The sequence below is a fragment of the Balaenoptera physalus genome (genome assembly GCF_965194825.1).
Source record: "Balaenoptera physalus genome assembly, chromosome: 19".
NCBI classification, from domain to species: domain Eukaryota; kingdom Metazoa; phylum Chordata; class Mammalia; order Artiodactyla; family Balaenopteridae; genus Balaenoptera; species Balaenoptera physalus.
Window position 1 is genome coordinate 4,020,927 of NC_138900.1, and position 141,317 is coordinate 4,162,243.

A 141,317-nucleotide genomic window follows, 5' to 3' on the forward strand; every position below is an offset into this window, starting at 1 on the left:
AAGAAAGATTATCGATAGAAATGCAGGTCATTGTAACAAGGAACTATTGGGTTGGCCAAAACGAATGAACTTTTTGGCCAACCCAATAGAAATTATAAAGATGAACCAATTAAAAATAGACAATTCAATTGCCCAGATATAAACCAACCTAGAAGCAATGAATAGCAGACTAAATGACACAGAATGAATAAGTAATATGGAAGATAGCATAATGGAAGTCACCCAATCAGAACAGCAGACAGAAAGACAAATGAAAAAAAAACAATGAAAGCAACATATGAGGTCTATGGGATAATATAAAACGTGCCAACCTACATATAATAGGGGTTTCAGAAGCAGTAGTGAGAGAGAAAGGGATCGAAAATGTATTTGAAGAAATTATGGCTGAAAAGTTCCCAAACCTAAAGAAGGAAACAGATATCCAAGCACAGGAAGCACAGAGGGTCCCAAAGAAGATGAACCCAAATGGACCCACACCAAGACATATCATAATTAAGATGCCAAAAGTTAGAGATAAAGAGAGGATTCTAAAGACAGCAAAAGAAAAACAAAGAGTCAGTTACAAGGGAACCCCCAGAAGGCTATCAGCTGAATTCTCTGCAGAAACTGTGCAGGCCAGAAGGGAGTGGCATGATATATTCAAAGTCCTGAAAGGGAAGAACCTGCAACCTAGAATACTGTACCCAGCAGCATAATCGTTTAGAATACACAGAGAGACAAAAAAAAAAAAAAAAAAAAAAAACTTCTCAGACAAGAAAAACTAAAAGAATTCAGCAATACTAAACCTACCCTGAAAGAAATATTGGAGGATCTTCTCTAAATAGAAAAGAAGCAAGAATATACAGGAAAGGGAAAATCACAAAAAGAAAGGCAAATATATAAAAAGATTGAAAATCACTTAAATAAGCCAGTATATATATTTTTAAAAATCCAAAACTTCTGGGAAAGCAATTATAACTACAATGAACAGCAAAAGGATAAACATGAAGATGGAATATAGGACATCAAAAATCACGAAATGTCAGGGAGGGGAGTATAAAAATGTACGTCTTTTAGAATGTGTTTGAACTTGAATGACTATCAGTTTAAAACAAGTAGATATAGTTATGGGTCAGCACACTTGAACTCCATGGTAACCACAAATCAGAAAAATACAGTTGGGAATTTCCTGGTGGCCCAGTGGTTAGGACTCGGGGCTTTCACTGATGAGGCCCGGGTCCAATCCCTGTTTGGGGAACTAAGATCCCACAAGCCTCGTGGTACGGCCCCCCCAAACCAAAAAATTAAAAGTATACAACAGATCTACAAAGATCAAAAGGAAAGAAACTCAAGCATACTACCAAAGAAAACCATCAAACCACAAAAGAAAAAACACAAAGAAGAAAGGATCAAAGAAGAACTACAAGAACACCTGTAAAACAAGGATTACAATGGCAATAAGTACAGACCTGTATACCTATCAATAATTACTTTAAATGTCAATGGACTACGTGCTCTGATCAAGAAACAAAAGGTATCCAGATTGGAAGGGAAGAGGTAAAATTGTCATTATATGCAGACGGTGCTCTATATAGAACACCCTAAAGACTTCACACAAAAACTATTAGAGGGCTTCCCTGGTGGCGCAGTGGTTGAGAATCTGCCTGCCAATGCAGGGGACATGGGTTCGAGCCCTGGTCTGGGAAGATCCCACATGCCGCGGAGCAACTAGGCCCGTGAGCCACAATTACTGAGCCTGCGCGTCTGAAGCCTGTGCTCCACAACAAGAGAGGCCGTGATAATGAGAGGCCCGCACACCGCGATGAAAAGTGGCCCCCGCTTGCTTCAACTAGAGAAAGCCCTCGCACAGAAACGAAGACCCAACACAGCCATAAATAAATAAATAAATAAATAAAATTTAAAAAAAAAACTATTAGAACTGATAAATGAATTTAGCAAGGTAGCAGGATACAAAATTAACTTATAGAAATCTGTTGTATTTCTTTACACTAATAATGAGATACCAGAAAGAGCAAATAAAAAAACAATCGCATTTAAAATCATGTCAAAAAAATTAAAATACCTAAAAATAAACTTAACCAAGGAGGTGGAAGACATAATGCTGAAAACTATAAAACGCTGATAAAGGAAAATGAAGATGATTCAAAGCAATGGAAAGATATTCCATGCTCTTGGATTGGAAGGATTAATATTGTTAAAATGGCCATACTTCCCAAAGCAATCTACAGATTTAATGTGATCCCTATCAAAATACTAATGGGGGCTTCCCTGGTGGCGCAGTGGTTGAGAGTCTGCCTGCCAATGCAGGGGACACGGGTTCGAGCCCTGGTCTGGGAAGATCCCACATGCCGCAGAGCAACTGGGCCCGTGAGCCACAATTACTGAGCCTGCGCGTCTGGAGCCTGTGCTCCGCAACAAGAGAGCCCGCCATAGTGAGAGGCCCGCGCACCACGATGAAGAGTGGCCCCCGCTTGCCACAACTAGAGAAAGCCCTCGCACAGAAACGAAGACCCAACACAGCCATAAATAAATAAATTAATTAATTAAAAAAAAAAAAATACTAATGGCATTTTTCACAGAACTAGAACAAATAATCCTAAAATTTATATGGAACCATAAAATGTCCAGAATTGCCAAAGCAATCCTGAGGAAAAAGAACAGTGCTGGAAGCATAACCCTTCCAGGCTTCGGACTATACTACAAAGCTACAGTAATCAAAATAGGATGGTACTGGCACAAAAACAAACACATAGATCAATGGAACAAAATAGAGAGCCCGGAAAGAAACCCACATACCTACAGTCAATTAATCTTTAACAAGGAGGCAAGAATATACAATGGAGAAAAGACAGTCTCTTCAACAAGTTGTGTTGGGAAAGCTGGACAGCTGCATGGAAAAGCAATGAAGTTAGAACACTTCCTCATACCATACACAAAAATAAACTCAAAATGGCTTAAAGACACAAATATAAGACAGGATACCATAAAACTCTTAGAAGAGAACATAGGCAAAACATTTTCGGACATAAATTACAGCAATATTTTCTTAGATCAGTCTCCCAAGGCAAAAGAAATAAAAGCAAAAAATAAACAAATGGGACCTAATGGAACTTAAAAGCTTTTGCACATCAAAGGAAATCACCAACAAAACAAAAAGACAACCTGCAGATTGGGAGAAAATATTTGCAAACAATGAGACCAACAAGGGGTTAATATTCAAAATAAACAAATAGCTCAAGCAGCTCAATAAAAACAAAAAAACAAAAAACAATAAACAACCTGATCAAAAAATGGGCAGAAGACCTATACAGACGTTTTTCCACAGAAGATATACAGATGGCCAACAGGCATGTGGAAAGATGCTCAACATGGCTAATTATTAGAGAAATGCAAATAAAAACCACAACGAGATATTATTACCTCACACCAGTCAGAATGGCTATCATCAAAAAGTCTACAAATAATACATGCTGGAGAGGGTGTGGAGAAAAGGGAACCCCAGTACACTCTTGGTGGAAATGCATAAATTGGTGCAGCCACTATGGAAAACAATATGGAGGTTCCTTAAGAAACTAAAAATAGAGGTACCATATGATCCATCAATCCCATACTGGGTAAATACCTGGGAAAAAGGAAAACTCTCATTCAAAAAGATATGTACCCCAATGTTCACAGCAGCACTATTTATAATAGCCAAGATTTGGAAACAACCCAATTGCCCATCAACAGATGACTGGCTTAAGAAGATGTATACACACACACACACACACACACACACACACACACACACACATATATAGTAGAATATTACTCAGTCATAAAAAAGAAATATTGCCATGTGTAGCAACATGGATGGACACAGAGAATATTATACTTAGTAAAGTAAATCAGACGGAGAAAGGCATATACTATATGATATCACTTATATGTAGAATCTTAAAAATGATACAAATGAATCTATATATAAAACAGGAACAGAATCACAGGCATAGAAAACAAACTCATGGTTACCAAAGTGGAGAGCAAGGGAGGGAGGCAATAATTAGGAATATGGGATTAATGGATAAAAACTACTATACATAAAATAGATTAGCAACAAGGATTACTGTTTAGCACAGGGAATTATACTCAATACGTTGTAATAAACTATAATGGAATATAATCTGAAAAAAATAACTGAATCACTTTGCTGTACACCTGAAACTAACACAATATTGTAAATCAACTATACTTCAATTTTTTTTAAAAAGCTGAGTCGGAATTAAAAAAAAAGAAATCTCCTGGGCTCTGTGTCCTCATCATAGAGAGACATATCTAACAGGGTTGTAAACAGCAGGACCAACTATCCTAGTTTTCCTGGGACTGGGGTGAGGGGGTGGGGCAGCTCTCAGGATGTGGGAATGAGGAGTTTCCCCGGATGTGAAAATTTCAGGGCTAAAACTGAGAAAGTCCCAGGCAAATCAGAATTGGTCACCCTAGTTGTAAGCATATGCATTGTAAAGATGTAGGTGTGATAATTACATTGATTCTATTTATTTATTTATTTTTGGCTGCGTTGGGTCTTTGTTGCTGTGCGTGGGCTTTCTCTAGTTGCGGCGAGCGGGGGCTACTCTTCGTCGCGGTGCGCGGGCTTCTCATTGCGGTGGCTTCTCTTGTTGCGGACCAGGGCTTGAACCCGTCTCCCGTGCATTGGCAGACGGATTCTTAACCACTGCGCCACCAGGGAAGTCCCACACAGATTCGGAGAACAACTATTTTCTCATGCCCGTTCCCCTATCATACCCAACTCATAGGTCTAGTTTTTACCTGTGCCCTTGGGGACATCTAAGGCAAATCTCATGATTTTTATAGTCATCTCAGATAATAGAGACTTTCAGTCCCAATTTTTTTTTTTTCTTTTTAAGTCACATGCAAGGAAAAAAATTTTGTCAGTTCGGTAATTGCAATGCTTTTGGCAAGTTGCGTGCAGCTGCAGCGGTCATAGTCAGTTTTTTATTTACGTCCCTACCTGGCGCTTCTCTTCCTCCTCCTCCCTCTCTCAAGGCTGCAGTTTTCTCACGTGTTGTCCGTAGATGCTTCCCCTCCAATACGTCCTGTGAGGAAACCCTCAATCTTTGTGGGGTGTCCATGGTTACATTTCCAGCTTCTCCCCGCAGGGTTCATCTCCCACCTCCAGGTGGCGCTCCTGGAAAGGATATAAGACCCCTGATTCATATTCTGTCTCCCCCTCTCCCTCTCTTCCCCTCTCACCCTCCCTCTTCTCCAGGCTGTCCCAGACATCTTCAGAGCTGTCAGCACAATCTTGAGCCCTTGAGATGTTCCAAACGTGAGCGAGATCCCATTCTTCTCTGGGTCGTGCCCCTCCCCCCATACTAAGTGCTCTGAGTGGCTCAGTTGAAGCTTTTCCCCCTTGAAGCTTGGAAGTGCGAAACCAACATCCTCACCACATTCCTATGTTGAAGACAGAATGGGACCCACAGCGCACCAAGTGCTCTTGTAAACAAACATATGAAGACAAAACAAAACAGCTCTTTAGCACCAGGTGGAAAACGGAACTGGGGTGGGGAAATTGGGTTTCCGGCTTAAGTCACGCGTGGATGGTCCCACTTTCGAGTCTGGCCTCATTGGCACCTATAGTCTGTGGGTCTGGGCAGAAACTGAGTTTACAATGATCCTGCTTTAATGTTCTGTTATGTATGTGTGCAAACACCTTGCAAATGTCGCACAAGGGCAAGTTTTGAAGACAAATGGACGGTAGGAGTCCATTTTCACCAAAAAGCAAACACAAACAAGTAAACAAAAACCCCGCAAGAATTCATGAACAGATGCACACAAAAATGAAAGGTGACATTCACCAAAACGTTAACAAGGGATGGGGTCTTCCCTGGTGGCGCAGTGGTTAAGAATCCGCCTGCCAACGCAGAAGACACGGGTTCGAGCCCTGGTCTGGGAGGATCCCACATGCCGTGGAGTAACCAAGCCCGTGCGCCACAACTACCGAGCCTGCGCTCTAGAGCCCGCGAGCCACAACTACTGAGCCCGCGTGCCACAACTACTGAAGCCCGCGCGCCTAGAGCCCGTGCTCCGCAATGAGAAGCCACCGCAATGAGAAGCCTGTGCACCGCAACGAAGAGTAGCCCCCGCTCAGCGCAACTAGAGAAAGCCCGCGCACAGCAACGAAGGCCCAACACAGCCAAAAATAAATAAATTTATTTAAAAAAAAAAAAAAAGGGGATGGGAACTTGAGTAATTTCTTCTTTTAAGTACGTGGATGTGCTATTTCTTACATGAAAATAGTAACTGTATAATAAAATGTACTGCAGTAAGTGTTGATGGGTGATGTGTGTAAACGGCCTGCATACCATTCATTCCTCAGAAGGTCACTTTATTTTGGTTGTTTTGCAGCTGTCGGTTCATTGCCTCCGGGCAAGGCATAGAAAACAGCTGAGCCTTTTCCGTATCCATCGCTTGAACCACAGTTAAAGAAGATTCCTTCTGGAAAGGGAACAGAAAGTTGGAGGCTAGCGCTGTGGAATCTGGGAGAGAGCCGTGGGCGTCTGCAGAACCATTTCCTCCGCACCAGGAGTGTCATAAGCAAGAACAAATCTGACTCCATATTAAATCTGTTTCTTTTACTTTAACCTTTACTTTCCGTGGCTTTTGTTACAAGTTATTCACTAAAAGGATGTTGCCTAGGCTAAAAGCATACATAATGGCCTATGGCAGGGAAGCCTGCTGCCTCTGCCTGAATGTTAAACTAAAATACCTTTGTTCAGCTCCCAGGGAAACATCCTGACCCAGCCCACCTGTCGATGCCTGCAGGGAAGAAGAAATTAACACATCCCCTCCCCAGTCTGGCCAAACCAGGAGACATCTGCAAAATGGACCGGCCTTTTCATTTTACCTCCTCACCTCCCCGTCTCTGTTCTGTAAAAGAAGCTAGCAGCCAGACGCCGGTAAGAGAGTTCTCTAGGACTCTAGTCCACCGTTTTCTTGAACTCCTGTCTAACCAAATAAAGTTGTTATTCCTTGCTCCGACACCTCCCGATTTATTGGCCTGTCGTGCGTGAGGCAGAACGAGCTTGGACGCGGTAACACGAGGAAATGCCAGAGGGCTTGCTTGCCTCCAGCTGAGAATGATGATTAAAAAGCTTCAGCTGGGGCTTCCCTGGCGGCGCAGTGGTTGAGAATCTGCCTGCTAATGCAGGGGACACGGGTTCGAGTCCTGGTTCTGGGAGGATCCCACATGCCGCGGAGCAACTAGGCCCGTGAGCCACAACTACTGAGCCTGCGCGTCTGGAGCCTGTGCTCCGCAACGAGAGGCCGCGATAGTGAGAGGCCCGCGCTCCGCGATGAGGAGTGGCCCCCGCTCGCCGCAACTAGAGAAAGCCCTCGCACAGAAACGAAGACCCAACACAGCCATAAATAAATAATTTTTTTTAAAAAAAAAGAGTCCTTAGGAGTCTGTCTTTAAAAAAAAAAAAGCTTTAGCTGAACCCCCGTGGCACACATGCTCTGAAACAAGAGGGATGACATTTTTTTAAAGGATGCACTTGCCAACTACAAGTTGGCACTTGCCCTCTACCTCGACAAGGATTAAATCATGAGCTGCTGCCCCTGCGGACCTTCAACACGCCCTGAAAGGAGTTCAGGGTGGAGATCAGGAATGAGGCGCTCTGTGCTCCGGGAAAAACGGGCAGAACAGGCCTTCAGAGAGTTAGGTATTTTCAGGAGAAGATTCTAGGAGCCCAATTCTTGCATCTCCTCGTATCTAGAAAAGCACTAACATCTTTCACGGTGATGTCTGCTCCGCCTGACTAGCCGTAACCTTCTGCAAAAATGTGTGTGCTTGATTGCATGTACCCACCCCCCCTTCACCAAAATCCATATACACTGACCTTCCCCCTGCCTCTTCGGAGCAGTTTCTCAGAGGTCTCTGAAATGCTGTCTCCCGGGCTACAGTCCTCATTTTGCTCCAAATAAAACTTGACTCACAGTTCTCACGCTGTGCATTGCTTTTTCAGTCGACACAGTCTAAAGTGACTACTCAACTGCGGGACCTGACCGGTATCCTCAACATCCTCAAGGTCATTCAGAACAAGGAGAGTCCGAGAAATTGTTGCAATCAAGAGGAGACACATTGTATAAATGCAATATATCCTGGAAAGGAACAAAGGACATTAAGTAAAAACTAAGGAAATCTGAAAAAATTATGGGCTTTACTTAACAATAATGTATCTATACTGGTTCATTATTTGTGACAAACCTATCATACTAAGAGTAAGATATTAATAGGGGAAACTGGTAATAGGTAATAAAGTAAATAGGAATCTCTGCACTATCTTTGCAATTTTCTGTCAATCTAAAATTATTCTAAAATTTTAAAAAAATTTTAGGGAATTCCCTGGCAGTCCAGTGTTTAGGACTCAGCGCTTCCACTGCCGGGGTCCTGGGTTCCATCCCTGGTCAGGGAACTAAGATCCCACAAGCTGCGCGGTGCGGCCAAAAATAAGTAAATAAATAAAAGGGTTTTTTTTAATTTTAAAGGATGAGACAAAGAAGCATATGAGGAGTACATTGCAACCCTTTCTAACATGATGACGTCTTCACGAGATCTCTGCTCACATCTCATCAAGCACAATCACACCCAGCCCATTCCTCAATTAACCATTAGCAGAGGGTATGGGATTACCATGATGAGCTAAGAGCAGTGCATAAAGTTTCACATGCAACAGAATCACCTGGAGCAATTGTTATACCACAGATTGCTGAAGCTCACCCTCAGAGTTTCTGATTCAGTAGGTCCGTTTAGGACCCAATTATTTGTATTTCTGACCAGTTCCCAGGCAATGCTGTTGTTGCTGCCCTGGAGACCACACTTTGAGAACCACTGGCTTGCTAAGCCTTAGACTAATCAAGATTCACATCTGGGACCAGAAAAGGCCAAATATCACCAAGACTTAAGAATGGTTACTCGATACCTGAACAAGATTGGGATTCTCTTAGCAAAGCAGCTTGTGAGAAGTGGCTGTCTCCTATACGTTACAATGGCTTTTATCATTTCCCCCCCTTCTGTTAATATCATTACACTGGCTTTTTGGAAAAATTCCTCAATCAGATCTTCTGTCTCAGTAATTTGTTCTTCAGCTGTATCCCGTTCTACTGTTTATCTTGTTACAGGCTAATATTAAATTCTTTATTTACCGTCATACGTTTTCATACCTAGTATTTCCACAAAACCCTTGCTTTATGGATTATTCTTTTTTTCACATTGCTAACATGTTTCCTTATCTCTTTGCCGTATATTTCTTTTTTAAAAAACATTTTTTAAGACTATTTATTTATTTATTTATTTAGGCTACGACTGGTCTCAGTTGTGGCATGTGGGATCTTTGAGTTGCAGCATGCAAACTCTTAGCTGTGGCATCTAGTTCCCCGACCAGGGATCGAACCTGGGCCCCCTGCACTGGGAGTGCGGAGTCTTACCCACTGGACCACCAGGGAAGTCCCTCTTTGTAGTATATTTCTTATACTTATATAAATTCTTGGTCCACCTAACACCCCTCCCCCCAAAAATCACGCCTTCACCCCACCACCAATCAACTCTTTAGGGACAGAGCTTCACAGTCAAACCCTTGGGGAGAATGTGACAGTTTTATCACACAGCTGTACATTGTTTGACACTCCTTCCTTCAAGAGATGGGGTCTATGACCCTGTCCCCTCAAATATCAGTGGGTCTGTGACTGCTCTGGTCTATAGTTTGGCGGATCTGACCCCAGGCAACTTCCATATCTAGGTCATAAAACGCGATTCAACTTCTGCCTTGTTTACAGAGCCGCCATGCAAAGAGTCCAACTACCTTGATGTCGCCATGCCATGAGGAAGCCTAAGACACACAGAGCGGTCATGTGTATGCACTCCACTCACCTGTCCCCTAGCCGAGCCCAACCTCGGAGTCACCCCAGCCCGGCACCAGATATGTAAGTAAAGAAGCTTCCAGGTGATTCTAGTTCATCCCAGTACCCCACCCCTCATGCCACCCTCAGCTGGTCAAGTCCTCCCAGCTGGAGCTGCAGATACGGTGGAGCAGACACAGCCATCCTCTCTATGCTCTGCCCAAATGCCTGACCCGTAGCATCTGTGAGCACGATACAGTGAAGGTTGTTTTATGTCACTAAGTTTGGGATGGTTTGGTATAAATCGATAGATACCCAGAGCAGAGAAGCAGCATTGGGAAGAGGCAAGGGTCCCAATTTGAAGGGATGAAGTGGTGAAAGCCTTTTTTCCTGTGGCCCCTGCTGTAGGTCATTGCTGCCATTTTTTGTCGCTAGGAGGAAGCCAGTGATTGTCTTTAGCCCAAGGGGGGATGCAGAAGGGGCAGCAAGACTCACCAGCTGCTCTTGCCCTCAGCCTAGTGTCCGATACAATAACACTTAGAACTGTAATTAATATCTCCTTACAGAAACTCAACCTCATCCTACATGAAATACACTCGGACCTCCGTATCCACGGGTTCTGCATCTGCGGATTCAGCCAACCGCGAATGCAGAATGCGCCAGTGGGAAGGGCCGACTGAACTACACCATTTTATATAGACGACTTGAGCATCCGTGGGATTTTGGTATCTGTGGGGATCCTGGAACCAATCCCCCACAGATACCGAGGGGTGATGTACTCTCATTTCCAGCCTCAAGCCTCTTGCCCAACCCCGTAAGACTCCCCAAAGCAGAGAAGGGTTTGGACACATGGGGTCCCTTTGTCCTGTTCCAAAGACCCTTGTTCAGTTCGGCAGTTTGAGAAAGGGAACAAAGCTGGGGAAGTCACACCCTCTCCCCAGCTTCTGTCCTCTGCCCCACAGTTTGGTTTGTCTTTTGCTGACCCTACAGGAAATGAGATGTGGTTTATTTCTACATCGTACTCTTAAAAGCCATCCCCTACTGAGCTTCTCTTGGCGTGAGTCCTCCACTGACACAATAAAAATTCACTATCAGATTCTAACTCATAAAATAGAATTACCGTACGATTCAGCAATTCCACTTTTGGGTATATACCCAAGAGAATTGGAAGCAGGGACTCGGATATGTATATTTGCATCAGATATCTGTATGCCTGTGTTCGTAGCAGCGTTGTTCACAAAAACCAAATGGTAGCTTAAACAACAGAAATTTATTTCCCATAATTCTGGAGGCTAGAAATCCAAGATCAAGGTGCTGGTTTCTGGTGAGAGCTCGCTTTCTGGCTTGCAGATGACTGCTTTCCCGGTGTGTTCTCACGTGTTCTTTTCTCTGTGGGGGGGCAGGTGGAGGGAGAAAGAGAGAGAGAGAAAGAGACAAAGGGAGGGAGGGAGGGAGAGAGAGAAAAGAGAGAGAGAGAGAGAGGGAAAGAGATCACTCTCTGGTTTCTCTTCTCATAAGGACACCTGTCCTATGGGATTAGGTTCCATCCTTAGGACCTCATTAAATCTTATTTATCTCCTTAAAGGCCCTATCTCCAAATATAGTCACATTGGAGGTTAGGGCTTCAACATATGAATTTTAGGGAGATTCCATTCAGTCCATAGCACCATACAATGAACTATTATTCAGTCTTAAAAAGGAAGGAAATTCTGATGCATGCTACAACATGTATGAAACTTGAGAACATTATGCTAAGTGAAAGAGGCCAGTCACAGAGAGACAAGTACTGTATAATGATTCCACTTATATGAAGTACCCAGAGTAGTCACATTTATACAGAAAATAGTTGCCAGGGGCTGGAGGGAGAGGGGAATGGGAGTTATTGTTGAGTAGATACAGAGTTTCAGTTTGGGAAGATGAGAAAAGTTCTGGAGACTGAGGACAACGTGAATGGATTTAAAGCCACTGAAATGTACCCTTAAAATGATTAACATGGTAAAAAAAATTCTAACTCATATGGATTAACCAGAAAATTCCTAGGCACTGCAGCAGACAGAATAAGATGGAGAAGTTATGGGCACCCTGGTGATATGAATATTGAAAACTGCAAAGCAGGGACTCCGCAGGGGGCTCAGGTTCAATCTCTGGTCAGGGAACTAAGATCCCACAAGTCACGTGGTGTGGCCAAAAACAAAACAAAAAAACTGCAAAGCAAATATGCAGGAGAGCAAAACTTCTAACCAAGTGAGGTGGTCGGTCAAGGCACCTTGAGTGACTACCCTGGGATGAACCCCAGCTTTGGGGCTTTCACTGCACTTTATGAGAGTTGAATCTGTAGGGATTAGACCCTGGTTGGGGAAACAGGAGACTGAATACTGGTGCACCAGAATCCTGTTAAGCAAGTCCTGCTCATCTCTGGAACTATTTCATTTATCCAGTTATTTAAGAAATATTTATTGAGCATGTATGCTGTGCCGGGCATCTTGGGGGAAGTAATCAGAATCCCCACCTTTGTGGAGCTTATATTCTACTTGGAAAGATGGGCACAAACAAGCAAATACTATTTATAGATTGTGATGAGCGTTGTGCTACATATAAACAGGGTGGTGCTATGTAACATAATTGTGTGGAGGGTAGGTCTTACCTTTAGGAAAGAGTCAAGGAGCGCTTTGAAGGAAATGTGTTTCAGCTGAGAATTAAAGGCTGTGAATTATCCAGCCGTGAGAAATGTAAAGGGGATGACATTTCAGGCAGAAGATACAGGCAGTGAAAAGGCCCTGAGGCAGGAGCAAGCTTGGCATGTTCTAGTTCTAAAAAGGGACACTCAGCCAGTGTGGCTGGAGCAGAGAAGGCTGGTCAGAACTTAGCACGAGGGCTTCCCTGGTGGCGCAGTGGTTAAGAATCCGCCTGCCAATGCAGGGAACGTGGGTTCCAGCCCTGGTCTGGGAAGATCCCACATGCCGCGGAGCAACTAAACCTGTGCACAACTACTGAGCCCGCGTGCTGCAACTACTGAGGCCTGTACGCCTAGAGCCCGTGCTCCGCAACAAGAGAAGCCACCACAATGAGAAGCCCACGCACCACAACGAAGAGTAGCCTCCGCTCGCCACAACTAGAGAAAAGCCTGCGCACAGCAATGAAGACCCAACACAGCCAAAAATAAAATAAATTAAAAAAAAATAATGGGGGCTTCCTTGGTGGCGCAGTGGTTAAGAATCTGCCTGCCAATGCAGGAGACACGGGTTCGAGCCCTGGTCTGGGAAGACCCCACATGCTGCGGAGCTACTGGGCCCGCGTGCCACAACTACTGAAGCCCGTGAGCCTAGAGCCCGTGCTCCGCAACAAGAGAAGCCACCACAATAAGCATGCGCACCACAACGAAGAGTAGCCCACACTCTCCACAACTAGAGAAGGCCCACGTGCACCAACGAAGACCCAACGCAGCCTAAAATTAATAAATTATTTTTTTTAAATGATAATAACTTAGCATGAAAAGAGAGGCCAGGTCTCACAGAACTTTGCAAGCCACAATAAGAAATCTGAAGTTCTGTCTAAGTGGAAAAAAGAAGCGCAGTGTGGAAAACGCAGTCATTAACACTGATAAGGGAGCTGCAAATTCCTAAGCCCGTCTTATCTTGTGGCTTTTCACATCTCGCATTTCAGCGTTTTTCCTTGCACGTGAAAAACGAGTAGGCAGGGAATATTTTTTACAGCTGCTGTTGTCAGATTCTGCAGTGTTTCCCCCCTTCTTCACAAAGATTGTGCAACATCCGTTAAAGCAAGGAAGAGGGGCAGGGCTGAGGAGGGGGCGGACCTCAGCCTCCACAGGTATCCCCCAGCCTGAGCCACCAAAATTCCTCACCCAGCTTATCACAATCGCCCCCTAAATGATTACCCTGCTTCTGGCTCATGCACCACCTCAACCATGTGGTCTCAACACAGCAGAGACAGAGGGATCCTTTAAAATTAGGATTGCCAGATTTAGCAAATTAAAATGCAGAATGCCCAGTTAAACTTACATTTCAGATCAACAACAACAAAATTTTGGTATAAGTACGTCCCTTGTAGTTTTAGGGAGATATTTATACTAAAAAAAATTCATTGTTTACCTGAAATTCAAAATTAACCGGGGGGGGGGGGGTCTTCCCTGGTGGCCGCACTGGTTAAGAATCCACCTGCCAATGAAGCAGACATGGGTTCAAGCCCTGGTCTGGGAAGATCCCACATGTCGCGAAGCAACTAAGCCCGTGCACCACAACTACTGAGCCAGCGCTCTAGAGCCCGCGAGCCACACCTACTGAGCCTGCGCTCTAGAGCCCGCGAGCCACACCTACTGAGCCTGCGCTCGAGAGCCCGCGAGCCACACCTACTGAGCCTGCGCTCTAGAGCCCGCGAGCCACACCTACTGAGCCTGCGCTCTAGAGCCCGCGAGCCACACCTACTGAGCCTGCGCTCGAGAGCCCGCGAGCCACACCTACTGAGCCTGCGCTCGAGAGCCCGCGAGCCACACCTACTGAGCCTGCGCTCGAGAGCCCGCGAGCCACACCTACTGAGCCTGCGCTCTAGAGCCCGCGAGCCACACCTACTGAGCCCGCGAGCCACAGCTACTGAGCCTGCGCTCTAGAGCCCGTGCTCCGCAACGAGAAGCCACCGCAATGAGAAGCCCGCGCACCGCAACAAAGAGTAGCCCCCGCTCGCCACAACTAAAAAAGAAAGCCCGAGCGCAGCAACAAAGACCCAACGCAACCAAAATTTAATTAATTAATTAATTAATAAAAAATTAACTGGGAAGCCTATATTTAATCAGGCAACCCTATTTTTTTTAAATTAATTAATTAATTTTGGCCAGGCCGAGTGGCTTGCGGGGTCTTAGTTCCCCTTTCAGGGACTGAACCCGGGCCCTCGGCAGTGAAAGCATGGAGTCCTAACCACTGGACCGCCAGGGAATTCCTGGGGCAACCTTATTTTAAAACCTAAGTCAGATCATGCCCCAAACTCTGAAACAGCTCCCTATTTTACTCAGAGAAAAAGAACAACCCGAAGTCCTTAGAATGAATAAAAGTATCTTTAAAAGCCTCATTCCCCACTTCTTTTTTTCTTATAGCCTCATCTCCTACTTCTCCAAGCACAGTGGCTTCCTAGGTCACTCAAACACACAAGATGCATTTCTGCCTTTGGTCTTTGAGCTGGCTGTTTCCTCTTTCTAAAATGTTCTGCCTCCAGATAAAGGTATAACTAACTTTCTCACTTCCTTCAAGTCTTTGCTCAGTTATTGTAACCTAGCAGGACGCTATGGGGCCTTCCCGGGACAGGGCTTCCCCCATATCCTCTGCTTTAGCTCCTCTCTGAAGTACCAAGATAACAGTATCTGATGCACATTGCCTGAGATTTTTTGTTTTTTCTAATTTATTTTATTTACGTATTATTTTTGGCTGCGTTGGGTCTTCGTTGCTGCACACGGGCTTTCTCTAGTTGCAGCGAGCAGGGGCTACTCTTCATTGCGGTGCACGGGCTTCTCATTGAGGTGGCTTCTCTTGTTGCAGAGTGTGGGCTCTAGGCGCATGGGCTTCAGTAGTTGTGGCACGTGGGCTCAGTAATTGTGGCACGTGAGCTCAGTAGTTGTGGCTTGCGGGCTCTAGAGCGCAGGCTCAGTAGTTGTAGCGCATGGGCTTAGTTGCTCTGCGGCATGTGGGATCTTCCCGGATCAGGGCTCGAACCCGTGTGCCCTGCACTGGCAGGCGAATTCTTAACCACTGCGCCACCAGGGAAGTCCTGAGTGAAGAATCCTGTGATGAGACTCTTATTCTGGATAATCCAGAAGGGCCCAAAGCAATCACAAGAGTCCTTATAAGAAAGAAGCAGGACTGTCAGAGTCGGAGAAGGAGATGTGAGAACAAAAGAAGATTTTAGATTTCCACGAGCCAAGGAATGGCAGCAGCCTCTAGAAAGAGTGCAAAAGGCAAGGAATGGGGGCTTCCCTGGTGGCGCAGTGGTTGGGAGTCTGCCTGCCAATGCAGGGGACACGGGTTCGAGCCCTGGTCTGGGAGGATCCCACATGCCGCGGAGCAACTAAGCCCGTGAGCCACAACTACTGAGCCTGCGCATCTGGAGCCTGTGCTCCGCAATGGGAGAGGCCGCGACAGTGAGAGGCCCGCGCACCGCAATGAAGAGTGGCCCCCACTCGCCGCAACTGGAGAAAGCCCTCGCACAGAAACGAAGACCCAACACAGCCAAAAATTAAAAAAAAAAAAAAAGGCAAGGAATGAATTCTCCCCTCGAGCCTCCAGCAAGGAACGCAGCCCTGTAACACTGTGCTTTGAGACCCACTTTGGGCTTCTGCCCTCCAGAAACTGTAAGATAATAAATCCATGTTGCTTTAAGTCATTAAGTTTGTGGGTATTTGTTACAGCAGCAGTCGGAAGCTTATACACTATCCTATTGAAATTTGCAACACCCTTCAGCCATTCTGATCCTCCCTTCCTTGCATCTTTTCTAATCCGTTTCTTACCTTGCATCTGCTAATCTTTCTAGTCTTCCACTTTCCAGCTTCTACAATAGAGAAATACAAAGGAGGTAAGAGTTGTGGCCGGGGTCGAGTGAACCAACCTACAGGTTCTGCTAAAGGTGATGGTGCGGGTCCTTGGTACCACTATCCTTCCTCCAGGCGCTGAGAAAGAGAGTATGTTCCCTGAGGAACTACAGTCAATCAGGCAATAAAGAGGAAGGAGATTCACTTGCTCTTATGGCACCATCCCGGGGCTCCTCCAGGGAGACAGAGAGAGTCTGGTGAGGGATGCTGGAATGCGGGAAGGAAATTGGCACCTGGGGGGATAAAGTGGATATCAGAGCGTCTACCTTCTTCCAAGGTGATTGATGAGATATATGGTCTCTCCAGCTACAGAGCCCTAGAGAAGACCACAGTCCCCCAGTCAACTTTGGCCCCTTCACATGCCCTGTACTGAAATGAGACATCTCATGCTTTTTTCTTTCCCCTGATTCTCTCTTCTCCTCTAATAAGACTCTAAGCTATCAAAAGGTAAGTGTGGCAAATTAAAGAGTATTTTCAGAGGCATCCTCTTTACTTGTACCCATGGGCTTTGGTGCCTTACCACATTCTGTCCCTTGGTAGGGTAATTCTATCAGCTAGGCTGAGCTCAGTTGCAAGGAACCGATGACCTAACTCTGGCTTAAGCAATAAAGATAATTAATCGTCTTGCCCAACAGGAAGGTTTTATCCAAACACTCGAGGCATGCCAATAAGGACCAAGCCCTTTCTATTTTACCACTCTGACATCTTTAATGTTTGGCTTGTTGCCTCCAGATCGTATTATGGCTGGGGCAGCTCCAAGCATCTTGTCCTGGCACAAACACATTCGAGCGTAAAAGAGCATCCCTCCTTGCCTTCTGTGTTCTTATCAGGGAGAAATATCCACCCCAGAATCCCAGCTGGCTTCTTTTTATTTCCTCATCTGTTAGATGGAATAATAGTAGGAGCATCTCCTAGGGTTGTGAGGCTGAAGTGTGTTCACGCAGAACACTTAGGACAGTGCCTGGCACAGACGAGGCGCTTAACAGACGTTAGCTGTTATTATTATCAGTAATAATAGTAATAGTAAAAGAGGAGGAAGAAGGAGGAGGGAGAGGGAAGGAGAGGGGAAGGAAGAAAAGGAGAAGAAGGAAGAGAAGATGAGAAGCAGAAGAGAAGAGAAAGACATGGACCATGTCCAGAAGCTTTGGGGAGCAGGACTGAGAAATTCCTCGATCTGACTCTCAGGGTGGCACTCGTCAGTCTCCTCCTATTTTGCCCCAAATAGGTCCAATCCTGCCTACATTCCTCCTCTTACCACTGAGGGATTTGCTCCTATCTACCCTAACACCTCTGTTGCTAGGCAACCTTCTACTACATCTCCGGCACTCAACTTCCACGGAGCATTGGGCCTCTGTCCAATCGTGGCTGAAGTCAGAGTCTGGTGCCTGTCGGAGGACAAGGTGAGGAAAGAGAGATTATATGAGAGATCATAACATTAAAATAGCTACTGCTTAAGCGCTTATTATATAACATTAAAATAGCTACTGCTTAAACACTTATTATATACTTATTATATAAACACATTATATAGCACTATGCATTATCATTAATAGTTAACATTTACAGAACACTTACTATTTAGAGGTCTTCTACTGAAAACTTTACATGGATTAACTCATGAATCCTCCCAACAACCCTATAAAGTAGGTAACATTATTATCCTTATTTAAGAGATGAGAAAACTGAGGCACAGTGAGGTGAAGCAACTTGCCCAAGAACATACAGCCAGGAAGCGTGACTCCTTCACGAGGCTGGGACCAGTTCCTCTTCTTTCCTCACCACAAGCCTGACCAAGTCTCTCTGCAAGAGAGAGGGTAACTCCTCTCTCTCGATCCCTCTCTGTGAAGAAACACAAAGCCATGCATAAATTGACATGCAAAAAAGAAGCAGAAAGACATCACACAAATCATTTAGCTGCAAACCCATAGACAGGCACCAATACACAGAGATACACCAAAGCACAGATGGACACAATTGCATAGACACAAATAGAAACCCATAGAGAAACAGCTACACAAAAACATATTGAGAGTCTTCAACACACCAGTACACCACAGACACACACAGACACACATACACACACACAGAAAAATACAGAAACAGAGATGCGCATGCACAGAGAAATTTACACACACAACACCTTGCACATGTGCACACACAAACAGCATGTACACACAACAGAAACAAAAGCACAACCCCAAGACAACTGCAGAGGTGACAGAGACAGAGCCAGGCATGACCCAAGAAAGGCTGGGACTAGAATGGACCCTTCAGAGCCATTGTCCCAGGAGCCCATCTCCCTAAACAAGACCAGAGGTCAAAACCTCACCCAGATGCAGCCTGCAGATTGTTTTCATACAGCCACAAGCTAAGACTGGTTTGTACAAGTTTAAATGGGGTTTCGCTGGGTGGTGCTGGTGCAGGGACTCCCGTGAGTTTTCATACAGGCTGTTTCTTGGTCAGGGATGTGGGGTCCAGAGGTCTGATGGGAGCCAGAGGAGTGACTCCCAAGCTCACTCCCACAGCTGCTGGCAGGAGGCCTTGGTCCCCCGCCCTGTGGGTTCGCCGTGGGACTGCTCATGACATGTTTTCCCCCAGAGTCCGAGAGAGAGAAAATAAAAGAGCAACCGAGATGAGACCCACAGTGTCTTGTATAACCGAATCTTGGAAGTGACGTACATCACTTCTGCCATATGCTATGGGTCCCACAGATCAATCCTAGTGCAGTGTAGGAGGGCACTACACCGGGTGTTCTGTTACTCAGGGTTCTTCAGGGAAATAGAACCAGTAAGATGTGTAACATACACAGAAAAAGGTTTATTATAAGGAATCAGCTCACGTGATTATGGAGGCTGGCAAGTCCAAGATCTCTAGGCTGTGCCAGTTGACTAGGGACCCGGGAGAGTTGATATTGCAGTTCCAGGGTGAAGGCAGTCTGCTGGGGAATTATCTCTTGCCCAGGGGGGACTGGGCTTTTTCTTCTATTTTTTTGTCCTTCAACTGATTAGATGAGGCCCATCCATCATATAGGAAGCAATCTGCTTAACACAAAGTGCATCTTTTTTTTTTTTTTTTTTCTGCCACGCCACTCGGCATGCAGAAACTTAGTCTCCCAAATAGGGATCAAACCCGCACCCCCTGCAGTGGAAGCACAGAGTCTTAACCAATGGACCACCAGGGAAGTCCCCAAAGTGCATCCATTTAAACATTAATTTCTTTTAGCAACACCCTCACAGAAACACCCAGAAGAACGTTTGACCAAATATCTGGGCACAGGGACTTGGAGCAAGGTAGAGGCGATGGCTGCACAACTTTGGGAATGTACTGAATGCCACGAATTGTTCACTTAAAAATGGTTGATGTTTGGGACTTCCCTGGTGGTCCAGTGGTAAAGAATCCGCCTTCCAATGCAGGGGATGCGGGTTCGGATCCCTGGGAGGGGAACTAAGATCCCACATGCAGTGGGGCAACTAAGCCTGCATACCACAACTACTGAGCCCACATGCCTCAACTAGAGTTCCCGCCTGCCACAAACTACAGAGCCCACGCTCTCTGGAGCCTGCCGGCCACAACTAGAGAGAGAAAACCTGCACGCCACAACTAGAGAGAAGCCCACGTGCCACAAGGAAAGATCCCACGTGCCACAACTAAGACCCAATGCAGCCAAAAATAAAAATAAATAAAGTAAAAAAAATTTTTTTTTAATGTATGGCTTTTAAAAAAATGGTTGCTAGTTAATTGTATGTTATGTGAATTTTACCTCAGTTAAATACAGTTGTCCCTCAATATCTGAGAGAAATTAGTTCCAGGACCCGCTGCGGATACCAAAATTCAAGGATGCTCAAGTCCCTTATTTAAATGGCATAGTATTTGCACATAACCTACGCGTATCCTCTCCTATACTTTAAATAATCCCTAGATTACTTATATTACCTGACACAATGTGAATGCTATGTAAATAGTTGTAAATACAATGTAAATGTTATGTAAATAGTTGCCTGCCTTGGCAAATTCAAGTTTTGCTTTTTGGAACTCTGGAATTTTTTCCCCAAGTATTTTAGATCCCCACTTGGCTGTAAATAAATACCTTAGTAAACATTCTGAAGGCTAAATAAAATGTGCCTGTAGGTCTTATCCAGCCTTCTGGCCATGAGTTTGAATCCTTTTCTTTGGGCTTAAAAAAAAAAAAAAAGACAATTACACAGAAAAGTACATACAATAGGATTCCATTTACATGAAGTTCAAACCTAGGCAAAATGAAACAACCTTTTTTTTTAAAAGACAGAATTTCAGTTTGTAAAACTATGAAGCAGAGATAAGGAATGATTTAGTCAAAATTCAGGGTGTGGTTGTTTATCTGTGAGAGTTGTGCCTTAAGGTGGGGATATTAGTAAGGAAATACCAGCAGTTTCCAAGATACTAGTTCTTTTCCTTAGCCTGGGTTCTGAGGTTAGTGGGTGTTTTTAATTTTAATTCTTTCAATGGGATGTTGAGTCTGCATTTAAGAGAATCAAACTCAGACTATTCATACAGTTGTAGCCATAAGTCAGCACATACATGGTGCACTTCACATTTAAAAATAAATGTCTGCTGAATAAAAAAACCCACACATTTGGATGTAGGGTGAAATGTTAGCAATAGGTGAATCTGAATAGAGTATGTGGGTCTTCTATACGCTACTTGGGTTCTTGCAACTTCTCTGTAAGTTTGAAATTATGTTCAAAAAAGTAAATGTAAACAACAAGGACAAAAAAGTGGTAGATTTCAAGAAGCTTCTATTTTCCTTCACTTCAAAAAATATGAGGTGACCAGATGCAAGTTAATGCTTTGATAAATTATCCCATAGTATAATGTGATTCCAGTTATTTGTCTCAGAGGGGTCTCTATTTCCTTCTCCCACTTTTGGAAAATCCACAAATACCCTAAGTGGGAAAGAGGGTGCAGAGTGAAGACCCCACTGGACAAAGAGTCATTCCCCCAAGACCAGAGGACCCCGTCCCCAGGGCAGACATCTCGGGGCTTCCCTGAGTCCACTGGGCACAAAGTCAAGTAGAAAAAAAAAAATTGTTCGTGATCCCTTTTCCTAGCATTTATCTCAGTTTATAATTACACATTCATTAGTGTGATTATGTGATTAATATGTTTCCATCACCAGACCGTCAGCCCAGCAGGGGTCCCTATATACTCTACTGTACGCCCAGCCCAAAGTGCCACTCAATAAATAATAGTGACAGCAAGACTGATGGAGTTATGACCCTGTGCCAGACAGTCTTCCAGGGGCTTTGCAGGCATTATTGCAGCGTTCACTCCTCACAAGGACTCTACGAGGTAAGCAATGCAATAAGCATGAGGAAACAGAGAGGGTAAGCAAGTTGTTCAAGCTATGAAAGGGGGGAGCCAGGGTTTCATACCAGACAGTCCGGGTCCAGAGCCCACATTCTCAACCACAGCTGGACACTTCTTCTGCCCCTTGAATCGGAAGCGAATGCACATCCCCAGCTCTCCGCTCAGTATCCTTAGCATGACGCTGAGTTCAGCGCATAAAGAAATAAAGAGAATGTCCTGCCAGAGTGCCCCACTGAATCGGAGGTGGGGTGCAGCCTCAGCGAATCAAGAAAGGGTTACCTCACACCTCCTGGATGACAAATGATCTCCTCGTGGAGGAGGCTGCTTCCAACCCTGGGACAAGTCATAATTACATGATAAATGTTATAAGACTTATGTAGTATAATATGTTGTATAAATATCATGTTTTATATATATAAGTATTATATTTACATAACAGGCTATATTGTATAAATATCATGTTACATATATATTATATTTATATAATAAGTTATATAAATATCATGTTACACATATATGTATGATATTATTTATATAATATGTTATATTGTATAAATATTATATTACATAGGTGTAATCCTATGAATGCTCTATTTATATATGACAGAATATTAATATATTTTATATAAAGATTATAATATATGTTATAACTATATATGATTATATAACATATAGTTGTATTTATAATTAAATAGAGAAACATTTATGTGAATATATTAATATATTATAATATCCATAATATCAATATAATAATCTGTTTATTATGATGTAATCATGTATTCTATATAATATTGGTATAATATTATAGAGAATTTTATATTAAAATATAGTATATTCTGTTAGAATTTTATATTATAATATAAATCTTCTATCTTATTAAATATATTAATTTTACAATATTACATATATTAATTGAATTTATAGTGAATATTTAAAATTATATATATTTTATGTAATATATAATATATATAATTACACATATAATTTATAATTAAATATAGAAGCATTTAAGAGAATCACACACAATATTTGCATTCATAAGATGCCACATATTCCATATTTTAAATATTTTTAAATGTTTAAGAGACTTTGGCCTTTGAGATCAGCTTCAGCAATTCCTATCTAATTGAAGAATTCATTCGAGTTGTGATTTTTGAGGTGAAATACGTACACTGGTCTTCATGAGAGGAGGCTGGGCCCTTGGGCTGAAGGATTTCAACCCTTGACACCAGGTCTTCATGGCCTGGTCACTGTTAGTTGTGGCTGACTAGCTTCTACCAATATGCTGTTCATAATGATATGTATATTCTCTAAGATGATGTACACTTCCTCTACAGCAAGTCCTGAGTCCTCCTCAGAACTTCCTTTTGCTTCCGTATCCTCCTCAGAACTTCCTTTCGCTTCCGTATCCCTACCAACAGTCTCGTCCAAGGCAATCATGGCCTGTTTCTAGCATGCACCTCCAAACACCTCCAGCTTCTACCCATTCCCTAATTCCAAAGCCACTTCTGCATTTTTAGGTATTTGTTACAGCAGAACCCCACTTCCAGGGACTAACAGGTGTATCAGCTTGCTAGGGCTGCCCTAACAAAGTACCACAGACTGGGGGACTTAAACAACAGAAATGCACTGTCTCACGGTTCTGGAGGCTGGAAGTCCAAGATCACGGTGTCTGCAGGGCTGGTTCCTTCTGGGGGCTGCAAGGGAGAATCTGTTCTAGGCACCTCTCCTTGGCTTGTAGATGGTCATCTTCTCCCTGTGTCTCTCCACCTCTTCTTCCCTCTGCGTGTATCAGTGTCCTAAGCTCTCCATATAAGGACACCAGTCCTATTGGATTAGGGCCCACCCTAATGACCTCATTTTCACTTGGTCACATCTGCAAAGACCCTATCTGCAAATGAGGTCAATTCTGAGGTCCTGGTGGTGAGGATCCCCAACATATACTTTCAGGAGGGACCCCTTCAACCCATAACAGTGTTTGTGTTCCAAACTGTTGAGTTTTCTGTCACTCTCTATGGGTTCACCGACATGTGACTTTGGGGCTGACAAGTAGCATGTAGTGGGTTTCTGGAGAGCACAAGTGACCCCTTTTCTCTACCCTGGAGTGCACTAATCACATCAGAACGGACTCCAAATCAAAGTTGTTAAATTTCCAAACCTTTAATCCCAAATCAGACCACAGTGAGGTCAGACCCAGAGATTCTCTCCTCCCCCCTTCCCCTGTTTCCCTGGAGGAAGTCTCCCCCACAAGCGAATACATCCAAATCTGTGGAACAAATAGCTCCAGCTCCCTCCCAAGACCCCCTGACCTCACCCCCCCACTCCCTAGTTACCCCATCAGGTCCCCACCAGCCTTCCCTGGGGACCCTCGTTTGCAAAAATCCTCTCCCCGTCCCACTCCTAAGCAACCCAAATTCAGCCCCCGAGAAAAACATATTTACAGAGAAAAAAGATGAGGGCATGAGGGGCAGTTCTGTGCAAACAGCATGGGCCCCCAGGGCAGGGAGAACACAGTTTCTCTAGGACATGGGGCAAAAGATTCTGAGGGGCACGATGGAGAAAGGAGAAGGGTTTGGGAGTTGCTTAGAGAAAGCACAACGGTGGCCCTAGGTGGCCCTGTGCCCCCACTTGGGACAGAGGGAGCCCCAGGGCCAGGGAGGCAGGGTGAGCAGGAGAAAGAAGCCACTCCCCAGGATCAGGACCAGGCCGGCCCCCAAGCCACAGCCCAGAGACCAGGAGTATTCATAGGTCAGGGCCGGGGACGGGGGAGGCTCAGGGCTAACTCTCTGCAGCAAGGCTTGCACGGAGTGGCGGAACACCTCCAGGCTGACCAGAAGCAGCAGGCCTGTGGGGAGAGGAGAACAGATGTGGCCCTCAGGCCCCTGGGGTCCCCAACGGAGGTCTGAGCCTCTCCCCCAATATACCCCATCACATGCTTACTCAGACAAGAAACCTGCGGGACCCCCTAGTGATAGGAACAGAGTAAAGGGACAAAGTAGGTGATTACATAGTTAATCCCACTAGGGGGCTGTAAGTAAAGAAAAAAAAGCATGGGAGACCCCTGTAAGTTAATGGTCACTCAAGAAAGCAGGTTCGCTTAACCACAAAACCATGCAACAGAAGCCTGAGACATGCCCCCAGACAATGAAACAATGGTTGAATAAGACCCACATCCTGCCCAGAGAGCTCAGGAAGTTAATGATTCCTAACGCTCCTCGGCGCACATTAAAAACAAAAACATAAGCAAAAGTTGACATTATGCTGAAAGCTGAGACGATTCATCATATTTTAGTATATGTTACCACCTTTTTGCTCATTTCCATTGTGCCATGACAGTCCCAGTTTGACCATGTAGGGACAAGAAAACTCTCCCGCCTGACTTGGAGGAGGAGCTGATGATGGAAGCTTGATGTCTACTCAAGAATGAGGAAGAAGGTGGTCTTCTCCCCCTCCCCATTTTTCCTGTGATTATAAAACTGTAGCCCACTAAGTTCTCGGTGTGGCACCCTCTAGCTCACCCGCTTGTAAGGCGCACAAGCATCTTATTCTAATAAATCACTTCTTATCTATCACTTGGCCTCTCACTGAATCCTTTCTGTGCTGAGACATAAAGAACCGGAGCTCCTCGTAGCCCCGTGAGATGCATTTCTGCAGTTTCACTCTCACCCCGTCAACAACTGCTTATTAAGCACCTACTCTATAGCAGGCACAATTTTAGAAGCTGGAGAGAAAGAAAGAACAAGACACAAATTCATAGAGACAGAGAGTAGAAAAGTTGGGTGCGGGGGTGGGGAGGAGGAATGGGGAGTTGGTGTTTAATGGGGACGGAGTTTTAATTGGGGAAGATGCAAAAGTTCTGGAGATGGATGGTGGTGATAGCTGCACAACCACGTGAATGGACTTAATGCCACAGAAGTGGACACTTACAAATGGTTCAGATGGTAAGTTTTATGTGAACGTGTCTTTCACCACTTAAAAAAAGCACAAAGCAAACCAAGGAATCAAGAATCACAAAAATCAAATTAAGAGTCCATTAAGACTTCAGTAAAGAGTGATGATGGAATCTAAGTTGAAACCGTAGAAGCAGACAGCAGAACGGTGGCTGCCAGGGACTGAGTGGAGGGGAAAATGGGGAGATGCTGGTCAAAGGGCACAAACTTCCAGTCTGAAGAGGAATAAATTCTGGCGATCTAATGTACAGCATGGTGACTATAGTTAATAATACTCTATACATAAAATTTGCTAAGAGAGTAGGTCTTAAATGTTCTCACTACAAAAAAAAATTTACTATATGAGGTGATGAACGTGTTAATTTGTTTGATTGTGGTGATCACCTCATGATGTATATCAAAATATATCAAAACATCAAGTTGTAGGGGACTTCCCTAGCGGTCTAGTGATTCAGACTCAGCACGTTCACTGCCATGGCCCAGGTTCAATCCCTGGTCAGGGAACTGAGATCCTGCAAGTTGTATACCTTATATACAATTGTGTGTATATGTATATATGTGTGTGTATATATATATATATATATATATATACACACACAATTTATACTTGGCCATCATATCCCAATAAAGTTGAAAAGAAAAAAGAGTGATGGTGGATTACAAAATGAAAAGAAAATCAGTCAAGTAATGCAATTTGATTAAAGAAAAAAAAAGGAACAAGACAGACAAAAGAACCCTAACCTGACAGAACCTATGTTCTACTTGGAGGAGACAAATGGTAAACAAATAAACCAAGGCTTGCAAAACTCAAAAGTCTCCAGGAGACAATGAGAAAGTACAAACAAGTGAGCAGGCAGGTGCAGTGGGGGCAATGGCAAAGCGTAGCCCAAACCCGGCTTCAGCCAACTGCAGCCCATCAGAAACGGCGACTCAGTAGACCAGATCTTCTGATTTTTCAAGAACAGCTAGCATTTTTTTAAAATGATTATGATTTTTACGGGAATTCACCCAACCTTTAAATATTGGCTCAGAGAAATCTTTAGACACTGCCCGCCAAACAAAGCACATTTATGGGCCGTCGCTGGCCTGCGGGCGACCAGGTTGTAACTGCCAAAGTAAACACATGAGAAGACAGGATAATTTCAGACAGTGATGCACTGCTAGGAAGGAGATAAAAACAGAGTGATGGGAAGGGCCGTGACATCCAGGGGTGGGGCTGGGACTTTACATGGTGTCATCAGAAAAGCCACTGGAGCTGAGACCCAAATGGACGAAAAGAAGCCAGCCACGCACAAAACAGCGATGGCTATTCTGGGCAGAAGGAACGGCTGGTGCAAAGGCTTTGTGGTAGGGTGGAGTAGAGTGTGTTAGAGGGAAAGAAAGAAAAGTCAGTGCAGCGGAGCAAAGAGGATGGGGGAGGGGAGGGTGGAGGGCAGTGGACGCACAGAGGTGGGCGGAGTAAGATCACGTAGGACCCTCCGATGCTCACGCGTGGTTCATGCATCCTGGCTGCCTCCCCTCTCAGACCCCGGAGTCTGACTTCAACCTTGATCTCTGACCTTCCTTCCTCCCTACACTCCCAGTTCCCCCACGGTTTTGTTTTTGTTTTTTTTTTTAACTTTTTTTAAAAAATTAATTTATTTTATTTTATTTATTTTTTATTTTTGGCTGCGTTGGGTCTTCGTTGTTGCGCGCGGGCTTTCTCTAGTTGCGGCGAGCGGGGGCTACTCTGCGTTGCGGTGCGCGGGCTTCTCATTGCGGTGGCTTCTCTTGTCGCGGAGCACGGGCTCTAGGCGTGAGGGCTTCAGTAGTTGTGGCACCCGGGCTTCAGTAGTTGTGGCTTGCAGGCTCAGTAGTTGTGGCGCACAGGCTTCGTTGCTCTGAGGCATGTGGGATCTTCCCGGACCAGGGATCGAACCTGTGTCCCCTGCATTGGCAGGCGGATTCTTAACCACTGTGCCACTGGGGAAGCCCTCCCCCATGGTTTTAAGTCAGGGGCCTGGAGAATACAGCCTGGAGTCTGCGTAACGTGGCTCAGTGGTCCCTTTGTGATCCCTTCTTGACCTCATGCAGGTCAGCATCAGGGCACTGGAGGTGGAAAAGCATCTGGACGAGGGAGAGACACCATGGAGTCCCCTTCATTCCACTGCTAATTCATGCGTTCTCTCATTCAGTCAACAGATCTTAATTGAACTCTCATTATAAAATATATATAAAATACAAGAACAAAACTAGGGACTTCCCTGGCGGTCCAGTGGTTAAGACTCCGTGCTCCCAATGCAGGGGGCATGGGTTCGATCCCTGATCGGGGAACTAAGATCCTGCATGTCACACAGCACAGCCCAGAAAAAAAAAAAAAAAAAACTAATGAAGGGGCTGTCCTCCTGGAAATTCACCCCAAAAGGGGAGATGGACAAAAATCAGGTAAATGTATCGATGTGGGTTGAACTGCATACCCCCAAAAGTTCACACATTGGGGTCCTGATCCCCAGTGCCTTGGAACTGACTATATTTGGAGCTAGGGCCTTTAAAGAGGTAATTCACTTAAAATGAGGTCATGAGGGTGGGCCCTGACCCAGTATGTCTGGTGCCCTTATAAGAAGAGATGAGGACACAGGCAAGCATGGGGAAGGACCGTGTGACGACACTGGGAGAAGACAGCCCTCTACACGCCAAGGAGACTGGCCTCAGGAGGAACCGAACCTGCTGATGACATGTTGATCTCGGACTTCCAGCCCCCAGAACTGTGAGAAAATACATTTCTGGTGTGTAAGGCACGCAGTCTGTGGTACTTTGTTATGGCAGCCCTAGCAAACAAAGGCATACATAAATGCATAATTCCAGGAGGTGATCAATTCTACGAAGAAAAATAAGGCAAGGTAGGGACACAGCAGGGAAGAGGTCTACTTTAGACAAGGTGGCCAACAATGGTCTTTCTGAGGAGGTGACGTATGATCAGCGACTGAAATGATCTGCAGAAATGAGACATGGGAAGCGCTGGCGGAAGAGCATTCCAGGCTGAGGCGACAGCAGTGCAAAACGCTCTGGGGAGGGAATGAACTTGGAGGGTCCGAGAACAGCGAAGAGGTTAACATGGACAGAACAGAGAGAACAAACGGTAAGAGGTGAAGTCTCACGTAGCCAGGAGCCAGGCCACGTAAGACCTCGGAGCCACGTTATTCTAGTGGCAGAAATTCATCCGTGGCTTTCGATCTAGGTAGGAACCACAATATGATTTATGGTTTTAAAATGTCACTAACTCCAACACAAGAGGCAGGTAGGATTTGACCGCGGGCTGTAGTTTGTGGAGCTCTGGCCTTGACACACTAGCTTTGCAACAAGAATCTAACCAAATGCTCCCACATCTCACCTCTTCCACTAGACCTTATGAATGGGTATTATTATTATTATCCCCACTTTACAGATGGGAAAATCGAAGCCTAGAAAAGGGGCACGTGGGTTTGAGCCCAGCCAGGTCTACTCCAAGACTCTTCTCTTAGGCACATCACTTTACCTTCTCCCTGATCGAACCTGACTTCCCTCGAATGACCTAGAAGGGCCCACGTGACCTGGCCCCTGCCTGTTTCTTCAGCCTCCTCTCAGGCTGCCCTTCCCATCCTACAGCAGTATGGAGTAGGACTTTTTTCAGGACTTTATTTTTGTTTTATTTTATTTTTATTTTTTGGCTGTACCACGTGGCATGCGGGATCTTAGTGCCCCAGACCAGGGATCGAACCCGAGCCTCCTGCAGCGGAAGCATGGCGTCCTAACCACCAGAGCACCAGGGAAGTCCCATTCAGGACTTTAAATGCACCCAATTTGTTCAAGCCTGGAGACCTTCGTGCTGCTTGGAATAACTGTCTGCTTACCCCTCCCTGAGCCCGCTGTACACATCCTCATTCTCTACATCCTTACTTGAATTACACTTCTTCTGAGAAGGCTTCCCTGACCACCACCAGTCAAGTCTCTGTTGGGTCTCCCTGTTATACATTTTCATTAGACTCTTTACTTTTCATTTATAGCATTTACCACAAGTGGTAATTGTTAACATATATTAATTTATATGAGTATTATTGATTTGCCTAATTTCTATCTCCTCCCTGGGTTGGAATTTGGGACTCCAACCCAAATCTTTTGATTCCCTGTTGATTTCCTGGTTTGTCTTTTAAATTATTTATTTATTTATTTATTTTTGGCTGTGTTGGGTCTTCGTTTCTGTGCGAGGGCTTTCTCTAGTTGCGGCGAGTGGGGGCCACTCTTCATCGCGGTGCGCGGGCCTCTCACTATCGCGGCCTCTCTTGTTGCGGAGCACAGGCTCCAGACGCGCAGGTTCAGTAGTTGTGGCTCACGGGCCCAGTTGCTCTGCGGCATGTGGGATCTTCCCGGACCAGGGCTCGAACCCATGTCCCCTGCATTGGCAGGCAGATTCTCAACCACTGCACCACCAGGGAAGCCCTGGTTTGTCTTTTAAACCAGTATCCTCGTCATGCTCCATGCTCCAGCCTCACTGGCTTTCTTTCAGGACTCGAAATTCACCGAACTCTTTCTACTTTGGTTACCCATACTTTGATGTTTTAAGCGTCATCTCCTCAGAGAGGCCTTCTCTAACTCTGCTTTAAATGAAGTGCCCTCATTATGCATTCTCACAGAACTCTACTTTTCCTTCATAGCACTTAACTGCAGTTTGTAACTGTGGGATGATTTGTATCATTTCTCTGTCCCTAACCAGATGATAATCTCGTTAAGGGCAGACACCTTTCTAATGAATAAATGAAAGACAGGGAATGACTGAATTTCCCCCTTTATTTAGGAAGCTCTCTAAGGCACAAAACAATAATAAGAATGTGATTACTAATCATTTCTATTCGAGTGTGCTCTTGAACACTCATATCTCCCTGTCTCCTTTATTTTTGTTTTTGTTTTGGCCGCGCGGAGCTTGTAGGATCTCAGTTCCCCAGCCAGGGATTGAACCCATGCCCTCTGCATTGAACCCATGTCCTCTGCAGTGAAAGCGCAGAGTCCTAACCACTGCACCACCAGGGAATTCCCTCCCTTGACTCATCTTGCACCAAGCCTCTACTTCATTTGTTAACTAAGGTTACCATGTACCTTTGCGCAAACTTTGCCCCGCTCTATGCTCTGATCTTCATTCTGTTCACTCATCTTCTTTTAAACTTGCCAAGTCTTTTACAGACTACATATGTGCTATCCCATCACCACTATTACCACATCAAGGGCATCACCATCATCACCATCATCACCTCCACCACAACAAACATCACCAACATTGCCACCACTACTGTCAACTCCATATTCTGACTGGATAATTTCTGTTTCTCCTTCGATTATCAGCTTAAATATCACTTTCTCAGGAAGTTTCTCTGACAAGCCCCCCTACCCCAGTGTGTACCCCTTATATGCTTTATCATAACTCTCATCACAATTATAGTTGGATTATTATATGTGTAATTGTCAGTTACTGTCTATCTCTGTCAGAATCTAGGCTCTATGAGGGCAGACACACTGTCTGCCTTATTAATCTTATATCTCCAGCCCTTAGCTCAGTGCCTGGAACATAGTAGGTGCTCAGTAGACACACGAAAGATAAATAAATGAAGCTTATATAGTTAATGACTTATCTATCCACCTTAGAAAACATTTGATCCAATGAGGGCTACATTTCACAAGATGCAGAATATTTTTGGACCCCCAACTCCAAAAATGCAACAGTTCTTGCAGACTCCAGGTCCAAATCTAAGAGAGTGTTTGGAGAACCTTCAATTCCCAGCCAACAACAGCGCTTGGACCATCCTCATATTTGAGCCTACTATAGCCCTTGCGCTTCCCAGCATGCAATGGTGCTTAGAGACCTTCCTCAACCTGACAGCATACAACAGTGCATGGGGACCTCCCTCAACGTCCCAGCTTGCAACAGTGCTTGGGGACCCTAGATTCCAATCTAAATAAGTCTTTGGAGACTCTCCAATTCCCAGTCAACAACAGAACTTAGAACTCTCCCATCTTTGAGACTTCTATAGCCTTTGAGCTTCTGCCAATTCCCAGCACACAACAGGGCTTAGAGACCCAACCTCCCAGCCTACAACGGGGCTTGGAGACCTCCCTCGACCTCCCAGCATGCAACAGTGCTTGGAAACCCAACTTCCCATCATGCAACAGTGCTTGGAGACCTGACCTCCCAACATGCAATGGTGTTTGGAGACCCGACCTCCCAGCATGCAATGTCCTCAGTCTGCAGGCTCTGAACCCTCACCTGAGAGGCCAAAGCAGATGGCTCCAACACGGAGCAGGAACTCTGCACCTTTGCTGAGCACCATGATGATACAGAGGCACCCCAGGGCCATGACTGCCAGGCCTAGCACTGCTATCACCGCAGCTGCCAGATTTACCTCTGTGAGGAGGGGAAGGGGAAGTAGAGAATACAGGATGTAGGGAGTAGAGAGAACTCCCACAGAGGGACCCAGGAGATCCAGGACTAGAGAAGAATTTTCAAGTAAAAGATCATCCAGTCCAATGTTTTACTTATACTGTTGAAGGAAGAACTAAGACTCAGAAAGGGTCAGTTAATTGCTTAAGGTCACAGAGCAAAGAAAGGACAGAGCCAGGATTAAAAGGAGATGGGAACTACCAAGTATTACTTATGATCTGGTCACCATTTGTTTACCGGTGAGGAAACTGAGGCAGTGGGGTGTGTGGGAGACAACAGAGAAGGTGGTACGTTACAGTGGAATGATCCAAGTCAGAACTCTCCCCAGCTACTTTCTAGCTGGAAGATTCTGGTAAAGTCACTGAACCTCTCTGAAGCCCAGTTTCCTCCTCTGGAAAATGAAGATCAAAATCTCTACTTGACTGCTGTGAGGATTAGAAATCACATATGTAATGCAGCCAGTGCACCACCTGGCACACAGCACTTGTTCCATACGTGTGCCCTGTGATTATTTTGCTATCCTAGGGGAGCACAGCGATTTGCCCAAGCTCACTTAGCACCAAGATAAAAAAGACAGGAGTGGAGAGGGTAAGTAGGTCCTCCATAAAGAGTCCTCCACTGTTTATGGAGGACCTACTATGTGCCAGGCACCATACTGCATGTCTTAGCTGCATCATTTCATTAAATCCTTACAAAGACCAGATAAGGTTCATGACATACCACAATTCTTTCACTAGTGGGGATATTGACATACTGACCGCAATTCCTTTACTGGTGGGGATATTGACATACTGGGGTGATGGAGAGACTGTGGTTAGAGTAGAAAGGGTAAAGTCTTAAAAGTTTTATTGTCCAGTATGGTAGACACTAGCCATGGAGGGTCTTTTCATTTTAAATGGATTTAAATTGAACAAAATTTAAAACTCAGTGTCTTAGTTGCACCGACCACATGTGGCCAGTGGCTACCCTATCGGTCAGTGCAGATACAGAACATTTCCACTCTCATGGAATATTTTATTGAAGAGCACTGCTTTAGAGTTGGAATTATTTGGGCTCGAATCCTGCCTCTGCCTCTGCCACTTCCTGGGAAAATAAATTAAACCATTTATGGACTTGTGTTTTCTCATCTGGAAGATTAAGATAAAGCCCCTGCCCTGCAGGGTCATGGCAAGCACTGGAACTCTTATAAATGAAACACCCAGCGCTGTGTTTAGCATGTGGGAGATGCACACTTGTGAGATGCTAACGTACTATCCACAGAGAGGGGCTGGGACTTGCCCAGAGTGACACGGCATGCGGCAAAAGCAGAGCTGAGGCAGGAATGTTGGACACAGGGCTCTGGAGAACCACCTGTCTCCAAAGATGAGACCTCCCCAGGATTTAGGAGCTTGTGCCCATTCTGTGGCAAAGCAGAGAAGAAGACAATGCTCTCAAGAACCCCTCTGGGATTAACGGATACAAACTACTATGCATAAAATAGATAAGCAACAAGGACTTACTGTATAGCACAGGGAATTATAATCAATACCTTTTAATAAACCATAATGGAATATAATCTGAAAAAAATAACTGAATCACTTTGCTGTATACCTGAAACGAACACAATATTAGAAATCAACTATACTTCAATTTACAAAAAAGAAAAAGAAAGAAAAGAAATCCTTCAGCATGATCAGCATATCCCCTCCACCGGGCGAAACGTTCTTACCTTTCTTTGTGGTTCTCTGGAAGATGTGAGCATCCTCTCCCGTGGTGAAGAATTTAAAATAAGTGCAGTTTGCTTCTGTGGCAGCAGGAGAGAGAAAAAGAGAGGTAATGACATGGAGGTCCCTAGTGTAAGCTCAGGGCTGGACATTTAACATAGCTCACAATAACCTAGAAATATGAAATTAGCATCCCTGATAGACTGAGAGAAATCATGCTCAGAGAAGTAAAACCATCCGCTATCACAGGAGCTGGGATTCCAATCCAGAACTTTGAGGTCCAGATCTGCGGCCTTGAGTGGGCTATTGACCTCTCTGAGCTTCTAATTCTTCCTGTATAAAGTGAGTTAATAGTCTCTTTCCTGGCTCTGTCATATGAGTTTGTTTAGGGTCCAGTGAGATTAGAAATGGATAATCACTTTATTCAACAAAGCACCCCAAGATCCAGGCAGAAGGCTAACAGACTCAGAAGAGATTCTTATCTCAGAAAGGATTCGCGTCTAGACTACACAAAGAACTTTTGCAGATCAGCAAGAAAAGAGAGATAACCCAATTGAAAAATGGGCAAAGGATATGAATAGTCAATTCATAGAAGAGGAAGCGTGGATTACTCACAAGTACATGAAGAGATTCTCCACCTCACCAGGGATCACAGAAATGCAACTTAAATCAGCAGGGAGATGGCACTTTAGATCAGTTAGATTGGCAAATATTAAAAGGATAATATCAAGCATTGGAAGGATAAGAGGAAACAGCTGGGGGTGTAAATGGGTACTAGTCTTTTTGGAAAGCACTCTGACATACTTTATGAAGTGAAGTATGTTTATCCCTATAACCCAACAGTTTCACTTCTGGGTATACATTCAGAAAAAAACCACGTGCAGGAACATATATGGGTTGCATGATGTTCATTGCAACACTGTTTATAATAATAGGGAGTTGGGGGCACTTCCCTGGTGGTCTAGTGGTTAGGACTCTGCGCTTCCACTGCAGTGGGCTTGGGCTCGATCCCCGGTCCGGGAACTAAGATCCCGAATGCCACGCGGCGCAGCCAAAAATAAATAAATAAATAAACAGGGAGTTGGAATCAACCTAGGTGCCCATCTCTATTGGAATAGACAAGTAAATGTGATGGATGCTTCCTGGGCAAGTCTCTGCAGCACACAGTAGCCACGAACTAGACTAACAGAAAGCAGCACAGAGAGATTTGAGAAACAGTGTTGAGCAAAAAAATCAAAAATAGGAAAAAATCTATAGCACGATATCATTTATGGAAATTAAAATACATACATATATAAAAAACTACTATATTTTCTAAGTTAAAATACATATTCATGGATGCATATCAAATGCATTAAAGAGATGAGTTAGGAAAGAATGAAAAAAAAGAATAAGAATGTAAAATAAAGCACAAGAAGGATCTTGCAAAGGCTGGTAATGATTTTGTGGCATAAACTGAAAAGTATGATTCATCCAAATTTGTGTACTTGAAGTTCAAGAAATGCCACACTAAAAAAAGGCGCTTTCTAAATTGCATTTTAAAGCCAGAACTTCCCACAGAATTCACCTACTCCAACTTTCTCATTCCACAGATGGGGAAACTGAGGAGAGAACAGAGGGAAAGGGAGGAGAGAGGTCGAGAATAAGAGGGGTATAAGAAATAGGAGACAGGTCAGGTGGTCTGGGGAAGTGGAAAGGAACTTTCCGAATTGAAGGGGGATGCTGAGGGACAAGAGATAAACTCCAGAGTCAGGTGAGGTGGTGCGGGACACTCCACCTGGTACTCTCAAGGAAAGAAAAGGGCATGAGATGTCCTGGCAGGAGCAGTGGGAAATGTGAGTCCTTATCCTGCAGCAGCAAAGAGTAAAGGATGCTTCGTGCAGCAGAGCAAACGCTGAGGATGCAACCTGTCACAAGTCGGTGGGGGGAAAGCGGTCTTCCTCTACAAGGGAAATGGGAAGTCTCAACTAGAGAATAAGAAGGTGTGGTACATCTTTCTGAGAGAGTATGGGGTGTCTGGCATCCCATTTTGGCTACTAATGATTTAGGGCATCTTGTCTCTGACCCCAGAGGATATGGCATATCCCATTTGGAAGAGAGTAGGATATGGGTCACCCCCCTTTGGGATGTCCTTTGATGGGCCATGGGATGTGTGGGATATTTCTGAAATCTTGAAATTTGTGAGATGTCCTCTGAAGGGTCAGGATTGTGGGATGATGGTGATGGTCCTTTAAGGAGACTAAAGCTCTTTCTGACCATTAGGGAGACATCAAGGGATGTGAGGGACCCCATATTATGCAGTTAGGTGGGGCAGGACAGCCCCCCCAGTGCAGTGAGGACCTTTGGGACATATTTATGGACTAGTGAGATGCAATATAGTGTCGTTGTTAAGAACAGAGATGACCAGGAACCCTCCTACACTGCTGGTGGGAATGTAAATTGGTACAGCCACTACGGAGAACAGTATGGAGGTTCCTTAAAAAACTAAAAATAGAGCTCCCACATGACCCAGTAATCCCACTCCTGGGCATATATCCAGAGAAAACCATAATTCAAAAAGATACATGCACCCCAATGTTCGTTGCAGCACTGTTTACAATCGTCAGGACATGGAAGCAACCTAAATGTCTGTCAATAGAGGAATGGATAAAGAAGATATGGTACATATATACAATGGAATATTACTCAGCCATAAAACAGAACAAAATAATGCCATCTGCAGCAACATGGATGGACCTAGAGACTGTCATACTGAGTGAAATAAGTCAAACACAGAAAGACAAATATCATATGATAACTTATATGTGGAATCTAAAAAAAGGGTACAAATGAACTTATTTACAAAACAGAAGTAGAGTCACAGATGTAGAAAACAAACTTATGGTAACCAGGGGATAAGGGGGGTAGGGATAAACTGGGATATACACACTACTATATATAAGATAAATAACTAATAAGAACCTACTGTATAGCACAGGGACCTCTACTCAATACTCTGTAATGGCCTATATGGGAAAAGAATCTAAAAAAAGAGTGGATATATGTATATGTATAACTGATTCACTTTGCTGTACAGCAGAAACTAACACAACATTGTAAATCAACTATACTCCAATACATTTTTAAAAATTTTTTTAAATTAAAAAAAAAAAAAAGAAAGAACAGAGATGACCAGGGTTCAAACCCCATATGACTAGCCTGGGTGCATAGACTGAGACATTTATATTTCTCGCTCCTCATTTTGGGGATGATAATAGGGTTGCTATGAGGATTGATGAGTTCATGCAAGTGAAATACTTAGAACAGAGCTGGGCACTACATTAGCACCTAACATTTTTTATTACCAGAGCATCCTATTTCTCAAAAATTTGGGAACTTCCTGCTTGAGGCTCTGAGGGGTGAGAATTAGCCCGTCTGCACGCTGAGTGGGTGGTACCTCAGATAACAAGGGTGCTTGGCATCCCACTTTGCTATCAAGGGCTTGCAACATCCTAATTTGGACCCTAGGGATGTAAGAGATCACATCTGGAAAAGTGAAGGAGGAAGGAAATCCCATCTGGAGCCCAGAGGGATAGGAGATCTTCTTTGAGGGGTACTGAGATTATAGGACATCCTTTGGAGAGGAAAGAGTGTTGTAGATGCCATACGGGTGATCAAGCATGCGACATCCTAAATGGGCTCTGAGGGGTGTCAGATAGTTTCCTTGGGTCAGTAGAGGCGAAGTGAGATCCCATTCCCATTCCCTAGGGGTACAGGATGTCCCTCTGGTATAAGTTTAGGGCATGGCATGGCCTGTCTGGGAGAGTGAGAGGTATGGGATAGCTCTCTGGCATGGGTAGGGGTGAAACAGCCACTCTGTAGGGAAGTGAGGGGTGTCGAGGTGCCTGGAAGAGAAAATGAGAAGGGCTGGAGTGTCCAGTCGGGGAATTTGAGGTGGAATGGGTAGGAAACGAAGAAGATTTTCCAGGAAGCACAAGGTCTGCCCTGGGATGTTGGGAGGTGTTTGCTGAGAGCTGTTTGGTGGAACCCGTAGGAGGGAACAGCATAGACTGTACTTTGGGGTGGGCATCAAGGTGGTCTTTCTCCCCAGGGCCCACAGGATGGGGGTGCAGGCTGTCTCCAGGGTGGGAAGAGCAAGCTGACACCAGGAACCCAGAGTCTTCCTCTAAGGGTGCAGGCTGCCTCAGGGGCGCGAGCGTTTCTGGGAGACACAGGCTGTCTGAGGGCACCAGCTGTGTCTGGAGTCATCGGCTGGGTTCGGGGGCACAGCCTGTGTGCAGAGGCACAAGGCTTCTCTAGGAACACGGGCTTGCTGGGGGTACAGGCTGCTCTGGGGACACAGAAATGTCTGGGATCACAAGCTGTGCTGGGAGCATAGGAGCTCTGGAGGTCATAGGACAAGGGCACCGGCTGCTCTGGAGGCACAGGCTGGTCTAGGACAGACAAGTTTGGGGGAACAGGCTGCTCTGGGGGCAGAGGCTGGTCTAGAGCTACAGACTGGCCTGGGGGTGCAGGCTAGTTTGGGGGTACAGACTCCCTCTCTGCACAGTTTGTGCCTGGGGCAGAGGCTGTCCCCAGAGCACAGGTTGATGTGGGTAGGGGCGCATTCTGAGGGTGCAACCTCTCTCTCCTCGGGGCTCAGGCACGGGTTCCTCAGACACGGGATACAAGCCGTGCGCGGGGGCGGCGGCCGCTCACCTCCGGGCAGCTCCGCTGGGCCGCAGGTGTCCCTGCCCGCGGGCACGTCCGCCTGCCACAGTCGCTTGGTGCACATCTTCCAGAGCCCCAGGTGGGCGGCATCACAGACGGCACTGCCGTTGTCCCTGTAGGTGTTGAGTTCCACCCAGAACTCGGTGCCCACGGCCAGCACTGCCAGCGTGGCACCCACGGAGGTCAGCAGCAGCGCCAGCTTGATCTTCCCCTCGTGCTCAGGGGTCATGGTGGCCTTGCGCGCCCCGTGAGCTCGCCGCCGGCCCACGGCCCCCAGCCGGCGGTCCTCCTCGTGCATGAAGAAGTTGGGCCACATCATCATCCTCGTCGCGGGCGATAGGGCCCAGGTGCAAAGGAGGCAGAGCTGAGGCGGGCTCCTGAGGGCTGGGAGTGGGGAGGGAAGCGCCTGGGGTCTTGAAGCGGGTGAGGGGCTCAGTTTCCACTGGTCTGTGAAATGGGAAGATCTGAATCCTCCCTGGAACCTCAAATGAGGAAGTCGAGGTCACTTCTGGGACCTAGATCCTCTGCTGGGAACCCTCTGAGGTTCAGAGAAGAGCCTGGGGTACCCACAGAAGCTCAGCAAAGAAGATGAGACTAGAGATAAAGCTAGGTGCCCCCAGCCTCACGGCTAGAGCCTGGGTACCCAGGAGGGGGGCCTGAGAGCTCCAGAAGCAGGAGAACTGAGTGTCAGCTGAAGCTCTGAGGGGCTGCTCTGGGGTCCCCACTGGAGGGAATCACCAAGGGGAAGCTGTGTTTCCTTGCGGGGGCGGGGGGTGGGAATCCGAGCTTCCCACTAGGGCTCAGAGTTTGGGGTACACAGGAAGGGGAGCTGAGGTCCTCTCTGTGTTTGAGAGGAGATGCTTCCTGGCTTCTTTGGGCTCAGAGTCTGGGGAAGGAGAAGTTGGGTCCCCTCTGGGGTTCAGAAGAGGAAAAACTGGGGTGCAGGGAGTTCAGAAGGGGAGGTCAGAATTACTTCAGAGTCTCAGAGAGGCAGTAGGATTCCCCCAACTTTCACAGGGGGGACCAGCAGAGTCCTGGCTGGGGTTCAGAGACAGGAGGCTGGGGACCTGCTGGAATTCAGGAAGAGGGGCGTGGGGGGGGTCTCCCTGGCCATTCAGAGAACAGACCAGAGAAGGTCTGCCCTAGGGGCTGAGAGAAAGGGGCTGAGGGGCACCCCCAAGGCTCAGGAGGGGGACCTGGGGTCCCTGCTGGGGCTCAGATGAAGGGGCTGTGGTCCGCACTGCGGCTCAGGAAATGGGGACCAGGTCCCCGCACGCGGTTCAAAGGACAACTGGGACCCGGAAGGGACTCGTTGTCCCTTTGGGATCACTCGGCTGCCCCTCCCCCGGGCTCCCAGGGCCGGCCCGGTCGGGACGGCTCCAGGCTCAGCTCCAGGCCAGGCGCCTCCCTCAGGCCTCCCACCCCCGTCTCCTGGGTAGGGACCCCTCTCGCTCTCCTGCCTCTGCGCGGCGCCAACCCCAGCTCCGCGATGCCTCCGAACCGTCGGTTCTGCACGCCACTGCTCGCTCCGCCCGCCGGCTCGGCAGCTCCGCTCACTCCCAGCCTCGCCCCCATCCGCCCACCCCCTTCACCATCGCCGGCTATTTCGGGCTTGACCCGTAAATAACACCCGCACCTGTTGCCGGCGCCTGTTGCCATAGGGATCCCGGGTATTTTAAGGAGACGAGGGGCGGGGAGAAGGACGGCTGCCCGGGGAGGAGGGGCTGGGGGCCAGGTCCCGACCCGCTGGAGACCGAAAGGACTTTTACTTCCTTAAGGGGCAAGGGCGGGAGCTGAGGGTCCCATCTCCCAGCTGGCGGGAGAGGGGGCAGGGCGGGGAACCAGGAGTTTTGGTCCGGAGCAGGCCTGGCTGGGAACCCGAACTGCTCGGTCCAGGGGAAGAGGGGCAGGGAGGCAGGACTCCTGGGTCTGAGGGAGGGGGAGCTGGGGGCCCTCAACCCCTGGGTATGAGGGAGGAGAAAGCTGGGGCCGGGGGTCTTGGGTCCCTGAAAGAGAAGAAACTGGGGACTTTAACTCGTGAGACTGGAGGGAGGAGGGGCTGGAGGCCTGGACCCCTGGGTCTGAGGGGGGAGGAGCTGGGGGACCGGACCCCTGGGTCTGAAGGAGGAGGGGCTGGGGGCCCGGACCCCTGGGTCTGAGGGGGGAGGGGCCGGGGGCCTGGACCCCTGGGTCTGAGGAGGAGAAGACTGGGGCCCAAATCCCTTGCATCTTGAAGGATGGAAAGACAGAGTCCCGGGCTGGGGTCCTCCGCTCCCCGGGAGGTAGAAAGGGCCGGCCTCAGGGAGAAGCTGGTGTCAGGGGCGTGGGAACCAGAGCCACAGTCCTCTGCATTGAGTTTATTAGACGGGGCACCCCCGGGGGACCTTCCATGCAGTTTCAGCTCCCCCAGGGACAGGAACGGGGACAGCCGTGTGGAATGGCAGCAGGGCCTGATCTTTACCCTTCACTCCCTCCCTCAGTCCCTCTGCGATGGCCCAGGGGGGGACCCACCTTTCACCAACTCCTTTGCCCATGGTTGACTGCTCCAGCCGGCCCGGTGCATCCTAACCCTCTCTGTCCGCCGGGCGTCCTGTGCTGCTTCCGTTGGAGCATGCATTGCCCTGGGATGTGATTGTGATCGTGTACATCTGTGTCTGGCTCTCCCATCAGCCTCTGGCAGGGCTCGGGTGTAAGAGAACCCCATCTCATTGTCCTCAGCACCACCCAGCCCAAAAGGCGTACACAGGAGGCCTTAGGAAGTGTGCGTAGGTGATCTGCATGAATGAATGAATGGGCAAATGGATGGATGGATGAAGGGAGATGGTGACACACAGACATCCCCTCCCAAGCTAGGGAAGGACCCCCCCTTCAGAGCACACCTCCCTCTGCATGCTGATTGGCCACACTGCCTGTCTTCGGATCTGAGTTTCCAGCTCTGAGATTGCAAGGCCTGGTGCCTGGAAGGCCTCAGGGACTATTTCTTAAATGAATGAGTGAAACCTGTTCTTTCCTTCACCTCACCGGGTATTCCCAGGCCTTGGCAGGACTCAGAGGGGAATCTGAGAAAGTGCCTGGTGCTGGCAGCAACGTGAGATGGGAATTGGGCTGGGTGACATCCACCAGCGTCTCCATTCTGAGAAATCAGACACCTTCCTGCAGTACCTCTGCCCTGCCTCCTGAATCCATCTTCCTCTCCCGGCCCTGGGCCTCCCCATCTTCCTCAGTCTTGCCTGCTGTAATGGCTCTCTCCTCTCGGGGGTTATTTTTCTTTCTTCCATCTCCCCGTCTGCCAGCCTCCCTTTCTCTCCTTTCACAGAAAGGGTATGAACTTTCTTTGGTGGGAAAGTTCTTCTCACTTTCACACCAAAAGGATGGCTTGGCCTCCCTTTCCCTCCACCTCCCCTCCCACAATCTCTTCCTTCCACTCACTCAAGCAAAACTCCAGTCCCTACCGCTGCACGGCGATGACCTCGTGTCAGGGTCATGTTATCTAACCCGTGGCCACTTTTCTGGTTCCCACGGATCCTTTTCTGGTTCTCAGCACTGGTCTCTGCCTACTTCATGGTCACTCCTTGCCCCCTTAACTACATCTTCCTCCCCGTCCCCCACCATGCAGATGCCCCCGAGTCTCTGGCCGGGTTCTTTCTCTGTCGTCCACACTCATCTCCTAGGTCACCTCATCCAGTCCTGAGGCTTTAAATATGCTGTCTCCTATATGTGGACATTTCCAAAACTTATATTTCCAACCACGACCTCTCCCTCAAGCTCCAGTCTCACATATCCAACTGGCTATCTGATACCCCAGCTTGGGTTTCTCACAGGCCTCTAACTGGTCATGGCCCAAGGAGGATGCTTGACTCCTCCCACCTGATCCCTTCCCCCGGTGACCCTTTTCCAGGCAACACACAGAAGCACCACCCAACTTCACACAGTTAAGAGAGTTTTTCTCTTCTCTCTCTTTGGTTTTTCTTTCCCTCCTCTGTTACATCCAGTTCGCCACCACCACGGGCTTTGCCTCCAAAATCCCATTTCCTGTTCTTCCATTTTTCTCCACCCTCACCAGTTCCACATTGGTCCAGGCCACCATCAGCCTCAACTAGCCAGGGACGACAGCCTCTTAACTCCTTACTTCCACCTTCACTCCTAAATCTATCCTCAGCACAGCGACGCGGTTCTGTTATTTTGTTTTGTTTTTATAAATAAAAATAGGAGCATGTCATTCCTATGCCCATCCCACTGAGTCTAGAATAAAATTCCAATTTCTTCCCAGGGCTACAAGCCCCCATGTGACGGGCCCCCAGCGCACGCTTCTGACCTCACCCCAATTTTCTCATCCTTGTTCACCTGTTCGCCATGGGGCCTCCTCAATAATCGGCGACTCCTCAGGGCTTCTGTGCTGTCTCTGCTTGGCCAGAATGCTTGTCGAGTGCCTTTACTTCTCACAACCCACTGCTGTTACGGCTGCAGTGGGTTTTTCCTGAGGCTCCTCCACTAAAGTCGCCACATCCTGCTTTGCTCTCCCCCCACCCCATCCCCACCTGTGCTGTGTGGCTGGCGGGATCTCAGTTACCCCCACCAGGGATTGAACCTGGCCATGGCAGTGAAAGCCCGGAATCCTAACCACCTTCCCGCTACCAGGGAACTCTCTTTCCTGCTTCATTTCAAAAACACTTCTCTGCAACTGAAATTCTTATTGTTTATTGTTTGTCTCTCCTGTGAGTTCCAGGAGAGCAAAACCTTGGCTATCTGTTCCATACCACATTCCTTGCACCTAGACTGGTCTAGAACAGGTTGGGACTCAATAACTTTCTTGAATACTGAAAACAAACAAACAAAAGAAATAGATGGATCCTATACCCTGTGCGTGCTTCTGAGTCTCCACGTTTCTTTCTGGGCACATCTCTGCATTTCTCTCTGCAGCTTTACCCCTCCATTTCTGTGTATATATATATATTTTTTTGCATCTCTGAGACTTCTCTGTTTTGACTTGTGTATCTTGGTGGCAATCTCTCTCCTGTCCGTTTTCCTCTCCTTTCTGGATCAACTTCCTGTGTCTTTGACCTTTTCCTTTGTCCCTGTGACTCACCTAGTTTTGGTCTCCGTTGCTCTCATCCTTCCTCCCCCGCCTTCCCTCCTTCCCACAGCTCTCCCTTCTGCCCATCCTCCACCTCTTTCTTGCTTTATGTTTGGCCTTTGGACTCTAGAATCCACTACCCCCTAGCCAGCTCTGGCCCCGTCTCCCACCAAATTTGTCTCTCCCGGTCCTTCTCTCCATTTATCATCCCTACACTAAGTTCCCCTCTGTCCCGCTAGTTGTATTCCTTTTCCTCTGTTTCCCAGCATCTCTTTCCAACATGGCCCCCATGGAATCCCTCCCGGGTCCCCTGCCCTCCAGTCTTCTAGGCCATCACAAGGCCTGGCAGATGGGGGGCCTTGGGAAATATTTGCTGAGCAAATGAAGGGAAACCCACTAAGCACTGTCCCTTCTGTGTCCTCAGTGACCTTCAAATCCATTCCCCCCATCCCTCCACCCCCAGAGCCCTTTCCCAGCTCAAGTACCATCCTCTCTCATCTACCCCCCAGCACTGGCCTCCTGTCGAGCCCTTTCCCACATCCCAGGCGTCTCCTTCTGACACCCACATCTGACCCTGCTCTTCACCTGCTGCAAACTCTCCCGTGTCTCCTGCTACCCTCAGAATAAAGTCCAAACTCCTCAGCCTGGAACCCTAGCATCCTTAGACTCTGGCTTCTAGCTGCTTCTCTGGTCTTATCTCCCACCCCTACCCTGACCTTCTGCATCCCCAAAGGATGAGCCCTGTCCCCAATACATCATGCTCTTATATCCCCCCCAAGCCGACTCGAGTTGTTTTTTTTCCCATGAAAGCTTTCCTCACCCCCTTCATCACTCATCCTTTTGAAACCCAGCCTGGGTCTAATGTTCTCCAGGAAGTTTCCCCAAGTACTACCCACTCTTGGCAGTTGGTCACTCTGTCTCTTCTTCTCTGGTCAAGCTGCCCATCCTGGTCCCTGTTACAGCACCGACTGCCCTGCCTGGAGTTCTGTTTTTGACTCCTCCTTGAGAGCACCAGTGGGGATCCTGATACCAATACACTACCTGGTACATTAGCAGATGCTCAAAAACGTCAAGGAGTGAATGGCTGAATTAATGGATGAGTGAAACATGAATCTCTAAGTCCTAGTGTTTCTCCTGCACACCAGACACCATGCCTGTGCTTCAGTATTTGTGTGATTATCTGCTCCCTCCCACGAGTGAGAGTTTGGAGGGCCAGTGCCTGTGTTTGATGCTGTATTTCAGCATGTCTCTGCCTCTCACTCTCATCTCTGAGTTCCTTCCTCCCTTTCTGTACCATTCATGTTATGATCCTGTTTAAAGCCATTCCATGTCTCCCCACTGCCCTCAAATTAAATCTAAACTCTTGACCTGACCTACAAGTCCCTGGGCAGTCTGGCCCTGCCTTCATCTCCAGCCTCATCTTGTTCCATCTGCATGTGGCTCACTACGTACATGTTAGCCTTCTCTGTAAGCTCTTCCTGCCCCAGGGCCTTTGCATATGCTGTTCTCTGGCTAAGACACTTCCCTCCAGCTTCACCTGGCTGGCTTCTTGTCATCCTTTTGTGTTAGCTAAAATATCCCTTCCTTTTAAACTGGGTTAAGCCTCCCTGCAGGAGCATTTTGTAGCATTTCGGATTTCTCCTTTGCCCTAATTGTAACTTACTGTGGTGTACGCATTTCTTGGATTAACGTCTGTCTCATGCACAAGATGTAAACTCTATGAGGATGTTGGGGACCCTATCTGACTTCCCTCCTTCTGTAGGCTCAGCATTCGGCACAATGCCTGGCACTTAAGTACACAAATAAATTGCTGGTAATGAATGATCAAGTCTGTCTCTGGGACTGTTTACGTTCCCTCCCCAGCGCCATCCTGGTACATAGCAGGTGCTTTTAAAACCCTTGTGGAAGGATGAATGAAGAAGTGAACGAATGACCACGTCTGTCCCTTGTCACTTTGCCTTTCTGCATCCCTTCTTTTATCTTTCTGTCTCTTTACATAGAGCATATATATAGTCTGCAGGTATAACTATATAGTCGTGTGTTATGGGTCCCTCTCCAGGAGTTGGGCTGGGCTGGGAGTCCCTCCCCCGTGCCCCGCCCCCACATGCACACAGCAAAACATTAAAAAGAAAACATCTCAAAACTGCAGAAAACACCACAGCCCTCCCCCCTCCCCCCCCACAAAAAATAAATAAATAAAACACGACGCTCCCTCCCAACGGCCCCCTCCCTTCCCTTCCCCCTCCCTCAGGGTCCCTGATTCGGAGGGTGGCGGGCGCTCCCCCACGCCCGAGAGGTGGGGAGGGGGCGCGGGGGAGCACCAAGCAGTCTCCAGCGCGCTCACGGGGAAGGAGGGGGGCGCCCCCGACCCCCGGCAGCCTCGTTGCACGCGCGCCCGCGCACGCGCCCCGGACACGCCCCCCTCGGCGCCCCCCGTCGCGCCCCTACACGGGCGTGGTTTTCCTGTTGAGCGTGTTGCCGTTGGAGGCGGCGGCCTCCTTGGCCAGGGTCCCGGGGGCTGGCGCGGCGGGCGCGGGCGCGGCGGGCGCAGGCGCGGCGGGCGGCCCGGTGACCGTGACCGTGACGCCGCCGCCCGCCTCCTTGGGGAAGGCGTTGTGCAGCGTGAGGAAGCCGGACGCCCCCCCGCGGTCCCGCTCGGCGCCCGCCCCGCCGCCGCCGCCGCCGCCGCCGCCGCCCCCCGCGCCCCCCGCCGCGCCGCCGTACGCCCCGCCGCCGGCACCGGCGCTAGCCAGCCCCGCGGCCACGCTGCCCTTGGACGGGTCGCGGCTGAGCGTGTACATGGAGATGTCCGTGGAGGCGAAGCCCGGGCCCCCGGCGCCGCCGGGAGACGCGTCCCGCGACGGCGACGGCTCGCTGGAGCGGGAGCTAGAGCGGGAGCGGCGGCGGTAGCGGAAGCGGTAACTGGGCAGACGGAGGATGGCCGAGGGGCCGCTCCCGCCACTGCCGCCCGCGCCCCCGCCGGCCTTGAGCAGGTCCGAGCGAGACTGGCAGTGCGCCTCGCGGCTGCGCTCGATGTAGATGTTGACGGCCAGCACGCCGATCACCTCGGCCAGGATGAACGACAGCCCGCCGAAGTAGAAGGACCAGCCGTACGAGTAATGGTTCTTCTTCTCCTCGTCCCGCTTCGGGCCCGGCTCGCCCGCGTTGGCCGAGATGTACACGATCACGCCGATGATGTTGCTCAGGCCTGGGCGGGGACGGTCAGACGGGAGCCTCGAGGCCACCCCTGGCCCCGCCCCCGCCCACGGCCCGTCCCCGCCGGCCCAGGCCCTGTCCCGCTCTGGTCTGAGCTCCACCCCCGATGGTCTAGGCCCCGCCCCAGATGGTCCAGACCGCCCCGCCCACTGGCCAGCCCAGGCCCCGCGCCATGTTGGCCTAAGCTCCACCCTCAGATGGTCCAAGCCCCTTCCCAGATGGTCTAAATTTCTTCCCAGGTGGCTCAGGCCCCGCCCCGAAGGGCCCCAAATCCTGCTTCGGATGGTCCACCATCCCCAGCTAATTCAGGTCCTACTCTGTTGGTCGAAAGCCCACCCTGGTTGGTCTAAACTCCACCCCAGTTGGTCCAGGGCCCACCCCAGAAGGTTTAGGATCACCCTTAATGGTCCAGATCCCTCCGGGATGGCCCAAGCCCTGCCCCAGATGGTCTAAACTCCTCCCCAGATGGTCCAGGCCCTTCCCTCGCTGGCCTAAACTCTGCCCTTGATAAGATGACCCTGGCTGGGGTTTCCTGGCCCTACCCTGATTGGTCTAACTCCACTCTTAACTTTATAAATCTTGGTGTTCCCTAGGCTTCACACTCTGCTCGTTTAGTTAATGAGGTAATCCCACTCTCTCTAGGCTCTGGCTCTGGCTGATCTGAACTCTTTCATGATTATCATTTATTCTAGGCCTTCCCCATACTACTCTTACTAAAGCAGGTCTCCCGGCTACTCTAAGCCCCGCCTCCAGCTTGCTAAACCCCGCCCCCTGAGGATCGCGGTCAGGCTCCTCCCCCGTCCCAGGTGTAGTTAGCCCGGTCTTTCAAATCCTCCAAGCCCCACCCCCTGCAGATCTTGATCCATCCCCAAAGCATCCCCTGCTGTTTATGCTAAATCCTGCCCCTTCTCCTCTGGATTCCATCCCTTCAGAAAGGCTCTGACTCCTCGAATTTCCCAATACTACTCACTTCGAGTAGAAAGGGCGTCTCGCCCCTTAATGCCCTGCCTCACTACCGGGTTGGTCTGGATGCTTTCGCAGGACCAGACCCTTTTTGGGTACACCGGAGCCCACGAGGCCCCGCCCCCTAGAGCAGGCTCCTCCCCATCTGAATCCAAATCACTTTCTCCCTCTCACGTCTGTCATTTCTGTCTTCAAGACGGCAATTCAGCCTCAAGGCCCCACCCCCTCCCCCAAGCTCCTCCCCTTCCGTCTCCTGGACCGCGAGCTTTGGAATCTAAACTCCTGGCATCCCGGATTACGCGGTAGACAGACACCTGTCTGTGCTGGGTTCACTCGCCCAGAAGACTACCGTAAGGCGACACCTACCTCGCCCAGCGGGTGGCGATGGAGCTTGGGAAGAGCCTAGGAAGGCTCCGGGCCCCAGGGAGCGCCCGGGCAGGGTAGCTGTGCAGGCGCGCGCGCGCGCGCACACACACGTGCGCGCTCGCAGGTGGGCCGCCCCCTCCCTCTGCCTCTCACCTGCTGCCACGAACAGGATCCCTGCTCCCAGAATGATGTTCCTCTTGGACTTGTAGACCCGGGAGGCCGCCACGCACACACCCCCGAGCAGCAGCAGGATGGCGCTGAGGATGGGGAAGATACTGGAGGCCCGGACGACTCCTGAAGAAAGGAGAGTATGGGGAGAGAGGTGGGGTGGGAACCAGGGCGTCAGACACGGCCGCCTGTCCCCCCGGCGCCCCGCGCCTCCTGCTACCTCCGTCTCCGCTTCTCTCTCGCTGGTTCTACAATTCTCCTTCTCTGCCTGGTTGTTTTCTGTTATTGTCTCACTTTCTCTCCTCTTTAAAATTTCTCTCTTTCTCGATCTGATTGCCTCTCTCTTTTTCTGTGTCTTTTTCTTCCTCTATTTTTCTCTCTCCTGGCATATTTTTCTTCCCTTTTATTTCTCTAATCACTCTCCCACTCTCTTTTTTTCCCCCTCGGAACTTTTCTATTTCTCTGTGGACCCTCTCCCTCCCTTTTTCCTTCTCGCACGCTCTTTCCCTTCCTCTCTTCTGCGCATTTTTTCCTTCCTCCAGATCTTTCTATCAAATCTCAAAATACCTCTCTCCCTCCCACCCACCCCCCTTTCTGCCTGGCTTCATCTGTAGCTCTGGGTTTCTCTTATCTTACTTTCTCCCTTCTCTCTCTCTCCCCCCCTCTCTCTACAGTCCTTTCCATCGTCTCCCAAACCCTAGGCAACCAGATCGTGCGATTTCTGAGCCCGGTTGAGGCCGCAGCCAATCATAACTCTGGATTTGCCGCGTTCCTGGGGTAGCTACCAATCCCACCACAGGCTTCCCGAGCCAGCTTCCTAGAATGGCCCGTCCGCGCCGCAGATTGCCTCAGGGCCCCAGGGCGCAGTGGCCAATCCCAACCCAGAGAGTCACTGCGCTGAGTTGCCTCGAGTACCCAGGCCATCACGACGGCCAATCAGCTCCCGGGATCCGTTCTTAGCCCGCCCCAAGGTGAGAGGAGGGGGCGGGAGAGAGACCACTGAGCCAATCGGTGACCAGAGGATCTCAGTATCTGGGCTTGGATTGGCTGACAAGTTCATCTCTGCGTGTGGTTCTAAGTGCCGCAGCACAGCCCCCTCTCCCCTCGCACTTGCCCAAGCCCGGCAGCCCCCCGACTCTGTCCCCGACCCTCACGTACGCAGCAGATACTCCGCGCTGTCATGGTCGTAGTCCGTGTCCTCCGGGAAATGGTTGATCTTCACGCAGACGCCTCTTTTCAACCCTGGAGGGGAATGGGGGTGATAGTCGTGGGCACTTAAGAGTGGGGGAACCCCGGGTGAGAAAAGACCCTCCCCTTCCTCAAACCCCTTCTGATTGGGAGACAGGAAGTGCTGGCTCCTGAGCCTGTCTGTGTACCTGGGACTAACTTTAAACCTCCCGGGCCTCAGTTTCCCTACCAGTTAAAAAAAGAAAAAAGGAAAAGGGAGGGAGGGAGGAAGGAAGGAAGGAAGGAAATCATCCAACACTCACTAAAAGGCCACAAGAACTTTTGCCCTGTAACCTGTACGGGGACAGTCTCTCTGGCCTCTGTTTCCACCTCTGTAAGAAAGAAGGCGTTGGTTTCAGCCATGTCGTCACCCTTCAACTCAAAATCGGTTGAAAATGCGTGGGAAAACGAAGAGGCGGCAGAGGGCGAGGAGGACTACACTTCCCATGAGGCCCTATGAAGTCTTCGAGTCCAATTGTGAGGAGAGAGAAGCCCCAGTGGGTCACTGGGGTTGTAGTCTCTTCAATCCTCCATATGGGAGAGGGATTCCCCGGCTCTCTGCGCACTGCACCTGGGGTCCTCTGTGAGGAGATGCAGAGGTCGGAGCTAGCAGAGGCACGCTAGGGGTGCAGTATGCCTCCAAGGGTCCTGCAGTCTCAGCCCCTTCCTTCCCCCCAGAACCCACATCCTTACACAGCTGCAGGCCAATGTATAAATAAATATAAATTTAAATACATTTTGTTTCCTCAATCCTCCAGGCTCCTTCCAACCTCCAGGCCACTGCCCAATGCTGCAGAACATTCTCACATTCTTCACTGGCGAAAAACTTACCCTTGCAAGCGAGCAGCGCACGGGACACCGGCTTGAGGACGCTTTCGCTCACACACACACACACACACACACCTCCCACCCATTCTGGGGTGTAGCAGCTCCCTGCACTACCACCTTTTTAGCATGCATTGGTTTGATTTATGATCTTCTTCCTCAGCACGCTAGGAGTTCCTGCAGGGGGAGGGCATGGGGTCTGATTCCTCCGTGTGTCCCTAGCATTGCCTGGCACAAAGGAGGCCTCAAGAAATGAGTGTTGAAAGAATTAAATTATGAATGAATATAAGGATGACAGAAGGGGAGATTCGAGGCAAAAGATGACACGGAAAGAAATGGGGGTAAAGGAAAAGATTGGAAAGAAGGACTATAAGGCAGTGAATAATTCCACTAAGAGCTACCATTTGTTAAGTGCTTCCTAGGTGGATTAACTCATCCGGAGCTCACAGGAGATCCACGAAATAGATGAAATAGATAATGTTATTGGTGTCGTGCAGTGACCAAACATTGAGAATTGGAGTCACACTGCTTGATAATGAAGTCTGAATCCATCATGTCCTTATTCTGTGACCTTGTTGGCCTTACTTGGGCCAATTTGCTTCAATCCCTTTTCCTATAACAAGGGGCTACTAGGACCTACCTCACTGGGTTGTTGTGAGGGTTGAATCCAGGTATAGAGATTTGGCACTTTGCCTGGAACACAATTAACTGTTCAGCTGATACCACGCCATATACCCATTGTCCAGATGAGGAAGCAGAGGCATAACAAGGGTTCGTCAATTCACAGCTGATGGGTGGTAGAAGCAGAATTCAAACACACAGCAGTTTGCCCCTACTGGAATGTAAGCTTATAGGCTATTCACCACTCTTCAACATCTAGAGCAATGCCTAACACATAGTAAGTGCTTAATAAATATTTTTATGTATGAATGATTGAATGGGCAACAAGCACATGAAAGATGCTCCATATCAATAATCATTAGGGAAATGCAAATCAAAACAACAGTGAAATACCCTCTCATGGATAGGAGACACCATCCCATTAGGATGGCTACTATAAACAAGCAAACAAACAAAACAGAAAATAAGTGTTGGTGAGGATGTGGAGAAATTGGAACCCATGTGCACTGTTGGTGGGAATATAAAATGGTGCAGTCGCTATGGAAAATAGTATGGAGGTTCCTCAAAAAATTAAAATTACTATATGATCCAGCAAGTCCACTTCTGGGTATATACTCAAAAGAATTGAAAGCAAGGTCTCTAAGAAATATTCGTACATCCATTTTCGTGGCAGCATTATTCACAACAGCCAAAAGCAACCTAAGTGTCCATCAACGCGTGAACGGATAAATGAAGTGTGGCATATACGTAGAATGGAATGTTATTCAGCCTTTAAAAGTAAGGGAATTCTGACACAAGCTACAACCTGGATGAACCTTGAAGACATTATGCAAAGTGAAATAAGTCAGTCACAAAAATACAAATACTGTATGATTCCACTCATGTGAGATATCTAGAGTCATCAAATTCACAGAGACACAAAGTAGAATGATGAGTGCCAGGGGCTGGGAGCAGGGAAGAATGGGTACAGAGTTTCAGTTTTGAAAGATGAAAAGTTTTGGAGCTTGGGTACCCGATGTGAATCTACTTAACATTACTGAACTGTGCTTTTAAAAATGGTTAAGATGGGGCTTCCCTGGTGGCGCAGTGGTTGAGAGTCTGCCTGCCGGTGCAGGGGGCACGGGTTCGGGCCCTGGTCTGGGAGGATCCCGCGTGCCGCGGAGCAGCTGGGCCCGTGGGCCGCGGCTGCTGAGCCTGCGCGTCTGGAGCCTGTGCTCCCAACGGGGGAGGCCGCGATGGTGAGAGGCCCGCGCACCGCGATGAAGGGTGGCCCCCGCTTGCCGCAACTAGAGAAAGCCCTCGCACAGAAACGAAGACCCAACACAGCCAAAAATAAATTAAAAAAAAAAAAAAAAGTTAAAAAAAAAAAAAGGTTAAGATGGTACATTTCACATTCTGTGCATTTTACTTAAAAAAAAAAAAGCCATTGAATGAATGAAAGAAGATATACCTTTTGAGTGCAGGTGTATACCCACCAGCACATCCAGTATGGTGTGGTAGGGGGGGGTCAAGTTCTCTCCTTTCTTGAGTGGGATTATAGTACTTCTCTCAAAACGTGAATGATAGTTCAGTGAGACTGAGCATGGAGAGTACACGGCATGCACTCTCCACAGACTAGCCATGCTGGCAGTAATGATAATCAGTACTTACTGAGGGCTAACCACACCAGGCACGGCTCCAAGCATTTGACAGGTAGGTATTAACACAGTACGCATGACCAGCCCTTAGAAATACTAGGCAGTGATAGTATCCCTGCTTTACAGGTGAGGAAACCGAGGCATAGAGTTGAAGAAATTGCTCAGTTCTATAGATGGTGAATCATGGGGAGGAGACTCTGGGCCTCAAAGGGGAGCTTTTTTTTTTTCTTTTTCGTTTTCTTTTTTTTCTGGCCAAGCCATGCGGCTTGCAGGGGTCTTAGTTCCCCGACCAGGGATCAACCCCACCCCTGCAGTGGAAGCGCAGAGTCCTAACCACTGGACCGCCAGGGAAGTCCCAGAGGTGAGCATATTTATGGCAGTAGAGTGTAGTGGTTATGGTGGCCACAGCACGGGCTTTGGAGTCACATTCTCGGGATTCGCAAGCCAGGGCTGCCGCTTCCCAGCTGTGTGGCTTTGGGGATTTGAACACCCCCGAGCCTCGGCTTCCTCGTCTGGAAGATGAGGCTGGTGATAGCGACCGCATGCGGTATGTGAGCATTCAGTGACACACGAATGACAGAGTCAAGCGCAGAATGCACGGGGGTTATGCCGCATGCCTCTGCGTGTTATCCGACCGGCTGGGCCGGGAGCTCCTTAGGTGCAGGGATGGTGGTGATGCGTCTCTGAGTCTCCCCAGGGCCCGCCTAGCACAGACCCGGGCAGGCAGCGGTGGGGGGAGTGGGGAAGCGGGGTGGGGGGCGGTGTGTAGGGGTGGGTGCTGCGGTGAGGACTAGGGCTCTGCCCCTCGTATGTTGGGTGGCCACGTGGCTGACTCACTTCCCCTTTCTGGCCTTCAGCTTCCTGCTCTGACAGACTCGGGTGATAATAATACCTTCCCCCTGGAGCAACTGGGAGGATTCAGTGAGATAATAAGGCGTGCAGAGTGCTGAGCACAGGGGCTTTATATAGTCCGCTCGAATAAATTGGGCTGTGGGTCCAGATTCTGGAGGCTGAAGTTCCTGAGAAGGGAGCTAGACCCATACGGATCCCCCAGCCCTGGGGCTGGTTCTGGGGCACTTGAAATGTGGCAATTGAGACAGAGTGTGAGTGTAAAATAGGCACCAGATTTCAGATTTGGTATGAAGAAAAATGCATACTATTTCATTAATAATCGTTATATTGCTAACATGTTAAAATAATATTTTGGCTACGGTTGGTTAAATAAAATGTATTACTAACTTTTATATTAATGTATTATATTGTATAAATTGTATTTATTAAATTAGATTCATTGAACCTTCCCCTTTGTACTTGTTTTAATGCCACTGCTAGAAACATTTAAGTTATATAGACAGCTTGTGTGATGTTTCTACTGGGCAGTGCTGGCTGGGAGGCTGGGACTTCTGGGTTATCAAGGAGGGGAAACTCAGGGGTTGGTCATCTGAATTCATAATAATAATAAGAAGAATAACAGAATATAAACTACATAGTCTAGCCTTTACCCTGTGCCTGCTGGCCTTTTGAATGCTTTACATGTAATAACTCATTGAATTTGCTCCACAGCCCTGTGGGTTAGGGGCTATTATAATCCCCATTTCACCGATGATGGAAATAAAGCACAGAGAAGTAGAATATATGGCTCAATGTCACCTTTCTGTGCATGGCAGACAGGAGGTAACCCAATCAGTTTTGTTCTAGAGTCTATGTCCCAATCACTACTTTCTACTGCACTTCTCAGAAAGACTTGGAGGGAGATGAGGATGGGACCTAAGAATTCCTGGGGACAGAGCGTCTTCAGGGGACAATGGCCCGGGGGGGGGGGGGGACCAGTTTCTACACCCCTGGATCCCCGATAGGATGGAGGCTAGTGGTTATATTGCTTTGACTCCTGGGAAACAAAAGAGACCTGGATTCAGATCCAGACTCTACTGCCTATTAGCTGTGTGACCTTGGGAAAGGTGCTTCCCTTCTCTGAGCCTTAAGCTTTCATTTCTAGGAGATGGGGGTAATAGTGGTACATGGTACACAGGGTTACTGTGAGCATCCAGTGGCACATGAATGATGCCTATAATAACAATAAAGTCCACCTTCATTTACCTCCTGCTTGACACAATTCCTTTGGCTCCCAGGACCCACTTACCTCATTTTCCCCAAACCTCTGTGGTCACTCCTTTCTCAGCTCCCTTTGCTGGCTCTCCTCATCTCTCTGATCGTCTTTGAATACTGGACTAGCTCAGGCTTCAGCCCTTCAACTAATTTTTTGGTTTGTTTCTGTCTCTGCTCATCCATCCACATGCCATGACCCGCCCACCAGTCCAGACTCTCCCCTGAACTCTGACCTCATATATCATATCGCTAACATCCTAGATCAGGGGGTCAACAAACTATGACCCATGGGCTGAACCCAGCCTGCCAAATCCAGCGAAGAATGGGTTTTACTTTTTTTTTTTTTTAATGATTGAAAAACTGTCAGAGAAGACTATCTCGTGGTACGTGAAAATGATGTAAAATTCAAATGTCAGTGCCTGTAAAGGAAGTTTAATTGGAACCCAGCCACGCTCATCCACTCACGCATCATATCTGGCTGTTTTAAGGAGTAGCAGCAATAGAGATCACACGCCCCACAAAGCCTAAGAAATTGACTGTATGGCACTTTGTGGGTCCTTTCCTATACTGACTCCTGTCCTACACAGTATCTCGAATAGGCACCCTCAATTTATTTTTGTAATTTTTTTTTTGGTAAAGGCACCTCAATTTAACATGTCCAAAACTGAGCTCGTGATAGCCCTCCTTATAATAAATTGGGTGAGAGAAAATAAAACAAATACGATAAAATACCAGCTGTTCCAGCAGATGAATCTCCCCCACCCCTACCCCACCACGTGCTCTGGTGCTCAGGCCACAGCCTTGGAGCAGTGACTCTCAATTAGGGGCGATTTTATTCCTAGTCTGGAGACAGTTGACAATTTTGGTGTCCACACCGGTGGATGCTGCTGGTGTTTAAAAGGTAGAGCCCAGGGATGCTGATACACATCCTACAACACGCAGGACGCACCCCCCACCCCCAGTCCCACTGACGCAACACGGAATTATCCATCCCCAAATGTCAGCAGCGCTGAGGTTGGGAAACCCTGCTTTCGAGACACCCCGACACTTCTCTCTCATATCCTACAACTGCCCCATCAGCAATTCCTGCCCGCTGTAGCGGCAGAATATACTCGCAGTTCAAACCCAAACTCTACGGCTCCCACCCCAGATAAGCCACCTCCCATTCTCCCTCTTCCTCTCCTCCTAAATACTCAACACAGCAGCAAGAGCGATGCCCTTAGCCTTTAAGCCAGCTCCTGTCACTCCACTCACAAACCTCCGATGTGGAAAGCAAATTACATTCCAGGACCTGGAAGTTCGTGTTATCGCCTTGACTACACCTCCTACCACGTTCCTGCTCACCAGCTCTGCCTGGGCCACGCGGGCCTCCCCTGATGGTCAAACACAAGGCACATTCCCACTGCAGAGCCTGAGCAATGTTTCTACAGCCTGAAGCATTTCCCTCCAGAAGCCACATGGCTCCATCTCTGCGTTCACTTAGCCCACCCCTCAGACGTCACCTGCTCAGTCTCCTTTATCTCCAATTTCTCCAGTTTCACACCCTTGCCCCTAACACTTCCCATCCTCTCCCTTGCTCATTTTCCTCCTTAGCACTCAGCTCTAACACCCTAGATGTTGTACTTACTTATCTCCCTTATTATCTGTCTCTCCTTCTAGAATATAAGACATATAAAAACAGGGATCTTTCATGTACACACTGCTATATTTAAAATGGGTAACCAACAAGGACCTACTGTACAGCACAGGGAACTCTGCTCAGTGTTGTGTGGCAGCCTGGATGGGGGGGAGTTTGGGGGAGAATGGATACCTGTATATGTATGGCTGAGTCCCTTTGCCGTGCACCTGAAACTATCACAACATTGTTAATTGGCTATACTCCAATATAAAATAAAAAGTTAAAAAAAAAAACAGGTTTCTTTGTTGTTGGTTTTTTTCTCCTTCCACTGCTATAGCTCCAGAATCAAGAACAGTGCCTGGCACATAGTATAAACTCAATAAATAGTGGTTGTTGAGGAGGGGATGAATACATGGAATGATTACTATTTGTTGTACACTGTCCAGCAGTGTATAATGAGAAACTGGGTGTCAAATTATAACATAATGAGAAAATTGGATGGGTGTGAGGCAATAGGGACCAGAGGTGACTGGAGAAAGGGAGACCCTCATGCCTGATCTGAGGAAGCAGCTGCTACTCGGATCCAGCCAACCGTGGCCACTGCAGGATACCGGCCCCATGTTGTCAGATCTTCCACTAGTTCAAAAGAAGCTGGAAATCGGATTTTCAATGTGCAATCTCCCTATTTTTAAATGTTGGCAACCGATTCAGATTTTGGTTTCAGTTTTAAACACTCCGCACATCAGACAAAGCATATCTGCAAATCCCATCCATCAGACCTGAGGTCTCTTGGCTCTTCCCCAGTCACAGCTGGGTGACCTTGGGCAAGTGGCTTAACGTCTCTGAGCCTCAGTTTCCTCATCCACAACAGGAGGGTGGTGCCCTGCCCCCCCCCGTAGGATTAAATGAGATAATAACATTCCTTGCTCATCAAGAGTGCCTAAAAAAAAAAAAAAAAAAAAAAAGAGTGCCTAGCAAGGGACTTCCCTGGTGGCGCAGCGGTTAAGGGTCCACCTGCCAATGCAGGGGATGCGGGTTTGAGCCCTGGTCCGGGAGGATTCCCACATGCCGCGAAGCAACTAAGCCCCTTCCCCACAGCTATTGAGCCTGCGCTCTAGAGCCCGTGAGCCACAATTACTGAGCCCTCGTGCCACAACTACTGAAGCCCGCACTCCGCAACAAGAGAAGCCACCACAATGAGAAGCCCATGCACCGCAACCAAGAGTAGCCCTCGCTCGCCGCAACTAGAGAAAGCCCGCGCGCAGCAATGAAGACCCAACGCAGCCAAAAATTAAAAAAAAAAAAAAAAAAAAAGAGTGCCCAGCAAAACGGCGGAGGAAAAGATGGGGAAAAGAGAGGGATAAAAAGAGAAGTGAAGGGATTTTGATCTTTTTGGCCCTGGAGGGGGAAATTGGGGATTGGCTGGTCCCACTCCTTCACGTTGCAGACCAGGGCCCTGAGGCTTGGGGAGGTGACAAGATAGCGATCACACAGGGGGCTAGATGCACAGGAGGACTAGAGCCCAGGTGTCCTGCTTCCCAGCCCATCACTTCCATGCTACGTGGAAAGAAATGGCAAAGCTGAGAGCAGAACAGAGGAGCTGCTGAGAGGAAGAGGCCTGGCGTGGGGAGATGGGAGGCCGAGGGAGCTAGCTGGGAGGGAGCCTGCAAGAAGGAGAGTAGGACCGAGCAAAGAACAAAGATGGAGATTAGAAGAGGCGGTGGCCTCAGCGTCAAGAAACAGGGTCTGGAAGGAGGAGGTCAAAGGGAGGATGAAGGGAGGGAAGATGAGGCAGAGCCATCTAAAGACCGCGGAGGACCAGGACTAGTGGGGGAGGCTGGGAGGCCTGATGGGAGAGGCAAGCAGGACAAGACCTACCGGAGGACAAGCCACAGAGGGAAGAGGACAGGGCCATGAGTTATGGGCAGCTAGGGCACGATGTTCTAGGAGACAAACAGCCAAAGTGAGGCCACAGGGACGGAGGAGATGGCGAAGACGCTGTGACTGGGGCCATAAGCGGTAGGGGCGCTCAGAGCGCAGAGGTAGGACGTGGGGGAGAGGAGCTGCAAAGGGCAAGGAGGCGCGGGGTCGAGATCAAGGTGAGAGGGAAGCGGGGAGGAAAAGCAGAGGGTGCCAGTGCTGGAATCGAGGCAGAGGGAGCCCCTCGCGCAGGGAGGCCAGGCACCCACAGGGCTGAGAGGGAGGGAGGGAGGGGGCTTTCCCCACGGATGAGGGAAAGAGAAGATTAGGGGGGTCGCGAGCGGAGGGGGCGCAGGACGTGCCGAGTGACGGAGAGGCGTGAATGGGGAGGGTCGAGGCGAGGGGGGCGGGATTCAGAAGAGGGTCAGGACGCAGAGAAGAGTGGAAAGGACGGGAGGGGAGTGGCGGGGGGTGGGGGGTGTGTGGGCAGGAGTGGCAAGAAGCAGCAGGAGGAGGCGGGAGACCCGCCGTGGGGACCGCAGGAAACCGGGAGATTTCCCAGGGAGGAAGCCCAGCCGGCCGCGGAGGGGACGAGCGGCGGGGCCGCAAATGGAGGCGCGCAAGGCCGAGGCCCCCTCCACCCTACCTTCCAGGCAGCAGATCCTCCAGAGGCCCGAGTGCGTGAGTCCGCCGGGGTCCTTCTTCTCCGAGGAGCCGCTGCCCCCGCGGTGGTGGGGCCCGTCGTCGCCAGCCGTGAGGTTGGTGGTGTTGCAGATGAAGGCGCGCGTGTAGAGCCAGTAGTCCGTGCTGATGGCGATGGTCATGAGGCCGAAGGCTGCGAAGGCGCCCACCGTGGTCAGCAACACCTGCACCCCCTTCTCGCACCAGAGGCCCCTCTCTTCGTTCCAGCGCTTCAGCGACTCCAGTTTGACCACGGGCAGCCGGGGGGCCGGGGGCCACCACCGGGGCAGCGGGGGCGGGGCCGTGCCGGCGGCTGGGGGGGTCACAGCGCAGGCAGAAGTGGGGGGCCCGGGGCCAGGGGCTGGGGAGGGGGCGGCGAAGAAGAGGCTGCGGCCGGGGACGGGGTCAGAAGGCAGCCATGGTCGCCAGCTGGTGGAGGGCAGGGAGCGAGATAAAGGATTAGACAGGAAGGCTCACCTCCCTGGATACCCCTTTACCTGCATCCCAGCCCCCCAAAGAAACCCTACTCTTTCCTCGGTTGAAGAAACTCCTTCCACTCTGCTTGCCACTGCCACTTCTCTGAAAAACAATCTCCCTGTGTCCAAGAAATTCTTCCCACTAATCCCACTCTGAGACATACCCCAGGCATCCCTGAGAGTGTCGTAGGACACGCCTCCAGGCCCCTCCAGCTCTGCCCCCCTGGTCTCACCGTCCTCCCCACAGGGAAAGCGTCCCTCACTCCAGCCCCCAGTGCCTCTTCCTCCCCAGGAACCCCTGTCCTGTTCCTCATTTCTTATAGCATGTTCTCATAAAGCTCTACCCACTCCCTACCTTCCCCTGCAAGGCCCACCTCTTCACCTACTATGGCCTCTACTTAGGAAAAATAAATCTCTCAATCTCTCCTCAGCTGCAAAAAACAAAACCAAAAACGACAAACACAACAAAACCCAGATCTTCCAAACTCATCGCCACGGTTTGCACAGCTCAGAAAACCACACGGGTGTCATCACTACCACCCCACCTCCACAGTCTCCTCTGCATGGGAACCCCTACCCCACTCAGAACCCTATGTCTCTGGACCAGGGTTCTCAACCTTGGGGGCACCTTGAAACCACCAGAGGATACTGATACTTGAGAAATTCCGATTTCATTGGTCTGGGGTGTGGCCCTGAGCATCTAGGTTTTTAAAACTTCCCCCGGGGGATTCTTTTAAAGAATCCAACACCGTTGGACCCCCTGGTTTAGAAGAATGCCCCCATCTCCATCACATTCCCTCTAACCGCCCCACTTGTCTTCCTTGGACCACTCGCCCATCCCCTGCTACGTCTTTGACTCAAGGAAAATAGCCCACTCTTTCGCTTGCTTACAGGAGTCTTCCAAATCTGGTCCTCAGTAGCTCTACAACTCAGACAAACTCATCAGAGCCATCACTTTCTCCTCCATTAAGAAAAATCTCTTCCGTGAGTTGCACGGCATTTTCTACTCACAGGAATCCCTTTCTCCAGACCCCAAATTCCTCTCCATTCAGAAATCTCCCAAGCTCTGATGACCTGTATATTCACTGCTGTGGAAGGAAATCCCCCCAACTCTACCCAGCATCCCCACACCCCATTCCTCTGCCCTTCCACCATCTCCCACGACCTCCAAATCGCCTCTCTGTAGCCCTTGTTATGGGGATGAAGCCCCCAACTCCAGATCTCCCCAGCTCACTTCGACCTCCCGCTGTCTCTTGAACTTATAAGAGCCTCCCCCCCCACCCTGACTTCTCTTACATCACAAAGAACCCCCTTCTCTCTTGCCACCCTCCTGCACCTACTCTAGCTCCCAGCTTCTCTTACTTCACAAAGAATCCCCTTCTCTCTTGCCACCCTCCTGCACCTACTCTAGCTCCCAGCTTCTCTTACATCACAAAGAATCCCCTTCTCTCTTGCCACCCTCCTGCACCTACTCTAGCTCCCAGCTTCTCTTACATCACAAAGAACCCCCTTCTCTCTTGCCCCCCTCCTGCACCTACTCTAGCTCCCAGCTTCTCTTACATCACAAAGAACCCCCTTCTCTCTTGCCACCCTCCTGCACCTACTCTAGCTCCCAGCTTCTCTTACATCACAAAGAACCCCCTTCTCTCTTGCCACCCTCCTGCACCTACTCTAGCTCCCAGCTTCTCTTACATCACAAAGAACCCCCTTCTCTCTTGCCACCCTCCTGCACCTACTCTAGCTCCCAGCTTCTCTTACATCACAAAGAACCCCCTTCTCTCTTGCCACCCTCCTGCACCTACTCTAGCTCCCAGCTTCTCTTACATCACAAAGAACCCCCTTCTCTCTTGCCACCCTCCTGCACCTACTCTAGCTCCCAGCTTCTCTTACATCACAAAGAACCCCCTTCTCTCTTGCCACCCTCCTGCACCTACTCTAGCTCCCAGCTTCTCTTACTTCACAAAGAACCCCCTTCTCTCTTGCCACCCTCCTGCACCTACTCTAGCTCCCAGCTTCTCTTACATCACAAAGAACCCCCTTCTCTCTTGCCCCCCTCCTGCACCTACTCTAGCTCCCAGCTTCTCTTACTTCACAAAGAACCCCCTTCTCTCTTGCCACCCTCCTGCACCTACTCTAGCTCCCAGCTTCTCTTACTTCACAAAGAACCCCCTTCTCTCTTGCCACCCTCCTGCACCTACTCTAGCTCCCAGCTTCTCTTACATCACAAAGAACCCCCTTCTCTCTTGCCACCCTCCTGCACCTACTCTAGCTCCCAGCTTCTCTTACTTCACAAAGAACCCCCTTCTCTCTTGCCACCCTCCTGCACCTACTCTAGCTCCCAGCTTCTCTTACTTCACAAAGAACCCCCTTCTCTCTTGCCCCCCTCCTGCACCTACTCTAGCTCCCAGCATGGCTTCGGCTCAGGAGAATCCCCTTCATGTCTCCCTGAGACTTCCCCTCCTGGGAACAGCCCCAGAACTCCCCCTTCTATTTCACCTGTGCAGGAACATACACCATACACTCAGTTTTCTTCCGAGTTTCAAAAGATCCCCTCCGTAGACAGTGCCCCTTCGAAAAATTTGATCCACAAGACCACAACTCTCTTTCAATTGGGAATAATTTCCCACTCTGCACCCACCAAGGGTCCACTCATTTTCCTCTCCCACGGCACCCCATCACCACGCCCCCTGCCCTGCCTTTTCCACCTTACCCCAACCCTCCTTCCAGGCATGCATCCCTTACCAGCTTCCACCGCTCACTCTATCTATCCTAGACTCCTTCCCCCAAACCCCCTATTCTAGTTAAGAGCCTGGAAGCCTTAGAGGAGGAAACAAACAAACAAACCAACCAACCTGATTCTGGGTCCCAGTACCAGGGTGACCTTGGCCTCTTCCGCCCCCATCAGCTGGCCCTCACTGGGTCTGCTCCAAGGAGGGGTGTTGGAAAGGTTGTCTATGGGGGGGGTGTCTCCATGGCAACTGGGCCTAGTGCCCCGCACGTGTGTTCTCTCCTCACCTCCACTCCTGCCTGCCCACGCACGGCCCCTGCCCTGGCCCCATTCAACAGTGCCCTGGACGCTGACATCCCCAGCCTCCCTGTCCTCACTTCTGGCCCCTTCCTGTCTTTCCTCTCCAGAAAGACGCTGAGTTTCCTCTCCTCTCCATCTCTCGGCCTCTTCTCCCCGCGTCTGTGCCCCCTCACCACCAGCACCACCACCTCCACTGTCCTAGCAGATTTCTGCCTCCAAGGGGGGTGGGAGGGTGAGCCTGTGACCGCAGCATGTACCCCTTCCCCTGCTGGGCCCCCTAGGACCCGGGATAAGGAGGGGATGGAGAGAGGAGGCGAATGATGGAAATTCTCCATCATATAAAGATTCGAAGATCTTTTCATTTTGTCGATTTGGGGGGCACTCTGCTTGGTTTTAGGGGTTCTTCCTTTAGTCCATCTGTCAGCGGCAGCAAAGGAGGGAGCAGGGGACCCCCCCAATTCGAAAGCTCCGGGATGTGAGGGGGGTCATCATCCCCTCTCCCTCTCAAGGGGACCAGCTCCTTCCTCCAGAATTAGGGGGGTCACGGAGCCTTCATTTTACATCCACCCACCTCCGATTAATAAAAAGATCTCTCTCACCTCTGTTAACGATAGGTCAACTCTCCGATGCACGGGGGAGGGGACGTTGAGCCCCCCTGTCGGCAACCCCCCCAGAAAAACCCTTGTGGCTCCCAATTCTCACTGCTCCCCTCCCCCAGCAGCGAGGGACCCAGGCGTCCGACCTGGTTGGGGGGTGGAGATGAGGAGGCGTCCGGGGAATGGGGGTGTTGAGGTGGGAGGGGAGGCTGAGGGGCAGCTCTGAGCTCGGGCCCCGAGGGAGAGGGGGTCGGGATGGGGGAAAAAAAAAGGTGAGGAGACAATTTGGTTCCCGTGTCGCTGGGTAAAGTGCGGAGCTGGAGGACGAGAGAGGGAAGGAGGAGGGAGGGAGGGGGAGGGGAGCCGCTGAGGATGGGGGAGCCACGGAGAGGAGATGGATGGGGGGGAGGGAAGTGATGGGGGGGCAGGGTCTGGGTGACAGAAAGAAGCTGGGGAAAAAGAGAGAGACCCAGAGAGGGAGGGAGAGAGACAGAGCCAGGAGAAGCGGAAAGAGAGAGACCCAGAGTCGGGGAAACAGAAATGGGGGAGGGAGAAATTTGGGGGAGGCAGCGGCTGGTAGCAGAAGGAAGTTGGAGAGGGAGACACACACACACACACAGAGAAATATCCAGAGAGAGAAGGGGACAGAGGCAGAGATGCAAACAGAGAAACGCAGAGACTGGGGAAGAAATGGGGGATGGGGAAAGACTGGGGCGAGGGAGAGGATGGGGGGTCAGGATCTGGGTAACAGAAGGAAAGAAGGGACAGTGAGAGAGTCATCCAGAGAGGGGGAGGAGAGACAGATGGGGAGAGAAAGACAGAGAGAGACTGCGAGGATGGGAGAGAGAGAGAGGGAGAGAAGGAAAGAAATAAAGTGGGGAGAGAAATTGGGGATGGGGCAAAGGTCTTAACAGAGAGAAGAATGCTAGAGAGAGAGAGAGAGAGAGAGAAGAGAGAGAAAATTTTAAAAATTTAGGGGAGAGGGGTCTGAGTGGCAGAAGGTGCCTGGAGACAGAAAGGCAGGTGCAGAAGGAAAGAGAGGGACCCAAAGAGAGACACAGATGGGGAGAGACTCAGACTGGGAGAGAGGGAGACCCAGGGAACGAGACAGAGGTAGAAACTGGGGAGGCATCAAAAGGAAGCCGGAGAAAAATAGGAGAGGGGCCAGTCTCAGATGAATGAAGGAGGCTGGAGATAAAGGATACCCCTGCCTCCTCCCCCACCCGCATCCCCAGCCCCTGCTCCCTACCCCCATCCCCATTTCAAAGCCACCCCCCCCACCCCCACTAGCCTCCATCTCTCCACAGCATCGCTTGCTGCCGCCACCGCCTCTTCCTGTCGTCATAGCAACAGGATCCAGGCGCCCAGCCAAGGCTGGCAGCAGCGGCCGGAAATGAGGGGAGGGCCTTTTAAAAAGGACCCCAGGAGCTCTCTCCCCTTTCCCAAAATCCAAGGGAAAGCTCCACCTCCCCGAGTCTTCCCACCATTCCCCCCCCCCACCAAGTGGCAAGGGCAAAGAGCCACTGAAAATAAAATTATATTAAATTTACAAGGATAGAAAGCCTTTTGAGTTTCACCAATAATTTTTTTTTCTTCTTACCCGCTACTCACCACTAGCTCAAAGAGTTAGATTCCCCCAAGATGGGGATGGGAGTGAGGAGAAAAGTAGGATGTGCAAAGCTTGAGTGGAAATAAGTTTTAAAGAAGTCTGTCTGGGGTTGGGTCGGAGGGCTATGCAACAGTTTTGAGAAGACTGGATTTGCAAGTTCTAGAACTAGCCAGTGGGTAGAAGGTGAGACAACTCCAGGGAGAAAATCTCAGATGAGAGTCAGAAAGTTTGGTCTTGGGTTCAAATCTCAGAGATGCCTTGTAGCCACTGTGTGACCTTGGGCAAAACATTTCCTCTCTTCTAGACTCAGTTATAATGGGTGCAAAAACTGCCTGCAATTAAACAGGAACATTGGTGAGAAAAGGTCTTTGCATGCTGCTCTAGACAAGCAGTTATTTCAAGACTGTGTCTTCACAGGAATGTGATCAAAAATTAAGCTAGCCATAACCACAGACTTGGGCTAGGGAGTTTGCATACTGTCTCACAGAATTCTTGCAGAATCCTTGTAATGTGGGCACTGATATTCCCATATTATAGGTGAACAAACTGAGGCTTGGAGATGCGCAGCGATTTGCCCATGATCACCCGGGAAATACAAAGTCAGCACTGGAGATGAAGCAGCCTCTTTGTGGGGCGTTGCCAGGAACAGTCAGCAACACGTGAACTTCAGAGCCACTTCACCATTCCTGTGTCAGCTCCTCCCTTTTGGGGGCTGACAGAAGACAGAAAAAACCTGAGTTCCCCACACATTCGATCACCTCCCCTGAAGGAGCATCTCAGATTTCCCCTGGAACTTCTTCAGGGGAAAGGAGTTTAGAGAAGCATTGTGACACCCTTGGTTTAGAAGCAGAGAAATACCAGCCTCGAGGGAAGGGGCCTGGAATTCATTCGTTTGAAAAACTTTTGTTCAGCCGCCCCGTTCTTTTGCCAGGGAGAAGGATACAGCTGGGGACAATAATGGTAATTGATATAAACTGAGTGCTGAATGTTACAGACTCTAAGTGATTTGCCTGCACGGACTAGGTCTTCCAGGTTCTCTTATTAGCCCCCATTTTAAAGATGCGAGGCTGAGAGAGGTAAGCACATCCTGCAGATAGGAAGCGGTAACAATGGAAATCAGAGTCAAGTCTTCAGATTCCAGAACCTGTGCTATTTTCACTGCTTCTCTGTTCTTTGGTGGGGGGAGGGGGGTGTTTATATCCTAAATGGGGGAACGATAAATAAACAAACACAAAAACAAATACTTTGAAAGGGTGAAAACAGCATGAAGCTGATAAAATAAGCTGAGGTTTCTAAATCTCGGAACTATTGACATTTGGGCTGGATAATTCGCAGGGCGGGGCGTGGGGAGGGTGCTGTCCTGTGCATTGTGGGATGTCCAGTGGCATCCAGGGACCCTGCTCACTAGATGCCAGTAGCAAGGGATTGTAATAAAAAGAATTCAGTCTGTTCCACCTCAAATCCTGCTCCATACTGGAAGTCTTTTAACATTTTCAGCTGTTTCTTCTCTTACTTGCCTTTGCATCCCTAAATAATAATTATCTTCTAGATGTGTCAGCAATATACATTGTAGATCCTTCTCTCTGATAGATAAGGACTTAACTCATGGAGACCTCATTTTTCCTCCCTATAAGTATTTTTAATTCTTCTATTGGTTAATTTTGTGGCATTAACTAATAGACTTATGATTTCTTCTTTCAGAGGGCATATCTTTTCTCTCCCTTTTTAAGCAGCTTTGTTGAGATAGAACCCACATACCATGCAATTCACTCACTTAAAGTGTATAATTCAATGGCTTTTAACTATAATCATAAAATAGCGCAAGCATCCACCTTAGATCCATTTTAGAACATTCTCATTAGCCCAAGGAGATACCACACACCCCTCAGCCAGTCACCCCCAATCTCCCCACACCCCCAATCTCCCCACCTAGTGCTAGGTCATCACTAATCTACTTTCTGTCTGTATAGGTTTACCAATTCTAGACATTTCATATAAATGGGATCATACAATATATGTTCATTTGTGATGGGCTTCTTTTGCTTAGCATAATGTTTTCAAGGTTCATTCATGTTGTAGCATGAATCAATACTTCATTTCCTATTATTGCAGGATAATATTCCATTGTATGGATATACCACATTTAACTATTGGATATTTGGGTTACTTCCAGATTTGGCTACTATAAGTAATGCTGCCGTGAACATTTGTGTGCACATTTTTGTGGGAAGGTATGTTTTCACATCTGTTGTATGTATACCTAGGAGTGGAATGTCTGGATCACATATTTATCCTTTTGAGAAATGAGGTAGCATCTCTGGAGTTCATTCTGCAAGACAGAAATATTAGACCCACTGAACAACTCTTCAGCTCATTGGCGGACTCTTCAGAAGGGGTGTCCCAGAAGATGCAGGTTATGGACGCTATCAGCTCTCATTTCTAAATTTGCTCATGAATTCATCTCACATTAGCCGAGGTCTCCCATGGGGTTAACCTGGAGACCTAGAGGCTGTAGGCTCAGAGACAAGTCTGCTAAGCCCCTAACCTTGAGAAGGTCCTCCACCCTCACTTCCCCTGACCCCATGTGGTAGGCAGAACTCCAAAATGACCCCCAATATTCCCACCCCCTTGTGCAATCCCCTCCCCTTGAATGTGGGCAAGACTTGAGAATAGGATGGGTGGGGTGCCACCTCCATGATTAGGTTACATTATATGCAAGGTGAAGGAATTTTGCTTGTGTAATTAAGGTCCCTAATAAGCTGACTTGAAGTTAATCAAAAGGAAGATTATCCTGGGTGGGCCTAACCTAATCAGGTGATCTCTTTTAAAAGGCTCAAGAATCACCTCACACCAGTCAGAATGGAAAGTCTACAAATAATAAATGCTGGAGAGGATGTGGAGAAAAGGGAACCCTCCTACACTGTTAGTGGGAATGTAAACTGGTACAACCATTATGGAGAACAATATGGAGGTTCCTTAAAAAACTAAAAATAGAGCTCCCACATGATCCAGCAATCCCACTCCTGGGCATATATCTGGAGAAAACGCTAAGTCAAAAAGATACATCCACCCCAATGTTCATAGCAGCACTATTTACAACAGTCAAGGCATGGAAGCAACCTAAGTGTCCATTGACAGATGAGTGGATAAAGAAGATGTGGTATATATATTCAATGGAATATTACTCAGCCATAAAAAAGAATAAAATAACGCCATTTACAGCAACATGGATGGACCTAGAGATTATCGTACCAAGTGAAGTAATTCAGACAGAGAAAGACAAATATCATATGATATCACTTATATGTGGAACCTAAAAAAATGATACAAATGAATTTATTCATAAAACAGAAACAGACTCATGGACATAGACAACAAACTTATGGTTAACAAAGGGGAAAGATGCGGGGGAGGGATAAATTAGGAGTTTGGGATTAACAGATACACACTACTATATATGAAATAGATAAACAACAAGGTCCTACTATAGCACAGGGAACTAAATTCAATGTCTTGTAATAACCTATAATAGAAAAGAATCTGAAAAAGAAAAAATATATGTATTGTATATAGATATGTAATACATATATGTGTGTGTATATATATATATATATATATATATATATATATATATATATATCTGAATCACTTTGCTGTACACCAGAAACTAACACAACATTGTAAATCAACTATACTTCAATTTTTAAAAATTAATTAATTAATTTATTTTTGGCTGTGTTGGGTCTCTGTTGCTGCACGTGGGCTTTCTCTAGTTGCGGCAAGCGGAGGCTACTCTTTGTTGGGGTGCACGGGCTTCTCATTGCAGTGGCTTCTCTTGTTGCGGAGCACGGGCTCTAGGCATGCAGGCTTCAGTAGTTGTGGCACGTGGGCTCAGTAGTTGTGGCGCACGGGCTTAGTGGCGCCGCAGCATGTGGGATCTTCCCGGACCAGGGCTCGAACCCATGTCCCCTGCATTGGCAGGCGGATTCTTCACCACTGCGCCACCAGGGAAGTCCTATACTTCAATTTTTAAAAAGAGGGTCAAGAAGTCAGAGAGACTCAAAGCAAGAGATTCTCCTGCTATCCTGAAGGAGCAAATTGCTCCATTGTAGACAGACCCACGTGGTCAAGACCTAAGGGTGGTGGGGCTTCCCTGGTGGCGCAGTGGTTAAGACAAACACTCTACCTGCTCTTGAACAGTCAGCTTACATGCTTCTTCCTCCAGGAAGTCTTCCCTGACCCCCCAAGGCTGCATCAAGGATTACAGCTGTGCTGCCACCATGCCCTATAGGGCTCCCATTAGCGCACAGTCACCCTGTATTGCAATCAGCACATCGGTCGGACTCCCCCAGGAGAGCAGGAGCTGTTCAGGACAGGCATGTGTCTGGTTCACTTTGGTGTCCCCCAGAGCCCAGCCCTGGTAGACAGGAAGCTTCGGTTTACAGGTGCTGAATGAATGGATGGATGGATGGATGAAGGAACGAATGAATGACTCAGGGAATGAGTGGATACATATTGCAGGGTCCTTACCCCCTAGCAGTCCCTGCCCAACCACTCTCCCCGCCTCACATCCTGAATGTGCTTTTTCCCAGGTGCTTGAGTGTTTCTCATCAACAACAGCTGGGGCCTTTGTGTTTTCTCAAGAGGAACAGAGTGCTGGTGGCATGTTTTCCCGCTGTACCAGGAAGGGAAGATCAGCGTTTCTAAAACGTCCTCATTCAGGGTGAAGTGGAAATATTCCAGCTCTGGGGAGTCAGGTGGCCTGAGTTCCAATCTTTGCTTTGCCTTGCCTCCCTAAAGGACCCAGAACCAAATCGTTGTTCTCTCTGACCCTTCATCCTCTTGTCTAAAAAGGGACGGAGGGGTGCAGTTAGTGATCTCCCTCTGGATGGGATGCTCTAGGACCGTGATTCAAAAACCACACTTCCAAGGAATTCTGGCAGGGCTCTTTTGGTGCCTGTGAAGCCCCTGAAATTATGTACAAAATTTTGTGAATATGGGTATTGTTTTCTGGGGGTTCATAGCTTTTATCTGATTCACAAAGGGATCCCTAATCCCCTACAAGTGAGTTACTTCTTATAAATGGATTTAGCAAAATCTCATTTGTGCTAATAAAAATAAAGGCCAAAAAGAAAAAAAGAAAAAGAAAAAAAAAAAGCAAGGGAGAATATATAAATGCATAGGTAATATCTAAAGCAGGTTTTTCTCAACCCCGGCATGAGTCACATCTTGGACCAGATCATTCTTTGTGGTGGGGGCTGCCCTGCGCATTGTAGGGTGTTAGGCAGCACCGCTGGTCCCACTAGATGCCAACAGCACCCCCTCCCCAGTTGCGACATCCAAAAATGTCCCCAGACATTGCCCGATGTCTCCTTGGGGCAAAATCACCCTGAGCAGGGAACCACTCATCTAGAAGAAGAAACTGATAACAATTTTTCCCTTTGAGGAACAAACCTGGGGTTGAGAAAAATGAAAAGCAAGTTATTTTTTTCTTTCTACACTTCTCTGATGTTTAAATTTGAAAATCATGACTGCGTTACATTTATAATAAAAATGAGTTTATTGTTAAAATAAATTACCTCCATTCAAGGGACCACTACACAGCCATTGAAAAAATCAGGCAAATCTCTACATCTGATACATTACCTGCATGGCATGCAGCAGCCATGATTCAAACTTTTGCCCTCAAGACCCCTCTTTACACTTAAAAATTGTAGCAGACCCCAAAGAGCTTTTGTTTATGTGTGTTGTGTCTGTCAATATTTAACATATTCAAAATTGAAGCTGAGACGATTTTAAAATATGTATTACTTAAGTAAAATAATAAATTCATTGCATGTTTGCATAAACAAACTTCTTTTAGTGAAAAATAACTATTTCCCCAAAAAATATAGTGGTATCGGTTTATTTTTTTAACTTTTTAATATGTTATATTGGAGTATAGTTGATTAACATTGTTGTGTTAGTTTCAGGTGCATGCTTTATGTTTTTGAAAATCTATTCAGGGAATTCCCTGGCGGTCCAGTGGTTAGGACTCCGTGCTTTCACTGCCGAGGGCCCGGGTTCGATCCCTGTTAGGGAACTAAGACCCCGCAAGCCTTGCAGCGCCGGGGTGGGGGGGTGGGGAGAAAGAAGAAAATCTATTCAATGTTTGGCCTAATAGAAGAAAGTTAGGTTCTCATATCTGCTTCTGCATTCAATCTATGGTGTTATCACCCATTGTGAAGCCTCCAAAAGCCTCTGGACTCTATGTACTCATGAGAGACTAAGAGTGAAAAAGGCAAATAATATGTAAGTATTATTATAAAAATGGTTTTGACCTTGTGGTGGCCACACTTTGAGAACCACTGATGCACAGTACTATTCTGTAAATGAAATGAGTACAAAACACTGTGTAAACATGATGATAGATAAAAAGATGAGATTGCGTGGCTTCAGTATACACGGAGGCATACACTTAGGGTTAAGTATCGGTAGGCTCAGGAGATTCCCAGGATTCAAATCTTAGCTTGACCACTTCCTAGCTGTATGACCAGGAGAAAGTTAATTAACCTCTCTGGGCCTCAGGATCTCATTTGTAAAATGAGGATGATAATATAATAAAAGCACTGACCTCCTTGGGTTATTCAATGTAAAGTGCTCAAGACTTGAATGCAAAGTGTCTGGCACATAGAAAACAGTACATTATGCAATTAATTTATGCAAACTATTATTATTAAGTAGCTTTAAAAAACATAAGGCAGGGGTTTCCCTGGTGGCGCAGTGGTTAAGAATCCGCCTGCCAATGCAGGGGACAGGGGTTCGAGGCCTGGTCCCAGAAGATCCCACACGCCGCGGAGCAACTAAGCCTGTGCGCCACAACTACTGAGCCTGTGCTCTACAGCCCGCGAGCCACAACTACTGAGCCCATACGCCACAACTACTGAAGCCCTGGAGCCCGTGCTCAGCAACAAGAGAAGCCACTGCGATGAGAAGCCCATGCACCGCAACAAAGAGTAGCCTCCCCCTCACCCTAACTAGAGAAAGCCCGCCTGCAGCAATGAAGACCCAACGCAGCCAAAAATAAATTAATTAATTAAAAAAAACAAAAGGTAGAGTTATATAACTGATGCTAAATGATCTCCATAACACATGTGAAATTGGAGCGTACAGAACTATGTGCATACTATGATAAATGCTGTGTCAAATAAACATGTATGTGCTACAGATTCACCTGTGTGTGGATTTAAACACATACATATATGCTTAGATATGCATATAGCATTCTTGAAATTATACATTAAAAGATAATAATACCTTAGGGCGAAGGGTATTTCTGGATGTCAGGAGGTCAGAAGTAGGACAGACTTTTCACAGCATTCCTTCAAAAAAAAAAAGATAAATCTTTAACTATGGAATCCCATTGTATTTTCAAAATGTAAAAAACAAAACCACCACCAAAAACACTAACTTAATTTTTTTTTTTTTAAAGAACATAGACTTTAGGATTTTAAGTTGTTAAGTTCCAGGCAAAATCAGCAAATACTTCAGCACTTGCACCGCAACTGCTCATCCTGCACGCAAGACAGACAGCACCAAACGATCAGAATGGCAGACAGCACCAGTCGATGGGGATATCCTTTCCCACTGAGCAGATGTTCAAATCCTTCTCAACACTGTGCTCTAAGAAGCCACTAGGAATCAGTTACTCTTGACAAAGAAGCTGAAACACATCTGCCATCCCAGTTCTCGGGCATGACCTCCAGAAATTCCTGAAATCATTGAAAATGACTCAGAGTATTTCCCTCAGGGAGTCTGATCCTGCTGACTCTTAGTTCTCTCCTGCTAACCTATCCCCACCACTCTTCCTGTTCCAGAGGGATTTGGAGTCCTGCTAGCCCATCCCCCTCCTTCTTTACAGAAAAAGAAACTGAAGCTCCAGAGATTAAAAGACTTGCTCAAGGTCACAGAATGAGTTTGCATCAAATTCGAAGTCAGATGTAGCAGCTGAGAGAGGAGACTCTGGGATTAGAAAGGAATGGGTGTGAATTCTTTGCATCTTTCAAGCTGGGTGACCTTACCTCCCAAAGTCTCAGTTTCCTCATCTACAAAATGGGGCTCTTTGGAATGCCTAGCTCAGAGGATGTCTGGGAGAACCCAATGAGCTGGTAAATGAAAAGGGCTCAGCACAGTGTCTGACACCTAACAACAGCTTGATCAATGTGTCTGTGGCCATTACTGTAGTGGTTGCAGAAGTTGTTCTGATTGCCCCCAAGAGACTAAATCTAGAAGAGGTGAAGAACCCAAGGGCTAGCACTGTGTTTCCTTTTTAATATAGTTCAAGAATAAGCTTATCTGGGACTTCCCTGCTGGTCCAGCGGTAAAGGATCTGCCTTCCAATGAAGGGGAGGCGGGTTCGATCCTTGGTCAGGGAACTAAAATCTCACATGTCACCGGGCAACTAAGCCCGCGCGCCACAACTGCTGAGCTCGAGCACCTCAACTAGAAAGCCCGCCTGCCGCAAACTACAGAGCCCATGCGCTGTGGAGCCCGCACGCCACCACTAGAGAGAGAAAACCCACCACCACAACTAGAGAGAAGCCCTCTCGCCGCAAGGAAATATACCGCATGCCTCAATGAAGATCCCGCCTGCTGCGACTAAGACCCGATGCAATAAAAAATCAATAAATAAAATAAAATTAAAAGTAATAAATTAAAAAAAATAAGCTTATCAAACATTCAGGCCGTTTTCAATCCCTCAGTGTAGTAGGTGAGATCACAGATCTGAGAGACCACTTTGAGCCTCCATCCCTCACCTGTAAAACGTGTGTGTGCACGCACTGGCTCAGTGTGTGTGATAATTCCTACCTGCAGGGCTGCTGGGAACATCTCCTGAGATCATGGATGGGAGGAAAGTGTGTGGCTCATAGTAGGTGCAATAAATAGTAGCCGTTCTCTCTTCACAGAGTGACCAGGCATTAGGAGAAGCCACTGCTCCCTGGTACAAAAGGGAGGAAGCTCAAGTTTTGGAACCAGCTGAACCTAGTCCCAACTCACAGCTCGGCCAAGTTCCACCTGTGTGACCCTGGGTGAGTCATTTCACCTCTATGGACCTAGCTGCAAAATGAGTCCAATAAACTCAATATGCAGGCTTGGGGAGAAAATTAAATGAAGCAGGTACTTCCCTGGCGGTCCGGTGGTTAGGACTCCGCCTTTCCACTTCAGGGGGCACAGGTTCGATCCCTAGTTGGGGAACTAAGATCCTGCATGCCTGCGCAGCGTAGCCAAGAAAAAAAAAATTTTTTTTTTAAATAAATAAATGAAGCAAGGAAGGTGAGTAATAGTAACTGTTCTCTAAGTGGTCACTGTGATACCAAGAGTTAATTTTTATTGATCCAGACCTGTGTCATTTGCTGTCCTACACGCTTTACATGGACTGAATTATAAAGTGAGGCTGTTAATTACAATGATTAAGCAATTTAACAAACAACCATCTAACCTTATTTTGTACAACTCTAGCCACCGCCTCTCCCCCACCCCGCCAGGGTGGAGACCTGGACCCGTCCTCTGTATCCAATGCCCTCCCCCTGGGCAGGCAGAGACGTGTTTGAAATAAAGTTTATTGAAGTTTCTGTCGGTATTTACATATGATACACGGTAAATAACAGAGCCAGGCCCCCCACCCCACCCCCACTCCCACCCCCAAAGTCCCCCTCCCCCCAGCCTCGTTAAAAATCGCTGCGTAAAGACAGGTTAACTGCTGCGGTCCCCCCTCCCCCCTCCCCCCTAAGATGCAAACTAAAAGCCCCCGTCCCTCCCCTACACCCCTCCCCCCACCCAGGGGGCCTTTCTAATTCCGTGTACAACACTGTGCTACCTCGCCCCTCCTCCCCTAATAAGGGGGTGGGTGAGTTTCTGGTGACCCCCCATCTGTCCAAGGGGGCGGACGGACCCTTGAAAGAGGCCAGAGTTGGGGGTCTGAGATGGGAAGGGGGACTTCAATGAGGGGGAGGGCCAGAAAATGGAAGACTTCGAGGTTTGGGGGGTGTCGACCCCCGCTACTGCCTCTCCCTCCCCCGACGGGGCCTCGAGGGGGAAGAGGCGGGCACAGGCGTGGAAACGGCGTGGAGGAATTCCCTCCACCCTAGGGTCTCCATTCTTGTCGCGTGGTATGTGGGGCTGGATGCACCGACGGGCTTTGGATGAGCGGGTGAAGAGGAGGCCGGGAGACAGAGGAAGGAAAAGAAGCCAAGGTCAGCTGAGAGAGCAAGAAAAGCCGTTAGAGAGAGCCCTCGAAAAGGCAGGTAACCTTCAGAAGGCCGAGAAGCGTCCAGCAGGTGAGAAAGAATGGGGTCTCCCGTGGGTGGGGGAGTGGGGGAGGGGACACCATACCTGCGGCCTCCAGCCCCACCCCGGCCGCACTACACCCGAGGACCACTAAAGTCCGGAGGTGAGACTGGGCCGGGAAAGAGAGAAGTCGAGGCAGAGAGCAGAAGAGGATGCTTGGCATTTCTGGCGGCAGCTGCAACCTACTCTCCTGCCCAGAGCCCCTGCAGCGAGGCGGAAGGCTGGGGGATGGTTCGCGGAGGTGGGCGCGCTCGGCCGCTCGGCCTGAGGAGCGGAGGAACCTGGGAGGCGGTACTAGGCCTGGAGGGGAGTGGCCTAAGGAAAGGGGGCGGGTCATCTAGAAGGAGGTGTCATCTGGAAGTGGAAGGGGCCAATGAAGTGGAGCGGTCAGGAAAGAGGGCGGGGTTATGGAGACGGGGCGGGGCCACTGGGAAGAGGGCGGGGCTAACGCGTGCGCAGCGTCCTCCGGGTTGGGACGAGGAGTCCCGAGGACTTGAGGGGGAGCTGCGTTGTGGGGAGACCCGTGAGGAGTAGGAGGAGGAGGAGGAGGAAGAGGAGGAAGAGGGGCTCCCCGGGGGCGGGGCCTCAGCAGGGAGAGGTGGAGATGTGCAGGTGGTCCGGGTACTTGATGGCTGGAGGGTAGTTCTGCGTCATCTGGATGGATACGTCGCTAGAGATGTCGGAGGGGCTGCGGCCGCGGCGCCACGCCTCGGGCTGCAGAAACTGGCCCGAGTAGTCGGAGCAGTCGCTGAGACGCGGGCGGTAGAAGGCCGGGTGCGGACGGTACATCTCCTCCTCCGCGTAGCGCTTGGTGAACAGGTACACGGACATCACGCCAGCTCCCTATGGCAAGGCAGGGTCAGAGTCGCAGAGGCTGGCCCCGGGCTCCCTCTGACCCCAAAACTCGAGACCCCCAGTCCCTCCTCTCCCAGGACCCAAGATTCCAGGCTTCCAGCTTCCTCCTTTCCCAGAACCCAGGAATTAGGGCCCCAGTCTCCTCCTCCCCAGGATCCCAGGAGTTGGAGCTCCCAGACCCTCCGCCTCCAGGACCCAGGGGTGAGGACCTCAGCCACCACCTCCTTTTAATTCAGAGTCTACACCCACAGCCTCGTCTTCCTCCTGCCCAGGAATCATGCCGTCCCCCCCCCACCCCACCCCCCCATTCAAAACTCTAGAGTCTGGGCCCCACAGACATCACCTCTTTGAGTAGGAAGGATGAAGCTGCGAAGGCAAAAGACCACCCGTAGCGATAGTGGAAATACTGCTCGGAGCTGCTGGGCCTGTTCATGACCTCGTCGTTGATGCTGGAAATGTAAAGAACCAAGCCCACCACCAAGGAGAGGCCTGGGGGAGCAGAGGGGTGCCCTTGGTCCATTAGCAGTGGACCCCTTTCCCCAGCCCCAGGCCCCCTGCATCTCACTGCCATCCTCTCCCCTCTCCCCCCTGCTCTACCCTGGACTAAATTTCATCCTTTGAAGTTCCTTGTGTGCTGGGCCTCGGCTGGGTGCAGGGAGCCCAGAGATAAATCAAAAGCCTCCTCCCCCCTCCCACCCCCATCCCTCATCTGCCATCCAGGAGCTCACAGTGCAATTGGGGCAGGCAAACATGAACACTGATCAACAGTCACATCCATGGTGACATGTACTGTAAAGAAAACAGGAGCACAGAGCTCTGTGGGTCCAGAAGAGGCACCAAACCCACCTGGGGCAAGGGTGGAGGGAGTCAAGGAAAGCTTCCTGGAAGCATGACTTTGTCCAAGTCCTAAAGGATGAGGCCCAGGGAAGAATTAGGGTTTACCATTATACCACTCCAGCCAGGGCAGAGGGAACAGCATGGGCAAAGAGTTGGAGGGGGAACAATGAACTGATCCATCCATGTAGCTAAAACATGGACCACAGCCACAAGAAATGAGGCCAGAGAAGGGGGCAGGGGCATTGCCATGATGAGGCTGGAATGCCAGGCTGAGGAGCTTGGCATCAATGCCGAGGGCGCTAGGGAGCCATGGATGGTCTTAAGCAGAGGAAGGACAAGGCCAGATCGAAGTGTTAGAAGATCCTTTTGGGGCTGATTGGTTCTGGGAAGAGACTGGAAGGGAGAAACTGGATATTGTGATATTCCAGGGGGAGGAGGAAGCTGTATAGATCATGATAGCAACAACAACAACATCAATAACAATAATAATAATAGCAACTGCTTATAAAGGTCTTGCTCTGAGCTAGGCACCATTCTCAGTGTTATATATGCACTAACTCATTCAAACCTCACAACACTTTCAAATTGGTACCATTTTATCTCCATTTACAGCTGAGGAAACAGAGGCACATGGAGAAGGTGGAGAGGAGAGGTCTGATTTGAAAAATTTTAAGAGGCAACTATCACTTCTTCAAGATGAACTTTCTTTTAAACAGTAGCCATGCAGAGCGATAGCATAGCCATACATAGGGTGGCTTAAAGAGGCTATAAAATCCCTCCCCCCAGATAAATCCAAGTAATCCTCATCAGCATCTTCCCCTAGAATCCTACAAATAAACACCTGTGTGCCCATCGCACCCAGAATGAATCTAAATTCCTTCCACTGCCTACAAAAGAGGTTAGCAAACAATGACTGCCCAGGGCTAAATCCAGCCCACCTCCTGTGTTTGTATGGCCTACTAGCTAAGAATGGCTTTTATATAATTAAATGGTTGAAAAAATCAAAAGAAGACTATTTTGTGGCACGTAAAAAGTATATGAATTTCATTTGGCAGTTCCTCAAAGTGTTAAAGATAGAATTACCATATGACCCAGCGATTCCACTCCTAGGTATTTACCCAAGGGAACTGGAAACATATGCTCACACAAAAACTTGTGCATGAATGTTTGCAGCAGCATTATTCATAATAGCCAAAAAGTGGAAACAACCCAAATGTCTATCAACTGAATGGATAAACAAAATGTGGTATAGCCATATAAAGGAATACTATTCAGCCAAAGAAAGGAATGAAGTACACATTTATACTACCACATGGATGAACCTAGAAAATGTGCTAAGCGAAAGAAGCTAGATGCATAAGACCACATATTGTATGGTTCCATTTATATGAAATGTCCAAAACAGGCAAATCCATAGAGATAGAAAGTGGATTAGTGAGTGGTTGCCGGGGAGTGGGGTGGAGGGGGGATTACGATTAGCTGCTAAAGTGAGTGAGGTTTCTTTTTGGGGTGATGAAAATGTGGTAAAATTAGGTAATGGAGATGGTTGCACAACCTTGTGAATATACTAAAACTGCTGAATATATGAACTTTATGTTATGTGAACTATAATATCTCAATTTAAAAAGCATATGAATTTGTAATTCCAGGGTCCATAAATAAACTTTTGTTGGGACACAGACACGCCCATTTGTTTACATTTAGCCTATGGCTGTACCGGCAAAACTGAGTGGTTGCGGCAGAGACTGTATGGCCAGTAAAGCTGAAAATATTTGTTATCTGGCATTTTACAGAAACATGTTCCTGACCCCTGGCCTGCAATGCCTACAAAGTCACCTGCCAAACTCATCTCCAGCCATTTCCCTTGCACCTGCTACTTAGATGGCACTCTTGCTTGAACACAAGCTCATTTCTGCCTCAGGGCCTTTGCTCTCCCTGTTCCCTTGAACTGGAATGCTCTTCCCCCAGATTTCCACATGTCTCTCTCTGTCACTTCATTTATTATTATTTAATTGCAAAATATTAAAATGACCTAGATGCCCTTACATAGAGGATTAATGGAATAAACTACAAAACATCACATAACAGAGTACTGTGCCACTATGAAAGGACAATGAGGACGATCTCTAGGAACAGATACGGAGTTCAGTGATAGTTCCAGACCATATCACTAATTTTTTAAGAAGAGTATACAGAATGCTAGCTTTTCAGCCCAAAAAAGGTACATAAAATACATATATGCATCTGCTTATTTTTACAAAAAGAGACATAGGAGGGGAAACAAACATGAAGTTGATTACTTTAGGTAGGTGAGAACAGGAAGGAAGAGATGGGAAGGAAGTGGCACTCCTCTGAGTATATATTTTTGCATAATTTTGACCTTTGGAACTATGCTAATATTTTATATACTCAAAAGATAAAATCAACAAGGATCTGGGGCTTCCCTGGTGGTGCAGTGGTTGAGAATCTGCCTGCCAATGCAGGGGACACGGGTTCGAGCCCTGGTCCAGGAAGATCCCACATGCCGCAGAGCAACTAAGCCCGTGCGCCACAAATACTGAGCCCGCGCGCCTACAGCCCGTGCTCCGCAACAGGAGAAGCCACCACAATGAGAAGCCTGTGCATCGCAACAAAGAGTAGCCCCCACTTGCTGCAACTAGAGAAAGCCTACGCGCAGCAACGAAGACCCAGTGCAGCCAAGAATAAAATAAATAAATTGATTAAAAAAAAAAAAAAACAAGGACGGGGAAAACAACTAAAATTGAATACAAACAAAAATAAATTAAGCTAATTTATATCAGATGAATAACACAACCACAGGAGGGGGGAAAGTAGTAATCCAAGTAACTTTTGGGCAAAGTACTTTGAATATATATCTCAGTTTAAAGACAAAAAGGTCTGTGAAGAAATCTTGAACCGTATTTAGTAGATTTTTATTGGGAGTGGTGTAGGGGTAGCAGTACTTAAGTTATTCTGTGTGAATAGTAGGGCTGAGCAAATGTGCCAATATACTGATGTTTTGGGGAGGTGGAGATCTCATTCTGAAAGAAGGAAGATACAAATCAGAATGGGGTAAGTCAAGAAAGACCCTTGTGGTGTCAGTACAAACTCCTGTTTTACAAATATATGTAATTTCCCAGCTCGTATCCTGAAATATCCTAGGAGCAGTGACACCCCAGCAGCAATGAGCACATCTAGCACCCAGATTTTGGTCTCTACAATCACCCCCACTACATCAGGAGCTAGGAAGAAACAGCTCATTTGAAGCCTGAGGCAGGAGCAGTAAAAGTGTACTGGTACCACAAAATAAGGAAGTACTCAAAAAAAAAATGTTGGAGACATGTCAAAACAGGACACAGGAACTCATTTGAAGGAGGTTCCTGAGAGCCCAACTGGGGACAATCTGAACATCAAAATGAATACGAAAAGTAATGGCATTAAATACACTGAATTTTTAAAAAAATGTGCATCCATACTGATATATTCTTTAAGGAAATAAATAATAAAAGAAAAGAGAAAATTTGGGAATTCCTTGGCAGTCCAGTGGTTAAGACTCCACACTTTCACTGCTGAGGGGCCGGGTTCAATCCCTGATCCGGAAGCTAGAATCCCACAAGCCACGTGGCCAAAAAAAAAAAAAAATTCTTTTCAGTGACATCCATGTAGATAGAACAGCAGAGTTAAGAAAACACCATTTTGCAACCCTTGTAGTAATATTAGGATTTAGGCAAGCATCGTCGACAGCGGACATTAAATCACTGTATGACAGAATCTCCTCATGGAATATCTATTAATTACGAAGAGATGTTTGAAAACTTCCTTTATCATAAAGGAACCTGACAGATACCATCTGAACCAAGAAACCAAAGCTAACATCACCAATAATGGGGCAAACGGACACCCCGACCTCCTGATGTGATCGTGAGACTACTTCGTTTATGTAGTGTCCCTGCTGGTAACTTGTGGATCCACTCCTGTGGAAACTGTGGGGTGTTCTACAGAACACTGGCTACATTCTTCAAAAACACATCAACATGAAAGATTTTCTTTTAAAGGTACAGGAACTATATAAAAGATGAAAGGAGGCGAAAGAGACACAGCAAGGAAATACAGAACTGGATCCTGAATCAGGGGGAAAAACTGACTATAAAAGGCAGTGTGGAGACAATTGGTGAGATCTGAATATGAACTGCGTATCAGCTGTAATACTGTATAAGTGTTAAACTTCCTGAATTTGATGATTGTACTGTGGTTAGGAAAGAAAATGCACTTGTGCTTAGGACATAATTGCTGACGTATTTAAGAGTGAAGTGTTTGCAATTTATGTTCAGGTGGTTATATATAATATAATATAATATAAATTATATAATATATACATATATAGATATATACACATAAGGTACACGGAAATACAAATGTGGAAAATGTTATAAATTGGTCCCAGTGAAGAATATATGAGAGTTCCTTGTATAATTCTTGCAACTTTTCTGTATGTTTAAAATTTTTCCAAAGCAACACATTTTGAATAAAATGGACATCCCCAAACAGGACTTTTCCCCCAAGGTACAAAAATGTTACCCTGCAAATGACTTATTCATTGTAAAGAGAAAAATGTACCTTTTCAATGGAGAGCTCTAATGACCACCCCCTTTACCAAGGGTTCAAACTTTGTTCCACTCCTGGTAGGAACAACTTGACATTATTTGCTACCTGAAGTGATGGGCTATAAAGAACATGGCACCACCTCTAAATCTTGCCAAACATATTTAACCAGAATCTAATCAAGTCTCTACCCTGGACATAACTTCCAGGCTACAGAAAATACAAAGAAAGAGGAACAAATCAAATGATGCCACAAGGAAACAGTCAAATAAATGTGGGATGTGGGGTGTTCTACAAGACACCCTGTCCTGCAGATTTCAAAATGACAATGGTATGAGCCAAGCTGTAATACTTAAGCAAGTGACTGATCTTAACATCTCAAAAAGAGACACAACCAGACAGCATTAGGTCTCCTGATGCAATACAGTAGGACATAATGGCACCACCTATCTATGAAGTATTTTATCACCTCCGCCCCCCCAAAAAAATCAAACCTGGATCTGATCTACAGTTTTACAGGAAAACACAGGATGGATGAGCATATTAAATCACAAAAACACAATTAGAAAGATCTAGAGTGTGGGAATTCTATGAGACAAATGACTACATTTCTTCAACAAATAAATGGCAAGGAAAAAAATAGGAGAAGGACTGTTATAGATTAAAAGAGGCTTCAGAGATCTATCAACTAAATGCACAAGTGGAATTTGGATCCTGGTCTGCAAGAAACTAATGGCAAAAAAAAAAGGCATTTATGAGGCAAGTGGGGAAGTTGAACACTAACTAGATATTAATTTATATTAAGCAGCTGTTCTTAATTGTTTGGGCATGACAGTGGCACTGTGGCTAGTTAAATAACAAAGTACTAATTTCTCAGAGATATACTGAAATATTTGTGGATAAAACGATTTAATGTTTGAGACCGACTTTAAAATCATGTAGTGAAGTACAGAAGGGAGGTATGGCAGTATGACTAAAAAAAGATTCACCATATGTTGATAATTGTTGAAACTGAGTGAAGGGTACATGGCAAATTATACTATCCTTTGTATATTTTTATAATGAAATATATTTTAAAAGTCAGTGTTGTAAAAAAATGTAGTATGGGAACTATTCTAGACTAAAAGAGAATTAACTAAATGCTATGCATAAACAGACTGAATCCCGGTTCTGGGGGGAAAGCTATAAAAGGCATTCTTAGAACAACTGGGACAGTTTGAAAATGTAATGAATTATATTATGGAATTATTGTAAAATTCCTAGACTTGATAATGGTATTGTAGTTATGTAGAAAATGTCATTACTCTTAAGAGATGCATATTAAAATGTTTAGAGGTGAACAATCATGATGCCTGCAACTTACTTTCAAACGGTAAAGCCAGAAACAAACAAACAAAAACCAAACTGTGTGTAAAGAGAGAGACAGAATATGGCAAAACTTTAGCAAAATGCAAGTACCTATGTGGATCTAGGTGGAAGAAGTACCAGTGTTCACCGTACTATTCTATAGATTTCAAAGTTTTCATTAAAAATTTGGAGTGATTGAGGTAAGATTAAATAATGATGTTCCCATCAATCTCCTTCCCCTTAACTATTTTATTTATCTTTGTTGCACTTATCACTACCTAACATTATATTTTCTATCTATTGGTAGTCTTTTAGTCATGAATCTCCTCCACTTCCTCGAGGATGTTTGAAACTAGTCTACCTTGTTTCCTACTGCATTCCTAGCATCTGGTGCAAGATCCAGCACATAATAAATACTAGTTGAATGGATGAATATACTTGCCATGCAACTGGAACTTCTAGCTCGTTAGCCGCTTTTCCCTTTTAAATCCACTCTAAATCCCCATTCCTCTGTCTCCTTTAAGAATTAGCCTTTGCTGAACTTCCATAGCACTTTCAACTTCTGGTATTGCATAATTTTCATGTTCAAGAAGAGGGGGCCCATGAAGTGTTACATGGTGAAGGCATCTGCTATAGGTCTTGAAAGATGAACAGGTTTATAGGAAAAGAATACCTAGGGAATTCCCTAGTGGTCCAATGGTTAGGACCAGGTGCTTTCACTGCCAGGGGCCCGGGCTCAATCCCTAGTCGGGGAATTAAGAGCCCACAAGCCATGCGGCATGGCCAAAAATAAATAAAATAAAATAAAATAAAGGCAATGTGTGACTCTAAATGAGATCCTTAAAAAAAAAAAAAAAAGGAAAGAAACAATACCTAAAGATCCTTTAAAAACAAAGAAAGAAAGAAACAATACCTAAATAAGTCCAGAAACCACACTGGCTAGAGTACCCTAGTCAAATGCAGGGGAATCCTCTTGATTCCCAGTCCCCCATCCAAGAAGGATGGTCCATCATCAAGTAATGTCTATTTTACTTCCTGAATCTCTCAAAATCTAAACCCATTTTTGCATCCCCAAGTCCAGCTAAGGCTTATTCCCTAAGCCTGTCCCACTGCCTACAAATCTGTATCCCCCTGTTTTAGATACTGGTTCTTTCTAAAACCCATACCTGCTAACCACTCCTGCCTCACCTCAAGTCCCATGTTTCACATTTCAGTTGTAAATAACAAACATTCTCCATACAGAGAGTCAGGAGCAGGGTTGATGAGAAGGAAACAAATATTTCCAAAGAGAAAGAGCTTTTTGTTGTTGTTTTTCACCCTTGTTGTTGTTTTTAGTAATTGAAAGTTATCTAAAAACAATGTCAAAAGGTAAGTTATTCTTGTCATTCTTTCTCCTTCCTGGTCATTTTATAGTGGCTCTGGTCCTCTAAAAAAAAACGTTCTTTTCCCTTTTTTCTCCTTCTCTCTTTTTCTCTCTCCCTTCCCCCTTCCCTGCTCTGTAATCCAACTCTCTCCCTCCTCCCTCCACTACATCTGCTTCAGAATACTTAGAGCACAGTAGGCAAGAATCACCTACATTCCAAGCTGAATGGGAACAACCTGGCTTTAGAACAAAGAGTTTCAGGACCACGGAGAGCTACACAGCTGGCTACCTCTGTCTTAGCTGCTTTCTAGGGTCTTAACACATGCTGTGAATTCCATCTCTGTACAAGGCACTTTTCTCCCTTCACTTGAAAAACTTCCTCTCGCCCTTTCTGCATCATCAATTTAGATGTCACCTGCTCTTGAAGTTGTGGTCGTTCCCACCCTTCCCACCACCTTATTGTGTCAGCTTAATGCATCTGCACTTTTCCCAGAATGCCCTGAGCTGTCTTTACCATGCATCCCTTCTACAAATATTTCATTGTGGACTTTGTGCCAGCAACTCATCTAGGCTCTGAAGATACAAGCAAGAGCATGTTCCTGCCTTTTGGAGTTTACATTCCAGTAGAAGGAGACAGAAAATGAATAAGATGACAATAGCAATAAGTGCTATAAACAAATATAAAATAGGGAATGTAATGGATAGTATAGTGGGGGCAAAGCAACGTGGGGTACCACTGTCAGAGAAAGAAACTCTGAAGAGGGAAAGTTGGAGTCTTTGAGAATTAGGGGGAAGAGACTTCCAAACATGGAGGGCTCATGAGTGTAAAAGTGAGGTTGAGATGATCATTTTTGAGGAATAGACTGAGGCCAGTGCAGCTGAAGTTACAAGCAATGGAGAGAGTGTTAGTGAGTTAGGTAATGAGGCCAGAGGTCTGAACAGTAGCCAAATCATGGAAGACTTTGTAAGCCAGCACGAGGAGTTGGGATGTATTCTAAGCGCAATGGAAATCCATTAAAGGGATTTAAGTGTTGTGTGACAAGCACTGATGCACATGTAGCTGGGAGCTGTTTTGTAGCTGACTGCCTGTAGACTGCCATGCATTCCAATATACATTAGGTGCAGACAAATACTGTTTGGTTCCACTTATACGAGGTCCCTAGAATAGTCAAATTCATAGAGTCAGAAAGTACACTGGTTGATGCCAGGGGCCAGGCAGGGGTTGGGGAGGGGGAATGGAGAGTTATTGTTTAATGGGGACAGAGTTTCAGTTTAGGAAGGTGAAAAATTTGGGAGATGGATGGTGGTGACAGCTGCACAACAATGTGAATGTACTTAGTGCCACTGAACTGTACAATTAAATATGGTTAAAATAGTATGTTTTATATTATGTGACTTTCACCACAATAAAAAAAAAAAAAGATTCAGTATGTCACCAGCGCCCAGCACAGGGCGTGGCATGTAAGATGTCTCTGTAAATGTTTGATGAGTGAATGAATGAATGAGCAGATGCATAGAGCATGATTGAAGGTCAGGGGTTAATATGAGCCATGCATGGGAAGCATGCCTCTTATGACCTGGAAAAAGAAAATCAATGTCACTCCAGCCTCCTCCCCTTCTCTCACCAACCATATCCAGTCAGTCATCTGGTTCTATTGATTCTTCTGTCAATATCCTTCTCTCTCAAAGCCATCCGGTCACCTTTATCCTTCCACAGCCCCTCCCAGCTCAAACCTTATCTGCTATTGCCTGGACCACTGCATAAACGTCCTCCTCTGTTTGCCCATTTCCAGTCTCTTTCCTTCTAGTGCAAGTCCCTGAGGGATCTCTAAATTCCAGGTGTGACCCTATCCCTTTCCTGCCCCAGCCCTCTCACCACTTTCTCCAAAATTGAATGCCAACTTCACCATTTACCCAACCTCGGGCAACTCTTGTCTCTTTCTAAGTCTCAGTTTCCTCACTGGGAACATGAGGTGGTTGGACTAGATCATTCCATTCCAAGATCTAAGATGTTGTTGGTACTATTTCCATTCTTTCCCCCCCCCCTTTTTTTTTGGCCCCATCACGCAGCATGCAGGATCTTGCTTCCCAGACCAGGGATCGAACCCGTGCCCCCTGCAGTGGAAGTGCAGAGTCTTAACCACTGACCACCAGGGAAGTCCCCCTTTCCTCTCTTTTAATCTCCTTTGTCTTTATGATTTTTAACTGTGGTGGGGCAGCAGAGTGCCAGGGTGAAAGTCTGGGTTGGAATCCTGCTTCCACTATGGAGCAACTTAACTTCTGAGTGCTTCTGTTTCCTCAAGTGGAAAATGGGAATAATAATAGCATCTGCCTTATGAGGGGAAGAAAAAGAAATAACTTAATTTGCACAAAGCACTTAGAACTTCCCCAAACCATGGCACTCAATAAAGTGTTTATTATAACGGTTGTTGTTGCTACTACTGCTATTTATGAATGTATGTGTGTACGTATTTATTTAAAATTACCACGTGTTGAATACTTACAGCTATAGACCAGGCACTGGGTTGGCCCTTCACATCCGTGATCTAGACCAGGGGTCAGAAAACTACTATTTGTCTTGCTGCCTGTCTTTGTATGGTTTGCGAGCTAAGTGTGGTTTTTACACTTTTTTAATGGTGGGGGAAAAAAACAAAAGAAGAATAATATTTCATAACCCATAAAAATTACACTGAATTCAAATTTCAGGGTCCATAAATAGGATGATTGGAACACAGCCAGGCCCACTGCTTCCCCTCTGGTTGCTTTGGCACTCCAACCCTATGACTCACAAAGCCTGAAATATTTACTATTTGGCCCTAAGCAAGAAGTTTGCTGACCCCTGAACAAGACTGGTCCTCTCAACAGCTCCAGAAAGGAAGGCTGTAACTCACACACTGAGTAAGTGGTAGGATTTTAACCCAGGTCTTTCTAGGTTCACAGGAGCACATGCCTTCAGCCACTACACCCTACAACCTTTAAAGCACACAGCTGGATACCTTGGGTGGGGTGCATAGGTCATAGTCTATGAAATGAAGTTCATGAAGTGAAGGTTCAATCCCCCCCATTACTCTATTATTACATCAGAGGCCTGACTTCCAGACCTGACGGCACCATTGATCCTCAGCCTGACCTTGGGAAGTCAGGTCCTGATGCACTGGTCCTGATGCAAATCAGGTCCGTGAGCATGGCTTTTGGGAAGAGAATATCCTCGGTTCTAATGCCAGCGCTGCCATTTACCAGCTATGTCACCTCTTTTGTTTCAACTTCTGTGAACCACGAACAACGGGATTTTCCTTCTAATGTTTCAGGTGGGTTGAATAAACGTTTCCATGCTCCTTACCCTTGCCCCACTTTCTGTCTCTCTAGGCCACTATTTTTCCATCTGACACTCTGGGATGGAGATATTCTACGTGTCTTATTTTAGCTCTGTGTCTGGCTCTACATGCTGTGATTCAAATTTGCACAGAGGTTGCACCCTGGTTTCCCTGGGAAAAGGTCTCGTCAGGTTAGGTTGGAAACACGGGGGAGGTTTAGCCTGGAGAAAGCTGGGTGAGGAACGGGGAGGAGACTGGGGGAGAGGATATTTGAAGATCTATCTTCAATTATTTGCAGAGCCAACTCAAAAGAGGCAGCCGAATGTGGGCCCAAAGGGACAGAATGGAAACGAGACATACAGCGGGGTTTGTTCATAAAATATCAACTGAATTAAAAGGGCCCGAATGGAGTTTAATTAAATCATGTTGAATTAATTCGAATTGAACTGAAGAAATGAGTCAGAATAGATTGGGGTTAGTTGGGCCAGATTGATGGAGTTAAGTGTGTCAGAGCTGAGGTGATCTGGGCTGACCTGAGCTGAGTTGGACCTAATTGGACTGGATTGAGCTGAAATTTGGAGGAGGGTAACACTTCAGAAACAGCTCTACTCTCTCTACTGAGCTCTGCTCTGGAGCTCAGGACACTTGGGTCCCTGGGGAGCCAGCATTACGCTGGTATCTCAGGCAACTCCCTGCACAATTTCAGTCCTCGGTATCCCCATGTTATCAAATGAGTGCTAATAATAACTCCCGGGCAGAGATGTTATGAGAAGGTTATGAGATCACTCATGCAAAAGAACCCTGAATCTCAAAAGAAACAAGAACTATAAACAAACGTTGAACTCTAGCTAATGACACGCATGGTGAAGAATTTAGGGCAAAGTGTACTGATGCCTGCAACTCACTTGGAAATGCATTTTAAAATGATAATAAGACTGATGGATGGGTAGCGAGACAGATGGACAGATACAGGATAAAGCAAGTCCTGTGGTATGGTAATGGTTGACTGTAAGTGGTGGGCACAGGGTTCTTTCGACTTTTCTGGTTGAAAAATGTTCAAGTAAAATGATGCACAGAACATAAAGAGCCTTGTAATCTGTTAATTGCTAAAATATCAGCAGTGGTTAAAAATACAGCCTCTGGAGGCGAAGTGTGTGAGTTTGAATCCCATCTCTGCCTCTCACTGGTTGTATGGCCCTGAGCAAATGACTTCATTTCTCTGAGTGTTTGTTTCCATATCTGTAAAATGGGGCTATTAATAGCATTTACCTCACAGGGTTGTTGTGAGTATCAGAACAGAGCCTGGCACCTGATTAGCACCCAACAGGCATTCGCTGTGATTTGGCGGCTAGCTCCATTTCACAGAGAAGGAAGGTGGGGCTCAGAGAGGTTCTGCAACTCCTCCAGGATTACACAGCAAGGAAGTGGCTTTCCTATTGGAAGAGGAACCCCAGGTTCCTGGAACCTAAAATAGTCCCGCGGCCTGTAAGTCTTTTCCTTGGGCTTACCCGATAGGATGAAGAAGATGCCAGAAACGAAGGCCAGAATGGTTCTCTGTGGGCGGATGTGACCGATGTTGCTGATGACGAAGGCGGTGAACACGAGGAAGAGACTGACCATGGGGAAGGGGGTGGCTGTGCGCACTGTCTCTGGGGGAGGGGTAAGAAGAAAGATGGGGGTGAGGGGGGACTCTCCAGGAGGACACCTCCCCATTCTCCTGACCTCTCCACTTCCACCCCCCACCTCCCCGCCCCGCCCCCGCTCTTTTATGTGGCTCCTCCCCTTTCTGAAACTTCCACTGCTGGCCCCACCCCTTCACACAGGCCACACCTCCTTTGGTTTGACCCCACCCCTTACTTATTGACTCCACCCACTTCCCAGGCCCCACCCCTTCAACCTGGCCCCTCCTCCTTACCCAACCACTCTGCCTGCTTTCAAGTCTCCACTCCTTCCCTCCCACCCCACCCCTTCTCTGGTCCTACCCTTTCTCCCAGGACCCGCCCTGTCACCCTGCCCCCTTGTTGCTTAACTCTCCCCACCCCCCTGCTTCCCCTCACTCAGAATATTCTCCGTGTTTTCCGTCACCAAGTTGATCTCCGGTTCAAGGAAGTATTCTGAGGCCACGCAGCGACCCTTTTCCCGGCCTGAGGGGAAGATAAGAAGGCAGGGCTGGATGAGAGGCTCCTGAGCTCTGGAGAGGCCGTCAGGGGCAGGACGCGCAGCAGAGAGACCCCAGGATGGGAATGTGAGGCTTAATCCAAGGGTCATGGTCTGTACTACTCTTAGGGGGTCGCAGAAGGGGGTGGGCAGGAGTCCGAGAGCTCCTATTGCAAGCTGCCTTAGAGTCCCTTGGATGGAGGACAGGGCTGGAAGACTGAGTCCCAAGTGAGGAGGGGCTATGGGCCAGGACTCCTGGATCCCTAAAGAGGCAAGGTCTGGGGGGTGAGGTGGGACAGGATTCCTAGAAGGAGTGGTCTCTGTCGTAGCTGGGAGGCATAGTTTTTTTTTTTTTTTTTATTCTTCCCATTCAGCTCTGGAACTGTCCAGGAGACAAGTTCTGAACTTAGACTACTGCTTCTAAGGGACCAGGGGCTCCAGGTTACGGGGATTAGGGACCTGGAGATTGTGTGAGCATTAGGGTTCTTAGATCCAGGGAATAAAGGGCTAGAAATTGAATCTCCAGGTAGAAACTTGACTCTCCAGGAGAGAAACAGGATTGATTTCTGGATTTCTGGCACCCATGGGATGGAACTATGGATAAAGACTCTCGGATCCCAAGCAAGGCAGAGACAGTTGACTGGTGGGCAGGTGAGGGCTGTACCTGCGAAGAAGCAGACGCGCCATAGGCCGGCATGCAGCGCCATCTTGACCTCCGTGGTCTGGTTCTGTGGCAACACCGTTCCCTCTTCCATGTACAGCCAGTAGTCCGTGCTGACCGCGATGCCCACCAGCAGCAGGCCACACGCACCGAACACGCTGCTCAGCAGGGTCAGGGCGCGGCTACTGCAGTGACTCATCCTCAGCGGCAGGGGGCGCCCTGCGGGGCCTGAGGGACGGGAAGCTGCAATGAAGGGCTCTGACGGGACCACTTGAGTCCCCACACCCCAGGCAGCCACGTGGGACATCGGACCCAGGCCAGAAACAACAATCCCCAAACTGAACCCTCTCAAATCTGACCTCTGTGTCCTGACCTACGACTCCATCCCTGGATTTGAACCAGTAACTTGTCTAGAAACCCTAACCTAGGCTACCAATCCTGACTCCATGCCCAGACCTGACACCCTGACCCCTTTCTTTTGGACTCTGTCTCTGAATAGCAACCAGAAATCCCCCAAGTGGGTCACTAGCCAAGGACCCTAACCCCATACTCTGGCCTTGACCTCAGACCTCCCATCGAAGTTTAAACCCATGGACTCATATCTTGACCCTTAACATCCAATTCTAATACCAAGCAAGACCTTGACCTTCTAACTCTGATATGGTGTCTTGACCTCAATTTGGTATCCCAGTCTGAGATCTTGGACCACGACCCAGATCCAAGATTCCAGAACCTTAATTCCCCCCTCCCCCCATCCCAAATCCCCGCAGGCCCCTGAACCTGGAATGCTAGAACTCCACCCCATGTTGCTGGATCCCAGAATATTGGGGCCCAGAGACCTGGAGCCAGGATTTTGGCTAGAGACTCCAGAATGTCAAAACCATGATCTGGGAGTCCCCCATGTCAGCACCCTAATCAGAGCACTCCAGTCAAACAAGTGACCCTCCTTCAAACTAGGGATCAGTGCTCTGAACTCTAAAACCCAAATCAGGAAGCCCAGAATCCCCATTCCCCACACCCCCATTACCAGATCCCCAAATTCCCTACCAGAGGCTCTGGACTCCAACTTCCCATACTAGGACTTCCAAATACAGACCCTCTTCAACATCCAACCTGGAACCCAGATCCCCCTAACACTGGACCCTCAAAAAAGAGATCCTCAGTTCAAGGCTGTGGCCTCCAAAACTCCAATCAGAAATCTGGAGATTCCAACTAGGGAGCTCTTAATCCCTTACCCACCACACTCACCCTTTACCAAGAACATTTCCCTAAACCACACAGTCTCATGATTTGGGGGGCTCAAATTGGGATCCCCATCCTATCTCAACCAGAGACCTCAACCTACATGAATACCACAATCTCCATCACCTTTTTAACTACGAAGGTTAAGACCCCTAATCAACACCCCCCCAACAATGCAGCCAAGACGTGAGACCCCACTCTCCTTAACCAGAATTCTCGTAGCCTTGAAACTTGACACCACCCCAATAAGAACCCTGGAGTTTGAGACAATCTTCATCCCGCCTGCCCCCCCCCGCCCCATTGCAGCACCTAGTGCCCCCAGCCCACCCGCCCCGCCCCCAGCCTCCTGGAGGATTCAGGAATCCGAGAGTGGCAGGGCTCCGACCAGCTTTTCCTCCCATCCCCCGTCCCACGGCTCCAGGGCTTGACTGCCAGCTGTCTGCTCCTATTCCAGTCCAATCACCTCGGAAACCAGCACCAAAAACTCTGTCGCCCTGACTGTCTTAGTCCCAGGTAGCTGACCTCAGCTCCCCCCATTGGCTCCTCGGACTCCCAGCTGGGACCTTGCCAACGTCACCCTTCTCACTTCCCCTCTGGAGGTCCCCTCCTTCCTTGCTCGATTCCTCCTCACTCTAAATGGCCCGCCCAGATCTCCTCATTCTCCTCCAGCCTCCAGCCCTTCCTCCTTTGGGACCCCCTCCCCCCTCCCCCCCACCCCCCCAGGCCCGGAGCCTCCTTCTTATCCTTCTTTATCCCAGCCTTTCCTGGATATAGGCTTCTGGATCCCGGGGGTCCCATTCTCCAAGCCCCAAGTCCAAACTCCACCTCCCTTCAGTGTCTTGGGAGACGTACTCCCTCTTTCTGGGGACCCCTTCTCAGACTCACAGCCTGCCTTTACCGGGCCCGGGCCCTCCCCCCTCAGCCAGGACCGCCTCCCTCAAGGACCTGGCCTGCACCCTCCCCGGTGCCCACGGTCTCCAAGACTCGGACATTAAGAGTATAGTTGCCCCACTCTGGGACCCTCAGACCCCGTCCTCCCGGATTCCTTAGGCCCAAATGTCCCTCCATCCCCCATTGCCCCCGAACTCGGGCGTCCGACCGCCAGAATCTCAGCCCCCGGAGCCACTCAGGCCCCTTTTAGCCCCAAGCCCCGGCTCCCAGCCACCTCCAGAGGAACCCCCCGCGCCCACCTCCTTCCAGGACCCTCCCCTCGCGCTCACCTCGCTCAGGGTTGGGCGGACGCTCCGGGCCGCGGGCCCCGCAGCCGCATGACCGGCCCCGCGGCTTCCCCCGGCCGCCGCCGCCGCCGCCACCGGGGTCGCCGGTGCCCGCGCCCCCCGCCCCCGCCCCGGAGCCCGGCGTCCCGGCCCCCTCCCGGCCTCCCACCCCCCACCCCCCGCGCCCGCGGCCTCACTCGGCGGACGACGCCGGGAGCTGGGACTGGCGGCCGCTCATTGGCTACCGCGGAGGAGGGGAGGGGCAGGGAAGGAGGGGGGAAAGGATGCGGGGAGGGAGGGAGACGGGCCTCGAGAATGGGGGAGGCAGGGAGCGAGAGAGAATAGAAACAGAGGTAGAGAGCCCGAGAGGGGCAGGGGCACACAGAGCGGCAGAGAGACAGAGAAGAGAATCCAGAGTCACACCGAGACCTCGAGGCTGTGAAATTCTGAGACTCGCAGGTCTGGAGACTGGAGGAGACACAGAGATGGCCTAAAAGAGACAGAAAGAGAAATGGAGAGGCAGAGATCTGATCTAGGATCCCTCCTCTTCCTCCAGGCTCAGAGATTCTGCAGTCCTGGAAGTGGAGAGGTCACAGACAGAGAGAGACAGGTAGACCGTCAAAGACCTTTGGGCTGAGAAATGCTGAGACCCAGAGACCTTGAGGTAGGGAGAAAGAGAGAGAAAGAGAGAGAGAGAGAGAGAAGAGACCCTGAGAAGAAGAGACAGCAGGGGCAATCCTGGGGTACCCTGATGAAGACTGGGGCTCTGCCCAGGCGTGGGGCGGAGCCTGGGGTCTGGGCGGCTGGAAGAAGCTGGAGGGGGCGTCCCGGCCGGGGTCCCCTGAGCAGCAGGCGGGCGCAGAGCGGAGCCGGGTCCTGCAGCCGCCGCGGAGCCCGGAGCCGGGCCAGCACCCACCCCCCCCGCCGTGATGTCAGCGGGGCCACTCTTAAAGGGGCAGGACGCCCGCCGAGGGTCGGAGCAGGGGCAGGGGGCCGCGGGCACCGGTTGGGGGTACCGCGGCGGTGCTGGGAAAGAGAGGAGAAGCCCCAGCATCCAACTGGACAGAGTCCCGTAAACCCAAGAGCCTGCAGGGACGAAGAGACGCCGGGGTTCCCCGAGGGCGCCTGCGAAGCTTTGAAGCTCAGTCCCCTCCAAATACACCGACGGAGGCACACCATTCCATTGGCCTGTCCCTGTCCAGGGACTACACTTCCCATCAGCCCTGGCGGCGGGGGCCGCACTTGGGGGAAGGGTCCGCCGCAGTGTCTGCTGGGAAGTGTAGTCTATTTGGGCTGCCCTCTCCACGCCCCTCGCTCGCAAGTGGGTCAAGGGAAAGAGGCCCGGAGGGCGCGTCTGCCTGCCCTCTGCCTCAGTCTCTGATTCTTAAGCTCACGAGTTTCTCTGTCTTGGGGGTCTCTCAATAGCAGGCTTGCCTTTCATCCTCCCTCTTAGGACTTCCCAGTCGCTGGGTCTCAGTGTGCCAGTGTGTGAGCCTTATTGCTCTGGGCGAATATGTGCGTGCTTGTCTTTGTGCCCGGGATCTCTACCTGACACGCTCAGTGGTCTATGAGTACACCGCTGCCTCTTCCTGCACGTGTCCACTTTGATCCTCTCTATGGCACTCTGTGTGTAGCTCGCTCGCGCTCGCTCGCTCTCTCTCTCTCTGCTTTCTCCAGGTCTCTGTCCTTTACTCTCATGCTGTGGGCATCATCTCTCACTTGATGGGTCTCTGCGTTTTCCCTCTCTCTCTGCAGACCCCTCCTCAGCCTCTGTCTCTCTCTGTTTGTTTCTATGTTCAGTCGTTGTCCCACCTGCACACCCCCTTCATTCTCCAAGCTTAGAAGAAAACATCCAGACACTTCAGCATCAGCATCCCAAATTTATTCTCCAGCAGCTGTGGCAGGGTGGGAGAGGCAGAGGATCGGGGGTGGGGAGAGTCCCCGAGAGTGGCAGGCACTGGGGTAGGGGTTGGGTTCCGAGCAGGACTGGAGAAGCCATGCAGTGGTGGGTTTAGGGTGGGGAGTCTAGGACAAAAGCTGACTGAGAACAGCTGGGGAGAGGATCCTCCATACATCCCAGGAATCCCCAGAGTGTAGAAGAGGGGCACTGGAGCACAGAGGCACAGCTTCCCACTTACTCCGGAATGGAGTGGAGGTAGGTGGGGCCTCGGAGGTGGGGGGTTGTTCTGAAATCCCAGTCTGAAACAGCCCGTACCATGACACTATTTCCCAGAAATAAGAAAGAAGAAGAAGAAGAAGAGGCATAGATTCTACCAAGATGGAGTCTAGAACTCCTTGGAGTTGGGATGGTGTTGGTGGTTCTGCAACTTGGTGGAGCGCACTCCAGAACACTGAGGCAGGTCAGAATCTAGGGCTCAGCGCAGCAGAATCTAGACCACGGCAAGACTCCAGAGATTGTATGGAGTTTAAAATGCCAGGAACGCTTGGGAGGGGCATCTGGAACCCGGGGCAGGGAGGGGGAGGGCAGAGGCCAGAATGTTGGGGCGCAAGATCTAGAACTGGGAAGGGGGTGGTGAAGTGGGGGGCGCGTGGGGTAGGGGTAAGGCTGGCGCGGCGGAGGGAGCCATGGGGACACCTAGTGGCGGCAGGTGAGATTACATGACTGGCACAGGCGCTGGGCTGATGGGGCTGCGGGCATCCGGGTGCACGAAATCCGGGTTGACATAGGTGAAGCCTTGGAATTCGGCTTGGTCGATGCTGGCCAGAACTAGACGGTCTGGGGGAGTCAACGCTGGCGCCGCCCGCGTGAAGAACTTGTCGAAGTTTTCGCCGCTGCGGCCACACTGTGGGAAACACCGGGAGGGAAACATGAAGTACTGGAGCTCATGGATATTCCACCCTCTAGGGGCCAAGATTTTGTTCCCAGAAGGTGACTGACCGGGCGGGGTCTGAAAGGAGGCGCGATCTCTAATCGTTCCAGCCGTTCCCAGTCGATCCAGCGGAAAAAGCCATGAGCTCGGATGGTGGGTTCTCCATCTGGCCCCGAGCCCAGGCGCTTTGCTGGGTGCTTGGTTAGGAACTGCAGGAAACACAGAGAGAGACGGACAGACAGACAGAGTCCCGGACAGGGAGGCCCAGAGGACGACAGAGAGAGAGGAAGACAAGGAAGGAGGAACAGAGAGACAAGCATAGAGATCCAGAAAGAGCAGAATGGGGGTGGGGGGGAGGGTGGCGGGGGGGGGGGGGAATGGGACAGAGATGAGGGGAGGGAGTGGAAAGAAGAAAGGGAGAGAGAAAGAGGAAGAGGGGGAATAAATGAGATGGGGTAGATGAAACCCAGATCCAGAGACCCAGGGAGAGACAAAGAAAGAAGCAAAATTAGGGTGTGAGGGTATGAGGGGTGGAGAAACCCAGAAAGAGAGGAAGGGGAAACAGAAAGAATCCCAGATTGGGGACGGAGGGAGAGAGGGAAAGAGGGAAAGTGTCAGAGAGGGAGAAGGGGGGAGAGAGAGGAGATTGAAGACCCAGAGAAAAGGGGGAATAGAGATCCAGAGAGAGGGGGGAGACTCAGAGGGAGGACAGATACCCAGAGAAGGTAAGAGACAAGCAGGGGCAGGGGTGGGGGAGACAAAGGTCCAGAAGGAGAAGAGGATGGAGACCCAGGAGACAAACGCCCAGAGAGAGGGATGAAGACCCCCATATGAGGGCGGAGACTCAGAGAAAGGGGAAGACAGAGACCCAGAAAAGGAAGAGGAGAGAGACCAAGAAAGAGAAGGATAGAGATCCAGTGTGTGTGTGTGTGTGTGTGTGTGTGTGTGTGTGTGTGTGTGTGTGTGTGTGTGTGTGTGTGTGAAGGGGGTGAGAAGGTAATAGAGACCCAGAGAGAGGAGAACAAAGATGCAGAAGGTGGACAGAGATTCCCGAAGGACACAGAAAAAAAGGTAGCAACACAGAAAGCCCCATGATACGTAGATGGAGGCAGAGGGATGAGACAGAAGCCCAGAGAGAGATAGTCAGAGAGACATGGAGATGGGAGCTAGAAGCAGAAATGTCCTAACATCTGTGGAACAGCTGCTGTAGGCTAGGCTCTTCCTCCTGCCTTAACTCCACAACCCCAGAGGAGGAGACGGAGTTTCCTAGAGTTTTGGTGACGTGCCCAACCGAGATCCCGCAGGAAGAAAAGGGGCAGGAGTTAGGTTCACCTGACGCAGCCAGTTCTGGAGAGGCGGGCCTTGGCCTTCCAGCACTTCCTGCCATGAGCTGGGGAGAGGGGCTAGCACAGGAGGACACGGTAGAGGCCATCCTTGGACTGCAGGTGGCAGCAGGGCAGTATGTTATTGTTCTAACAAAATCTCTATATTATATAAATTTTTTCAGCAGACGGGAGTAAAGCAACTTGAGGAACGGGAGCCTTTTCCTAAGGTGCACGTAGACAGTGTGTGGGCAGCCCTGGACAGCAGCAGTGGGGCATGTGGCTTATGGGTCTGGAGAATCTGGAGTTAGGTCTCTCACCCCCTTGCAGATGGCCACAGCTTCCCGGGAAAGCGACTTGGGGTAGGTGACAGTTTGTTCCATGATGGCCTGGAACAGTTCCTCCTCGTCCTCCCCATCAAAAGGGGGCTAAGGAAGTAGAGGGGATAGTCAGAGACTTGACAAACTACCTGGCCGCACCTTCCACACCCTCACTGCCCACCATGACCACAGCCCACCCCTGGGCCCCCAAATTCCTAGGGAAAAATCTGACCAAACCGCAAAAGCTATATCTTTCTCACTTTCAGACTCTGTTGTTTTCTATCTCAGATGCTTCAGCTCTCTGCACCTCTTTGCGGGTCTGTCTCTCTTTCTCTGCTATGTAAACTGGCAGGGTATTAATTAGGCAACGTGTCATTTAAATAGAAGAGAGAAAAACTGCAGGAAAAGCTGTAAAAGCATTCTCCTGGTTGGATGAGTGGCCTCCAGTCTTCTGGGATTAGCAAAAGCAGCACCCAGGCAAAGATTCTTAATGTGAGGTCTAGGGAGCCTGTTTGCACCATTGTGGGGGGCCATGAATTTGAATGGGAAAAAAACATGCATCTTTATTCTTTAAAATCTAAAACTGAAATTCAGCATTCATGGAAATTATAGGAAACAAACCCGATTAGTCGTAACTGTGACTTCATCACCGATGGAAATCACAGATACTTTCGTAGCACATAAGAGTTGCAAATATCTCAAAAAATCAGTCACTTCTACTTCAAAATTACTGGTAGACCTTCCTATTTACTTCCTATTCCTGTGAGATATTACCACTTAATTCATTAGTAGGATATCACATATAGGTCCATATTCTAATAGGTTTAGACAACCGTACGCATTTAAGTTAAATTTATTTAGTTGGTTAAATTACCAATTAAACTTTTAACATTCTGATAACCATATTTCAATATGATTGGCTTCTTTTGTAATGCTATTATCTTACTTCATGCATTTAAAAACACTGTTCTGAGAAGGGGGTCCGTGACACAAGAAAGGTGAGGAACCCCTAGCCTGTGGGAAGATAATGCTTCAGGACCACGGAGAGCGCTCTCCTATCTGGCTGACCTTCCCCACAGCTTAGCACACCTCATTAGCCTATAGACAGACATCCCTTCCTGACCTGCTCCTCCTGAGATAATGGCCACGTAACAGGTGGCACCCCATCCGTGTTGCTTTTAGTCAAACCAGCCTCTCCCCACCTTCCCTTACCTGCCCCGCCAACATCTCATACAGCAGGACCCCAAAGGACCACCAGTCGACAGACTTCCCATAGGGCTGGTAGGCAATGATCTAGCAGGGGAGGAAGGAAGGCAAGGGATTATGATTTGTGATTCAAGAAACCTAGGGCCCCTCTGGCTTCACCGCCTGGGAACCCTACCCACTTTAAATGTTTTCAGCACAAACTTTTCCCATTCAGAACACTTTGGCTCCATCCTCTGGAAAATTTGGGAAACAAACTCTACCTACTTGGAACATTCCTTTGGTCCCAAATATAAAGACTATCTAAAGACCAAGTCGCAAGTTCCACCCATCCAGAATATCTAGGTAACTGGACTCTCTCCTTACAATATCAGGTGCATAGGGCAGAATTTCAGAGACCAGAGAGTCTTAAATCTGGACACATGTCAGATTCTTCTAGGGGACTGTTTTTTGTTTCTTTTTTTTAAATAAAATTAATTAATTAATTAATTAATTTTGGCTGCGTTGGGTCTTCATTGCTGTGCGCGGGCTTTCTCTAGTTGTGACGAGCGGGAGCTCCTCTTCGTTGTGGCGCGCGGGCTTCTCATTGTGGTGGCTTCTCTCGTTGTGCAGCACGGGCTCTAGGCACACAGGCTTCAGTAGCTGTGGCACGTGGCTCAGTAGTTGTGGCTCGCGGGCTCTAGAGCACAGGCTCAGTAGTTGTGGTGCACGGGCTTAGCTGCTCCGCGGCATGAGGGACCTTCCCGGACCAGGGCTCGAACCCGTGTCCCCTGCATTGGCAGGCGTATTCTTTTTTTTTTGGCTGTGTTGGGTCTTCGTTGCTGCGCACGAGCTTTCTCTGGTTGTGGCGAGTGGGGGCTACTCTTCCTTGCAGTGCGCGGGCTTCTCATTGTGGTGGCCTCTCCCATTGCAGAGCACGGGCTCTAGGCGTGTGGGCTTCAGTAGTTGTGGCACACGGGCTCTAGAGCGCAGTCTCAGTAGTTGTGGCACACGGGCTTAGTTGCTCCGTGGCATGTGGGATCTTCCCGGACCAGGGCTCAAACCCGTGTCCGCTGCATTGGCAGGCAGATTCTTACCCACTGCGCCACCAGGGAAGCCCTGGCAGGCGGATTCTTAACCACTGCGCCACCAGGGAAGCCCTAGGGGACTGTTTAAAGAGAGGTGTTCCCAGCCCTGAAGAATTCCAGCCACAATAGGCCAGAGTCAGAGGCAGGAAGATGTGTGTATTTTTCAAAATCTCCCCAGGTGATTCTGATTACCAGCTATGTTTTGAAACCACTGGCATTGGTTACTTGGGCACTATCATAGAATCGCCAGGAAAGATCAAGGAGGGCACCACCAACCCCACCTCCTCCATCAAGTGAGAAGTCAGGACGTGCTCTCAGTCTACTTACATACAGTCAGATCATTAGCTTCACCCTCCCTAACAAAATCAGAGCATACTCTGCCCACTTGAAATATTCAGGGGACACCCTCCACATGCCTAATGTTCTAGGGGGATGGGGCCCACCCACTCAGAGTACACTGGAAATCATCTCCACCTTCTTAGAACAGACCAGTAACAGGCCCTGTTCTCCTAGAATCCCTAGAGCTGGTCCTGCTCTTTTAGAACATTCACCCACAGGTCCCCCCACTTTTCCTATTTAGAGACTCAGCTCCGCCCACTTACAACGCTCCGTACGAGCCTCTCTGCGCTGCTTGCTACTGGAACACCCACGACTCGTGTAAAGACCCCAGGGTCAAGTCCCCATACTCTGAATACGAGACGACCAGCCACAGCTACTCCGTGAATTTGGAGAGCACCAAGAGGAGCGGAGGTAGGATTACCTCGGGGGCTATGTAGTCCGGGGTCCCACAGAAGGTGCGAGTTGTGGTCCCGGGGAAGACGTTCTCCTTGCACATGCCAAAGTCAGTGATCTTGATGTGTCCTTCGGCATCCAGCATCACGTTGTCCAGTTTCAGGTCCCTGGGGGTGGGAAGGGCACAGTTCAACGGGCTGGAGCCTTAAGTTCAAGTTCCTTCTCTTCTGGGGGTCTGATTCCCTCCCCTGAAAGGCCTGGGACTGCTCACCGATAGACGATGCCCTGATTGTGAAGGAAGAAGAGGCCGATGGCGATTTCTGCTGCGTAGAACCTGGAGGCGGAGGTGGGGAGTCAGAAGGCCAGAGACTGGAGCCCACTCCCTTCCACCTTCCCTCTACCCTCCTCTCTTGGCCAAGACTCACGCTGCATGGGGCTCCTTAAACTTGCCCAACTGCTGAATGTGGTACATCAAGTCGCCCCCAGTGACGTACTCCATCACAAAATACAGGCGATCCTGGGGAGGAGTGGACGGGACTTAGAGGTGAGGACACGCCCACCAGGGGTTGGAAACGTCCATTCCTGCCCACCTGAGACAAAGGCTCTGGATCCACCCAATCAGAAATCCAGAGCAACTGTCTGTGCCCACGGGGAGGCCCCGAAGATTCTCAACCGGCCACTGCAGAATTTCCACCCACCCCATCCCCTGTTACTCCGAACTGTCAGGTGTTCCGGTCCTCCATTCTCGGAATTTAAGATTGACGCCCACCATTTGCTTGAAATTCCAGGGATACTGAAACCTCTTTCCATATCCACTTACATGCATATGCAATCATGGCCACCTGTTAGGAACCAAAGTTGTTCGGGCCTCACTAGCAAATGATAGTAATTTTTAATTTATTTTATTTTTATTTTTTTGGCCATGCCGTGCCACTTGCAAGATCTTGGCTCCCCGACCAGGGATTGAACCTGGGGCCCCTGCAGTGGAAGCATGGAGTCCTAACCACTGGACCGCCAGGGAATTCCCGATACAGTACTAATTTTTTAAAAACTCCAGGAAGGGGACTTCCCTGGTGGCGCAGTGGTTAAGAATCAGCCTGCCAGTGCAGGGGACACGGGTTCAAGCTCTGGTCCGGGAAGATCCCACATGCCGTGGAGCAACTAAACCTGTGTGCCACAACTGCTGAAGCCCGTGTGCCTAGAGCCCAAGCTCCACAGCAAGAGAAGCCACCGCGATGAGAAGCCCGCGCACCGCAACGAAGAGTAGCCCCCGCTCGCGGCAACTAGAGAAAGCTCATGTGCAGCAATGAAGACCCAATGCAGCCAAAAATAAATAAATAAATGAATAAAAATTTAAACAAAACAAAACAAAACCTCCAGGAAGCTGGCTACGCCCACTCAGAGCTCTTGGAAGTAGAGTCACGCTCTCTCTAACCCCTGACAGTTCTGACTCTTTGTCCCATGCCACAGCCTTCGGGAAACACCCTGTTTCTGACGAGTCCTGAACTCAGAATCCAAGAGTGACAACCCCATCACTCAGAGCCCACTTGTAGGCATACTCACTCACTTAGAAGACATTCTCCACGCATTCTTTTACTCCAGAAGCCCTTACTCAAAAAACACCCACTCAAGACCTAGGGGCTTCAGGCCACTCCCACGCAGGAGCCTAGCCTTGTGGCCACGCCCTCCAGGGCACCTGCATTCTGGCCACGCCCACTGAGGAGCCGGCCACACCCAGTCAGAGTTCACAGGGTTCTTCCGCCTTGCCAAAAACTCAGAATCTCAAAGCAAACGCTTGATCCATCCAGTGGAGATGAGGCAGGGCTCCTGAGCCGGCCTCTGCCGCCTCCTTTCTTACCGGGGTCTGGAAAGTGGAGTGAAGCTGGGTGAGAAAGTGGGGCCGGCCTCCGGGGCCTCGACCCCCCAGGGCCAACACGCGTTTCTCCACCAGGGTGCAGTCCACGTCGTCATCCTGGACAATCACGTCTTTCTTCAGGATCTTGATGGCATAGAGCTCGTCGGAGCCCCTGCGCTCGGCCAGCATCACCTAGCGGCAGAGGCGGGAAAGGCCCAGTCCTTCTTGGGGACCCAGAGGTGCGGGTCCCTACCCATCCCTTTCAAGGACACAAACAAACGGAGTCCCGGGTCCTCCCTCTCCCTCTCAGGGGACCAGGTGCCCTGACCTTGCCAACTACCCCCTCAGAGAAAGTATCTACATCTTTATGCCTCTCCTCTCCAGGAACTCAAGAGGCCCCATCAAACTCTCTTTGGGGACTCAGTAGCCTAGTTCCCTCCCCCCTGTACTTCATCTCTAAGAACCAGAAACCTGAGCCCCACCCCCAGACATTCTCCCCCTTCTCCCAGAGCCCCAGGAATCCAACCTTCCCAAAACTGCCTTTTCCTAGAACCATGAGGAAGCTGAAGTCAGAGATGTGCAGACGTCCAGGGCTTGCCCCGAAGAAACAGCGCTTGGAGTCGGTGGGACTAGGGGATGGGGAGGGGATGGGAGAGGAAGAAGGACCCATCCGCACCCTCTGTGAGAAAGGGGAGAGATCCGAAGCTAGTCAGACCCCAGAAGGGGATAAGGATGTGCCCCTCAGCGAGACAGCACCCAAGAACGAAAGGGACGGGGAGAGATGGAAAGATGGAGAGAGAAAAAAAGTTGTTTCCACCCCCTTCTTTGGCTTAAGAGCTTTCTCTGATTTCCCGTAGCCTGGAGGGTTTATTATTCAACTAGCACTTAGATAGCTTACTATATGCCATTGATCCTCCAGGAGACCCTTGTCACCCACCCCACCCCCCATTTTAGAGGAGATGGCACAGAGACATTAAGTAACTTGCCTGAAGTCACACAGCAGGTTAAAAAGCAGAGCCAGAAATCAAAGTCCATTAAAGTCAGAGACTGTGTCTCCCTCCTGCTTTCTGTTTTTCTACCATCACCCAGCACATGACTTGGGTCTCAGCAGGAGTGTGTTGAGTGGATGAAGGTCTCAGGAGATGAGTGCTGAATGCACATCCTGTTGTTCTATGTTCAGAGCACACCCAGAATCTGAACACCTTTACCATCATTGTCCCCCGGGCGAAGCCACTGGCAACTCCCCTCTGGGCCTTCACAGTAGCCTTCTTCCTCCTTCCACCATCTGTTCTTGACACAGAGGCAGTCATCTTGTCCAAATAGAAATCATCTCAGGCCACCTCCAATGCCCTCCTATCTCACTTGGTTTAAAAGCCAAAATCCTTCCAATAAATGACGAGGCCACCCCCACCCCTTCCCTCTCTGACTCCATCTCCTACTTCTTCCCACCCTCATCCCTCATCCCTCCCTCTGCTCCAGCCTCACTGCTGGTCTGGGCCCACCTCAGGGCCTTTGCACGTGATCTTCCCTCCACCTGGAAGGCTCTCCACTATCCCCACGGCTCACTATTTCATCTCCTTTATGTCTTTGCCCAAAGGTCACTTTCTCAGTGAAGGCTTCTCTGCTTATTGCTATTAAAATCTCAAAAAACAGCACTCCCTATCCTCTTTAGCATTTATTTTTCTCCATAATCACACATCCTGACATAGGATCATTCACTCCTTTATTTTGTTGAATGCCTTCCTCCAAGTGTAAGCCCCATGAGGGCAGGAGGTTGTCTCTCTCTCTCTCTCTCTCTCTTCTTGTTTTCTGCTATATCCCCAGTGATTAGAACCATGCCTTGCACACAGAGGGCTCAACAAAATGTTTTTTGAAAGAATAAATGGGAGAGAGAGAGCGAGAGCGCATTATTCCTTCCTTGGCCTGGAAATCTCATCTCCCTGTCCTTTCCCTGGGGAATCCTGCACTTCCTGTCTACGAACTTTTCTCTGACTCACCCAGGTCCTGCCAGAGGCTTAGGACTCCCTAGTGCCTGAGGTCATCTCCATGATCAGACACATTCCTTCCCTATCTGTAACTTTCTCCTATATTGAAAGAGGAGCTCCCCAGGGAATGGCCTGATTCTACTCCCAGAATAGGGCTTGGTTTACATAAAACCTCAGGAAATAGGTGTTCAGTAAGTCAAAAAAACAATGGAGGAGAGAAAGGTACAGTGATAAATAGGCAGAAAAACTCAAGGAGCAATTCAGGTGTCACCTCCTTAGGGAAGTCCTCCCTGACCACCTCCACCCCAACCCCCTGGTCCCAGGCTGGGGTTAGTGCCTCCTCTATGCTTCTTTGTTCCCTGGGCTACCTCTAATTTAGCACATCATCCTGGAATCTGAGTATTTGTGACTGTGTCCCTACCTTGGGGAGTTGCCTGAGGGTCAGATTCGGCTCTGGAGAGCTAGGATTACTCAGCAAGGGCAAGACCTGCCACCAAGTATGTGCTCAACCCATGTGTGTGGAAATGAAGACAGATGATGGAGGAGAGAGAGGTGGGGGGACAGATACAGACCACAGGAAAGGAAACTGTCTCCATTCCAGGCCTCCAGCTCTGCTCACCTCGTACAGTTCCAAGGGGTAGTTACAGGCCTGGGGGAGAAGAAAGCCAGAGTCAGAGCCCCCAGAGAGGTAGGAGATTGCCCTAAAGCAGGGGATGGGGGTCCCCAGACCCGCAAACCAGGGGGGATGGATAGGAACTCTAATTCCCAGCAGTGCCCTAGAAGAGCAGAAAGAACGCCAGGCTTTTCTGGGAATTTCAGTCCCAGGGCCAGTGGGCAAGCAGCGATGGAGTTCGGGAAAGGCCAGCTCTGAACTGTGGGTGACGGGGCTGGGCTCCTGGAGGGGAAGCCGGGGTCTGGGTACCTCAAACTTCTGGAGGAGGCCGCAGTTGTCAGCATCAGCCACTGGCACATTGTAATATTCGCCCTCCTCCTGGTTCAGTAACTTGTACCTGACAGACAGACGGAGACCAGAGCGGGGCAGGAGTAGGGGAGACGGATGGGGAGGGGGGGCACCCGCGGGAGAGGCAGAGACATCAGAAGGAGGGAAGAGACAGAGAGACAGAGATGGAGAGAGAACGAGTGAGATAAGGAGGAGCGGGGGTGGGGGTGGGGGGCGGAAAGAGATAAAGAAGCACAGGGAGGTAGAAAAGATAGTGCCCTAGAGGAGAGAGACCACCCACGGAAGTTGATGCAGATGCCGGGGCCCCGCCCCCAGCCCCGCCCCCGCCCCCAGCCCCGCCCCCGCCCTCACCAGCCGTCCACGGGAACCTTGAGCAGCTCCGAGACGCCAAAGGACATGGCACCCATGAAGTCGTTGCGGGAAGTCCGGTCCCAGTCCCACACCTCCACGCTGAGCCGGCGCTCCACGTCCCCCGGCTTCAGGTTGCTGCGGGAAGGGGGTGGCGCAGTGAGGGGCCCAGCTCTTGGCTGCCTACCTTTCCACCCTGGGGAAGAGCAGGCAAACCCGGTGAGCTGGGGCCTGTTTCCCGCTCTGTAAAGTGTTTTGCCACCCCAGGTCCTCCCGAAGAGCGTCTCTCTCCCTGTCTGGGCCCTAAGTAAACCTAGACAGCTCTCTCAGTCTCCCTCCCCGCCTGGCTCTTCCCCATCTCTGTCTCCTGGCCTTTCTCTCCAGGCCTCTCCTTTTCACGGGGCCCCTCTCCTCCCTCCAGATCTGTCCGTCTGTCTTTCTGTCAGTTGGCTTCTCTTTCCCTCCCTGCCACCCACCCATCGCCATTCCTTCTGTGTCTCTCTTTGGGTTTATGTCTCTTCTTCTGAGTCTTAGGGTCTATCTCTCTCTCGGATCCCTGTCTCATTCTAAAGTGGTGAGCTTTGATGGAGATTAAACACAGATGTCTGTCTCTCGCCTTCTGTATCTCCATCCCTCTCCTTCAACCACTTCATTTTCTTCTCCCACCACCTTCTTCTGCCCTTTTTGGGATTCCCCCAATCCTAACACCCGCTCTCTGGGGTGTTCTGGGCCACCAGGACCCTCAGATCATTCTCTATCAGTCATTACAGCCTCCCCTGCACCCGAGGCTCACAACACAAAGGTCTCGTTCCACACAGGGTTTAGCGTGGCTTTCACCGTCCGGGTCTTCTGTTTTGTCAAATTCCGAGGATCTGGGATGAGCTTCAGTTTCACATAGGGATCAGACAGACCATTGGGGTCCATTGGGATGAGGTTACGGGCCTCGCCAACTGAGCGGGGAGGGGAAGGAGGGTAGATGGGGTTAGAGATCCAGGAAGAAACCCCCGAGCCTTCCCCCAGCCCGCAATCAAGAATTCCAATCTCTCAGCAGCCTCTCTCAAGACCCAGGTGTTTTTGATCTTTTACTTCTCCAGTGCCCAGAAGACAGGGCATGAAGCCCTTTCCCCAGCCAGTGACCCAGAGATCAAACCCAAAGCCCCTGGCTCCATTAGGACCCAGGAGTCGGGACCCTGGCCATATCACCACTAGTAAACCCGAACCTTCTTCGGAACCAGCTCTTCTCTCATTCCCCACCCCCCACCCCTCCACCCCCAGGACCTTGATGCCCAGAACAGCCTTTAAGAGGCGCTGAAAGTCGCCAGAGGCGTGGCTGGAGAAGGGGCCTCGAGCTAGAAGCGGCGCGGCCGAGTGGTGTTCAGTTTTTGTAGGTGGGGTCAGGAGTGTGCGTGCGACCTTCGCGAGGGGCGTGGCCTTTCCGAGTCGGGGGGAGGGGCGGGGTGGGTAGCTCAGGTGAATTCAGTCGGTTCCTCACGCTCCGGTAAAGGGGCGGGGCCAGGCGAGGGGGCGGGGTCTCACCCGTGACGTGGATCTCATCCGAAGTGGGAGCCCGGATTTCCAGCTGCAGGCGGCCGCGGCGCTCCGTGTGGTCCACACCGCACAGAGAGGGCACGCTGCGCACGCAGCGCCGGTGCACGTTCATCTCGCAGCCTGGGGGGACAGAACTGAGGGTAGCACTTCAGGTCCCGCCCTTAACCCCAGACTCCATTCCCCAGCATTTACTGGAAACCCAGACACTGCACTTTTGCAGGGGCCCCGGAAGCGCCAAGTTCTGGCGGGCGCAGCAAGCGTAGACTCACAGGAGCACTTCATGCCCTGGTGCACCAGCCCGTAAAGGAGGGAGCCACAGTGGTCGCAGAAGGTGGGGCTGCTGTAGCTGTGCAGACGGAACTTGTGCTTGCTCCGGGGATCCTGGGGGCAGGGAGGAGCCGGTCAGAAGGGGTCTGCAGGGCGCACTAAAAGAACATCCCTCTGAACTCTTTCTCTTCCGCCTTGCTCTCCCAGTCTTCCTGCTTCTCCACCTCACTCAGTCACTCTACAATATTTATTGAGCACCTCCTGTGTGCCAGGCACGGCTCCTGGTGCCGGGACCCAGCCCTGAGCAAAACAAAGGAAAACTCCTGTCCCTGTGGACTTTACTTTCTAATGGAGGGAGAGAGAAAATAAACACGATATGTAAAATATATAGTATTACAGATGGTAATAGGTGCTCTGGACAAAAATGAAGTAGGGAAGGGGACTGTGAAATAGAGTGATCAGGGAAGGTTTCACTAACAAGGTGGCATTTGGGAAGAACCTGAAGGAAGTGGAGGCTTCCAAAGTCCCATAGTCCCTAATCCCCAACCTTCCACAAGCTGTTCTCCGAGGACTTGTGGGCCACCATGAACCTCAGATCATTCACTGTCAGCCTCTGTCAATGTCTACCCGCTGATGATCTGCCTACTCTGAGCCCCCTGTGGGATGGAGAATATGACCTCTCGGTTTTAGGGATCCAGGCGTCCTAAATGAAAGATTAAGTGTAAACAACACAGCAGTGTCTGGCATGTTAAATGTGCTCAGTAGTGTTACTGCTGCCATTACTGCCATGGTTATTATTAGTGATTTTATTGCAGTCCCCACATACCCTTGGGTTTAATCAAGAGCTGGGCCGTTTCCCAGCTGCGTGATTTCAGACAAGTAAGTGCGCAATTTTGAGTCTCAGCGCCCTCCTCTGCCCAGTGGAAATAAACAATGTATATCTTGAAGTGATGCTAAATGTCGAGTCCAATTAAGCATGAATTTAAGACACCGGTAAAAGCATTCCTCCTTCCACCCTCAGCAATGTCTGAGTGTTAAATAATCTGATATTTGCCTTTTTCTAAGAATGCATTGCAAGAGTTATCCCTAGGGTGAAAATTCAGGACATTCTTGGGCTTCTACTTATTTTGCAGTTTAGTGGGGATTCTATTTTGAATTATACTTGGACGGAGGGAGGGTGTTAGCAGTTGCATGTGCTGGACCTCTAAAGATCTTCAGCTGACCCTAGCTCAAAGTGTTCCTGCCGCATGAAATGAGATGCTGTGGGTGAAAATTCCCAGCAGGGTACCTGACATAGAAGCTGTTGCGATTATTCTCAAGGTGAAAGTAGCTATTAAAGAGGAGACAGTACTGGGGCTCCAGTTCGAAAGATTAGGGTCCAGATTTTTGACTCTGCCGACCACCCAGCTGTGTGGCCTCCCCCCCACACCACCCTTTTTAGAGACTCAGGTTTCCTCCCCATAAAATGGGGCCATGAGCCCTCCCCGAAAGGGTTCTTGTGAAGACTGAATGAAATCATGCTTGTCAAGCCCTGAGCATTTCTTAAGCCCTTGATCTGTGTTGCTGACAACAAGATTAAAAGCTTAGTGCTTCACAAAGAAAAAGAAAGCCAGAGTGATACAGAGGAAAGACCTTGTCCTCTGTTTCCTCATCAGTAATAGTAATAATTTTATAATGATAATAATTAATAGTTTGTGTCTTGCTATGTACCAGGTGCTGTCCCAAGTATTTGACTCATTTAGTCCTTAAAACAGTCCTATAAGATGGGGGCATGGTAACCATCCCCATTTTATAGACAAGGAACTCCAGAGGTGCAGGGAGGTAAATAAACTTTTGGAAGGTCACAGAACCAATACGCGGTGGAGGTGGGATTCAAGCCCAGGTGTCCTGGCCCAGGAGCCTCGGTCAGATGAGGACAGGAACAATACCTAACCTCATAAGGTGTTAAGCAGATTCAGTCCTATACTCTATACAAGACACCTGATGAGTGCACGCAATGAGCCCTGGGTCAATCAGATGTAGCGTTTGTTGGTGGTGGAGGCGGGCAGGCGAGGCAGCCAATCATAACATATATAGGTGCTGGGAAACAGTGGTGCTTGATATGTGTTCTCAGAAGTCACATCCTCTACGTAAACAATTTTCTTGACCTGACAAGCTGGCAAAATGCCTCATGGACTTCCGTGGTGCTCTCTCTCTCTCTCTCTCATTCTGCCTCTTTCTCCATCTGCTAATCATCAAACCATCTCCAGCCCTGTGTCAGACCCTGGGCTCTTATCCTGCCTGACTTCCCTGAACTGTCAAAACAAGCCTGGGGTGGGGGGTGGGGGTGCTTCCCGGGCTTCCCTGGTGGCGCAGTGGTTAAGAATCCGCCTGCCAATGCAGGGGACTCGGGTTTGAGCCCTGGTCCAGGAAGATCCCACATGCCGCGGAGCAACTAAGTCCATGCACCACGACTACTGAGCCTGCGCTCTAGAGCCCGCGAGCCACAGCTACTGAGCCCACGTGCCACAACTACTGAAGCCCGTGTGCCTAGAGCCCGTGCTCCACAACAAGAGAAGCCACCGCAATGAGAAGCCTGTGCACCGCAGCGAAGAGTAGCCCCCGCTCGCCGCAACTAGAGAAAGCCCGCGCGCAGCAACGAAGACCCAACGCAGCCAAAAATAAATAAATTGATTAAATAAATTAAAAAAACAAAACAAAACAAGACTGGGGGCATCTAGACTGATGCTGTCCCACATGCTAGCCCTAACCACAGGTGGCTATTTAAATGGAAATCAGTGGATAAACAACAAGGTCCTAATGTATAGCAAAGGGAACTATATTCAATATCCTGTGATAAACCATAATGGAAAACAATATTAAAAAAGAATGTATATATGTGTATAACTGAGTTACTTTGCTGTACAGCAAGAGACTGGCATAACATTGTAAATCGACTATACTTAAATAAAAAAAATAAATTGAAATCAATTCAAATTAAATGGGATTGAAATTTCTGTCCCTCGGCAGCTAGCTGCGGTGGCTGGTAGCTGGATGGCGAAGATACAGAACGCTTCCGTCGTTGCAGAAAGTTCTATTGGTCAACACTGGACGGTGAGCCTCATTATACAGAGGGGGAAACTGAGGCTCAGAGAGACGAGCCCCACAGCCAGAAAGAAAGCGAAGGAGGGATCAGGGGTAGGCGTGCAAGGCGGACAGTCCTTGTAAGCCCTTGATGTTGGGGGGCGGGGGGAGGGAGAGAACGGTTGTGTGTATCTGTGTGAGTGCACATGGGGGGATCTGTACATGCACATGTGTGTGTGCATACACGGGGGTCTAATATGCATATATATGTGTGTGTGTGTGTGTGTGTACACAGGGGTCTGTGTATGCATATATATGTGTGTGTGTGTGTACACAGGGGTCTGTGTATGCATATATATGTGTGTGTGTGTGTACACAGGGGTCTGTGTATGCATATATATGTGTGTGTGTGTGTACACAGGGGTCTGTGTATGCATATATATGTGTGTGTGTGTGCGTGCACACGGGCAGGATGTCTGAAAATGCACATGTGTGTGCATGTGTATGACAGGATCTCTCTGGGCTTCCCTCTCTCAGCACCTCCTAAGCAGTTATCCTTATCTACCATTTTCTATTCTGGTTTCCCTTTCTGGGTATCTACCGCCCTGTCTCTCTGAGTTTCTCTGTCTCTGCCTCTTCCAGTCTTTCTGGGTCCCCTTTTCCTTCCTCCTGTGTCACTGCCTCTGTTCCATTGCTCTCACTCTCTCTGCCCCAATCTCTCTGTCTGGGTTTCTGTTTTTTTCTGCACCTCTGGGTTCCCTCTCTGTCTCATCTCAGGATCTCGGTGTTTGCATCGATTTCTCTCTCTGTCTCTCTGTCTCTCTCTCTGTCCCTCAGCTCTCTATTTTTTAAACCTCTTGACTCCTGGATCACAGCCCACATCCGTGCTGAGGTCCCCTCACCCCGCCTCCTCTTCGTCCCCTGCCTGGGTCCCCAGCCTGTCTTGGTCCCCTCTCATTCCCCCTTTCCAGGCCAAGGGCAGGGAATCTGGGCCAGACTAGCTCTCCCTATCTCTCCAGCCCCCCTCCCCTCCCAGCCTTAAAAATAGCAGGAGAAATTGGGACGGACGCCGAGGGGGTGAGGGCGGGGGCACAGCCCGAGGAGGAAAAACCAGGTGTCTGGGCACTCACGTCTGTCTGGGGGCCCTTCCCAGCGCCTGGACACTCGAAGGTCACAAATTCGTGGCATCGTCGATGAACCACAAAGCTGCAGACTGAAGGTGAGAATCATAGAGACACAGAGACAGACAGAGACCCCAATGGACAGTAAATCAGAAACAGAGGAGACCCAGACAGAAAGAATACCAGGAGAGGAGGATCCCCATAGAGTCCAATACAGAGAAAATCAAAGAGACCTTGACATGCAGAGAGACAGAAACAGAGACACTGGGAGACAGAAATTCAAAACGTGGACCCAAAGAAAGAAACAGAAATGCAGAGAATCACAGAAACAGAGAAAACACAGAGAGCCCAATGCATACCCACAGCCAAAGGGAGACAGAGACAGAGACACAGAGATAGAGAGACAGAGAGAGAGGCAAAGACAGAGAGAGGAAGACAGAGGAAGACAGAGAAAGACACAAAGAGATGGAGACAGAGAGAGAAAACAGGATCCCATTGACACAGACCCACAGACAGCGATAAGAAAGCCAGGAGAGAGGCAGGCCAACTAGAAGAGAGGAAACACAGGGAGAGGTCCTCCAACAGAACGGAGAGCATCAACTTGGGCAGAAGTGAGTCTGGGGGCGCCGCTGTCGGCCCGCCCCCCTCCCTGACTCACTCGGTTCTCAGCAGTAGCAGCTGGTGCTTTAGGACTCGGCCCCCTCTCCCAGCCCCCATAACTGCCGGCCCCACCCGGCCCCCACCCGCCCATCGGTGACCCCACCCGGCCGGCCCCTGCCTAGGACGGTGGTGTTGTCATGGCAACGGCAGCCTGGGGGGGGCTCTGACTTTGCATCTCCAGCCCCCCCTCCCTTCAGCTCCCCTTTTCCAAAAATCTCACTGTTCCCATGGCAACAGATTCTCCAAATATCTGTCCCCACCTGGAGCCGGCCGAGGGAGGGGCCCCCAGCACCACCTCCGCGTTGGCCCCGCCGTCAGAGCTCCCTCCCCACTGCAGGTTGTGTCTCTGCCACACCCCCCCGCCCCGGGCTCCCCCGCGCCTCTCTGGGGATCAGAGACACGTGTGTCAAGCAGCCTAGGCTGTGGGGCCCCAGCCTCCACCCTCCTGAGGGTCCTGGGAGTCCAGGTCCCCAGCTCTTACCTTGACATTGCAGGCCCTGTTTTCCAATCCCCCTGTAAGAGTCAAGGATCTGAGGTCAGTGCAGAAAAGGGTACCTGGACCTCTCACCTCTGCCAGTCATAGGAGGCCTGAGTCCTCCCATCCTCCTCCTGCAGGACCCAGGAGTCTGAGCCCCAGCTGACTCTCCTTTCCAGAACCCAGAAATTCTGGCCCCCCAGTCTCTCTTCTCTCAGACCCAGGAGCCCAGGCCCCCAGCCCCTTCCTTCAGACTCAGAAGTCCAGGGCCCCAGCCCCTCCTCTCTCTGACCCAGGAGTCCAGGCCCAGGCCCCTAGACCCCTCCTACCCTAGGGCCAGGAGCCAGGGCTGCAGCCCCCTCTTTCCTCATCACTGTAGGGTCTGGTGCGTCAGGGGTCTTTAGCCCTAGTCTCCTTATCCCTCAGGGCCCCAGCCCCCTTCCCTCACCATATGAAGTCAGTGCAGTGGCTGCAGAAGGTTGGCTGCTTGAAGAAGCGAGCGGTGAACTTGTGGCTCTTGACTTCGTGGACCACCTTCTGCCTCAAAGCCCCCTTTCTGCAAAACAGGGGCCGGGGTCCCCCCTCTGAATCGCCTCCGCCGGGGCCCAGGCCTGCCATGGCCCCAGGAACGTAGCAGGGACCAGGATCCTGCCTTTCTCGGGAAACAGGTGGAAGGGCAAGGAGCCGAAGGCTCGTAAGAGCAAAAGAGACGGCGGGAGATTCCGAGGTGGGAAGGAGAGGGGCGAGGCACCTCCGGGAGCGGAGCGCGCAGGGCAGGGAGCGGCACCCCGGGGCGCGCCGGCTCCGCCAGGGGGAGCGGGCGAGTGCGGCGGAGAGCCGAGGGCAAGGGCCCGGAGGAGCCGGAGGCACGGGCGGCGGCGGTGGTGGGAGCTCCAGCTCAGGCACCTGCTGAAATGTGGGAGCCCCGGGTGGGGGGAGGCGTTGCCATGACGACCGAGGGGCGGGGTTTCGGCTTAAAGGCGTCCCCCTCCTTGAGACCTGGGACAAATGCCCTCCCCTCCAACACACACACACACGTGCGCACACCCACGCCGGGGGCTGGCTGAAGGGAGGGGGCATCCTCCGAGCCGTGCCCTGCCCCCTCCCCAATCTGTCGCCCGGCCCCGTCTTCCTCCCCTATTAGGGTGCCTCGGTGAGTCCTGTTAGCCCACTGCAGCTCCTCTCCGATCTCTGTCTCTGATTGTGTCATTGTTTCATTGTACAAACTTTGTATTAGTGCTGGGGTCCAATGTTGAGCAGGGAGGCTTGGTGTCTCACTTTTTCTGATGCCACCCGAGTCTTGATTTCTCTCTCTAGGCTTCTGTGAATTTGTACTTCTAGGTCTCCCTCTGGGAGTGTTCATTTCCCTGGGTCTCTGTTCCTTTCCCTAGTCCTCGTGCCCTCTGTGTCTCTCTGGGTGGGTCTGGGTTCCTTTCCTTATCTCTGAGAATTTCTGTTTTTATATTCCTATTTTCTTCGCTGTGTATCTCCATTTATGTCTGTCACTCATCCTGTGACCCCCTCTGGGTCCTGGTGTGTCTCTCTCTTTCACTCCATGTCTGTCTCACTGTGAATCAGTCTCCCTCTGTCTCTCCCCATCTCATAAATTCTTGCATTTCTGTCTCCCTGAATCTCTTCCTCTCCCTGTCTCTTTGTCTCTCTGGCTCTGTGGATCTCTGTCTCTCCCTCCCTCCGTGTCTTTCTCTCTGAGAGTCAATCTCTGTCTCTCTCCCTGTCTCATTTTCTATGTCCTCTTCTATTTCCCTCGATTTCTCTCCCCTCCTCCCCGTGTCCGTGTCTTTGTAGATGCTTTTGTCTCTGTCTCTCTCCCTTCCTGTGTCTCTACGAATCTCGCTCTCCTTTCGTGCTTGCCTCTTCCTCCTTCTGTATCTCTCTGCGCCTGTCCCTCTCTCTGACCCACTCTCTGGCTCTGTCAATCCCTCTATCGCTGGGGGTCTCTCTCGGAATGTTTAAGTTGCTCTCTCTCCCTCTCCCTCTCCTTCTCCCCTCCCCAACTCTATCTTTGTCCCTTCCTCACCCACTCTATGTATCTCTCTGGCTCTGTGGATCCCTCTCGTCTCTGGGGTTCTCTCTCTCCCTCCACGTCTCTCAGTGATTCAATCTCTTTCCCCCGCTGGCTCTGGAATACTCTGTGCATCTCTGCCCGGGGATTGGGAGGGTCTCTCCGAACGTTGGCCCGGTCAGGTTTCCTCCTGTCTCTCCCCTCCGTCGCCCCACCTGAGTCTCTGCCTCTCTCTGGTCGCGCTCCGTCACTCCCCCAGCTCCCGAGCGCTTCCTAGTCCCGGCTCCACCGGTAGAACCGCTCTGTTGCCAAGGACAACCACGGCCCGCCCGAGGCTGCGGGGTGCAATGTATTCTGGGACTTGTAGTCTGGTCCTGCAGATCAGCTGTCCTCGCAGCGCGACCGAGAACTTTCTCTCCCGGCATGCCCCGCGAAGCGGGATGGCCCGCTGCGGCGTAGCCTGGGGGCTCGGGCCGGCAGCCACATCTTCTCTGCGACTTTTGGGGGTCGGGGTCAAGCTTCTGGAAGCCGAAGGGGAGATAAGAGAATCCGAGTACTCTCCTAAACCCCAAAACATGGGGTCCACTGGCTTTCCCACCACCTCCAGGCGTCCGCCGTACCCCAGGAGAGCTGATAGGGGGCGGGGGTGGCCCCGAAAACTGACCTAGGAATCCCACAGCGCTCTATTCTAGTTCTGCTTGGGTTCTTTCCCGCATCACCAGCGTATCACCCCAAGGTTCTACAGCTGTTCTGTCTGGTGCCTTCTAGAAGGGGTTTAAGCGTGGGATGGGGGAGGGGTGGGGGCGCGAGACGTCCTTCGACAAGGTAGGGATTGGTGTAGGTCAGAATTCTGGGATGGACACTGCAGACATCGAAAGGAGGATTTTCCTCACTAAAAAGATGTGCGCCTGCTCTAGTTAGCCCTTCCCCCTCTTCCAGCGGGACCCTTACCTCCCTTGCAATATATCTTGCCAATTGCTTTTGTGGGTGTAGATGCAGAAAGTGGGTTGCATGATCCTTGATTTTTCCCAGTCATGTGTTTATGTAGTTGTGATTGTCTTGGAGAAACCGACAAGATGACCTTCTGTGGGACAGAGATTCATGGCAGGAGTAATTCCTTTGATCTTTATCGAAGTGTTTTATTGACCACGTGTGTCAGGGAGCTTAGAACTAAGGGTAAAATGGAGCTGAGAGTGGTGATATAGGCAGGGTCAGATCCCAAAGGCCTTGACTGAGGGGCTTTGGTATTACCTATAGGCAGTGTGGAGTGGGATACGGAAGGATCTGGGCAGAGGAGGGCAGGATCAGATCTGAATGTTGGAAAAAGAAAGCATCCCTCTGGGGCCAGTGTGGGCTGGAGGTAGGATACTCCAAGGAGGAGGCTGGGACAGTAGCTCAGGTGAAACGAAAGGAACCTGGAGGAGGGGACAGATATAAATAGGATTTAGGAGGAAGAATACAGTGTTTGATAACTGAGAGGGCAGATGGTAAGAAGAAGTGACTGGGTTCTCGCCGTGAGAAATGGGAACCTGAAAGCATTGATTCTGGAGGCAAGATGCTGCACTCAGAATGGGACACGGTATTTCTGAGGTGCTCGTGGGCCTCCAAGGAGGGAGAAATCTTGTTCATTTCTATCCTAACTAGCTCTCCTCATTTGAGAGAGAGTAATGTGGAGGATCCAGACTCAAGTTTTTTTCTGATGGGGCCAAAGTTGTCTTGACCGCAGCCCTTTTCTCCTACCAGACCCAGCAATCTGGGCCTTGCCCTCTCTCTTGGAGCCCTCCCCATTAATAAAGCAAGCACAAGTCTTTCTTTTATCTTTATATTGGGGTTTAAAAAAAAAGAACATTACTGATGTGGGAGAAGGGACAAGGCTTCTCTCTATGATTGACAGCAGGGGCTGATGGGAACCAGAAGCTCCAGGGAATTTAAAAAAAATAAAATATATATTTATACATTTATATAGATCATGTTATGCATGTGAGTCCCAGAGAAGCAGGAAGCAGCAGCAGAAAGCAACTAGCACGCAGAAACACACGTGTGTGTACACCACACACTCAAGCGATGCAATTCCTTTGACTACGGCACAGTAGCAATTCCCACCCCCCAACCCACCCCACCCCCAACATTTTTTTGAAAAGAAACTTCCCTTTTAAGAAAAGGGCCACCCAGTGATTGTTGCCCTAGTGACCAGAAAAAAAAAAAACCCAGGCTAACATCACCTTTAAGGCTGGCAGTGGCCATTTTCTTCTCCTCCCTGCAAAGGCAGGAGATGCAATTTTTGACACTGAGGCTGGAGGGCCACATCACTGGCTCTTACAAATACTTCAGACAGTTGTCTTCAAGACCATGCAGTTTTTTTGCCAGTTTTTTGATACCCCAGGGAGTAGTTGGGATGGAAGTCATACACCCCTTGCCTCCTTTAAGATGGCCTCTAGGCAGTGGGTTTTTAGTAAGCCTGGCAAAAATTCTGGAGTCGATCTCAGGCAAGGCTGAGCACCAGGCGGGTTCTAGGGACCCAGGGTCTATGCTTTAAGCCCCCCGCCCACTGGAAATTATTGACCTTCAGAGTTTTGTTTTTTGTTTTTTGTTTTTAACTTAAAGGGGAGGTACACTGTACACCCCGCCTCCACTGGGAGAAAGGGGGCCCAATCCCTAGCTACCCACCCCCACCCCCCAGACACACACACATACACACCAACTAAGGCACAGCCAGGGCGGGCAGGCATGCTTTGGCAATGGGGCCCCTCTGGAGGCCCAGGGTGTGAACAGCTGCAAAAGGGGTGTGTGGTGTGGGGCTCAGCACCTTTGGAGGTGGGAGTGGGCTGTGGGGCCGAGAAGGAAGAAGTCTCAGGGCTCCTGATCGATCAGAAGGAAACTGGGAAGAGGTGGTCAGGCAACAGGCAGTTGAGAAAACAAACAGGATGACCGGAAAGGAGCCCCAAAGCCGAACGTGTAGAAAAGAAGAGAGCAGAAAGAAAGAAGCCGAACAGGATGTGGTAACCAAACAGAGCAGGAAGGGAGACAGAACAGAAGGAGGAGTGAAAGAAACAGGAAAGAGAGGAGGGTGAGTTGGGAAGGATATGAGAAACGCAGGAGAGAGGGGAGCCGGGAAGAGGACCTCAGAGGGCCTCAGGACTTGGTAAAGAACCTCCGCTGAGAAGAGGGAATCGGTAGCCCCTCCAGGGCAGAGCCTCAGACCCTGACAAAAACCAGGCGGGCCGAGTACACCAGGTCGGCCACGTAAGCCAGCAGGTTGATGGCTGTCAAGATGGCCACAGCCAGTCGGCGGTCCCAGGCGCACACGTAGTAGGTGTGCCTGTTGCTGCAGCTTACATCCATGGAGCGCCGGGGCTGGCCGCCGTACTTCTCGTTGAACTGGTAGAGCGGCCAGATGACCAGAGCCGTGGCATAGAAGAGGACGGAGAGCAGGGCCAGCCCGGACAGGAAACTGGGGAAGGGAATGGGCAGCATGTTGGTGCAGTCGCCCAGGTTCAGCAGGATGGCCACGGCCGCCAGGATGAAGCAGATCGAGTACACGGCCACGCACCACTCTAGGGCCGGCTGGTGCTGGTACAGGTAGGGGTTGCTGATGAAGGCGAAGATGACGCAGGCCACGAAGGTCTCCAGCACCTTGAGCAGGCCTGGCACGGTGGCCATGTAGCCAGTGATCTCGCCGGGCCGTGCCCGGGTCCAGGCCACTTCGGTGGCATAAGCCAGGCAAGCGATGCAGGAGAAGGTGGTGGCGGCGATGGCGTGGTCCCGGGAGCGGCCGTGAGACAAGAACTGGACGTACGTGGTAGGGTAGATGATGGAGGCCGAGAGGCAGAAGAGGGCGGCGTAGCAGGCGTAGGTGATGGGAAAGTTGCGCCAGGACAGGGGGAAGCGGGCCTGGAGCCCGCCCAACTCGACGATGAGGATGATGAGGGTCACGGCGAAGCAGAAGCACCAGGTAAACATGGACCAGTTACCCATGGCGCCCGTCCAAGCGCCCACACTGGCCACCAGCGAGAAGGCCACGCAGGTGGAGATGAGCTGTAGCAGGCGCAGGAGGCCCAGGGGCTGGGCCAGTGCCCGAGCGGACCCCACGGTGGTCGGGAAGCCCAGGCCCGAGGACGACGACGTGGTCGTGATGGTGGTGCGGGTCACCGTCACCGGCATGGCTGGGGGGAGGGGAAAGAAGGTGTCCTGAGAAGGTTCCTAACCGGAGGATCCAGGCCCCCAGCACCTGCCTCCCTGGAGTGAGGGGGCGCGTGGACAGCGTAATCTGGACTCTAGCTGAGGCGTACCCCGGATGCGAGTTTTCAAACCGGGCCAGTCCCAGCCCTCCAGGGATGAGCTGGTCACCCGGAGCTAGCCGCCTCCTCCCTCCAGCCTCATGTCAGAGCTCAGGAGTGTAGTCCCCTATCTCTTTTCTTCCCAGGACCCTCCTTTCCTCTCCCCAAAAGCCAACTCCTGTAAAACCACGTATCTTTCTTCCCACTCCAAACACACAAAGCGGCCCTCCTTCCCTCAGGGACTCAGCAACCCAGCCACTCAAGAGTCTGCTCTAGGGACTTCCCTGGCAGTCCAGTGGTTAAGACTCTGAGCTTCCACTGCAGGGGGCCCAGGTTTGATCCCTGGTCAGGGAACTAGAGCCCGCATGACGCAACTAAAAGATCCCGCGTGCCGCAACTAAAACCCAGTGCAGCCAAATAAATAAATAAATATTAAAAAAAAAAAAAAAAAAAAGGAGAAGCAGCAGCAGGAGAAGAGGCCCTGTCTTCTGTGACCTCTTAGAAACTCCATCTCTGCAGTTCCTCCCTTTGGGTACCCAGGACTCTGCAGCCCAGCCTCTCTTTCACCTAACGGTCCTAAACATTTCCAGCCTCCAGACACTCAGGAGTCCAGCCTCTACGTGGAAACCTTCTCAGGGACCCACGTCTGATCAGAGCTTCCATCCTTCCAGCCTGTCTCCTCTCACTGAGCAGGAGGCTGGCCCCAGCTCCTGGAAGACAAGAGCCCTCTCTCCCTTCTGGAACTGGGTCTTACCAATCTCGGCAGCACCCCTGCTATGGCCAAATGGATTTAGGTCTGGAGTACTTCAACCCAAAGGAAGCCTCTCCCCCTTCCCCAACATGAAGTCCAGCCCCCTAGTTCCCCAACTTCTGGGAAGCTCAGCTCCCCAGATTCTCTCAGCTGGCCCAGCGCCACTGAAATCTCTAGTCCTCTCTCATTCAGAAATACAGCTTCAGACCCCAGGGCTCTGGGCCCTCAGCCGTGAGCACGCCAGACTCAGGGAAATCAACTTCTTTCTTCTATCCCTTTAGAACCTTTGACTTTTATGTCCTTGTCCTAAAGACCCTCAGGAATGAAGGCCTGGCCTCGATTCCTGACCAGGTGTCCAGATCCTCCCTCAGGCCCTGAAATAGCTAATCTCTTGGTTGCCACCTCTAAAAAGCTCAGAAGGCCTCTCTCAGCCCCAAGGAAATGCAACATCCTCCTTCCAGGGTCAGGAGGGCAGCGTCACAGCCTTTAGCCCATCTGTCCCTGTACAATAGCTTCCTGGGGACGCAGGAGGCCAGCTCCTGAACATACTGCTTCCTCATATACACAGGTGTCTGGGCCCCTCTCTTTGGAACCCAAGGTCCCAGGTCTCAAAGTCCCCAGCCCCTCCTCCTTCAGACCCAGGAGCACTGCACTCCCCAACTCTTATCTCAGACCCCAGTATTCAGGGCCCTCAGCCCGCTCCTTCCTCTGACAGAGCAGCTCAGGCCTCTGGTCCCTCTCCCGTAGACCCAGGAGTCCAGACCTCAGAACCTCTCCCCCCTCAGACCCAAGAGTCAGAGCCCCCAGCCCACTCACCAGCGGTCTTTGCTGAGGATTCCACCAGAGAAAGATCCGGCTCTGGAGGCGGATTAAGTCAGACACCTGGAAAAGGCTAGTCAGAGGACAGGAGGGAGAAACAACGTCAGCGTCCGCTCAGGCCCGGCTCCACCCTCCCGGGACCCAGGCGACCAGCCGGCCTACTGCCCGGCGCTCGCCCAGAACGCGCGGTGAGGCTCCGCAGACCCTGGGCGCGCCTCCCAGCCCGGGCGGGGATTTGGCCCGGAGCCCCTAAGAGGTCGGGGATGGTCACCCCGGGGAAGCCCCGCCCCTTCTTTGCTCCTCTTTCCGCAAACTGCGAGGACGGGAGTGGAGGGAACCTAGCCAAAGTGCACGCCCCGCGGGCCGGCCTGGGCGTGTATGATCGTAACCCTGCTTCCGCCAGGAAAGCCGCGGGGCCGGCGGCTGGAGGGCCCTGGGCGGTGGCTGAGGGGGCGGGCGGCCCGGGCGGCGCCGCGTCTCCGTCCTTATAAGGGATTCAAGTCAGCCCAGCCATTTGGAATGTGGCGGGGACCGGGAGGCGGTGCTGGGACCCCCGCCCTGCTCGCGGATTCCGGCGGGGGAAGGGGGGGCAGAGCCCGGACGCCAGGTCCCAGGAGGAGAAGCCTGCACGTTCGAATTTCTGGGTCCTTCAAAATGTGAGTTCTGGGCCCCCATAAGGTGGGCCGGGAGCCTGGACCCCCCCAAGAGGGTCTCTAAGAGGGGAGTGGCTGTGTACCCGGACCCCTGGGTTCGCCTTGCGGACGCCTCCCGCCCCGCGGCGGGAAACTGTGCACAGTGTTGGAATCCAGTCCAGAGAGAGTGGCCACACCTCCCAGCACCTCCCGTAAGCCTGGTCTCCCGGCTACAGCTGGACCTCCCGGGCCACCTCCCGCTTCCCCCGACCCGTTAGGAGGAAGTTGGGACAGGCCCAGGAGGCAGAGGGCGGGCCACAGTCAGTTAAGTCTCCCCTGGAAGGTAAGTTAGCGCACGGACCACCCGGAGGGGAGGGGTCCGTCTCCACTCTCAGAGCCCCCAGCCGTCGCCTGAGGTCAGACCTCAGGCATGAACTGCCAGAGACCCGAGGAGGGAGAGGAAAACACCCTTTGGCTTCCTGGAGATGCTGAGGACTTCGCTAGCCACGCCCCAGTCCTCTCCCCACCTTCAGGCCAAACACCACACCCCATCACTCCGCAAACTCAGAAGCGCGCCCTGAGCCCCAGCCTGTGCTCTCAGCACCAAGGGGCCCAGCTCCATCTTCACTTTGGGACCACGGGTGCTAAAGCTCCGTCTCTGGCCTTTTGAGTCTAAAGTTCGGATTCTGCCCCCTGGATGGGGAGGAGGTCAGTAATTCTGAACCCCAGCCACTACCTTTCTCAAACCCAGGACTCCCAACTCCAAGCTTCTCCAGGCCCCCAGCCCCTCCTCCCTCAGACCCAGGAGTCCGGGCCCCCAGCCCCCTCCTCCCTCAGACCCAGGAGTCCGGGCCCCCAGCCCCCTCCTCCCTCAGACCCAGGGGTCCAGGCCCCAACCCCCCTCCTTTTTCAGATGTATGACCCGTATGAGTTCAGGTCCCCAGCCCTCTCCTCTCCAGAACCCGAGTCCTGACCCAGCCCATCTTTCCAGGGACTGAAGACATTTGGAATCCCTCTGCACCCAAGAATCCTGGACGCTGCTCCCATTCTCGGGGGTTCCCGCAGCCTCACCTTACGGGCCTGTGGCGGCTGCGGCTGGAGCAGAGGCGACAGCTGCAGGCTAGGAGGGTCTGCGGTCTGGGTGCGGTTGGAGGGCCGGGGAGTGAGCGCGGGCAGGGCTGGGGGCGGGGCCGGAACTCTGGGCTGGAGCCGAGTAAGGGTCTCCCCCTGCCAGGGCTATCCCAGTCCCGCCTCGAGGGCGGGGCCAAGGTAAGACCACCTCCCCAGAGATGATAAATTCACAGCAGCTCTCCCGCCCCGCCAGCGGTAGGGGTGGAGGGCTGAGGTCACTGTTTCCGTGGTGAGAAAACAGGAAGACACAACAGCTGGCGGAGTGGAGGCTCCTGGGGGGTGCCCTCCTCGACACAGCACTGGAGAAGTCTCCAGGGCAGGCCTGGGGAAGGCCGTTGCCATGGCAACCCGTCTGTTTAGACTTTGTTTACGACAGAGCCCCCCAGCTCAGGTCCCCACCCCAGTCTCACCTCAATCCGTTCTTCCTCTCCCTTCCTGGCCCCTCCCTCCTCCTCTGCTCCGGCCCTGCTCTTCCAGGATGGACGAAATTTTGGACATCTAGGTCGCGGTGGGTTGGGGGACTGGGCCTCTCAATTTAATGGGGTCTGTTTGCTAGGGTCTGTGTCTCCTGGGTCCCTGAAATACGAAAGAGTTGAGGGTGTGCCGATCCCTAGGCTTTAGGGGGTTTCTGGGCTGAGGTCCCTGACTCCTGGGTCCCCAAAAGAACAGTGGTTGGATTCCTGTAAGTAAGGAATTTGAGGGAGGAGCAAAATGGGTCTCCTAATCCTCATTTACACTGGGATTCGCGGTGTAAGGGACTGATGGGCCGGACCCCTAGGTCCCATATGTCTCTGTCGATGGGGGCAGGGGAGGGGGGGTTGTTGGTAGCAGGACTTCTGAGATCGAGGCCATAGGAGTTGGGGGCATGGACTCCCCGGCCGCGGGCCCAGAATCTTGGCTCAAAAGAGCAATTGCGGCTCAGGCTCCTGGGTTTTCGGAGCAGATGTGTTTGCTAGCCAAGCCTCTTGGGTCTGGAAGGGAGAGATATTTTTGGCTTGCAATCCTGGCTCCTGGAAAGAGGGAGGGGCTCAGAAGCTTAAAGAGGACGAGGCTGGGGGCTGGGGGTGCCAGATTCCTGGTTCCTGCAAGAGGGGAGGGCCCAAGGGGCTGGTCTGCCCGGGTCCCAGAGCACGGGGGTCCTTTTTTAGGGGCGGCTCTGGGGCCCTGAGACGGATTGACAGAGCCAAGAAGCAAGCGGGCGCTGAAGGTCGGATGCACTGCCCGGGGCTGGGGTGGGGCGGGGACCGGGACGCCCGGGTCCCTCCCTGCTGGCCGGGCTCACTCACCGCGTTCTGCAGTCGTCCCCGGCGCGGCCTTGCTCTAGGCTGCCGCTGGGCGGGGCCTCGTGGCGGCTGCGGAGGCTCGGCGACCGGCAGCTGTCGGCGTTGCTACTGCTGGGTGTCTTCCAGGCCGACTACTGAGAAGGCTTTGAGGCCGAGCCCCAGAGTGGAAGACTCTCGCGTCGCGAAGGGAGGGGTCCGAAGGGATGCGGGAGCTCTGTGTCCCCGGATGCGTGCCCTACGGAGGTGGGAGGGGCTGGGGGGGGCACCTGGACGCTGTGTGCTCTGCAGAAGTTGGGGGGGTATGGTGGGGGTGGGAGGGGTGTGGAGCCTGTATGCCCACTTTTCTGCCCTGCAAAGGCGGTAGACACAGACCCTCTCTGTCATTATGTGCCCTGCCTAGGGGAGGGGGGGGTCTCTATGAGCCCCGCATCAGGATGTGGAAGGAGTCAGGACATGATATTCTTTGGAGGTTCTCCAGGGACGACCCCAGGTTCTATTCACGTACCTCCTTGACCCCCGGAGTAGAAGCATCTCCTACCCCCTTCTTGCCCGAAACAGTCACTCTCTTTGCTTGACCCCGAAGTGGCACTCCTGAGATACCCCAAATAGTCCAGGGGCCATCACCACTCACAGTTTACTGCAGTTGTGCTCTCCAGTGGAAGTGTTCCCCCTTTAAGGCATTGAAACTTCAAAAGAGCGGAGTTCAGGGTAGCAGGAACAGGAAGCAAACATTTAAAGAGTGAGTCATCAGGTTTGACCCCGTAGGGTTCCCAGGTCTTGTGTAATCTGGCATCACGTATGTGCCACTGGTTCAGAGTGCTTACCCGTCCTGCAGGAGAGCGACCCAGCCCCAAAGATGCTGTCTCCAACCTGGCACTGAAACCCAGTCTCAAACAGGACGTGCCTCTGTTCTATGAGAGTAGCTGCTTTCGGGTGATCAAGTACACGGCCCCGCCCCCTAACTTCCTAATAAACTGGGTTCCCTGATCAGAAGCAATATTGTGTGTGTTCACATGACGGTGAACAGGATCATTGAACGTGTACACAGATGCTGCCACTGGCAGGAGGGAGGAAAGCAAGGAAAGCAAATAGAACCCAGAGTTAATTACAACCCAGGCGGGAAAAAGTCATTGCCCAATCCATGATGGAAAGGGTCCAATGTACTCCTCGGGTGACCAGCTATTTGGCTGGTCTCCCTAGGAAACCATACCACATTGGGGGCCCAGCACTGCTTGCTGCTGCCAGCAAGGTGGGCCTCCATCAGTGACAAAGTTCCATAGCTTTGATGAAGCAAAGCCATACATAGCCCACCATGGCTGCTTTGTTCAAAAGGCCATTAAGCAGGTACTGGGGAGACTGGGGGAAGAAGCTGACGGAGAGCCACAGAAGTCATCTGATCTACTTAAGTCTTAATAGCACTCTCTGTAATGGAGGGTTTTGGGGGAAGAATTTACCTGGGTACAGATTATGAACTGGTTTTTGCTCCCAACATTTCTGATACCAAATGTGTGTGTGTGTTTGTGTGTCTGTGTGTGTGTTGGTTTTTTTGTTTTGTTTTGTTTTGTTTTCACATCAACCACCAATTCTCTAACTCTGGACACAAAATGAGTGTTCAATGATTCAGTTCAATTCTTTTTTTTTTTTTTTTTTTAATAAATTTATTTATTTATTTATTTTTGGCTGCGTTGGGTGTTCGTTGCTGAGCGGGGGTTACTCATTGCGGTGGCTTCTCATTGCAGAGCACAGGCTCTAGGCGTGTGGGCTGGGTAGTTGTGGCACACGGGCTTAGTTGCTCTGTGGCATGTGGGATCTTCCCAGACCAGGGCTCGAACCCGTGTCCCCTGCATTGGCAGACGGATTCTTAACCACTGCGCCACCAGGGAAGTCCTCAGTTCAACTCTGAATCTGAATGTGGAGTTATCATCAGACCCCACAGGTTAAGGGCTCAGTCTCAGAAGGCCACCCCCACTTCCAACTCCAGCCACAAGTCCCAGGCCTCCCATACTTCTGAGGACAGTGGGAATATCCCCTCCAAATAAAGGAATTATTACATGTCGAACCCTTTGCCACTATCAAATGAGATAAAATCTCCATTAGAGCAGATATTCCTTAGCCTGTTTTGTTCTCACATAGGAGACATTCATAAATATATTTGTTGATAAATAAATGAGATTTTCATTTTCAACTGGCTAGAAAACTGGGGTTCCCAGGACTCCCTCCTTGGATTCCATAATTTGCTAGAATGGCTCGCAGAACTCAAGAAGGCCCTTCACTTAGTACTACTGACTTATTATAAAGGATGCAACTCGGGAACAGCCAAACAGAAGAGATACACAGGGCAAGGCATGGGGGAGGGATGGAAAGCTCCCATGCCCTCTCTGGGCTCACCACCTCCCAGCACCGTGATGCATTTACGACGCTGGATGCATTTACGACGCTGGAAGCCCTCTGAATCCCGTTGTTCAGGATGTTTACGGAATTTCCATGATGGAAGCATGGTTGATTAAATCACTGGCCATCAGTGAGCAAGTTCAATCTCCCTAGCCTCTCTGGAGGTCAGGGAGTGGGGCTGAAGTTTCCAATCCTCTAATCACATGATTCATTCTTTGGGCAACCAACCCCCATCCAGAGCTAACTAGGGGCCTATCAAGAGTCATCTCATTAGTATAAACGCAGATAGGGTTGAAGGGAGCTTATTATGAATAACAAAAGACAACCCTCTCACCCCTATCACTCAGGAAATTACAAGGGTTTTAAGAACTTGGTGCAGGGAACTGAGGACAAAAACCAAATATACAGATCTTATATCATTGTAACACACAGATCTTTCCTTACTCTGGGTCCAGTGGAAAATTTCATTCATTTATCAACAAATATATTTATGAGTGTCTCCTATGTGAGAACAAAACAGGCTAAGGAATATCTGCTCTAATGGAGATTTTATCTCATTTGGTAGTGGCAAAGGGTTTGACATGTAATAACTCCTTTATTTGGAGGGGATATTCCCACTGTCCTCAGACTATTGGATTCTCAGGAATGTCCCTGAGTGATAGGCTTCCCAATTTGTATGGGGTTTATCTCCCATGCTCTGGCATGTGTGTGTGTGTTTTATTAATAGATACAGTGTATCTATCTGCTCTTTCCTGCTTTCAAGGTCTTATCAGTATGATGTCATCCGTGCAATTGACCAGAATGGAATCTATGGGGTACTGAAAGCACAAGTTGCTTTTATAGGAGAATTTGGTGATTCTGGAACAGTATCATACAGCATATCTCTAGCCTGGGAAAAGATCAAAACTCAAAACTTGAAGTACAGTTTCTACTGTATGCAAATCGTTTTTGCACCATTGTAAGATCAAACAATGTACGTCAAACCATCATAAGTGGGGGACTGTCTGTATTCTTTCTTTCCTTGCCTTTATTGAAGTGGATGTCTCCCCCTAATCTGTTCTCTGGCCATAACACCTTTTTGTCATCTATGGACCTCCTGGTCACTTGCCCTCATTTTCCACATGGTTTCCTGAAATTCTATAGAGAGCATCCCACCAGATATGCCATGAACAGGTCATACTGTGGCCTCAGAGTGGCCTGGTTGCCTCTGGCTGTTGCCAGGCTCATATGTTCATCTCCATGAGCTACAAAAAATATCATGTTTTTATTTGCCCCACGATGTGAAAATGTTGGGAAGCACTGACTTAGAAGAGCTGCCACGTGAACATTACCCTCCACACCATAGCAGTCACCTATCCACTCAGTTCTCCACGCCTCTCAGACATCAACCATTTTTCCTTCGATCTTACTTTCTCAGCAATGGCCACTTATGACCTTTTCTTAACTTGATAGGAACCCCCAGTCCATCAGCCCTCTCTTTTCTTTGCTTTCCTCTTTCTTCAGAAATGATTCCGCGGTCCATCATTTCAATGACCCTCTTTTCATGTTAGGATATCTAACACTCCTTTGCCCTTCTGTCTTTGTATCACCCCAGTCTTTGAAAAGAAAAAAAGAAAAAGCCCATCTATAGATGATCTAAATAGACATTTCTCCAAAGAAAACATACAGATGGCCAAAAAGCACGTGAAAAGTTGCTCAACATCGCTAATTATTAGAGAAATGCAAAGCAAAAGTACAATGAGGTATCACCTCACACAGGTCAGAATGGCCATCATAAAAAAGTCTACAAACAATAAATGCTGGAGTGGGTGTGGAGAAAAGGGAACCTTCCTACACTGTTGTTTGGAATGTAAATTTGTACAGCCACTATGGAGAACAGTGTGGAGGTTCCTTAAAAAACTAAATAGAACTACCACATGATCCAGCAATCCTACTCCTGGGCATTCATCTGGAGAAAACCATAATTTGAAAAGATACATGCATTGGAATGTTCATTGCAGCATTATTCACAATAGCCGAGACGTGGAAACAACCTAAATGTCCAATCGACAGATGAATGGGTAAAGGAGATGTGGTACATATATACAATGGACTGTTAGCCATAAAAAAGAATGAAATAATGCCATTTGCAGCAACATGGATGGACCTAGAGATGATCATACTAAGTGAAGTAAGGCAGACAGAGAAAGACAAATATCACATGATATCACTTATATGTGGAGTCTAAAAATGGTTACAAATTATTTACAAAACAGAAACAGACTGACAGACTTCAAAAACAAACGTATGGTTACCATATGGGAAAGGGGGTAGGGATAAATTAGGAGTTTGGGATTGACATATACACACTACTATATATAAAATAGATCATCAACAAGGACCTACTGTACAGCGCAGGGAACTCTACTCAATATTCTGTAATAACCTATATGGGAAAAGAATCTGAAAAAAGAATAGATATATGTATATGTATAACTAAATCACTTTGCTGTACACCTGAAACTAACACAACATTGTAAATCAACTATACTCCAATATAAAATAAAAATTTAAAAAAAAGAAAAAGTTTAAAAAAGAAAAAGCACATCTATCAGGGTTTTTTTTTGTTTTGTTTTCTTTTGTTTTTCCTCCTGTGCTTGTCCTTAAGCGATTAAGCATTACTGGAGAAAGTCATATTACAAGGCATAGAGACATGGTGACCAAACTCAAATGTGTCCTCAGTACTGCCCACAACCCCACTGCAATCATCTGGTAAACTCATTCTCATTCCCATAGTGACAAGCACACTATTTTTATGCTCTTCGACCTCTGCCCTCAGCCCCCATTCTCAGCCTATGACCTACCTTCTTTATTTAGAGAGATAACAGAAGCTGTTGACTGGTAAGCCCCTCAGCTTCCTTACACTGAAGCCAAAATGTGACTATATTTCCAGGACTGTTCTTGAACAATAGTGAAGTTCTTATGCCGATTCTTCTTCTTGTCTTTTTTTTTTTTTTGCATTTTTTTCCTTTTATAAAATTGTAGTATAGTTGATGTACAACATTATCTAAGTTACAGGTGTACAATATGGTGATTCATAATTTTGAAAGGTTATACTCCGTTTATAGTTATTATAGAATATTGGCTATATTCCCTGTGTTGTGCAATATATTCTTGTAGCTTATTTTATACATAATAGCTTGTACCTCTTAATCTCCTACCCCTATACTGCCCTCCCACACTCCCCACTGGTAACCACTAGTTTGTTCTCTATATCTGTGAGTCTCTTTTTTGTTGTTGTTGCTATATTAACTAGTTTGTTGTATTTTTTACATTCCGCATATAAGTGTTATCATATGGTATTTGTCTTTCTCTGTCTGACCTATTTCACTTAGGATAATGCCCTCCAAGTCCATCCATGTTGTTGCAAATGGCAAAATTTCCTTCTTTTTTATGGCTGAGTAGTATTCCATTGTGTGTGTGTGTGTGTGTGTGTGTGTGTGTGTGTGTGTGTGTACCTTATATATATAAAATATATATATTGGAAGGAGGATTCTTAACCACTGGACCACCAGGGAAGTCCCTCTTTTTTAGTTCTTAACCTTTTGACCTTGCAAGTACCTGATGTTCTTAGTGCCTCCTTCTAACTTGAAACTGTCCTCTAGGATTGTATGGCATGTCATTCTCCGGGCTTTCCTTTTGCTTCTTTGGGCTTCCTTTACAAGCTCATGTTCCTTTAAATATTAGAGCTCCTCAAGGCTCTTTCCCAGACTTCTACACTTCTCACGACATACTCTCACTAGGGGATTCCATACATCCCTGGCTTCAGGGAGCCCTGATGAGTAAATGACCCATGTACTAGAGAAGATGCTCATTCAGCTGCTATAACAAAGGCAAAATATCAATGGTCTAAACCAGCGCTGACCAATAGAAAAATAATGAGAGCCACATGAGCAATTTAAAATTTTCTAGTAGACACATTAAAAAGAAGCAAAACAATTGAGTTAGTTTTAACAACGTACCTTATTTTAATCCAATATATCAAAATATTATCATTTCAGTGTGTGATACCAACTGCATTTCAAATGCTCAATGGCCACACATGGCTCATGGCTACCATATTGGACAATGCAGGTCCGGAAAAGGTAATGGTATATTTTTCTTTCTTGTAGCAATCCAAAAGTTGGCAATCCAAGGTTGATATGATACCTCCATGGTCTCAAGGAGTCATTCTCTGTTGTTGTGCTGTCACCTTTGACAAGGGCTTCCATTTGGGCTCTAGCGTATGACCCAGATCAAACCACTATATTGTCGTTGCAGCCACAGGAAGAGGAGAGGGGAAGAGGTTGGCATGCTTCTTTCCTTTTAAGTGTGTGATCCTGGAGCTACACATATCCCTTGTGTATCTTACTGTCCAGAACTTAGTTGCATGGCCACGTAAAGCTGTAAGGGAGACTGGGAAATACAGTCTTTTTTTTTTTTTTAACACTGCTATATTTAAAATGAATAACCAACAAGGACCTACTGTATAGCACAGCGAACGTTGCTAAATATTCTGTAACAACCTAAATGGGAAAGGAATTTGAAAAAGAATAGATACATGTATATGTATAACTGAATCACTCTGTTGTACACCTGAAACTAACACAACATTGTTAATCAACTGTACTCCAATATAAAATAAAAAATTTAAAAAAAAAAAGGAAATACAGTCTTCAGTTGGGGAAACAGATACCCAGAAAAATCTTCTATTACAGAGGGAAGAAACTGGGGGAAACTATTGGTAACCTCTGTAACCTCTGCTATGACTCACAGGTATATACAGCAACTCAGATTACTCCTCTGAGCTCCAGACATGCATATCCCGGTGCTTACTGAGTCTCCACTTGGATGTCACAAAGGTCCAAACTCCATACATCCAAAATTAACAGGGGATCTTTCCTCCAGTGCAGTGTGTGTATCACCAGTAAATGTCACTACCTGCCATCCTGTTGCATAAGCCAGAATTCTAAGACTTGTCATTGATATTGTCATTTCTCATACCCTCCCACATCCAATCTATCACCAAGTCCCATCACCTCCTATATTCTCTCTCTCTTTTTCTTTTTGGCCATGCCATGTGGCATGCGGGATCTTAGTTCCCCAACCAGGGATCGAATCCCCGCCCCCTGCATTGCAAGCGCAGAGTCTTAACCACTGGACCACCGGGGAAGTCCCCTATATTTTCTTTCAAATTCATCAACTTCTATACATCTCTTTTTAGTCACATGTTGCTAGGTAATACATTTCCCCAAAGGAATGAAATTCTGATACATGCTGCAGCATGGATGAACCTTGAAGACATGCTTAGTAAAATAAGCCAGACGCAAAAGGATAAATATTGTAGGATTCCACTTACATGAGCTACCTAGAGTAGTCAAATTCATAGATACAGAAAGTAGAATAGTATTTACACAGGGCTGGGGGCAGGGGGAATGGGAGTTAGTATTTAAGGGATCCAGAGTTTTAGTTTGTGATGATGAAAAAGTTCTGGACGTGTATAGTGGGGATGGTTGCACCACCGTGCGAATGTACTTAATGCCACTGAATTGTATGCTCAAAAATGGTTAAAATGGTAAATTTTATGTTATGTGTATTTTAACACAAAAGTTAAAAGAAAGAGGAGCCTGGCCAATATCGAAGAAGAATAAGGAAGCTGAAAGACTTATGCTACTTGGTTTCAAGACTTATTTATGGGGACTTCCCTGGTGGCGCAGTGGTTAAGAATTTGCCTGCCATGCAGGGGACACGGGTTCGAGCCCTGGTCTGGAAAGATCCCACATGCCGCAGAGCAACTAAGCCCCTGCGCCACAACTACTGAGCCGCGCTCTAGAGCCCGCAAGCCACAACTACTGAGCCCCCATGCCACAACTACTGAAGCCCCCATACCTAGAGCCCATGCTCTGCAGCACGAGAAGCCACTGCAATAAGAAGCCCGCGCACCACAAGGAAGAGTAGGCCCCGCTCGCTGCAACTAGAGAAAGCCCACGAGCAGCAACGAAGACCCAATGCAGCCAAAAAAAAAAAAAAAAAAAAAAAAGACTTATTTATGAAGCCAAGTAATTGAATGACTTGGTATTGGCACAAAGCTAGACAGACAGAGCCATGGAACAGACTGGAAAGATCGGAATGGAAGGGGAGAGGAAAACAGAAGATTGTTAATACCCTGAACCTCTTTTTAAATTTTTTTTTAGAATGTTTGAGAATGGTAAATGGAATTATCCAAATATCACTGGGATGGACTTTTGCCAGGTCCACGCTTGCGGGACTGAACAAAAGGAATCCTCATAGTGATTCAGTTCCTTATGTTCTCTGTGCCTCAGAAAACCCATCCTCAGAAGCACATCTCTAGAATCTTCCATATCTAAGCAACCCTGTTCCTCTGATTGGGCGTCTCTGGTTCTTAGACCACCAAGCACCAAAGGGATGAATGGATTTCTGTGTCCCTTAGGGCAGCGCTGTCCACATTTCTAGTAGCCACATCTAAAAATATAAAGAGACAGGCGAAGTAAACTTTAATCACATATTATATTTAACCCAAATTATTGACATGTGTTACACGATTTTTGTGTGTGTGTGTGTGTTACATGATTTTTTTGGAAAAAATTTCTCGATAAGACCTACTTGTTGGCCACGATGATGGTGGTGGCCTGTACTCTCTTTAAAATTCAGTGGGTATTTTGAGCTTTTTTTTTTTTTGGCCGGGCCAAGCAGCATGTGGGATCTTAGTTTCCTGTGACCCCTGCAGTGGAAGCTCGGAATCTCAACCACTGGACCACCAGGGAAGTCCTGGTATTTTGTACTTAGAGTACATCCCAATTCAGATGCTAAGGTTTCAAGGGAAATGCGGCATCTGTTGGTAAAATTCATAAAATGGACAGTTGAAAAGGTTAATTCACATGGCCAAGTTGTCCAAATATACTTAAAAAGGTACTAACTAAACCGAGTATCCGCTTTTAGACAAATTAGTTAAACTTAAATAAAATTTAAAATTCAGTTCCAGGACGTCCCTGGTGGCGCAGTGGTTAAGAATCCGCCTTAACCATAGATTAACCCCCACCAGGGGACATGGGTTCGAGCCCTGGTCCGGGAAGATCTCACATCCCGCGAGCAGCTAAGCCCGTGCACCACAACTACTGAGCCTGCGCTCTAGAGCCCGTGAGCCACAACTACTGAGCCCGCGAGCCGCAACTACCGAAGCCCACGAGCCTAGAGCCCATGCTCGGCAACAAGAAAAGCCACCGCACTGAGAAGCCTGCGCACCACAACAAAGAGTAGCCCCTGCTCGCTACAACTAGAGAAAGCCCGCGCGCAGCAACGAAGACCCAACGCAGCCAAAAGTAAATAAATAAAAATAAATAAATTTATTTTAAAAAAATAAAAATAAATTTATTTTAAAAATAAATAAATAAAATTCAGTTCCATAGTCCCACTGGCCACATTTCAAGCACTCAAGGAGGCCATCATATTGGAGTAAAATGTGTTAATTCCTTTTGCTCAGAATGGAACTCTCAGTTTTTCAGAGTGTGCCAGCCTATACTAGCATACAAATTCCAGCAGTATTTTAAAAAATAATACTTTGTGACTAAGTGGGGTTTATTTTAGGAATGGGAGGATGGCTAATATTCGGACACCTTTAATGAGATTTATGCTATGAACAGAGCCAAGTAGAAAAAAAATCATGTGACTATCCCATATGTGCTAGAAGAGTATTTGACAAAACTTACTTTAAAAAAAAAATTGAATAAACAGGAAGTTAGAGTTCCTAAAACTGTTAGACATCTGTGGCTCTCCAGGACTCCTGCTCTGTGAAGGGATTTCTCTGGTCTTTGGAGTCAGGGCGGCTGTGGATAGCTGCTACTTGTCAGAATGTGTCCTCTGCAGACTACAGCATATATAGACACTATAGCCCAGGTCTGGTGTTTTGGGGACTTTCCAGCATTTAAACCCTCAACTTATTTGCACGGGGGTAATTCCCCATTGTAAGCACACTGGTGGGGGTTATTGTCTGATTTTTTTTTTTTTTTTTGGCTGCGGGGCATGTGGGATCTTAGTTCCCAGACCAGGGATCGAACCCGCACCCCGTGCCTCGGAAGAGGGGAGTCTTAACCACTGGACCTCCAGGGAAGTCCCACTATTGTCTGATTTATTAGGAAGACCAAGGGAGTGCTTCCCACTCTCTGGAAGGTATGGAGTAGGCAACCAAATGCTTCCTCCTGGGGCTTTGAATTAGGGAGGAAAGAGGCAAGGACGTTGGAAATTAAGAGCACAACTGAAGGGGCGAAGGAATCACTGGCTTAGTGTTGAGTGGAGGGAGTGACCAGTGGGCTGGTGGCAGTGCAGCTTCCCAGCCTGGGTGGGACTTAAGAACATTCTCTCTGCTGTCTATTCTTGGCTTCCTGCCAACTGACAATTTCCAGCCTTCCCATGCACTCTGTGATTTTCTTAGTTCAGTGGCCTTCCGTTAAATTCCTCCTTGGCTTCTTAGATCTGGAAGCAAGGCCTGTCATTTGCAAACCAGAGCCACTGCAAGAGACCCTCAGGTATTCCCCTTCCTGCGGCCTGAGAGGAGTTTTCACGCCCATGAGACGATTTTCTTTCTCCTCGTGATGCAGATTGGATTAACAGATGGTGACTTTCATCGTGATATCTTAAGCAAAATAGACTGAAGTCTTCTGTTTTGAAGACGTAGGCTGCATTTGGTGGGAGGGAGGGGGGATGAGGAAGGAAGGAAATCTATTTGATTTGTAAAACTCCCCTGCTAAATGTACTTATCAGATGGAAATAAATCAAGTCTCCATCTATAAGGGACTGGATAAATAAACTATGGTACCTCCAGATAATGTGACAATATGCGTATCTAAAAAAAAAAAAAAAAAAAAAAAAAAGAATTAGGAAGCTCTAGTTACCTAAATGGAGAATTTCCCAGGATACAGTCTTAAGTGAAAAAGGCAAGATACAGAACCATGTATGAGGATTTAACCTTCTGTGTGAGAAGATATAAAAATAAGAATAGGTATTCCTATTTTATTGTGTTTGCACAAACAAAACCACCCGAGATGTAGGGTGTAGGTGTGGAACTGAAACTTTTTCCTGTATGTGTATAAATTTTAAACACATTAACATATTACTTACTTAAAATTATATATATAGATTATATGAGGCATGGAAAATACTTAGAACAATGGCTCCAGGTCAGTACATGGTAATTATTATAAATATATAATACATATTAATATGATATAAAACATGCCATGGGAGGTTCTGGAAAGATACAGAAGAAATGGGTTCAGACCAGAGGGAAAGGAGGACTGGGCAACTGGAACACTGTCTACCCTTTTTGGCGTATTTTCTGAATCCTCTACCATGGTAAATATATTACCAAGTCAAACCACATAACGATGAATGCATTTTAACGAGCTATTTATAACCTGCCAGGCAAGGAGCCTTATGATGACAAATGAATACAGATGCCTTTTTCTACTGAGCTTCTAGGAGACTGGAGGAAGCCCATCACGAATGTCGCAGTTCGCTTTCACAGATAAAAATAGTGGGGATCCAACATCCACAGTTTGAAGGCTTGAAGGCCAAGATTGATTTAACCCCGTGTCCATGACCCGCAGGCATGGGATTTATCCCATACCTATCGTGGGGTGTCAGAGTTCTGTGAACCACAGAGTTCTGTGACCCCAGGAGGCTGGGGTCATCTCCAGGACGGCCACCTGGCCCAGCTAACCTCTGCAGGCCCTGTGGGACCTCAGAACACAGGAGGCTTCCATAAAAATACGTCGTTTCAGGTCATTTAGGGCTGAACCTAAGTTTTCACCACTTGCGGTCTCTCTTTCTAAATCTGTAGTTAAAAGGCGTTGGCCAGCCAAAAACACACATAAACAACTCAAGACGGTCTGCAGAGCTGGGCCCTGCCGGGGGGTGGGGAGCGCATCCGTGTTGGGGCGCCCTCTAGCGGACGGTGAGGGTAAATCACATTCAGCCTGGAAGTGGAACAGGGGCGTTTGTTTTCTTTTCCACGCAGTGGTCGAGCAAGTGGACAAGACCTAGAGAATGCTCGCTGCTCTGCGCACACATTCAAGGAGGCAGTGAGTAAGCAAACACCCACACTAGTTTTTTTTGTTGTTGTTGGTAGGGAAATAAAAGGATATGGAGGAGATGGGGGGGTCTCTTTCAGGCTGAGTGGAAGTGCCTTCGGAGGGTGTGACATTTGAGCTGAGAGCTCAAGGATGAGGAGAAACCAGAGTCCAAGGAAGGCTGAACATTCCAGACAAAAGGAAAGAGCAAATGTCTTGAGGGAGATGGACCCCTCCCACCACCACCACCCGTGTGTTTATGAAACAGCAGGAAGGCCAATGTGGATGAATCCAGAGTGACCGCAGAACTGGGGTGGGAAATGAGGCAGATAAGGCGGTATTGTCACAAAGACAGATACACCAACCGATGAAACAGAAGACAGATTTCAGAGACACATACGCACATAGAAAGCCACCTGATCTATGAACAAATGCATGCAGCATTGCAGTGGAGAAAGGATGAACTTGTTTTTTCTGTTTTTTTTTTTTTTGGGGGGGGGTGTTCTGCTGAGCCAGTGACACCTACCCCACACCGTATCCCCAAATAAATTTCCAGATGGCTTTTAGATCTAACTGAGAAAGATAAAACAGTGCATATTCAAGAATCAGACATTTTTGGGATATTGAGATTGGCAACGATTTCTTAACCAGGACATGGAAGCATCGTGTACAAATGAAAAGCGATAAATTGAACTAGAACTTCTATTGCTATAGATTGAATGTTTATGTCCCCCCAGCCCATTCATATGTTGAAATCCTAACCCCCAACGTGATGGTATTTAGAGGTGGGGGGCTTTGGGAGGTGATTAGATCATGAAGGTGGAGCCCTTAGGAATGGAACGGATGCCGTTATAAAAGACACCCTCTGGGCTTCCCTGGTGGCACAGTGGTTAAGAATCCGCCTGCCAATGCAGGGGACACGGGTTCGAGCCCTGGTCCGGGAAGATCCCATATGCCCCAGAGCAACTAAGCCCGCGTGCCACAACTACTTAGCCTGCGCTCCAGAGCCCACAAGCCAAAACTACTGAGCCCACGCGCCACAACTACTGAAGCCTGTGCGCCTAGAGCCCGTGCTCCGCAACAAGAGAGGCCACTGCAATGAGAAGCCCGCGCACCGCAGATGAAGAGCAGCCCCCGCTCTCTGCAACTAGAGAAAGCCCGCATGCAGCAATGAAGGCCCAACGCAGCCAAAAATAAATAAATAAATCTATTTTTAAAAAAATAATAATAATAAAAAATAAAAGACCCCCTCACACTACTATATATAAAATAGATAAGGGCCAGGGTACTCTACATATAAGGGAAAAGAATCTAAAAAAGAGTGGATATATGTATATGTATAACTGATTCACTTTGCTGTACGGCAGAAACTAACACAACATTGTAAAGCAACTGTACTCCAATAAAAATTTAAAATAAAAAAAGGACCCCCTCAGAGCACCCCCTGGACCCTATGCTATGTGAAGACACAGGGGAAAAAACCATCTATGAACCAGGAAGCAGGCCCTCACCAGTCCGCAAATCTGCTGGCGCCTTGATCTTGGACTTCCAGCCTCCAGAACCGCGAGAAATAAATGTCCTGTTTATAAGTTACCTGGTCTGTGGTATTCTATTATAGCAGCCGGAATGGACTGAGATATCTCTTCACCAAAAGTCACTTTTGATGAGGGCCAGATCACTGTGGCACAAAGGAACTGCTGAAGAAGAAGTGAGAAGCTATAAAAGGAGAGAAGAAGCCACTTTGTCTCTGGAGCCTGCTCACGAACTGGGACTTACCCCGGGTGCTGTGACAGTGAGGAAACTGAGCCTCTCCCAATAGGAGGAGATGTGGAGAGTCTGTTACAGTGACACAGGGCATCTGGAAGGCTTCAGAGAAACGGAGAGATTGAGGGTACTGTTGAGAGGAATGTGGGAGTGGCAACAGTGAGTTCAAAATAACCTCTCGGGCTTCCCTGGTGGCGCAGTGGTTAAGAATCCGCCTGCCAATGCAGGGGACACGGGTTCGAGCCCTGGTCCGGGAAGGTCCCACATGCCCCGGAGCAATTAAGCCCGTGAGCCACAACTACTGAAGCCTGCGTGCCTAGAGCCCGTGCTCCGCAACAAGAGAAGCCACCGCAATGAGAAGCCCGCCCATCTCAACGAAGAGTAGCCCCCGCTCGCCGCAACTAGAGAAAGCCTGCGCAATGAAGACACAACGCAGCCAAAAACAAATTTTTTTTAAAAAGTGACGTCTCATGTCCAAATCCTCTGCACAGATTTTCTTGGCCTTATCATTCCCGGGGGAACATATGTTTTGGCTACATGGGTCTGGCTTCCAGGTTATGTATATCCCACACAGGTTGTGTGGTTTTCAGATGTCTCAGCGTCCCAGGACCCTTTGAGTAAGGAAACAGAGCAGACTTGAATGGGTAACTGGAGGAGAGTTTAACTTTATTTACAAAGGTGTGACCAGAGTGTAGGAAAATATCCAGGATCTGTTGTCCAGTAAAATCAACGAGATGCAGAGTGGCTTAGGACTGCGCCATCATTTGTGTGAGGAAGGGTTGAAAAATAGGAATACACTTTCCTATTTTCTGGGTTTTGTGTAAACACTGGAAGAATGCATAAGAAACCCATCAAATGGTGGCATCTGAGGAAGAAAGGGAGACCAAGTATTTAGGTGTAGCAGCAGGGATGAGATCTTTTAAAAAGTATACCTTTTCATATTCTTGGGATTTCTTAAACCCTTAGATGTGTTACCCATTTAGCAGTTCTATATTAATTAGGAGACTCAGATCAAGTAAAGCATTTAGATCAGTGCCTCAAAATTGTGACATCTTGCTACCTGTTAACTATTAAATCCATTTTTTGTATATGTAGTGAATTTCTGGAAAAAAGATAGGAGAAGGTGGTAAAAAGGGACGGGGATTGAGAAACTGGACAACTGGGATGTTGGGGGCTGGACTTATTTGACTTAAAACTTTTCTTCAGATGTAATTGGCATATAACATTGTGTAAGTTGAATGTATACAATGTGTTGATTGATACATTGATATATTGCAATAAAATTGCCACCATAGCATATGTATTGATTTGATACATTTATCTATTGCAAAATGATTACACCGCAGTGTTAGCAAACACCTCTCTCAGGTCGTATAATTACCATTTCTTCTTAGTGGTGGGAAAAATTAAGATCTAGTCTCTTAGCAACTTTGAAGTTTACAGCACAGTATTGTTGACTATAATCATTGTGCTGTGCAGTAGATCTCCAGCACTTATTTATCTACTGGTACCCAGTTTGTACCCTTAAACATCATCTCCCCAATTCCCCCATCCCTCTGCCCTGGTAACCACCATTCTACTCTGTTTTTATCACTTCCAGCTTTTTTAGATTCCATATATAAGTGATGTCCTACAGTATTTGTCTTTCTCTGTCTGATTTATCTCACTTAGCATAATACCCTCAAGGTCCCTCTCTGTTGTCACAATCTTTTTTCTTTTTCTTTTTTTTTTTTTATTGAGGAATAATTGACCTATTACATTATGTTAGTTTCAGGTTACAACATAATGATTTGATATTTGTATATATTGCAAAATGATCATTACAATGTCTCGTTAACATCCATCACTGCATGGTTACAATGTTTTTAAATTTATTATTTTTATTATTATTTTTTTTTGGCCACACCAGGCAGCTTGCAGGATCTTAGTTTCTCCGACCAGGGATTGAACCTGGGGCACAGCAGTGAAAGTGCTGAGTCCTAACCACTGGACCACCAGGGAATTCCCTATAATTTTTTTTCTTTCCTGTAATGAGAACTTCTAAGATCTGCTCTCTTAGCAACTTTCAAATATACACTACAGTATCATTAACTATTGTTACCATGCTGTATATTACACCCCCAGGACTTACTTATTTTATAACTGGAAGTTTGTACCAATTTGTAACCTTTTTTCTTATATGTCCACCGTTTTGTCCTTTGTCTTTTACCATGTAAATTATTACCGAGTTAGAAGCTGGGTACATAATTTCATCTGGCCAGCAGGGAGCCTTAAGATTGGGAATGAAGGCAGAAGCCTCTCTGTTACCCAGAGTCTGGAAGGAGACCTAGCGAGCTTACCCCTGGGGAGAAAACACGAGCTTCGCTGCAAAGATCGAAATAGTGATAGCAAAGTGATTGCTGACGTGGCAAAGGGACAGCTGGAAGGAAGGCCAGAGTTTGAACCCAAGGGTCCATATTTCCAGATTTGGGCTCTCTCCCAGCACATATCACTTGAGCCAGGCTGTGTCTACCCCAGCAGACTGGGAGCTGCTTCAGGGCTGGCACCACACCCAGTTCCTCTCCTGGAATGACGCTCCTAGGAGGTTTCCAGAATGATGTGTCATTTCCCAGATAAACTTAGGCCTGGAGAGTGAGAGACAGGGCTGGCCCTGGGGTCTCTCACCTCTGTGGTCGCTCTCTGTATATTCCTGGGCAGGAGTCTGGGGCAGGCTGTTTCAGGAAAGAAAGGCAAGGTTTTTTGTTGTTGTTGTTTGTTTTTAAAGTATTTATTTATTTGGTTGCACTGGGTCTTAGTTGCTGCAGGCGGGCTCCTTAGCTGTGGCATGCAAACTCTTAGCTGCGGCATGTGGGATCTAGTTCCCTGACCAGGGCCCCCTGCATTGGGAGTGTGGAGTCTTAACCACTGCGCCACAGGGAAATCCCGAAAGGCAAAGTTTTACATGCAAATCTTCATCCTGTGAGGGCTCTTGTATGCTGAGATCTCCCTCTAGGGGGCTGTGATGGAAAAATGCATTTATCCCAGACATTGATAAAGATGTAATAATTCTTTCCTCCAGCAATTATCTGTTGACTGTGCATAATGGTCATAGGCACGGGGATATGGCAGGGGATCAGACAGACACAGTCCTATATACAATGGAATATTACTCAGCCATAAAAAAGAATGAAATCTTGTCAGTTGTGACAACATGCATAGACCTAGAGGGTACTGTCCTAAGTGAAATAAGTCAGACAGAGAAAGACAAATACTGTTTAAAAAAAAAAAAAAAGAAAGGTACAAAATACCTTCCAGTTGCAAAATAAAAGAGTCACGGGTATGAAATGTGAGATGTGGGGAATATAGTTAGTAACTATATAATATCTTTGTATGGTGACATATTGTGATGAGACTTGTGATCATTTTGAAATGTATAGAAATATCGAATCACTATGTTGAGTAACAGGAACTAACATTGTGTTGTGGGTCAACAACACTGTTGTTTCTATACTTCAGAAACAAACAAATAAACAGACTCATAGAAAAAGAGATCAGGTTTGTGGCTATCGGGGGGGGGGAGTGGGGGGAACCGGATGAAGGGGGTCAAAAGGTACAAACTTCCATTTATAAGATAAATAAGTACTAGGGTGTCATGTACAACATGGTAAATATAATTAACCTTGCTGTACATTATATATGAAAATTGTTGGGTAA

The 141,317-nt window shown here is 48.9% G+C and overlaps 5 protein-coding genes and 2 long non-coding RNA genes across 17 annotated transcripts; 1 reads left to right on the forward strand and 6 right to left on the reverse strand.

Annotated features, from left to right (window-relative positions):
• Positions 1–2,560: 2,560 nt before the first annotated feature.
• On the reverse strand, positions 2,561–23,202 carry LOC309648333. Of its 8 annotated transcripts, none has more exons than XR_014256590.1 (7): positions 19,326–23,202; positions 16,406–18,325; positions 11,018–11,286; positions 7,899–8,160; positions 6,363–6,495; positions 5,009–5,185; positions 2,561–2,887 (listed from the first exon to the last, which is right to left on the reverse strand). It is a non-coding gene; the product is annotated as an uncharacterized lncRNA (long non-coding RNA). The 8 variants fall into 8 exon arrangements; XR_014256591.1 differs by lacking the exon at positions 2,561–2,887 and having other exon boundaries at positions 3,819–5,185; positions 19,326–20,660; positions 21,898–23,202; XR_014256592.1 differs by lacking the exon at positions 2,561–2,887 and having other exon boundaries at positions 3,819–5,185; positions 19,326–21,807; positions 21,898–23,202.
• Positions 23,203–23,967: 765 nt separating this feature from the next.
• On the reverse strand, positions 23,968–40,221 carry CACNG6 (calcium voltage-gated channel auxiliary subunit gamma 6). The gene is made up of 4 exons (XM_082436747.1): positions 38,629–40,221; positions 33,936–34,010; positions 32,054–32,191; positions 23,968–24,677 (listed from the first exon to the last, which is right to left on the reverse strand). Exons 1-4 carry the CDS (start codon positions 38,960–38,962, stop codon positions 24,439–24,441), a joined length of 786 nt encoding a protein of 261 aa, XP_082292873.1. The 5' UTR covers positions 38,963–40,221; the 3' UTR covers positions 23,968–24,438.
• Positions 40,222–46,038: 5,817 nt separating this feature from the next.
• On the reverse strand, positions 46,039–64,408 carry CACNG8 (calcium voltage-gated channel auxiliary subunit gamma 8). 2 transcript variants are annotated; one of them, XM_082436606.1, is made up of 6 exons: positions 63,166–64,408; positions 62,391–62,459; positions 59,028–59,491; positions 49,586–49,669; positions 48,413–48,553; positions 46,039–46,922 (listed from the first exon to the last, which is right to left on the reverse strand). In XM_082436606.1, the coding sequence occupies exons 2-6, from the start codon at positions 62,438–62,440 to the stop codon at positions 46,159–46,161; spliced, it is 1,503 nt and encodes a 500-aa protein (XP_082292732.1). In that variant the 5' UTR covers positions 62,441–62,459; positions 63,166–64,408; the 3' UTR covers positions 46,039–46,158. The 2 variants fall into 2 exon arrangements, with proteins under 2 accessions (XP_082292732.1, XP_082292731.1); XM_082436605.1 differs by having other exon boundaries at positions 62,391–64,408.
• Positions 64,409–74,580: 10,172 nt separating this feature from the next.
• On the reverse strand, positions 74,581–92,802 carry CACNG7 (calcium voltage-gated channel auxiliary subunit gamma 7). Its single transcript, XM_082436745.1, has 6 exons — positions 92,696–92,802; positions 90,237–90,461; positions 89,473–89,559; positions 88,924–89,064; positions 76,296–76,441; positions 74,581–75,940 (listed from the first exon to the last, which is right to left on the reverse strand). The coding sequence occupies exons 2-6, from the start codon at positions 90,430–90,432 to the stop codon at positions 75,683–75,685; spliced, it is 828 nt and encodes a 275-aa protein (XP_082292871.1). The 5' UTR covers positions 90,433–90,461; positions 92,696–92,802; the 3' UTR covers positions 74,581–75,682.
• Positions 92,803–94,552: 1,750 nt separating this feature from the next.
• On the reverse strand, positions 94,553–116,141 carry PRKCG (protein kinase C gamma). The gene is made up of 18 exons (XM_082436255.1): positions 112,899–116,141; positions 112,457–112,488; positions 111,325–111,407; positions 107,134–107,245; positions 106,853–106,984; positions 106,110–106,266; positions 105,320–105,454; positions 104,930–105,017; positions 104,627–104,656; positions 102,549–102,701; positions 102,026–102,214; positions 100,593–100,684; positions 100,439–100,501; positions 100,196–100,334; positions 98,378–98,458; positions 97,166–97,273; positions 95,592–95,732; positions 94,553–95,496 (listed from the first exon to the last, which is right to left on the reverse strand). The coding sequence occupies exons 1-18, from the start codon at positions 113,528–113,530 to the stop codon at positions 95,308–95,310; spliced, it is 2,556 nt and encodes an 851-aa protein (XP_082292381.1). The 5' UTR covers positions 113,531–116,141; the 3' UTR covers positions 94,553–95,307.
• Positions 116,142–116,279: 138 nt separating this feature from the next.
• On the reverse strand, positions 116,280–122,087 carry MYADM (myeloid associated differentiation marker). 2 transcript variants are annotated; one of them, XM_082436712.1, is made up of 3 exons: positions 122,024–122,087; positions 120,318–120,393; positions 116,280–118,636 (listed from the first exon to the last, which is right to left on the reverse strand). In XM_082436712.1, exon 3 carries the CDS (start codon positions 118,632–118,634, stop codon positions 117,669–117,671), a length of 966 nt encoding a protein of 321 aa, XP_082292838.1. In that variant the 5' UTR covers positions 118,635–118,636; positions 120,318–120,393; positions 122,024–122,087; the 3' UTR covers positions 116,280–117,668. The 2 variants fall into 2 exon arrangements, with proteins under 2 accessions (XP_082292838.1, XP_082292837.1); XM_082436711.1 differs by lacking the exon at positions 122,024–122,087 and having other exon boundaries at positions 120,318–120,694.
• Positions 121,392–125,007, forward strand: LOC309648341. 2 transcript variants are annotated; one of them, XR_014256614.1, is made up of 4 exons: positions 121,392–121,660; positions 121,944–122,071; positions 123,493–123,609; positions 124,202–125,007. It is a non-coding gene; the product is annotated as an uncharacterized lncRNA (long non-coding RNA). The 2 variants fall into 2 exon arrangements; XR_014256615.1 differs by lacking the exons at positions 121,392–121,660; positions 121,944–122,071 and adding exons at positions 122,494–122,765; positions 123,232–123,290.
• The last annotated feature ends 16,310 nt before the right edge of the window (positions 125,008–141,317 follow it).

Coding starts and splice junctions, on each gene's coding strand:
- CACNG6 (XM_082436747.1), bottom strand. CDS start 38,962: ATGATGATGTGGCCCAACTTCTTCATGCACGAGGAGGACCGCCGGCTG. Junction 32,192..33,935: donor CCAGAGAACCACAAAGAAAG/GTAAGAACGTTT, acceptor CCCTCCTCACAG/AGGTAAATCTGGCAGCTGCG. Junction 24,678..32,053: donor CATCTGCTTTGGCCTCTCAG/GTGAGGGTTCAG, acceptor CTCTCCCCACAG/GCCTGCTGCTTCTGGTCAGC.
- CACNG8 (XM_082436606.1), bottom strand. CDS start 62,440: ATGGGGGCGGAAGAGGCCAAGGTCACCCTGGTACTGGGACCCAGAATC. Junction 48,554..49,585: donor CAGCGCGGAGTATCTGCTGC/GTACGTGAGGGT, acceptor TCCTTTCTTCAG/GAGTCGTCCGGGCCTCCAGT. Junction 46,923..48,412: donor GATCCTGTTCGTGGCAGCAG/GTGAGAGGCAGA, acceptor GTCCCCGCCCAG/GCCTGAGCAACATCATCGGC.
- CACNG7 (XM_082436745.1), bottom strand. CDS start 90,432: ATGAGTCACTGCAGTAGCCGCGCCCTGACCCTGCTGAGCAGCGTGTTC. Junction 89,065..89,472: donor AAACACGGAGAATATTCTGA/GTGAGGGGAAGC, acceptor CCCCTCCCCCAG/AGACAGTGCGCACAGCCACC. Junction 76,442..88,923: donor CATCTTCTTCATCCTATCGG/GTAAGCCCAAGG, acceptor CTGCTCCCCCAG/GCCTCTCCTTGGTGGTGGGC.
- PRKCG (XM_082436255.1), bottom strand. CDS start 113,530: ATGCCCCCTCCCTTCAGCCAGCCCCCGGCGTGGGTGTGCGCACGTGTG. Junction 112,489..112,898: donor CACTGCACTGACTTCATATG/GTGAGGGAAGGG, acceptor TGACTCTTACAG/GGGGATTGGAAAACAGGGCC. Junction 100,335..100,438: donor AATCAGGGCATCGTCTATCG/GTGAGCAGTCCC, acceptor TCCCACCCCCAG/GGACCTGAAACTGGACAACG.
- MYADM (XM_082436712.1), bottom strand. CDS start 118,634: ATGCCGGTGACGGTGACCCGCACCACCATCACGACCACGTCGTCGTCC.